At 37.3% G+C, this 144,179-nt stretch overlaps 4 protein-coding genes and 2 pseudogenes across 7 annotated transcripts; 4 read left to right on the top strand and 2 right to left on the bottom strand.

The window, feature by feature from the left end:
• Nucleotides 1-14,210: 14,210 nt before the first annotated feature.
• Nucleotides 14,211-15,191, top strand: LOC148575936 (uncharacterized). The gene has a single exon (XM_088500902.1). It carries the CDS (start codon nucleotides 14,211-14,213, stop codon nucleotides 15,189-15,191), a length of 981 nt encoding a protein of 326 aa, XP_088357028.1.
• A 40,192-nt stretch (nucleotides 15,192-55,383) lies between these two features.
• LOC148575937 (uncharacterized) lies at nucleotides 55,384-58,484 on the top strand (annotated as a pseudogene).
• An 8,342-nt stretch (nucleotides 58,485-66,826) lies between these two features.
• LOC107627209 (transcription factor MYB44) lies at nucleotides 66,827-68,393 on the top strand. The gene has a single exon (XM_016330063.3). It carries the CDS (start codon nucleotides 67,052-67,054, stop codon nucleotides 68,000-68,002), a length of 951 nt encoding a protein of 316 aa, XP_016185549.1. The 5' UTR covers nucleotides 66,827-67,051; the 3' UTR covers nucleotides 68,003-68,393.
• A 19,038-nt stretch (nucleotides 68,394-87,431) lies between these two features.
• Nucleotides 87,432-97,102, bottom strand: HMA1 (heavy metal atpase 1). Its single transcript, XM_016330071.3, has 13 exons — nucleotides 96,252-97,102; nucleotides 96,008-96,158; nucleotides 95,710-95,894; nucleotides 94,807-94,953; nucleotides 93,683-93,878; nucleotides 92,209-92,321; nucleotides 90,558-90,799; nucleotides 90,111-90,216; nucleotides 89,251-89,415; nucleotides 88,877-89,093; nucleotides 88,250-88,437; nucleotides 88,076-88,162; nucleotides 87,432-87,822 (listed from the first exon to the last, which is right to left on the bottom strand). The coding sequence occupies exons 1-13, from the start codon at nucleotides 96,771-96,773 to the stop codon at nucleotides 87,643-87,645; spliced, it is 2,499 nt and encodes an 832-aa protein (XP_016185557.2). The 5' UTR covers nucleotides 96,774-97,102; the 3' UTR covers nucleotides 87,432-87,642.
• Nucleotides 97,103-106,875: 9,773 nt separating this feature from the next.
• LOC107627237 (MRG family protein) lies at nucleotides 106,876-113,834 on the bottom strand. Of its 4 annotated transcripts, XM_016330091.3 has the most exons (11): nucleotides 113,410-113,827; nucleotides 112,693-112,746; nucleotides 112,476-112,489; nucleotides 111,858-112,003; nucleotides 110,627-110,662; nucleotides 109,554-109,594; nucleotides 109,096-109,197; nucleotides 108,541-108,620; nucleotides 108,256-108,425; nucleotides 107,729-107,813; nucleotides 106,876-107,153 (listed from the first exon to the last, which is right to left on the bottom strand). In XM_016330091.3, exons 1-11 carry the CDS (start codon nucleotides 113,545-113,547, stop codon nucleotides 107,063-107,065), a joined length of 957 nt encoding a protein of 318 aa, XP_016185577.1. In that variant the 5' UTR covers nucleotides 113,548-113,827; the 3' UTR covers nucleotides 106,876-107,062. The 4 variants fall into 4 exon arrangements, with proteins under 4 accessions (XP_016185577.1, XP_088357367.1, XP_016185583.1 ...); XM_088501241.1 differs by lacking the exon at nucleotides 112,476-112,489 and having other exon boundaries at nucleotides 112,689-112,746; nucleotides 113,410-113,834; XM_016330097.3 differs by lacking the exon at nucleotides 112,476-112,489.
• A 13,765-nt stretch (nucleotides 113,835-127,599) lies between these two features.
• On the top strand, nucleotides 127,600-128,589 carry LOC148575938 (uncharacterized; annotated as a pseudogene).
• Nucleotides 128,590-144,179: the final 15,590 nt, after the last annotated feature.

A 144,179-nucleotide genomic window follows, 5' to 3' on the forward strand; every position in this document is an offset into this window, starting at 1 on the left:
CGTCACTCTTCTCATCCTCTACAATTCTATCTAAGTTTGGTGGTGAGTATTCTATTCATCTCTGCCCAGTTTTCGAAATTCCCCACTGTTACACGTTTTTGGGTAGTTAGTGTTGAAATCTTGTGATTTTGGGTGTTTAGGGATACTCCAACATGGATTCTAAGTGGGTTTTATCCCTACTTCATATGGACTGAGGTAAGAAGTGCTCAAACCCTTGTAATTTGTCATTTTTATGAGCCCTAAGTTGATGTATGTATGTGACATTGGTTATGTTAGTGTATTTGGTGATGTTGGTGCACAATTGGGAGATTGGTATTGCTTGAGGAGCTTTGGTAAGGCTTGGAGCTAAGGTTGGTGAAGAATTCCAAAGAAGAGGCTCAATTGGTTTGGCTACAAGAGGTACGGTTTAAGTTTCATTTAAGTACCGTGTGTTGTGATGAGAATTCCTAGGCTAGATGCCCCTAGGATTAAGTTTGGATTGTGTAAATGGTTGGTGCTAATATGCATAGTTGATATGTAATGTGAATTAATGATTGGGTTGAGAATTGTGTGACCTTGTATGCTTGGTGTATTGAGAATTTGATGTACTGGGTAATGAGTATTGATTTGTGGTTTATGCATTTAAATTGTGAAAATTGGGCCGGAGGCCGTGAATTTTGGGCCGGAGGCCGGAAAGAGGTAAGAAAGGTAAGTCGATGTGTGCATTGTATGATGGCACAAGTGATTGGATGAATTTCAGATAATGAATATATGAATGATTAGGTTGGTTATTGAAGAATAAGGTTTGAGAAGTTGAAGTGTGGAATTTGGTAATTTTGGGTGAAATTATGTAGACGAGGTATGTTTGGTTCGGTTGAGATATATTATGTGATCATATATGTGATTATGATTATTGATGCCTTGATGGTATGATGATGCATTAGAGATATGTATGTTGTGATATATGCTTGGGGAATGATTAAGGTTGATTTGTGGGTGAAATCACGTGATAGTGAGTATGATATTGATTACGTATAATGATGGTTGATTGGAAATGGTATTATTGGAAATTGGGATGAGGAAGGATGTATGACATGATATTGTGTTTGTCCTTTAGCCATTTGATTGAGAAGTGTTAAAATGGTTAGATGTGGTTTTGGGAATTTTTGGTAAAGTGTCAATGTGTGAGTTGAGGATGGCTTGATGTGGATTTTGGTACATTTTGATTGATTTCAAAAAGGGTTGAAATTGGCATGTTTTGGTTGATTTTGAAAAGAGTTGAAAATGGCTTGTTTTGAAAATGGCACCTAGTGGTTTTGTATGAAAATATGGTTTTTGGGCATACTTTGACGGGACGTAACTTGGACTACGGATCTATGTTTTGTGCCAAATCTGTTTAGAAATGAAATTGGATCTGAGATGTCCATGCCGTTTGAAGAACGGGTGAAAAATGATTTAAAATGAGAAAGTTATGTCCGTCGGAAGATTGGGGGTTGAATCTGTAAATTCTGCAGCTTTTAACTTAGAAAATTTTTAGGAGAATGACCCTCCACGCGTAGGCGCACTTGGCGCGTACGCGTCGTTCTTCAAGAAGGCACTATCCACGCGTGCGCGTGGTGTGCGCGGGCGCGTTGATGCGCTGCACCAAATGCCCAGCTATTTTCCCGAGAGTTATGCCAGAGTTGTGCCAGTTTTGTGCCTGGGGCGCAAGAGCACCCACGCGTACGCGTGGCTGACGCTTGCGCGTCGTTTGGCTATTTTTCAACCCGCGCGTCCGCGCGTATGACGCTTGCGCGTCGATGAGTTTTGTGGCCATCCACGCGTGCGCGTGGAGTGCGCGTACGCGTGGCCCTGTTTTCATGCCAAAGTTGATTTTTGAGTTTTAAAAGCCAAATCTCATACTTCTAAGCCTCCGATCTCACCTCTTATGTATTAAATCATTCTGATATGCCTAGCAATGAGCTAGGGGATGTGGTAACTTGCGAGTGAAGTAAGGAGAAAAGTTATGATCAATGATCAAAGATGATTATATGAGATATGGAGGATGACGGTGGAAGTACCGTGTATGCCATGAGCCGGAGGGCTATATTTATTGATAAATGGCCCGTTCTTGATTGGACCATGAGCCGGATGGCTGAGTTATTGCCGGGTTACGGCAAAGCCATTATTGTTTATGGCTGAGTATAAATGCATATATGATTAATGAATGAATATGTTAAATGGATAATAATGAAAAAATATTGAAATGTGATGTGCGACCCCGGGTAGTAGGCAGTGGCGTTATCCACTTGCTCCGGGTATGAGACGGAAAAGGAGGATTATGATAAACGAGTTTAATCGTGGGGTTTTGAATAAATGTGTATTTGTGATACCTGGGTAGTAGCAAGGGTCGTGGTTCGTCCCGCTTGCTCCGGGTCATTGTCTGAGGATTGATAATAATGAAGGGTGATTATGAATAAATGTTTATTTGTGATACTTGGGTAGTAGCAAGGGTTGTGGTTCGTCCCACTTGCTCCAAGTTAATGTTTGAGATTTGATAACAATGAATGTTGATAATATGAATTGAGATTGAATGAATATATGTTTGAAATGCCTGGGCAGTAGCAAGGGTTGTGGTTCGTCCCACTTGCTCCGGGCCAATGCTTGAGATACCTGGGTAGTAGCAAGGGTTGTGGTTCGTCCCACTTGCTCCAGGTCAGAGATTTTAGACACCCGCCTGGGTAGTAGCCGCAGTAGTGATTATTTCACTGGCTCTGGGTTGAGCGGGCAGTAGCAAGGGGGTTGTAGCTCAAACCTACTTGCTCCGCAAGGGGTGTTTCTGTCCAATGGTTAGCTACCAGGACATGTCGGGTTGGCTATATAACCGACAGATGATATCATCAGCCATAGGGCAGACATTCATCATTTGCATATGTTTGAATTGTTTGGGTTTGCCATTTGTTTTGGATTTCTACATCATATATGCCATGTTACCTAACTATATGCTACTTGTTCTACTTGTACCATATTTGTGTATTACTTGCCTGTATTGCTTGTGTTTGTACAACTGAGAGGCCCCTCATGCTGGTGTTGGTGGGTGTGAGGGCTGTTCTTGATGGGATGAATTGATGATGCGATTGCATGATGATGATGATTATTGAATGAGATAACTGGAGCTCCCTGGGTAGACGCAGTGATGTGGTTTCACTAGCTCCAGGCGAGTGTATGATGTATTGATATAGAATTGCTGAGGCAGAACAACTGGTGATGGTTTTGCTTATAATTCTGAGTCTGATTCGTGGAAGAGTCAGCGAGTTGGGAAACATGTGAAACATGAATTGAATTTAGCACTCCCTTATGACAGTTGCCTATTCATGGATTAGCGAGAACCTAGGATGAATAATTGGTGAAGAAGTTTAGGATGCTTAGTGAGTTTTTATTGCAGTACATTGAATTTATTTGGCACTTTTACCGTACTGGGAACCCATGGGCCCGGGGTTCTCATTCCGTATATATCTCTTGTTTTTCAGATACAGGTCCAGGTGCTCAGAAGTGAGCTGTGGTTCGTCTGAGAGACGGCGGAGATATTTATTTTCTCTACTTTGTGTTTTGCTTAGAATCTCTCCACCTTTGTTTTGAAAAGATTATATTATGTATTGAACTCTTTTGGAACTTGCCTATAGAGACTCTTATGTTTCCTTTGGGAGAGATTAGGATATACTGTTGTCATCTACTTTCATACTGTACCCTAGCCGGCCTAAACTTCGCGGGTCGCGACTAGTGGCTATTTACTTATGCTATAAATATCTATCTGTTATCTATCTCTTAATCTCCTTTATGCCTTGTCCATATATCGCGTTCGGCTTAGCAGTTTAACTTTTCGTTGTCGAAACGTGAGTGATACGTCTTCGCGATTTTATTTCTATTCTTTCAGGCTTCTCGATTAATACTCCTTTCGAAAATTACCTATATTTATATATTAAAAATCCACCTGAGAGTCGTACCACCGTAATATCATTGACTTATGACTCGAGCATAAGGATTTGAATATTAGGGTGTTACAAATTGGAATTGAAGCAGCAATTCCCACGGCAGCTCTATCGACGGGAACAGAATGCAACCGCAACGGTTTTGACCCTAATCGACGGCAGCGGTGACGGCGGAGCAGGACGGCGCAAGGACGGATCTCATTCTTCCCCTCCTTGTCGCATTTCTGCTTCTCTGTCTCCCATGCATCTTGTGCGTCTCATCGCTTCCCTTCATCTCAAGTGGAATAGTAGCGGCAACAGCCAGAGCACAGCGGTGGCGACTTCCTCAATGGCGACAGAACAGAACTCGACGTTCTCCCCAACAAGCCCTAGCAGCGGCAGCACATGGCTCGATGGCGACGGCTCCTTCTTCCGCATCTCCTTTCTCATGCTCGTTCTCTCTCTCGGACGCATCACTCTCTCTCCTCGAAGCTCCAGTCCTGCATCCACGGTGACAACAGTGATGACTCGTGATGATGACAGTGGCTCCACAGGCAGTGACTGGACTCGATGGGGATGACAGAACGACGACGGCAGCTGGGTGGTGACGTGACGGCGGTGGGCAGCGACGGCAACCGGCGCAGGGAGCGGCATAGCGCGGCGACCCTCCTTCCTCTCTTCTTCCTCTGTTCCCAGTCTCTGCTGCTCTCTCGGATCTCTCTATCTCTTTCCCCCTTTTTCTTTCTTTCTGAGTATTCTTCAGTTTGTGTGTGGTGTGTATATAGGATGAAAGGTTGCCGGTGGGTTAGTGAATGGTGAAGAAGAGGTGAGTGTGGCTCACTGAGGCATGAACAGGTGTGGGGGTTATGTATACGTGTATGTATTTTAAAAATTGGGGTCAGGATTAGTGAATTAGGAATTTAAGGTTTAGAATTAGAAATTTAGGGTTCGAGTAGAGTTTTAATTTAAAACCAAATTTAATAAATATAATTAATTTTAATAATACTATTTTATTTTTCAGATTACAAATCATTTTTAATTAAATACCTCTAATTTAAAATTATAGATAAATAAATAAATTTTTCTTTTAGTTTATAATATTTAATCAAAACCTCTAATTATTTAATTTAAATTAGATATGAAACTCTCTTTTATTTCTAATTACTAAAACTTTAAATTTTAATTAAGCAAAAAAAAACATTAATTTCAGTAAATCAAAAATATCTAATTATAATTGAAATTTATATAAAACCGAATCAATTTAAAACTCGAAGTCTCATAACTTTTTCTAAAAATAAAATCATATATATAAACATAAATAATTTATTATTTATTTTCTAAAACTCTGTGGTCTTACACGTAAGGTTGTGGATCCGCTCACGTAAGTCCATGATGGATTGATGGTCTTTTGAGAAGTGGAAGTGGACCTATAATTAGAGAAGACGCTACTAGTGAATTCAAATAAAGAGTGCTAGCAAAGAAAAATCATTTTCTGATATGCAATTCTTATCCGACTCTCTAAGGATGTCAAGCTAAACCATATTCGATTCACTTGGTTAGATAATTCTTTCCCTTTCTTAACACTTTGTTGGTGGTATCGTTAGGTTTGAGCCTTCATTCACTATAAGAAAGAGTAAAGTATCGTTTTTGTCCCCAATATTTGGGGTAAGTCCTAAAGTTGTCCATAACGTTTCAATCGTCCTATTTAAGTCCCTAACGTTTCAAAACTGACTCAATGTTGTCCTGTCGTTAGGAATCCGTTAACAGAATTGACGTCGGGACAAAATTGAGACGATTTTGAAACGTTAGGGACTTAAATAGGACGAAAAAAGTGGGGGACAAAAATGATACATAGAAATAAATTTTAATTTTATCCTTCAATAATATCAATTTTTTACTATACATAGTATTCAATTATTTTTAAATCACATCTAAGTAAATTACACTTAATCATATTACTTTCATTTTAAATAAATTAATTTTTTTTATAATTTTACTCTTAAAGATTTTTAGTTATCATGAAATGTTTGTAGAATGACTAGTATATAAACTTGCAAAAAAGAAAAAAATAATATATATACAATAAAATATAAATTATACCTTTTGTCTCTAATGTATCAAAATTCTTTAAAATTATAAAAAAATAAATTTATTTAAAATGAAAGTAATGTAATTAAGTGTAATTTATTTAGATGTAATTAAAAAATAATTGAATACTATGTACAGTAAAAAATTAATACTATTGAAAGATAAAATTAAATTAAAATTTATTTTTATGTATCGTTTTTGTCCCTAACGTTTTCGTTCTATTTAAGTCCCTAACGTTTCAAAATCGTCTCAATTTTGTCCCGCCGTCAATTCTGTTAACGGATCCTTAACGGCAGGACAACATTGAGTCAATTTTGAAACGTTAGGGACTTAAATAGGACGATTGAAACGTTAAGGACAACTTTGGGACTTATTCCAAACGTTGGGGACAAAAATCATACTTTACTCCTATAAGAAATTTGCTGAAGACCGTCGAAATTAAAAATCTAATTAAATCTTTGATCATATATTTTTTTTAGAATAATATTCTATTAATTTTAATATTTTTAATATAAAAATGACTTAATTATAAAATTAAAAATAGTATAATAATTTAATTAAAAAAATATAAAAATTTAATTACAAATTTAATAAAATTATAGAAGCCAACAAATTAATTAAATTTTTTTACAATTATTTAATAATAAATTAATAACTGATTTAATTAGTAACCAAGACTCATCGAGTGATCTAATAACTTAGTATTTTGAGCAGATCAGTTGGTTTTGACTTTTGATAATTGTTTACTTTGGTGTTAATGTGTTATAAATTTGTGAATTTTTTTGCTAAAAATTAATTTATCTAATTAATTAATTTCACTTGTGGAAATATTGTGGTGCATTGAGAAGGAATAGTAAGTAGTAGGTAGGAGTTACGGGCAAGTATGAGAACTAGAGAAGGGGATTGTATACCGATCTGTTGGATTATATCTTTGGCATTTAAATAATGCCACCGTAGTGACCGTACACCCATCCTACCCATACCTTTTTCCTCTGGCTCTTTCACTGTATCCTTATTTTAATTATAAGGCTAATTTTATAGTGTCTATTAATTTTTGTCTAATTTATTTTTTATAATAAATTTTAAATTTTAAAAAATAATTTATTTTTATATTTTTTAAATTAAAAATTAATTTTTAACTTTTTAATAAATAGACACTACTTTTTAAATACCATAACATTCATCTAATTATAAATCCCTTAACAATTAACACCCTCTCCTTTCCCACTTTCAGCCAATTGTTTAAATTTTTTCACAAACTTAACAATAAATAAGTCCGTTAAACCAATACCAGTTTCGTAAAGACCACTCTCCCTCCCTTTTTCCTCCAAAAACAAAAGGTGATGCTGTACTTTATTTTAATTTAAGGGTTAACCACTAAAAATATTTTTGAATTATTTAAATATTGATTAAAATATATTCGAATTTTATTATTGACAAAAATACTTTTAAATAATTTAAAAATACAATAATAATATCCAATAATAAATATATATTTTTAAAAAATATTTTAGAAATTGAATTTAATGCAATTTTTTTACGAGTATAATTATAAAAATAAGATATTATTATACATAAAAATTGGTGATTTTTCGTTAAGTATATATTTTTTTATAATTTTTTATTAACAACTAATAATACTTTTAAAAAATCACAAAACAATATATACTTAACAAAAATTCACCAAATTTTAAGAATAATAATATTTCATTTTTCTAATCATGCTTGCAAAAAATTGCATCAAAATTCAATCTTTAATGTATTTTTTGAGAAATACATATTTAATGTTAGTTTTTTTTTTTGCAAGATTATCTAATATTAAATATGTATTTCTCAAAAAATAAATTAGAGATTGAATTTTGATGCAATTTTTTGTAAGTATGATTAGAAAAATGAGATATTATTATCCTTAAAATTTGGTAATTTTTTGTTGAGTATATATTTTTTTGTAATTTTTTTGTTAACAACTAATAATACTTTTAAAAAATCAAAAATAAATATATACTTAAAAAAAAATCATCAAATTTTAAGAATAATAATATCTTATTTTTTTAATTATGCTTGTAAAAAATTACATCAAAATTCAATCTCTAAAGTATTTTTTGAAAATATATATTTACTATTGGGTATTATTGTTGTGTTTTTAAATTATTTAAAAGCATTTTTTGTCGATAATAAAATTCAAAGTGTATTTTTGTCAACATTTGAATAATTCGGGAGCGTTTTTGGTTGTTAACCCTTATTCTAATTTTCAAATAAGGTTTTGAATTATAGTGAGAGAAAGCTATAGCGCATGTATTAGGTGTGAAATTGTCACAAAAAAATGCTTGGTCAATATAAAAATGTTTGGAATTAAGCATGTTCGAAATATTGGGTATTGGTGTATTTCATTAGATGCCATGCGAAATATTCAGTATAAGGTATTTTGGCTAAAGGATGATGATCACATGTAAACTATGTACGATTGCCATAGAAAGATTGTGATTGAACAAGTGATAGAGCTTTATATTGAATTGGTGAACATTGACGGTAGTTCTTTTTCCTCATGTATAGTCCCGACAGGTTGTGCAGCAGTATTTAGTCAGGTGAGAAGAACCAAATCCCTCATAAGAATTCGGTCTTCTCTCTAAATGGCCGAACCCATGATGATTTGGTTTTTGAAGAGTCCGAGTCAGATAAGGAGTAGGTCCAATCTGGTTCTGATAATGATAGCAATGACGATACAGAATTTGTCCCAAAAACTCAATTATCGTCTTTTACTTCTTCACGGCATATATTGCCATTACCGTCACCGCTTTTCTAGCCGAGTCCAAGTTCCAAGCTATTATTTAACATTAGACCTAGATGCTATGTAAATGGAATCGATGCCTTTCGATCCGAGGGCACTAACGATTATAACACAGATGGGAATGTGGAACTAAGTACCGGCAATAGATTCTACAGTACAAAGTTTGTTTACCTTACTATCAAGAACTATAACATTCATCGGAGTGTGAAATATCGGGTGGTTGAATATGATTATCTGAAGTATCATTGTCGGTACATATATTATGTTGTAAGTTGTCGGTGGAGTATTTAGGTTGCATATCGACAGAATCTTGGTTATTGAGAGGTTCGTAATATGAGGCTATGCACACGTGCTTGCCACCGACAATGTCCCAAGATTAATCACATCTCGATAACAACATGATCTGTAGAGTTATCTTTTTCATGATAAAAAATAAATTTTTTAATTTTTGCATCTGTTTTCGAAAAAATACTTACACGTTTGTCATGTTATTATTGCGAAATTTCTTAAAATAGTTGACATATTAATCAATTTAGGTAATCTTTCCATTTCGATTAAAGTACTACAAAGAATAGTGGAGTAGAAGAGCAGAGCTACATATTTAAACCGTCGTACAGAAAAGTTTAGATGGCGAAGCAAAAAATAATTGCTCAAATTTACGGAGATTGAAAAGAGTTGTACAACAAACTTCTGAAGTTGCTAAATGTGATTGAGCAATATTTGTCTGCTACGGTTCATGATATCAAGCTTGTGCAACGTTATGAGGGCATGCTTCGAAACTTTAGTTCTATGTAGTTTGATAAGGTATTTTGGACATTTTTTCCCTTCATTAAAGCCTTTAAGTATTGCAAACCTCTGGTATCTATTGATGGCACACATTTGTATAGGCAATATGAAGAGTTCTGTTAATGACTATTACATAAGTCAGTAACTCAAACATTCTTCCTATTGCTTTTGCATTGGTTGAATTTGAATCAATAAAATCTTGGTCATTTTTTATAAGAAATTTGCGGTAGTATGTGACTCCCCGGCAAGGTATTCTTGCCTTATCTCATAGTGCTGGAACTATACATGCCGCAATAAAGAGGAGAGTAGTGGATGGTATCCAAAAATTTCTGCATTAAATTTAAAAGTCTCCCTGATTTATATATTTATAAAAATTTATTCCCTAATATATTAAAGTTATCTTAACCTTATAACTACTAACTAACCAACTAACAACTTTAATATAATAAACAAAAAAAATTAATTTAAATTCTAACCTGGTTATCAATGTGAATCGCGATATATCTGCATTCATTCAAACGGTTAATGTCATTACTTTGAGCCATTATGACAAAAAAATTTTCTCCTTTCTTCTTTCTTTTTCTCCTTCTTTCTCTTTCTTTTCTCTCAAATCCGCAACACTCAAAACTAAACAAATGGTTTCATGGTAACACACAAGAGCTGTCTACATTGTTATATAGTGGTTCCAATGATTTTGTAAGCAGTAGTTACACTATCATGGGATAATCGCTTTGACTCTATTCTTCCTCTATTGCGCTGTCCTTGATTGCGAAATAGGTACTGCCTACAAAATAACATGTAATGATTAAAACGGTAAAAAAATTAGTGTCTAATTACTAAAAATGGCAAAATAGTTAATATTTAATTTAAAAATATAAAAATTAATAAATTTTAAATATTTAAAATTTATGATAAGTAATAAATTAGACAAAAATTAAACATTAAATGATAGATATCAACCATAGAATTGGCCTTTTCATTTTCTAGATACAAAAGAAAATAAATGCGAATGTTGTAATTTGAATATTTTAATTAAAAATATATTTAGGATAAACCACCAAAAATGCACTCAAAATATTTTGGTGCTGACAAAATTGTCTCTAAATTTTATTATCAACAAAAATATTCTCAAATAATTTAAAAACATGTAAAAAATACTCCGCCGTGATCCAAGGCATGCTTCGTTAATGAAAAAAAATGTAATGTGATTCACTTATCAATTTTAGAGCCTCATTTGTATATAAGAAACTATATTTGTCACATCATTTTTTTTCCGTTAACATAAAATATTTTAGTTCACGAATGTTTATTTTTCTCATATTTTTAAATAATTTGAGGATATTTTTGTCAATAACAAAATTTAAGAATATTTTTATCAACAATAGAATAATTCAAATAATTTTTTTTGTGGTTTACTCAATATATTTATCCTCTTTATAAAAAATACGCAAGTTTCACCCTAAAAAATTTTTTATGATGATTAAATCATCAATTTACTCTTAATCTAAATCAAGTCCACTGGATTTTGCTGTATATATTTTGGATAAATTACCCTAAATTCATTAGTCATGGTGATTAATGAAACAGAAATAAAAAAAATGAATGTTTGTTAAACAAAATACATGTTTTAAATATTTTGATTATTTTCTAGATATTACTAACAATTGCTATTAAGATATTAGTTAAAACAAAAATATTATGCATACTAAAAATCAGTCACTAAATTATTTATTATATTTTTATTGTATATTTTGTGTTTTAATATATACTTTTATATCGGTTGTAGCTGAAAGGATATCATAAGTTAGGGAGATGTGTTTATAACTTGATCAAGTAAGGTAGATTCCGACAATAAACAATAGATGTATATTTACAAAGACATTCCAATATCTAAATTAGAGAAGTTAGTAAAATATTAATGTTTAAAGATTAGAATGTCATACCTAGAGAAATTGTATGCTCCTCATTATTTACTGTGTCCCAGGACGAATAAGGAAGAGATTACATTATTCAATGGAATCAGATTTTTCCTTATTTGGAGATTTTAGAGGTACTGTTGAAGTGAGTTAGTTAGGCCGTAGTTCGGATGTCCTATGTCGTTATCGTTGGGCTTGGGGCGGAGGCAACGTGATTAGGGCAAGCTATGGTACATATGAGGTTAGCTATGGTACATATGAGGTTAGCTCCCGTAAGAATTTTATACTACTAGTTTATTTGGTGGTTAATTTCTTATGCACGCGTAGTATCAGCGATGAATCCAAAAAATTTAGCAGTGAGGGTAAAAATATATAAAATAAAATTTAAGTACAAATATATTTTTTTTGTTTCCCATGATATTTTCAACCCAACAAGTCAAAGACTAATTAGTCGTAGATCTAAACTTTATTTAAGAGCTTTGTTGCATACATAAGATAAAATTCGAACTTTCAATATTTATTTAGGCGTAAACGACTAAATTGACCACTCGACCAATTTAAGTTAGTTTAAAATTACTTAAAATTTAAAATTATAACTATCTATATGTGTTGGAAAAAAATTCTAGACAACATACGCATGCATTACAATATTCAAAAAAATTAAAAGATAATTTATAATTGTTTTCTCTTCATGTCTAACATGAATAAATATTATTTTTTTACGTGTTCTTAAAGAATTATTTAACTATTCATTATCTTCTATTTAATTGTGAAATTTATTTATTATAGTATTTGTTACGATGGGTAACCGGAGATTAGTGGGCTGGATGGCGTTGGTTGGCCCAAACGTATGAAGGAGGTGGCTTTCGAGTGGACCTGGTACTCGGTGTTCCTCCGTTCGACTTGTACGTAGGAAGGAATGGGGGGTGGTACCTGCAAAGACACTCCGATGCCTAAGTTAGCAAGAGTGAGAGCAGGTTAGAGAGTATTGGAACTTAGTGATACCTGAATGGTGTCAGTGTATTTATAGTGGTGAACCAATAACCACCGCTGAAGTAGTGCCACCTTTTTAGGTGGATAACCGTTCCCATATCTTAGGGAGGTTAAGATATGGCTCTATGAAGTGGTTAGAGATTTTCTAGGGGTAGTTACTCATTCGAATGAGTGTTATCTGCCAGCTAACCCTCGTATCCGACTTCTTTGGAGCAGGTCGTGTTCAGTACCGACTTCTTGGGATGAAGGCTGGTACTGGGTGAGGGCCAACCCTTTGGGTTGGGCCTATTTGCTTGGGTCCTGGACCTTTATTATTGGGTCAGGGTATGAACAGTGCCCCTACTCGAGCCCAATTTCTTTTTAAGAGTTGGGTTCGAGTATTCAACTCGGGGTCTTGGCCGATTTGCAAGAGGACCGACGTGATGGTTTAGGAACCGACGTGATCTTTCTTGACCTTTCGGTTCTGACAGTTACGTCTAATCAAGCGTCGTGTCCGTTAGGGGTGTGCGTAGGGATTTAATGGCTTTGGTAACGGTGCATCTTTATTAATGATTGCCCCAATTTTACCATTATGCCCCTATCGTTCTTATAAATACTTTCCCTCTTCTTTCGTTGTTTCGTTTCTACGATCTTTCAAATCTCCCTTGCATTCGTTCGTGTTGCATTCTTTCATTTCGAGGGCTTTTACTTCCTCCAGTCTTGATTTCAGACTTAAAGGTTAGCTTTTTCCCCTTCTGTAACATGCTTTCTATTTGCGTGCCTTTATCTTGTAGGTAGATTGGTTTGTAGGTTTTAATTCCGTACCCCCTCCCTTTAGAGACCGTGTGTTGATTTTCCTTTTCTTTTTGTAGGTTTCTTGTCACCCTTTTTAAGAAAAGAAAATGGCTTCCGTAGATGTTCTCTCCCAGTGGGTTGATGTTACGGTCCTAGGGGAGGAGCCTTCAGTCGATACTGAGTTTATCACCCACCTTCGTACTCACCATAGAATTTGTACTTCTAAAGAGGATGAGCCGAAGTACGAGTTGGTAGTCCCGGGTCCAGAAGACCGGGTTTGCTTCGGGAGGGCCGACGAGGCGGCCCCTCATTTCTTTTTTATGTATGGGCGTTTTTCTTCCATTTTCAGAGTTTGAAATGTCTGTGTTACGTCATTGCCGGGTTGCTCCCACCCAGCTTCACCCCAACTCTTGGGGTTTTTTGAAAATTTACCAATTTATCAGCCAGGCCTTAGAGTTCCCGACTTCTCTGAGGATTTTCTTCTATCTCTTCCATATGACCAAGCCCTTCAGTGGGCTAAATAATAAGCAACAGTGGGTGTCCTTCCGGGCCATACAAGGTCGGAGGCTTTTTACCCTTTTTGACGAATCCTTTCATGATTTTAAAAACTATTTTTTCAAAGTTCAAGCAGTAGAGGGTCACCACCCCTTTTTCCTGGATGACAATTCTTCCCCCCGCTTTCCTTTATACTGGTTGGAGGCCTCCCCTTGTGAAAAATATGGTCTTGACGACCTGGATGAGGTGGAGGCGGCCATTGTGGGGTTCCTCCGAGAAGTGTGGGGGAGGGCCCCATACTTGGATACTAAAAAATTTTTCCAGGGGTCGCCGGCCTTTGTCCAGTCACAACTAGGTAGCTTTTTGCGCTTCTCACTTATTTCCGACTTGCAATGTCTTTTACCGACTTGTCTGACTTTTAGCTACCAATTTGTTTTTGCAGAGATGGCAAAGAAAAATGCTCAAGAGTCTTACCAGAGGGTTCAGGAAGCCAAGGCGAAGTCTCGTGCCAGATCTGGTGGTGCTAGGGCGGTTGTCTCTCCTTCTCCTCCTCCTCGGAACGTTGGGACTCCCTCCCAACCTATTGTAATTTCTTCCTCTGCTTCCTCTCTGCCACCCCCTTCTGTCCGACCTACTCCTGAACCAGAGCCGAAGAAGCGCAAGACCTTAGAGTCTGGCGCTTCTGGTGAGGCGGACGCTCTTGCGTTCGTCCGAAAGAACATTTATCCTCATGCTCGTATGAGTATGGATGATGTTTCTGTTCGGCACTACCTCACCACTGTGGTTGAGGAGAGTCTCAAGACGGCGGGGGTTTGTGGCAAACTCTTAGATATATTTGAGAAGACTCCTATCAGCTCTTTAGGGACGACCTCGAGGGTCGAGGAGCTGGAAGGCAGGCTTCATATATATCAGGAGCATGAGAGGGAGTTGGAGGGGAAAATTGCCAAGTTGAAGGAGGAGAGGGACAGCCTCCGGGAGAAGGAGAAGAAGTTGCAAGCCCAATGCAACATGGAGGTGGATTTGAGGAAAGCAGCACAAGCCAGCTACAGCAGTTTATTTGCTGATCTTGTGTCTGTAAAGAATGATTTGCTGAATGCTCGGAAGGCCTATACCGAGTTGGAGGACTCTATTGCAGATGGTGCTGATGAGGCTTGGAGGGTTTTTAAGGAGCAGGTCGGAGTTATTGCTCCTGACTTGGACCTTTCTCCTTTGGACCCTGATAAGATTGTCGTTGATGGTGCCATCGTGGATCCTCCTGTCCCCGTGGTGGAGTCCGAGTCTGATTTGAAGACTCGGGGGCAGAGGATCATAGAGTCCCCTCCTCGCTCTAAGGACGCTCCGAGTTCTTCTGCTGCTCCTCCGACTTTCTCTCCAACTCCTGGTCCTGGTGGTGGTGATCCTTCTACTCCTCTTGCAAAGAAGTGATTTTGTTGGTTATTGGGGGTCCGGCCTGTGGATCCCCCCTTTTTAAACTCTTTATATTTATTTGTTGATGTTTGAACAATTTTTGGCCTTTTAGGGCCGTAAACAAAACAATTTATGATACCCTTTTTTAATAAGGGTTTAATTTATCGTTTTAAATAAATGCCCTTTTTGGATAAGGGGTTTTGAGTTACCTTATGCGCGCATGCTTTTCTGTTCATGGTTCTTTTGACTCTTTGATCTTTTCTGGAAAAAACCTTTTCTTTGGGGCTTGCCTGCTTTTCTGAATCTCCTTGATCCTCAAGGCAGCCTTACAATTTTTCTTAGTTTTTTCCTATCTCTTTTTGTTATTCCTAGTACTCAATTTTGTTTTATTGAGTTTTTCGTGACTTAGGCTACTTTTGCGATTCATTTTAATTTTACTCGGTTTCGCATTCCGACTTATGAGTCGGACTGCTCCCGAGTTTATTATGATCGACTTCTATAGCCTCTTTACGCCGACTTGTACCTCGTCGTTTTATCCTGACGACCATCTAGGTCGGTTCATGGGATTTTCACGTTTTGTCGAGCTTAAATCGGCGCGTTTCGTAGAAAGAGAATAAAAAGGGAATTTAAAAGAGATATTTAAAATTAAAGAGATCTTTATTAATTGAGGAGGTACCTTATTGCTACTAAGGGCTTTTGATTATTTATTTTCCCTTAGCCCCTACTATGATGCCTCGTTAAAAACCCTTTTCAGAAAAAACCCTTTGATTTAAAAAATCATGAAATTGGGAAAAGAGTACATCAGGGAGTAGAGTTCGCTTTTAGCTGTAGTACCTTTTCATATTACAAGCATGCCAAGATCTTGGTAACTCGTTGCCGTCGAAGTCGGTTACCCTATAATAGCCCTTTCCTAAGACCTCGTTGATCTTGTATGGTCCTTTCCAATTAGCAGCGAGCTTTCCTTCCCCTGATTTGTTGACTCCAATATCGTTTCTGATTAGGACCAGGTCATCTGGGGTGAAACTCCTTCGGATGACTTTTTTGTTGTATCTCGCGGTCATCCTTTGCTTCAACGCTGCTTCTCTTATCTGGGCTTCTTCTCGGATTTCAGGGAGCAAATCGAGCTCCTCTTTGTGCCCCTGTATATTCCCGATCTCGTCGTGGAAAATCACTCTTGGGCTTTGCTCATTGACCTCTATTGGGATCATGGCTTCTACGCCATAAACTAGTCGGAAGGGTGTTTCTCCAGTGGCGGATTGGGGGGTTGTTCTATAAGCCCATAGTACTTGTTGGAGCTCTTCAGCCCAAGCTCCTTTCGCATCTTGTAATCTTTTCTTCAGCCCTGCCAGTATGACTTTGTTGGCTGCTTCGGCTTGCCCATTGGCTTGTGGGTGTTCCACTGAGGTGAACTGGTGTTTGATGTTCATACTGGCTACTAGGCTTCTAAAGGTGGAGTCGGTGAACTGGGTTCCGTTATCTGTGGTAATGGAATAAGGTATCCCATACCTTGTGATTATATTTTTGTAGAGGAACCTCCGACTTCTTTGTGCAGTGATGGTGGCCAGTGGTTCTGCTTCTATCCACTTTGTGAAATAATCTATTCCCACTATTAGGTATTTGACTTGTCCTGGCGCCTGGGGAAAAGGACCTAACAAATCCATTCCCTATTTTGCGAAGGGCCATGGGGAGGTGATACTGATGAGCTCCTCTGGGGGGGCCATGTGGAAATTTGCATGCATTTGACACGGTTGGCATTTTTTCACAAAGTCTGTGGCATCTTTCTGCAAGGTTGGCCAGTAGAATCCAGCTCGGATCACCTTTCTGGCTAATGACCTTGCTCCGAGATGGTTCCCGCAGATTCCACTATGTACCTCCTCTAATACTTCGGTGGCTCTTGAGGTCGGTACACACTTTAACAATGGTGTTGATATCCCCCTTCTATAGAGAATATTTTTCACCAAGGTATAGTGTTGTGCTTCCCTTCGGATTTTCTTGGCCTCCTTCTCCTCCTTTGGGAGGATGTCGAATTTCAGGTATTCGACCAAGGGGTTCATCCATCCGAGGTTTAATCCGACCACTTCAAAGACTTCTTGTTTGTCTTCCATTTTTACCACTGAAGGTTCCTGGAGAGTTTCTTGGATCAGGCTTCTGTTATTTCCCCCTGGCTTGGTACTTGCTAACTTGGATAGGGCGTCTGCTCTGCTATTTAGGTCCCGAGTTATGTGCATGACCTCGGTTTCTGCAAAACGCCCAAGGTGCTCCAGAGTTTTTTCCAAGTATCTCTTCATATTTGGGTCTTTTGCCTGATATTCTCCACTTATTTGGGAGGTCACCACTTGAGAGTCACTGTATACCATTACCTTTGTAGCACCGACTTCTTCTGCCAGCTTCAATCCTGCAATCAAGGCTTCATATTCTGCCTGATTATTTGAGGCTGGGAACTCAAACTTGAGGGAGACCTCTATCTGGGTTCCCCTTTCATCTACCAATATTATGCCTGCGCCGCTTCCTGTTTTATTGGAGGATCCATCTATGTAGAGTTCCCATGTAGTTGGTTTATCCTCTTGATCCCCTGCATATTCCGCAATGAAGTCGGCGAGGCACTGGGCTTTAATCGCCGTCCGAGTTTCGTACTTCAAGTTGAATTCGGAGAGCTCTATTGCCCATCGAACCATTCTTCCTGCAACATCCGTCTTTTGGAGGATTTGCTTCATGGGTTGGTTCGTGCGGACTCTTATTGTGTGAGCTTGAAAGTAAGGCCGTAGCCTTCGAGAGGCTATTACTAAGGAGTAGGCAAACTTCTCTAATTTGTGATACCTTAGCTCAGGGCCCTGTAGAACTTTACTGATGAAATAGATTGGGTGTTGACCGTCCTCGTCTTCTCTTATCAAGGCTGCTGAGACAGCCTTGTCTGCCACGGATATGTATAGGACGAGGTCTTTTCCGGCTGCAGGTCGGGTCAAAATAGGAGGTTGGCTCAAAAACTTTTTGAACTCCTGGAACGCCTCCTCGCATTCGGGAGTCCATTCAAACTGGTGTCCCTTTCTCAATAGGGAGAACAGTGGAAGGGATCTTAGTGCTGATCCTGCCAAAAATCTGGAGAGAGCTGCTAGTCGGCCATTCAGCTGTTGGACCTCTCTCAAACAAGTCAGGCTTTTCATTTCTAGGATAGCTCTACACTTGTCGGGATTGGCTTCGATCCCTCTTTGTGTTAGCATGAATCCTAGAAATTTTCCTGCCTCCACCGCGAAGGCGCACTTTGCAGGATTTAGTCTCATCCCGTGCAACCTTATGGTGTCAAAGACTTGTGAGAGGTCAGACAAGAGGTCGACTTCCTTCTTGGTCTTTACCAGCATATCGTCGACGTACGCTTCCATTAAGCTCCCTAAGTGAGGGGCAAACACCTTATTCATCAGCCTCTGATATGTGGCCCCTGCATTTTTCAATCCAAATGGCATGACCACGTAGCAAAAGTTAGCTCTGGGCGTGATGAATGATGTTTTTTCCTGGTCTGGTACATACATCGGGATTTGGTTATATCCTGAGTAGGCGTCCATGAACGACAAGTATTGATACCCCGAGCTAGAGTCTACTAGGGCGTCAATGCTTGGTAGTGGATAAGGGTCCTTAGAACATGCCTTATTTAACTCGGTATAGTCGACGCACATTCTCCATTTACCATTTTGTTTTTTGACTAGCACTACATTGGCTAGCCATGTTGGATACTTGACTTCTCTGATGAAACCGGCTTCTAGGAGCGCTTGTACTTGGTCCTCTACTATTAGAGCTCGCTCTGGGCCGAGCTTGCGTCTTCGTTGTTGTACAGGTCGAGATCCCGAGTAGACCAAAAGCTTGTGGGACATGAGCTCGGGATCTATCCCAGGCATGTCGGAGGCCTTCCAGGCGAAGAGATCGGAATTATCTCTTAGGAGCTTGGTCAACCCTTGTCTTAGGGTTTCCCCTAGGTTGGCTCCTATGTGAGTGTTTTTTCCTTCCTCTTCGCCGACCTGAATCTCCTCGGTTTTTCCCCCGGGCTGGGGTCGCAGTTCTTCTTTGATCCTTGCTCCACCGAGCTCTATTGTGTGAACTTCTTTGCCTTTTCCTCTTAGGTTTAGGCTTTCATTGTAGCATTTCCTTGCTAGCTTCTGATCTCCCCTCACCGTTGCTATCCCCGCTGAGGTCGGGAATTTCATGCAGAGGTGGGGTGTCGATACCACCGCTCCGAGTCGATTAAGGGTAGCTCTGCCGATTAAAGCATTATAGGCCGACCCCACGTCGATGACTATAAAGTCTATACTCAGAGTCTTTGTCTTCTCCCCTTTTCCAAAGGTGGTGTGGAGGGGCAAAAATCCTAGTGGCTTTATTGGCGTGTCGCCTAATCCGTACAAGGTGTCAGGGTAGGCTCTTAACTCTTTCTCATCTAACCCTAGTTTGTCGAAAGCGGGCTTGAAGAGGATGTCCGCCGAGCTTCCTTGGTCTACTAGTGTTCTGTGTAGATGGGCATTTGCCAGGATCATGGTGATTACCACTGGGTCGTCGTGCCCAGGGATTATTCCTCGCCCATCTTCCTTTGTGAATGAAATGGTTGGAAGGTCGGAGGACCCCTCTTCGACTTGGTAAACTCTCTTGAGATGTCTTTTACGAGAGGATTTTGTGAGTCCCCCTCCCGCAAACCCTCCTGAGATCATATGGATATGTCTCTCCGGAGTTTGTGGTGGTGGGTCTCTTTTATCCATATCATCTCGCTTTCTTTTTCCATGACTGTCCGACCTTTCTATGAGATATCTGTCAAGCCGACCTTCTCTGGCCAGTTTTTCTATCACATTTTTAAGGTCGTAACAGTCGTTTGTGGAGTGCCCATATATTTTATGGTACTCACAGTAATCACCGCGGCTCCCTCCTCTTTTATTTTTAATGGGCCTGGGAGGAGGCAGCCTTTCGGTATTGCAAATTTCTCTGTATACATCCACTACAGGAACTTTCAGTGGAGTATAAGAGTGATATTTTCTTGGCCTATCGAGGCCGAGTTCTTCCTTCTTCTTAGCTTCCCTCTCCCTCTCTTTCGTTGAGGGAGGGTGACCGGGTCGCAAACTCGGGTCTCTTAGCCTAGCGTTTTCTTCCATATTGATGTACTTTTCAGCTCTTTCCTGTACATCACTTAAAGAGGCGGGGTGTCTTTTTGATATGGACTGTGAGAAGGGGCCTTCTCTAAGACCATTGACTAGCCCCATGATGACTGCTTCGGTGGGCAGGTCTGGAATCTCCAAACATGCTTTGTTGAACCTTTCCATATAGGCCCGTAAGGACTCCCCGACCTCCTGTTTTATTCCCAGGAGACTTGGTGCATGTTTTACTTTGTCTTTCTGGATGGAGAACCTCATCAAGAACTTTCTTGAGAGGTCTTCAAAACTGGTAATTGACCTCGGAGGGAGGCTGTCGAACCACTTCATCGCTGCTTTTGACAAGGTTGTCGGAAAAGCTTTGCATCGCGTAGCGTCAGAAGCATCAGCCAGATACATCCGACTTTTAAAGTTGCTCAGATGATGCTTTGGATCGGTGGTTCCGTCGTAGAGGTCCATATCGGGGCTTCTAAAGTTTCTCGGAACTTTTGCCCTCATTATGTCCTCGCTAAAAGGATCTTTCTCCCCTAAGGGAGAATCTTCTCTATCGTCGTGGGAATTCCGACCTTTGAGGGAGGATTCTAACTTTAAGAGTTTTCTTTCTAACTCTTTTCGTCGCTCCATCTCTCTTTTAGGTTCTTTTCGGCTTCCTTTTGTCGTTCCCGTTCCTGTTCTAGCTGCTCGAGGCGATTGTGGATTAATCCCATAAGCTCACTTGTGTGGGAGGGTCCTTCTTTTTCTGATTCGCGCCCCTCCGAGGAATTCACCTTCGGATTTTTGATTCCGGAGGTGCCTTCCCTATGTTGATCATTGGCTTCCTGGTGAAGGGTCTGGTCTGCCTCATTGTTTCCAGTGTTCAAATTCTCTTGTTCAGAATCTGTCTCCACATGACCCTCTTCAGGGGATCTATCCGCCATCACTGGTTGATCTCTCGGGTCCCCGGCAACGGCGCCAATGTTACGATGGGTAACCGGAGATTAGTGGGCTGGATGGCGTTGGTTGGCCCAAACGTATGAAGGAGGTGGCTTTCGAGTGGACCTGGTACTCGGTGTTCCTCCGTCCGACTTGTACGTGGGAAGGAATGGGGGGTGGTACCTGCAAAGACACTCCGATGCCTAAGTTAGCAAGAGTGTGAGCAGGTTAGAGAGTATTGGAACTTAGTGATACCTGAATGGTGTCAGTGTATTTATAGTGGTGAACCAATAACCACCGCTGAAGTAGTGCCACCTTTTTAGGTGGATAACTGTTCCCATATCTTAGGGAGGTTAAGATATGGCTCTATGAAGTGGTTAGAGAGTTTCTAGGGGCAGTTACTCATTCGAATGAGTGTTATCTGCCAGCTAACCCTCGTATCCGACTTCTTTGGAGCAGGTCGTGTTCAGTACCGACTTCTTGGGATGAAGGCTGGTACTGGGTGAGAGCCAACCCTTTGGGTTGGGCCTATTTGCTTGGGTCCTGGACCTTTATTATTGGGCCAGGGTATGAACAGTATTTATTGTATAAATAAATGTTTTAGCAAAATAATTACTATAATCAAAATTATTTTAATAAAGAATATTAATACATTATATAAATATATAGATCATATATTTTTTATGTTAAATAATATTTTAAAAAAATCATTAATAATTTAAGTTGTATTTAATTAAAAAACTAAGTTTCAATTTAATTATTAACTAATTAGTTAGTATTGTGAAGTTAATTATCACTATTTTTAGTTGATTTTTTTAAATTGTTTTACTAAATCAAATTTAATAAGATAATTACTATTATATGTCAAATTTGACCAACATTTTTTAACCAAAAACACAAAAAAATAATTTATATTTTATTTAGAGACAAACATAATATAACAAGAAAAAAGTATATACATTTATATATAATTATTAGTCTTTTTTAAATATTTTTGTGCGGACAAATGCTTCTTCTTCTTTTTATTTAAGTTTGTCTATAAGTAGTATGATTGTAAAATTTATATCATATAAATAAAAAAATTAAAAAATGCTAATATTTTCTAATGTAAAATATATTAATTTTTCTTTTAACAAATTTTTAAAATAGTTTAACTGATTCTATTTTTTTAGGCTAAAAACTTCCGGTCATTTAATCTTTCAATATTAACATCTTCTTTTGGGACAAAAATTAAGTTATGATAAAAAATAATATAACTATTAATAAATATAAAATAAAAATTAATAGTTAAATTAGTTTTTAAAAAATAATTTTTTAAAATTTATTTTTAAAAAATTTTAATAATAAAATTAATTCTTTAAAAATTATAAATTAATTATATTCATTCTTCTGTCATTCTTTCAATAGTTTTCGTTAATGATTGATAATATAAAATGTTAATTAATAATAATATAAAAATAAAAAAATCTATTAATTTAATTATTAAGTTACATTAAAATTATTATTTATGTAATTAAAAAAATAAACTAAATTAATATATTTTTATAAATATATTTAATTAGTATTCAATTAGACATGTTTGATATTATATATATTATAAATTAATATTTTAAATCATCAATTGTTGATACAAATTATTAATACAATGATAAAAGAAAAATTAATTAATTTATAATTTTTAAAGAACTAAATTAACTGATAAAATATTTAAAAAAATAAAAAAAAATCAAATTTTCATAGACTAATTAACTATTATCTCCCCGAGAATAGTTTTTAAAATCAGGGCACTATAATCTTAGGGCTGCGTAGTCTTAGAAGTTAGAGCTAAGTAAGGAAGATGAGAGGAAAGTGCGCATAGAGTGAAAGTAACCGGCAGTTGTGGGTGGACAGAAGGCGATTGTGGCAGGTAAAGAATACAGGCTGGACTGACACAAAAGCAGTAATGATTCGCCCTCAGATTCGGCGACCGATCTTGTCGTTTTCTGCCAAATCAGCATATTGTGAATGGTGGGACCCTATACTCCTATTTTTACCAGAAAAAGACTAAACTTGGTGCCAAAAATAAAAAAAAATCCCACACAAAATGCTCTACAGCCTGGAATAGTCCTCGGTCAAACTCGGGCACGCAAGGAACCTTACCCATCATCACTCAACCGTTATCATCGTTATCTCTTTCCATTTTTCGTTCAACCTTTTGCTTTAAATATAATAATTTTAAATCTTTTTAGCCTGAAATTCCTGCTTCTCTTATCTGCGCCCCTTTTCTACTTTCTACCCATTTATAACTTCCAATCAAACTGTTCCATTCAGATTCACATTCCCGTTTACACCCCCGTCAGGCGTCAGCAGATTTGTTACTCTCGAATAAACACACACTTCTATTTTTATGTGATTTCTTTTTTTTTTTTTCATAAATTATGTATACATATAACATAAAAAATTCTATGGGTAATGATATTATAGAAACAGAATAATATTATCTTTCTTTCACATTTTAATATCTAAGTCCAAAGTAAAAAGTAAATAATGTATTTTATGTATTAAATTAATTAATGACGAAGATCAATTATTATTTTTGAAAATAATTATTTATTTATATCTCTTTTAATTTAATATATACTAAAATAATTTTTTCTATTTACAAATTATAATTTCAATATTTTTAATTATTGTTACAAATTAGCTCGTCAATTGATATTATGTAAGTCATGAATGTTAGAGCAGGTTGTCAAAACAAAAGTCTATTTTAAATGATCTCCTTATTAAATCAACAAGAACTTCAAAATGATTCTATGAGGATTTTTTAAATTTTTTACCTGGACATTATAAATTTGGGTTCATAACTTGATCCAATATTTACACCCCAGATCCAAAATAAGTAAAGCTCAATAAATAAGTAAAACAAGATTTTTCAGAACAAAGAAAAAGGGGTTGAGGAAATTATCAACATGTCTGTTTTGAGCTATAAGGAGTGGTTAGGTGTTGATTCTTTCTGTTGTTGATGGCAAGACCAGAGATGACAAAGGGGTATTTACAGTTTCGTTTGTTCTGTTTATTTATTTTTAGTTTTTAGTCTCATACTATGCTGCTGGTCCCTTTGCTCCACTTGTTGTGTTGAGCTTTCGTTCAAAAAAAAAAAAAAAGTAAAGCTCAATTAAACATATATTGATTAGATCGACACCTATTCGATCTCATAGAGGTCAAAAGTGATAATGCTATATTAGTCCTGCTTACCTGAATCAGTAACTAACTTCTACAATCTCTCCTATTTATTTAAAAAGGAGATATCAACAACTTCCTTACCAAAAAGGAGTAACCAACCCACCATCAAAGGTGAGACTATTCAAAAAGTAGTTATTGACTATACATCTACATTTATAAATACCTTGACACCTTCAGATATACTTCAAATCCAATTTACTAAAAATCTTTCAAAAACCATTGCTAACTTAAGTATCAGAGTTCCTTGCAGGTACCACCCCCCACCTCTGTTAACAAATAACTCGCACGGATTCTTTCTTGTTGGAGAAGACGTCGGACACATCACCCAAAGGTGTTTGGACCTTACGTTCAAGTCCAAAGCAACCCAGTTTCAGGTAACTCTCAGAATATTAGCGTTGTTGCCAGGGACCTGGAAGTCTACACCCAATCATGGCAGACAATTGTCCTGAAGATGGACATACAGTATCTGAGTCCGAGGAAGAATATCACAACGACGCTCGTACAATAGTGATACCTCCATGGAAAGATAGAGCAGAAGGTTCTAATGGGAAGGGGACTTCACGAAACCCTCAATCCGAAAGGATAAAGTCAGAAATTCACTCACCTCAGGACATGGTGAACTAAAATCCAGCAGAACTTATGGAATTGGTACATGGATACCATGGACGATTGGAGCATCTTGAGATGGAATTAGAGCAACAACGAGAATCTAAACAAGCTCGAAAAAGGGAGGTACGACGACGAAGGAATTTGGAAGAAAAGTTCGAGAAACTAGAGACTGATCTTAGAGGTCGGAGAACCCATGCAAATCGGGAAGAAACTCTCTTTGGAGGTAAAGATCTATTCAAAGAAGAGATCATGCAGGCTAGGGTTCCGAAAAACTTTAAAAAATTCCAGACATGGACCTCTATGATTGTAAAATTCCTAGAATATCCTTACTCCTTTTTTTTCAAACAAAACCCTAATCCTAATTTCCTAAACTACCAACACATACACTCCTCCCAAATCAGAGAAGAGAAGTAAAGAGAGTGAATGAGAGAAAGAAGGAAGAGAAGAAAGGAAGAAAAGAAGGAACAAGAGAAGTAAAGAGAGTGAATGAGAGAAAGAAGGAAGAGAAGAAAGGAAGAAAAGAAGGAACAAGGCCGGTGAGGTTAGAGCCACTGTCGTTGTTGACATCGAGAGAGACCGAGAGAGGTTTGAATCTAAGAGAGGGAAATGGCAAGCACGAACCTAAAGGGGAAGGGAGACATAAAGAACGAACTAGGAAGAGAGATATTGAGAGAGAAGACGCGACGAGGAAAGGAAGGAGGCCCGACGTCATTGCCACCGCCGACGGAATTGCCGTTGGAGGGAGACATCGTCGTTGCAGCGGGAAGTGCAGAGAATGAAGAGAGGGCGAGAGAGCTACAAGATAGAGGGGAATGTGGCAGTCGCGAGTAGAGGTGACGCTAGAGGCTTCTGTCATTTCCGTCGCCAAAGCTCACCACTGGTGCACCTGAAGCTACTTCAACGCCTACCTTGCCCCACTGTGGCTGACCCCTGGTCTCCCTGTTTTCGTCAGAGTTACTGATATCACTGCCGAAGAAGAGGGTTTGATGCCGCCACTATTTTGCTTTACCGGCGCTACTTTTACTATCGCCAGAAAACATGCTAGAGCTTCCAAACTTGTTGGCACCACTCCTCACCACTACTCTGGTCTAGTTTCTTCCCTTGGTCTATTCCTTTTTTACTATATCTCTACCACCCATTTTATTTTTCAGCCTTGTTCTTGTTTTGATTCATTTTTTTTGTCTTTGTTCTATTTTGGATTTTCTAGAACTATATCTACATTTGTCTCTTTATTCGATTTGAATTTATTGCATTTGCCTGGTGTTGTGGTCATTGTTGCTGCCGTGAGAATTAAAGTTGTTGCTATTGCCTCGGTCCAAATTCTGTGCTCTTTTATTCCATTCTACTTTAACTTTTCTCACTTTTTAATTTGGCACTCTGGGTTCGGTCTCTTCGGTCTCTTAGGACTACGTTGTGAGTAGGCTTTACATTTATAATTGTTTGGCTTTGCATCTATAATTATTTTGATACACGGTGCTTTGAACTTATAATTATACTTACAAAGATTACTATCAAAGGATTTTAAATTGGCTTGAATAATCGATTTATCAAAACAAAATATTTATTCTTGTTAAGTTCATTTTAATATGCACATCAAACTATATGTTTTTCTTGAAACTATATGTGTGATGAAACTTTATATTATTCTAAAATATTTAATTTTACTTGAATATGTATTTTTGAATTAATGAAGTACTGGTAACTGGTTGGTACTTACTTATTTTGAAATTGTGAAATATATTTGAAATGTCTTAAGATTGAGAATGCGATTGAAAAGGATTTGGACGAGAAAGTATTATTTGATTTGATTTGCTACCTCATATATTGAAAGATTCAAGAATATGTAATATTTGAAATTATATATTTTGAATTGGTTTGGGAGGCTCGTATTAGAAAACCGTAGTTTATAGTAGTCATGACGTTAACCTAGATGTATCTGCCTCAGACCTCAGCTAGCAGGGGCATTGCTAGCCTAACGTGTAGGCCACACGCTGGACCTGTTATTCTGTATGGACACACGAGAGGAAAGGGCTAACCTTAGAGGTAGAGCCGCCCATGTGTGGACTATTTGATTTGATTTCTGTACTAAGAACTCCCTTATTGATTCACTTCATATAAATTATTATTTTCTAAATAAAATTATTTTTATGATAATGTTTATATTGTCTCATGTGGATTATAGATTTATTGTCTAGTCACTAAGTTGCAAAACTCACTCCATTTTTAAAAAAAAATATTTTTCAGAAACAAATACTTGATTATGTGAGCCTTTCTATTCAAGGGTAATGATCTGCAATGGGTAACTATTCTTTGTTGAGTTCTTAGACGTTATCTGCTCCATATATCACAGGCAAGATCTATCTATATTTATTCATTTTATCTTTTGTTAAAAATATATAATTATTCATTCTAAAAATTGTAAATTTATTCAAAATATTTGTAACCTTATTATTTAACTTATATTTGAATCTGTTAGACTTGTTAGGGGGGACTATTTCTCTGAGCGCCAGTCATAGTTTATTTTGGACCGTGACAAAGTGATATCAGGGATTAGGTTAATCTGTGTAATATTGAGTAAGTGTCCTATGATAGGATCACAATTGTATAAATAGAAGCATGCCTATTTGTACAAATTGTGGCACTATCAGAGGCCTATAAAAATGTCACCCTTGTCTTTTATGTCATTCTTGTCTTCTGGTTCTTGTTGTCATGTGTCCTCTGCCGCTTCTTATCACCTCTTTCCTCTTCTTTGTACCCAACATCGAGTTATCATTTGGTAACTTTTCTTGAACTTGCTTTTGCAATGACTTCAGTTTCAGTTCTGGTTGGCGGTTTCTGCATTGTAGCTAGTTCTAATCTTTCTTGCTTTTGTGAATGTATGCTTTAATCTTCTTCATCTTCGTGTTATTCTCTATGATTTTTGATGTCAATATCTCATACATTACTTAGAAGATTCGATCGATGTTTGCCATGAATTATTATTTAATTTTCTTATAGAACTGTATTTGGATTTATTGATTGCATAGATTTACTGAGTTTCTAATCGAAATACTTTGTTCTGAATTTGATAAGCGATATTGAAGTTTTTCTTCTTATGTTGATAATCTTTAAAGTTGATAATCTTCCGATCGAAATGCTTATGTTGATTCTTTCTTTCAAATCAATAATTTTGAAAATTGTTATTTTGTTGCTCAAGAAGAAGGATTATATGATGAAACATATGAATAGACTATTATTGTTATTTGTTCGATTGGTGATTTTCTTTGCTTAAGTGTAGTGAATTATTGGGTAATTAGTTAGCTGGATCGAAAGTCTTTTTCAATTTAAAAGTTTAGTTGTATTTTTCTAATTTGATGATTTGGTTTTGTTATGGTTCTTTGTTGCTAAACATGGCTTTTCTGTCACAGAATTATTTTCGGCTTGATAAGTTGAGAGAAAGATTGTGAACGCTTGCTTTCTGGTTGGTGATTATAAGATGAATTTTGCTTTTGGTTAAGATATGAAACTTGAGAATTTTCTTAACCCTTTGCTTTTTTGAATATTCTCTTATTTTCAACCATTGTTCTTATTCTTAGAGATTTAGGAGATTTGTTTTCTTTGTTTATAGTACCTTGTGAGATTGGAATTATAGATCTTAGATATTGAAAAGAATTGCTAGCAATTTCTAATAAAAGGGACTAGATATCCAATTTCTTATGGCTGAATGAATTCTTTATACGAGTTTTTTTCCTTATTACATTTAGCTAATTATTATAAACCATGCTTTTTTTATGAACCCCTTAATAACTCTAGTTTTAAATGATCTGATTTCTCAACGAGACCTAATATTTCATGATTCACATTTAGTTGGGTTCGTGGAATAAAAAGTGTAAGTAAAATTATATACTAAGATACTAATTTAATCTATAAAATGATACTTTGAATTAAATTTTTACTAAGATTAGAAAGATATTAGCTATCTTAATGCGATAATATAGAATTCTTGTGAACTTTGTTGCTTCTAAATTAAAAACGGGAATCAATATTAAAATAATTTGAGATTTTATTAAGATAATCAAAACCTATAAAGACTATTTTGATAAATTTTTCAACAAGTTAAAAATTTTTTTTATTAGAAAATTGGTAGTTTGAAATGCCTGTGCTTTGGTAACAAAGTTGTTTCTATTTTTATTATTCATATTATTGAGTATTTATATCTTATAATTTTATTTTACAGATACAATTTTTTGTTTTCTATTATTATATATGATATTATTGCTGAATCTTTTATCTCTAGCCATTAGAATATGTTATTGCCTATGAATTGTTATTGTCGTTATTGCTATTCAAGTCATTATTGTGTGTTGATCGATATTATTATTGTTCGTAAACATTGAATTCTTGCATATTGATATAGTTAGGATTTAATTTTCTATTCAATAGTGACTCAGTAACGTTTGGTCAAGTTTTCTAGTACCTTTTTCTTTTTGTCTCATTGTTATTATCAGTTGCCTCTTACATGATATGTCTTTTCAATGCAGTACGTCCTGCATGATATTTTAGGTACCTTTGATATTAAAAATTATTATTTTTACATGATGACTTTCACTACAAGAGAAACGGAATTTAGCAGCGGAAAATTGTTGGCGTTTTTCCAAAACGCCATAAATCCACGGTGTGATTCTTATTGCATAATCAAGCTCCGCTCCAATTGATCGGATTTGGTTGCTGTTTAAGGTTCCAACCGCAGCAAATAACCTTGGGGGAGGGGGTTTGTTTCATTAATACCCCCAACCAAAATATTTTGACGCCATTAAGCTTCACCTTTTTCGATTGAACTCCAGCAGAGCAAAGGCACCAATCACTGGTCTCCTTCCTCCGCCGTCGTGGCTCTTCCTTTCGTCAGTTCCAGCCACCACGACCGTGACGTCGTTCTTCCCCGTCACTAATCTCCTCCCTCCGCTGTGTAGCTCCCACCCGCGCACGAAGGTAAAGTGAAATAGGTCGTCCAAGTCTTCTCCTTCCTCTGTGCACGTCCATGACGTCGTCGGCGGCCCCCCAAGCATCCATCCTGGTGTCGTCGTTGGCATCCTTTCCCTTTGCCCTTGCCTTGTTGTACGTTGCCGATCGCCCCCTCTCTCCTCTCTCTGGTTCGTTCTTCTCCCTTATCGCGTCCCAATTTAATTTGAGTGGCTGTTAATAAATTAATTTTGCATCAATTTCATCTATATGCCTTCTGAATTTTGGTTCGAACAACGTTGATCGATTTACTTTGCCCAAATTTTCCTTTCCCAATTTAACATTCTGATTTAATTTTTCCCCAATTTCTGAACCCCTGAGTCTTGATTACTTAGTTATTGCTTTTAGAATCATATAAAAATTCGAAGCAATCATAATTTTTAATGAACGAACATCAACAGATGTTGAAACACCAGTGACTTTAAGAAAAATTCAAGCCGAATAAACTATTTCAAGAAGCTTGTAGTTGCCCAAGGAAACCTATCAAAACTATAAAATCTAAAAGTTTTGAATATCATTTAGCAGGGATCTATACTTTTCATGTGAACTTTTGGTGTCAAAAGCATGTGAGGAACGATCCTCAAGGATAACGTAGGCATTGAATCCCTGAAGTTTTGGCTCTTAATTGGTACCATGTAGCACTACTCTTTCACATGAATCCAACAATGATGATAGTTAACACAATTTACATTATGAGAAAGTATAGAGAACCAAGTTTTAGTTAGTTAATATTAGCCAATTTCAGAGTTTAAATTTATAATTTAGGAATTAGAGTTAAGGGTTTATGATTTAGGATCGACAATTTAAGATAAAATTAATTTTAAAAAAGTTGGTCCCTAGCATTAGTCATAACAATTTTAGCAACTAATAAACTAGGCTACTGAAGATAATGCTTAGCTTAGATTTACCATGTAACAGCACGGTCTAAGCTTCTGAAAATTAGCTTTTTTGCAATCCTAAGTGAAGAGATAGAGCATTTGTATCAACCATTTCTTGATGTAGACGTGTGTGTAAATTTAATGTTCGGATGGGCCTAGGAAGTATGGGTCGGATGGAACCATTTCACTGGCATTGACTCCAACGCCAGCTACTCATCCGGGAACCATGACACAACAAGGCCAGAAACAGGGTAGAGGTCGCCCCACAGGGTCTGGGAAGAAACAGCAGCTGGCTTCTCTTGGTAAATACCTGTTTCAACTTTTATTATGTCTTGTGATGAATTGAAGTTATTATAATTTAATGTTGAATTGTTACTGTTCTTGTTTGAAAATGCTTATTGGGATTTATGTAAAAATCCAAATTGTTCATAGCTTTTGCAGCTTAACTATCAATTATAGAAATGCTTGTCTTATCCAAATATATATATATATATATATATATATATATATATATATATATATATATATATATATATATATATATATATAGTTTTTCTTCTGATTAACCTACTTTTCATAATTAAATATAAAAGATAAGGTGTTTGCACTTGAGTGTTGAGTAATCCTCAGTTTCTCATTCAGTCATTGTCCATTATTTTGTGCATTAGATAATAAATTCCAATTTATACCTATAAACATATCTCATGAATATAAACTTTTGACTCAACCTAAGATACAATTTTGTCTTAATCTACGAATCTTAATAAAGCAAAATCTTATTAAAACAGACATATTGGTAAAAAAAAGAAAATTATCTGCCGAGTTCACAGCAGGGGTGTGAATTGTCATTTATCATGTAACCTGTAATTAATAGTGAGGGTTACTAGAAAATAATCTAGTGTTCATATAAGTTAATGGTATTTTTATTGTGAAAACGCTAGATTTGATATCATGTTTGAAGTTTTCCTTTCTGAGTGTTAAAAGCTACAACTATTGAGAGTGACAATATTTATTACAAACTTTTTATTGTGAAAATTGTTTACAAGTTGAAATGATCTCTTCTTGATCTGAGATTTTGGTTGAGTAGTTCTATCATACATTAATTTCACTATTAGAAAATGAAAGGAAAAGCGAAAATAGGAAAATAAAAATAGAGATCAAATAGACCTTAAAGTTGTAGACTTGTAATTAGTAATATGTATATTTTTAGTGTTGCTTTTCTTCATATAAAATGCTCGAGTATCTATATAGCTCGAATGGGGTTATGCTCTTAGTCTTAAGTTGATTCTATGCAGTGAAAAAATACAAAAACAAATTTCTTGGTCTGTTAGTAGCTCGCGTAAATTATCTAGCAGATCTGATGGCTATATTTATGTGAATACAATTCATCTATTTAGATTTTGAAGCCCTCATGTGAGTGTAAAGATTATGCATATGTAAATTGTTAGTTAAAATTTAAAAAAATTTAGAATTGGGTTATTCATTGGTGAGATATGATTACAGTGGTAGATAATATAACTAATTTTCAAAGGCAGTGATTATATGCTTTCGTCTCATAACTTGGTAACCACCTGGAAACTCTACTTTCTCTGTCTATCTCTTATTTCGATTTGTTTCCCTTCACAATTCACAATCACATTCACATTCACATTCACACACTCCCTTCTTCACCCCAAATATCAATTCAATCATTTTTTTTATGAATGAACTAATTAATTAGTTTTTCCTTTTCACCTTCGAAATCTCTTTGCTATGGTGGTGGTGGACGCTCCTTCTACATTTTAATATGCTATAGCTATATAGTGATACTTCCTATATTCTATAAGTTATGATAATATATAAACGGTAGGGTTTTGTTTATTATAATGAAGCAAGTGGGAGCGAAGAGAAAATGGGCCAGTCCTTTTTCCTAGTTGAAGAATGTATACCATTAAGCTTGAAGCTTTTGTCATTGCTGGTATGTTCATGTAGAATTTATATAAGGGCATTTTTGATAATAAAATTTTTGCTTAGTAGGCATTAGGCATCACATATTATAAAGGCAACCTGCTGCAAGTGTTCTATTAGTAAATTTAAACACTTATTTTCTTACAATTCTGTTTTGTACACATGGCTGCGTCTTGTTCTTTTCATCTCTTTTTTTTTTTGATGAAGTTGCAAGGGTTTCTTCTAATTTCTGCACAGCTAATTATCTCTAAACCTTCTGTAGATATCATTTTTGTCTCTGTATTCTATTATACCTTTTAATCCATATCACTAAAAATATGACATGTTATTTTAGCAACATGTCAAGATAGAAGATGCTGAACTTAAAAAAGGCTCGTGAAGATCTCCAAAATAGGCTTGATCTTCTGAGAAAGGAATCTGAGGTGGATGCCAAACATGTTACTTTTTTTTCTTATTTAATTGCCCACTATTTTCTTAGCATAAAGGTAAGCCTTCCCCCTTAGGTCCACTCGCATTTACAAACTGCATTGAATTTGTACCCTCAATTCTCTATATTAACAAACATTTTATCTTTGTAATATTTATTTTTTTATTTATTTTTACACAAAATTACTTCAATTATTCTAATGAGTTTCCAAGTACTCGGTTTTGAATTAGTTCTTTGCTTTGCCTTTAAGTAAATCTTTTGAACATGTTAACCTTCAACACATCTAAATCGTACCAATAAGTAGGTAGAGTTAATGGGATAAAACCGGTTTTGCAACTTTTGTCTTGTATCCAAGTTGTTAGCATGTACTTTAATTTTACCACAATTTTTATTTATGTTCTTCACTAGTCTCCTCTTGGCCTGACAGTGACACCATCTCCTAAAAAATCGTTTATCTTTAATTCTTGCATCTACTCTTTATTTCTATGCTCAATATATTATGATTATTATTACTATTATTATTATGAATAGAGCTAGCTAGCTGCATTTCCCCAGGATTAATGGCTTGGTTTCTAAATAGTGTAGAGGCCTTCATATACGTATATATAAAACCTGGGAGTTGATTGTGACCACTGCTTATACTCACCAATGAATTCACTGCTGAAATTTAGATGGGTTTTGTGCAACTTAATATAGATTGGATTCTTAACCTCTCTGCATTATTATTAGGTGAAAACTCAGGTGAAATGGACTTCACATGAAGTTGATATCAGAGAGCTGTTAGATGAAAATTTAGTCAAATCATTCATATCATCTAACGGCTCTCAAGTATCAATTTCACGTGAGCACTTGAGTTTCCACCTTATTATTAACTTATCTCTTCAGGTAGTTTTTAACACAAATAGTTCTTTCTATACGTAGAAAATAGTGTTTGTTTTCCTTTTCCTTCAAGTTTCATTTCACCATTTTGTTTCTCTTTTTTCACAATTCAGAATCACATGAACAATTTTTTTTGGGTTTTAATATATAGTTCTTTGTATCCTTCACTGTAGAGTGTAGTACAGTTGCAAGATAAGGCTCAACATGTTCATTTTTAACTTTTTGTCTAGTTAATTGCTTGCTTGCAAAAACATCTCATGCAATTGGCTGATGCTCATCTGTTAACAATGATTTTCTACTTAAAATTTTTTTGTGCTATTTTACTTCTCAAATTGATTAACCTTACGCTTTGTTAATCATGATATTGTTTATTTAGTGTTTTTTTATGTTAATATTTAAAGTTTAATAAATATGATGTAAAGAAAATAGGTTATAGTAAAAAAAATGGTATAAACTATTGTAGCTGGTCAGTTTTTTTAAGCTTATGCATGAAATTGCGGCGGTTCAAAACCGTCGCAATTTTTTTTAAAAAACCCACATAAATTTGCGGCGGTTTTAAAACTGCTGTTGATTTTTTTAAAATCAACTAACCAAAATAGTGGCGGTTGTAAGCAAAATCATCAACCTAATTTGTCGCGATTGTGCCAGCGGTTTCTCAAAATCGCCGCAAAATCAAATCTCCACCGCCTCATAGACAACGCTTGTGGAACCGCTGGAATTTCATTTTGCGACCGTTAAAAACCGCCGCAAATTTCTAAAAACCGCCGCTATTTGGCGTGTCTCTTGTAGTGTTTGTATGTGGTGTTCTAGATTTGTTTGATTGATTTGGTTTTGTTATTAGTAGTAGTTAGTAGTGAGTAGTAGTGCTGTTTTGTGATTGGACTTCTGAGCTTTTTGATTTGTATGTAGCTGTTGTTTTTGTACTTATTAGGCTCACTTTCGGGTTAAAAATGAGTAAGAGATCTGAAAAAAAACTTCTCATAATATTATATTTTTCAAAATAAGGCGAGAATTTGAGAGATATATTTTTTATATTTAGATTAAAAAAATAAATTATGACTATTATGATTATTATTTTCTATTAATGAAAGATATTTTCTTGAAAATATAGCTTTTAAATTACTAAGATTTTTTCTGGTACTTATTTCTAATGGTGGATCTTTTTACCGAAAAAAGAGAGAGCACGCACACAAAGACGATAGCATTGTGGGTGTGATTAAAAATATCCGTTAGGTGTGAATAGAGATACACACTAAAATAAATATGAAGATTCATGACTACGAGTTTGATGTCCAAGTTTATTAATTTCTACACGTATTAGTCTTTGTTGCCAAGGGTATATATATTTGAGGTTGTTGTTAATTCATGAGTTTTAAATTCAGTTAACTATTTATATGAAAATGAATTTTTTTTGTTGTTTCATCTTTACAAAAAAAAAATATGATCTCATACTAATTTCATAAAATTATTTTGCCATGTGCTTGGATTATGCTGAAAACTAAGTTATATTTGAAGATTTAGACAAAATAAAAAGTAGTAGTTATTATAACTAATGTTAATTTATGTTAATTGTAATTACGTCAAATTTTAGTTTTATTTTCATTATCTTACATGTGCATTATTCGTAAATTAAGTCATAACCGTGTGATCATATGAAAACATTTGAGTGTATTTTACAATAATAATAAGTTAAATGTACATGTGAATTTTGACTTGGAGAAGAATAAGATGATTGCTTATATTTTCTCGTCATGTTTTACATAATCTATCTACTATTTAGAGTAAGAAGATATCAAATTTTTTATTGGCATAATTACTTAATGTCTAAGGTTATGATAATAATCTCAAAGGTACTTAGTTGAAGTTTTCTATAAAAAGGGAAAGGAAGCATACTGAATTTTTGTGACAGTTGTTGTTTTTTATTTTTTATGACTGTTAAGTTAACTATTCCAGAATGTGTTGTCATAATTTTTTTAATTTATATTTTGCTTTGCTTTTTCTATTGTTGATTTTGTCTTTTTGCTTATGCATATCCTTACTTGATTGTGCATCTAGGTATCCTCTAAGGTTCTTGAGGGAAAACCTTTGCACTGACTCCTATTAATCTTCAATTCACAAATCCTGCATCTTTTGTTTCAACTTGAATTTGTTTAACATGATAGCATTTATGCTTTTATCAATTCTTTTGAAATGTTCCTCTCATATCTTTTTCTTTGAGAATGTAAAATGATTCTTTCTTGATTTTATCCATTGTTGATGGATGTCCTATTTGATTGTGTTTCTGATCATTCTCTCAAATCTTTATGAATATTGCCATTGACTTTAATGGCTATCTCTTGTGAAATTTGTACTTCTTTAATTCAACTTGAACTTGTTTTGAACTAATACACAATCTTTTCTTTTATTGTTTCCATCAAAGTTCCTTGATTTAGATTTCCTTTTTAATATGTGATTGACTCTCTTTCTAGCACACTTCATTATTTTCGTACATCACTACTTAATTGCGATCTTAAGCATCCTTCCACGTTCGTGCAAACACCATCTGTGATGTTCTTCTCTTCCTAGGTTTTGTATCCTTTTGAGTAAACTCGAGCTTGTTTTGGTGTCACGTGCGATTCCTAGATATAGCAAGCGATACGTTAATTCTTTAGGACACAACTTATCGATGTTGAAGTTCAGAAAATTGTAATTCTAAGACTTGACGTGAGACTTGTTGCAACCAAGGAGATATACAACAGAACCAAGAGATTATGAAATAAAGTTGTATTTTGAGGAGTTTGACGAACGAAGTGAAAAGTGCTATGTATATCTGAGTTGTCAAGGGAACGAGAGTAGGTGAATGCCAACCGCATCGTTTTAACAGAAACCTATCTTGTAACTTTTGCACCTCGTTATACTTATTTCTTGTGTTTGGTAAAGTGATAAAACAATGTATAGTTTTGCAGATTATATTAATTTTCGAGGGGCAAAATTTTATTAAGGAGGGTAGAATGTAAAATTCCTAAAATACCCTTACTCCTCCTTTTTCCAAACGAAACGCTAACCCTAATTTTCTAAACTATCAAAACACACACTCTCCCAAATCAGAGAAGAGAAGTAGAGAGAGTGAATAAGAGAAAGAAGAAAGAGAAAAAAGGAAGAAAAGAAAGAAGAGGGCCAGTGGGGCTGGAGCCGCTGTCGTCATTGACATCAAGAGATAGTGAAAGAGGTTCGAATATGAGAGAGTGAAATGTCAAGGATGAACCCGAAGGGGAGAGGGAGAGATAAAGAACAAACTAGAAAGAGAGACATTGATAGAGAAGATGCGACGAGGAGAGGGAGGAGATGCGGCGTCATCGCCGCTGCCGAAGGAACCGCCGTCAGAGGGAGACATCGTCGTTGTAGTGGGAAGTGCAGAGAACGAAGAGAGGGTGAAAGAGCTATAATATAGAGGGAAGGAGGGTGGCAGTCACGAGCAGCGATGACGATGGAGGCTTCTGCCGTAGCCGTTGCCGTTGCCAGAGCTCACCGCTGGTGCACCCGAAGCTATTTCAGCCCCTACCTTGCTCTATCGTGGCTGACCCCTGGCCTCCCTGTTTTCGTCGGAGTTATTGATGCCATATCCAGAGGAGAGGATCTTATGCCAATGCCGCTTTTACTATTGCTGGAAAATATGCTGGAGCTTCCAAACTTGCCGACAACACTCCTTGCCACTGTTCTGGTCTAATTTCTTCCTTTAGTCTATTCCATTTTCACCATATCTCTACCACCATTTCATTTTTCTATCTTGCTCTTGTTTTGATTTATTTTTCTATCTTTGTTCTGTTTTGAATTTTTCAGAACTATATCTACATTTATCTATTTATTCGATTTGAATTTATTGAATTTGCCTGGTGTTGTGGTCATTGTCGTTGTCCTGAGAAGTGAAGTTGTTGCCATTGCCTCGGTCTAAACCCTTAGGACCACGTTGTGAGTAGGCTTTAAATTTATTATTGTTTAGTTTTTCATCTATAATTATTTTGATATACGGTGCTTTGAACTTATAATTATACTTACAAAGATTACTATCAAAGGATTTTAAATTGGCTTGAATAATCGATTTATTAAAATTAAATATTTATACTTGTTAAGTTCATTTTAATATACACAAGAGACTATATTTTTTTTAGACTATATGTATGTTTGATGAAGCTTTATATTATTTTAAAATATTTGATTTTACTCGAATATGTATTTTTGAAGCAATGAAGTATTGGTTGGTACTTACTTATTTTGAAGTTGTGAAATATGTTTGAAATGCCTTAAGATTGAGAAAATATGATTGAAAAAGATTTGGATGAGAAAGTATTATTTTATTTGATTTTCCACCTCATATATTGAAAGATTCAAGAACATGTAATATTTGAAATTATATCTTTTGAATTGGTTTGGGAGGCTCGTATTAGAAAACCGTAGTTAGCGGTGCTCATGACGTTAACCTAGATGCATCTAACTCAGACCTCAACTAGTAGGGGTGTTGCTAGCTTAACGTGTAGGCCACACGTTGGATATGTTATTTTGTACGAACACACAAGAGGAAAGTTAAAGGTGGATCGGAGCTGCCCAAGTGTGGACTATTTGATTTAATTTATATACTGGGAACTTCTTTATTGATTCACTTATTCATATAAATTATTATTTTCTAAATAAAATTATTTTTCTGATAATGTTTATATAGTCTCATGTGAATTATAGATGTATTGTCTAGTCACTGAGTTGCAAAACTTACTCTGTTTTAAAACAATATTTTTCAGGAACAAATACTTGATTATGTGAGCCTTTCTATTCAAGGGTAATAATCTGCAATGGATACCTATTATTTATTGATTTCTTAGACATTATCTGCTCCATATGTCACAGGCAGGATCCATCCATATTTATTCATTTTATCTTTTGTTAAAAATATGTAATTATTCATTTTAGAAACTGTAAATTTATTCAAAATATTTGTAACCTTCTTATTTATCTTATATTCAAATTTGTTAGGCTTGCTAGTGGACTATTTTCTTGAGCGCCAGTTATGGCTCATTTTGGGATGTGACAATGATGGAACGACCGACGTGAGACACTATCTAAGTAACTTTAAAAGCCGAATGTACTTGGTTGACGCATCAGACACAACTCATTACAAAACTTTCTCGACGACGTTAACCAAGGCCGCAATGAAGTTATTTGACAATCTACCACCCAGGTCTGTAACTTGTTTTGATGACCTTGGAAGGAGTTTCCTTACCCGATTCACCATCCAGAAAGACAAGGTCAAACATGCTCCAAGCCTCCTTGGGGTCATGCAAGAGGTCGAAAAAACTCTCTGAGTTTACATGGAAAGATTCAATAAAGCCTTCTTGAAAATCCAAAATTTGCCTACAAAAACGGTCATAATGGGCTAGTTAATGGCCTCAAAGAAGACCCATTCTCTTAGTCCATATCAAAAAGGCACCCAACATCCTTGTACAAAGTGCAAGATTGAGTGAAAAAGTACATCAACATGGAAGAGAATACCCGACTAAGAGAGCCCACCACGAGACAAAAACCCTCACTACCAGACTCGAGATAAAGAGAAAGAAGCAAAAAAATGATGAATACAACTTGAATAAGCCTCGAAGGTATCACAACTACACATTACGAGTTTCACTTGTTGACATATATAGGGAGATCTGCTATATCGAGAAACTTTCACCTCCTCAGCCCATCAAAAATAAAATGGATGAAAGTCAGATAGAATATTATGAATATGACAAGATATATAGATATTCCACTAATGATTGCTACGAATTAAAAAATGTGATAGAAAAATTGACCAGAGAAGGCCGGTTAAATAAATACTTGAAAGAAAGATCGGATGATCAAAGAAAAAGAAAAAGAGAGGAAGAAGACAGGAGTCGGTGAGATCGGCCACCACGAACTTCTGACAGACACATTCACATAATAGCTAGAGGATTTGCAGGAGACAGAATAACTAAATCTTCCCGCAAGAGGCATTTGAAAGAAGTCTATCAAGTTGGGGAGGAGGCTGAAAGCCCTCAACTTGCCTATTATTACCTTCACACAAGAAGATGCCCAAGGGATAACATTAGGGCACGATGACCCCACCGTGATCACAATGATACTCGCCAATACAAACCTCCACAGAACTCTGGGGTTAGAAGAAGAAGAATTAAAGGCATATCCAAACACTCTTTTTTGTTGGGAGACACGCCAATCTGACCTTTAGACTTCATTCCACTATAACCACTTTTGATAAAGGTACAAAGTCAAGAACTTTGAGTATAGACTACATAATGGTCGACGTAGTATTGGCCTACAATGCTCTGATAGGTCGGACAACTCTAAACTGACTTACTGCGATAGTCTCTACCCCTCACCTTTGCATGAAATTCCCGACCTTTGAGGGAATATCCACTATGAGAGAAGATAAAAAATTGGCAATAAGGTGATTCAATGAAATCTTGAACCTATGAGGGTACACAAAGAGAAAATAAGTCAATACCGTCAAACTCGGCGGTGTCTGAATTCGAGAAGAATTGAGACCACAACCCGATGAAAAAATTAAGATTCAGATCAGAGATCAAGTCAGAAAAACAACAAACATAGGGGCTAACTTGGATAGACAGTTGAAAGCATATCTCGTCAAACTCCTAGGAGAAAATTCTGACCTTTTTGCATGGAAGATCTCTGACATGCCAGGAATACATCTCGATCTCATGAGTCATAAGCTTGCCGTTTATCCAAGCTCACGACATGTCCAACAGAAACAATGAAATGTTGAACCTGAAAAGGCGCAAGTCATTGAAGAACAAGTCCAAGCATTATTAGAAGCCAGGTTCATAAGTGAAATAACCGTTATGGCTAGCCAATGTAGTGCTCGTAATGAAACAAAACGGAAAGTGGAGGATGTGTTTCGATTACACTGACCTCAATAAATTTTGTCCTAAGGATCCTTACCATCTTTCCAGCTTCAACGCTCTGGTAGATTTGGCTTCAAGCTACAAGTACTTATCCTTTATGGATGCATATTCGGGATACAACCAAATCCTGATGTATAAGCCGGATCAAGAAAGGACTTCTTTCATTACTCTTAAAACAAATTATTATTACGTGGTAATACCTTTTGGATTAAAGAATACTAGAGCCACGTACCAACGATTAATGAATAAGGTATTTTCATCACACCTCGGGAAGTTAATGGAAGTCTATGTGGATGACATGCTTATCAAGGCAAAAGAAGAAACCAATCTATTGTCTGACTTAGCAGAAGTATTTAACACGACCAGCACGGGATGAGACTAAATCCCTTAAAGTGCATCATCATAGTGAAAGCCGAAAAGTTCTTAGGATTTATGCTTACCCAAAGGGGCATTGAAGCCAACAGGGATAAATGCAAAGCAATACTTGAGATGAAAAGCCCGACCTATCTGAAGGAAGTTTAGCAACTAAATGGCAGGATGGCAGCCTTATCCAGATTTCTAGCAGGGTCGGCTCTAAAATCTTTACCTATTTTAAATACCTAAGAAGGGATGACAATTTGAGTGGACTCAGGAATGTGAGAAAACTTTTCAAGGCTTCAAAATTTTTTTGAGGAGAGGAACTCTTACTATACTTAGCAGTAGCAAGCAAGGCCATAGCCTCTACATTCATCCAAGAAGACATAAACAGACAACAACCTATCTACTTCACCAGCAAGCAGAAAGGCCTTACAATGGACAGAACTAAAACATCAAAAAATAGAAAAGTTTGCCTATGCCCTAATCCTCACCTCCAAAAGACTCCGACCTTATTTCTAAGCCCATACCAAAAAGATATCCGAACTAACCAACCCATGAAGCACATCCTCTAAAAGACGAATATCACGTGTCGGATGCTATAATGTATTATGGAATTGTTTGATTTTGACCTCAAATACGAAACTCATACATCAATCAAATCACAATATCTGGCCGACTTTCTGGCCAAGTACACAGGAGTTCAAGGGGACTATATAGCCTGGCATCTATATGTAGATGGATCATTAAATAAAGTTAGAAATAGAGCATGAATTATTCTTGAGAATGAAGAAGGAACCCGGATAGAGCTCTCACTAAAATTTGAGTTTCCAGCCTTCAACAATCAAACGGAATATGAAGCCAGGCTTGCTGGCTTGAGGCTAGCCAAAGAAGTTGGGGCAGCAAAAATCATAGTGTTTAGTGACTCTTAGGTAATAACTTCACAGATAAATGGGACTTACCAGGCCAAAGATCCCAATATGAAGAAGTACCTAGAAGAAATATTAGAACTATTAACTCAATTCCAGGAAGCAGAGGTCAAGCACATAACTCTAGAATTAAACAATCGAGCTGATGCCCTTTCCAAATTAGCCAGCACCAAGTCATGAGGCAACAATAAAAGTATAATTCAAGAAACTCTCCTGACCCTATCAGTGACAAAAAAATTTGACAGGTCGGACATTCTGACAATTACAAATCTGAATTTGGGTTGGATGACACCCATCATTGAATTCCTCAAATTCGATGTCCTCCCTGAAAAGGAAAAAGAGGCAAGGAGACTTATAAGGGACGCACAGAACTATACCTTGGTCCACAATGTACTCTATAAAAGAGGAATCACGCCCTTACTGAAGTATGTTTTGACCTCATCGACAGAAGAAGTATTAGAAGAAGCCATAGTGGCATTTGTAAAATTCACCTAGGAGCTAGATCACTAGCTAAGAAGGTTTTGTGAGCAGGCTTCTACTGGCCAACCTTACAAAAGGAAGTAGCTGACTTTGTTAAGAGATGCCAGTCCTGCCAAAAACTTGTCAATTTTCATTACCACCAAAAGAACTTATCAGCATCACCTCACTGTGACCATTTACAGAATGGGGTCTGGATCCACTCGAACCATTTTCTCATAGTTGGGATTGATTATTTTACTAAGTGGATTAAAGCAGAACATCTGGCAACTATCAGGGCCCAAGGAAGTTAGAAATTCCTCTACAAGAATAATGTTACCCAGTTTAGAGTCCCATACTCCATTACTACGGATAATGGTACCTAGTTTATCAACTTAACCTTCAAAAGCTTGGTGAAAAAGCCTCAAGATTAAGCATCAATTCACGTTGGTAGAGCACCCTCAGGCCAATGAACAAGCAGAAACTGCGAATAAAGTCATACAGGCCAGGCTCAAGCAAAGACTACAAGATGCAAAGTGTAAGAACCCGAATTTTTTACGCTAAACCATTTTAATAAAATAATAATTTTAAGTGCCCGAGATGGATTCAAAATTTAGAAGTTTTAATTTGAAAGTAAAAAGGTGAAATTTGGTTTCAATGAATTTTTCTGAGTTGGAAAATATATTTTCTGCGAAAGACCGAGAACCAGCAGTCGAACCGGTCGAACCGGTTCAAGTCTGTTCGGTACTATGTTTTGAGAAAAAATAATATTTTTAAAAATTGATTTATTGTTTTGAAAGGACAAAAATAATTTAAAATTTAAAAATCGGGCACTAATCTTAAAGGTTTTGGCCCAAAGTGGGCCAAACGGGCTAAAAACGCTAACGGGTTGGACCGAGTCCAAGGTCCAACATATATATGTGTGATTAATGAGTTTCAAACTCATTTTGAAAGGAAGAGAGAGAGAGAACTCGGATAGGAGATGGTGGGGGGTGAAACCCCATTGTTACTATTCATCCTCCACTTCCGGAAGCCATAACTTTTGATCTGGAGCTCCGATTGACGAGCTGTTTACGGCCACGCAAAGCTCTCGACGAGATCTTCCTTTTTATCAAATTTTTATTGGTAAGAACTCGAAGCTCACTTCCCAGTTTTCTGCCCTAAGTTTCTGTGCATTTTGGGTTTAGTTCTTTAGCAAGTTTTGTGGTTTTTGCTTGTTTAGGTGATCTCTAGTAGCGGGTAAATGTTAGATTTTACCATTAATCTCGTTGGATAAGGTAAAGTTTCACTAAACCCTTGTGTTTAGTTGTTTTGTGTATATTAGGTTTTGATGTTGGTATATATATGTGATGTTAGATTGAGTTTTGGTGTTTGTTGGAGTTGGTTGAGGTTTTGGATCAAGTTTGATGGTTTCGTTTTGGTGTTTGGAGTGTTTGGAAATCGACCAAGGTATGATTTTGGTTTTCTTTATGTAATATGTAATGTTCATGGACACTTAGGCTAGTTGACCCTAAGATAGGATTGAATGATATTGGTGCATAAATAATTATGTGTGAATTGATGTAATTGTTAGTTATATTGAATTATTATGGTAGATGATGATTATTGGGGATTGTTGGTGTTAATGAGTATTGATGATTGATGTTGTTGGTAATTGAAAGTAAATTGTGATCTAGAGATTGGTATGAGAGTGGGTGGAGTGGATATGGTTGATGAGAAATATTATATGTTGATGGTTGTTGGTGTTGAGAAAGTAGATAATAAATGTTGTTGATTATTATTGTTGATAAGGGTTTTTGATATGGTTGATGAGTAATGATAAATAATTGATTTTGTGGGTGATGGTGATTGTTGAGAAGTATTAGTATTAATGATGTATTATGATGTGGAATGATGTGGGTGAGTGTGTATGTTGATATGAGGAACATGAATGTTGGTTTTGATGACTATTGTTTGGAAGATGTGAGTTTTATGAGATTAATAAAAAGAGTTGTAGTAGTTGATGTTGTTGATGATTCATGGAAATGCCATTTTTGAATGAAAAGAATTATGATTGTTTATGATATCTTGAATGTTGAGGAATAAGGAATTTGATGGTTCAAAATGGTGTTGACGAGTTATGATGTTAATTGTGTGAGAAGGGTGAAGTTGAGGTTTAAATTTGTGAATTATGAGTTATGGTTGGGTTATGGTGAAAAGATTGAGTTAGAGAGGTTTGATGGTTGAGAATGGTATAATATGTTGTAAAGGGTAGTTTATGATGGGAATTGGAGTTTGAAGTGGTTTGGTTTGGTCTTGGTTGTGTTTTATAAAGGAATTGTGGAAATTGTGATTTTGGGTAAAAGTTAGTTTTTGGTGAACTTTGTCTGATCATAACTTTTGCCTCGGTTTTTAAAATTGGGTGAAATTTGTTTAGAATTTAAGATCTTTAAAAACCCTTTAAATCGATATAAAGTTTGTGAAATTTGAAATTTTGTAGAGGAAGTTATGATCATTCAAAGTTGGTGTTTAAAATCTGAAATTCTGCAAGGCTGCAGAATTTCATGATTTCTGATATGTGCGAGCGCACACCCTGCAAAAATTTTGACCTGTGCGGACGCACACATCTGTGCTCACGCACAGGTAGGAAAATGCGTTCTGTTTGCAGCGATAGCACAGCTTGTGCGCGCACATATCTAAGGAAGAATTTCAACCTGTGCGGATGCACAGGCCTGTGCGGACGCACACGTTGGGAAGGCCAGTCTGTTAGGGGCACTGGCATAGGTTGTACGAGTGAACAGACTCTGTAAGTTTTGCCACCTGTGCGTGCGCACTCACACACCCCTGTGCGGCCGCACACGCCCTGTTTCTCAAATTTTACTTTTTTTTTCAACTATTCTACCTTCCCAACAAGGTTGTAAGCTTCTATAACACCATTTTAAGACTCTTGGGCTTGTTTTTGGGCATTAGATTATAGGAAAGGCCTTAGGAGAATTTATTTGGGTTTTACTTTGAAAAGTTAGCATATTTGGGTTTAGGTTTCTGGTGTACTGAGGATGAGTTGGTTGAGAGGAGGAAGAGTGGTGAATATGGTGATTGCTAACAGTGAATTTGAGAAATTGATAAACTATGAGTTTGGAATGGAAATCATGAATTGATGATAGATGTGATGAGTTGAGGACTCAAAAAGGGATGAATGATCTTGATGAATGTTGAGAGTGTGCCAGGCACTATATCCTTGGAATGTTGAGAGTTGATAAATGGAAGTGATTTGAGATGAGAAATAATGATGATTTGAGATTGATGGACTTGTGGATGTGGATAGTGAGCCAGGCACTATATCCTTGGAATGATTTGTGATGAATTATATGTTGTTGTTGTTTTCCTTCTTTGCCGCAAGAGTGTGCCATGCACTATATTCTCGAAACGATAGTGTGCCAGACACTATATCCTCAGAACAAAAGCGTGCCATGCGCTATATCCTCGGAAGTGGCAGAAAGGTGACATCCGAAAGGATGTGTCGGGTTGGCATTCATAGACCGACAAGTGATATCACGAGCCAATAGGATAGACATTCATCATATGCATCTCTTATGTGTTTGTTTGCTTTGACTACTTGAGTTTGCCTAATTGTATAATATGCTTACTTGCTTCTTGAATTAATTGTGATATATGATTATTACCTGTGTATTACTTGTTTGCATTAATTGTGTTTGTCTGGTGCTGAGGAGGTTAGGTAGGTAGTGGCGATGGGATCGCACGGAGGTTAGGGTGGCAAAGGCTGTGGGATACAGCGGTGTGATTAATTCTAGTTAGAATTCCCCTAAGTTAGACAACCCTGCTTATGGTTTATGGTTAAATTCTTTATTTATTTATTTTGTTCTAAGCTTGAATATCCGTATGTGATGTGAAGTTCTATGATTGCCTTCGGCATCCCGGAGCCTTACATCTTACATCATTGGGCACTGTTACCATATTGAGAACCTCCGGTTCTCATTCTATACTTTGTTGTTGTTTTTCAGATACAGGTCGTAGTCCACCTCGGTGAGATTGCGGATATGGTGACAGAGCGGAGTATGGTTCCTCCTTGGTTTATTTATGTTTTTCTTATGTCGTATTATTCTCTCACCTTTTGTATATTCAACTTTATGGCCTTAGAGGCTTATTTGAGAGATAAGTTGTATAAGCTGTTTTAAACTCCAAAAACTCTGTATTGTTCTATTTGTAACTAGTCGGCTTAAACTCCGCAAGCTGCGGCTAGTTCTATATATATATATATATTTAGAATTGTTGTAACCCTTGATTAACCTTTTCTTTACGGCTAGAGGTAAGGTTTAGGGTAATTGGGGTGTTACATAAAGGGAGCATGGGCCGAAGAGCTTCCCTAAGTCTTGTGGACATATCGGAAAACTCCCCATTCAACAACTGGAGAATCCCCATTTCTACTTGCTTATGACATAAAAACAATGATCCCCATAGATGTTAATGAAGAAAGTCCAAGGGTTAGATTCTATAACGAACTTGGAAACACCCGATCTCAAATGGAAAAACTCGATCTTCATCCAGAAATCTGAGATCAAGCTCGGATAAGGAAAGAAGCATTAAAACAAAGAATTACCACAAGGTACAACAATAAAGTCATCAAAAGAAACTTTTCCATGAATGACCTCATACTGATAAAAAACTGACATCAGCATACAAAAGTCGGGTAAAGGAAAGCTGGCTGCAAACTGGAAAGGGCCTTACAAGACAGTCTTAGAAAAGGGTTATTTCAAAGTGTCCGACCAACAAGGGAACAAACTTTCAAGGTCATGGCATGCATGTAACGTAAAAAGGTACTACAGTTAGAAAGCAAACCTTGTTCCATGATATTCTCTTTTTCTCGACTTCATGGTTTTTTTTTTTACGAAAAAAGTTTTTCTGAAGAGGGTTTTAACAAGGCATCATAACAAGGACTAGGAGTTAGACACAAGAAAATCTTAGTAGCAAATACCACTTGTAAATCATTTTCATTAATGATAATTCATCCTTCATTTCATTGATTGTTTTACCACACGCACTAAGTTAAGCTCGAAAAAGTGCGAAAATTATTACCCGACCCACGTGATCGGCAAGATGAAGTGACGAGGTTCAAATTAGTATAAAAAGTTATATAAGTAGATCATGACCTGATCTCATTAAAGCTACTTAAAAGCAAGTTAGTAAAAGAGGTGAGCCTAAAACGAATCGCAAAAGTAACTTGATAAACCGACTACTTGAAGTCGCCACCTAGTTAACAGAGTTTCCCGATTAAGGGAACACATAATCTCGTATTCACAAAGGATTATTACAAAATAATCCAAATAAATGTCTGACATCCATAGGTTGGACAAGTTATCTGACCTCTTAGAGAAACTCGACCAAATCGGGTTAAACAAGAGAGTCATCAATAACTAGTCCAAATATTTTACTATAGAAAGCCGAAAGTAGTTAGAACTCAAATAATTCGAGAAAAAATGTTCAGAAGATGTTTTAAGAACTATCGCAAAATAAATTGTGAAAAAGTTTTTAAGGGCCTAAACAAAGACAAAATATCCAACTACAACTATTACAAATATAAATTGTTTAAAGACCCACAAGCCGGATCATAGAATACCAAAGAGTTTGTGAAAAGAAACTAAAAAAGGTCATGTTCATCTGCGGTCACATCAGCTTGGGTCCCTGGGAGAGTCTCGACAATAGGGTTTGAAGAGGAAGGAGGGGGTCTTCATCCATTCGATTTAGGAAGCTTTGGGAGGTTTCCTCAGCTCGGGCACTTGATGTCTTTGGATCTCCAAAAGGAAGGTCAACATCTGTAGGAGGGACAATCCTCCCATCAACCCCAACCTTGTCAGGGTTGTTAGGGGAGAGGTCCACTTCTAGAGCCAGAACCCAGAAATGAGCTTTTAGATTCTCAGTCATTTCATCTACAACTCGGGCTACCGACTCCTCCAGATTCGCATACTCCTCCTTTAATCCGGCGATCTCATCCTTCAAATATAATTTCTCTCCAAACACATGAGTATAGCTTTCTTCAGCCTTCTTCTTCAGACCCTCTGCCATGACACAGGCAGCCTCAGATTGTTTCTCTTTCTCTCAAAATTTTGATAGATCAACAGAAAGAACCTCCTTCTCCTTCTCTAACTCTTGCTTGGTCTCCCGCGAAGATGACACCTTAGCCTAAAGGTTGGTCAAAGCTCGTTAAGTAGCACCAACGGGAGTTTCCTCGAGTTGTTTTAGCAAAGCAAATCAAACCCCTGTCGTTTGGATACCGTCTCGGGCCAACACCTGAAGATGATTTTTTATGGAGACATCATCCATGTTTATAAAGCTATGAGGGAGGATGTGTTATTCACAAAAGGCCACAGCATTGAAACCTTGGTCATATACACTGCCAGACTCAGAAGTCTTACGCTTTTTTAAACTCGGCTCGGAAAGAGGAGGCGCAGGAGGGGTAGTATTAATAGTGGACCCGGAAAAAGGAGTAAGAGGAGGAGGAGAAGGATCAAGAAGAACTTAGCAGATTGAGAGGAACCTGAGTCCGACTTGGAAGAAGAGGAAAGGTCACCTGACTTGCTAGCCTTTTTCAATTGGATAGCTTGGGCAACAACATTCTTCTTGACCTGACGCAAACCTTTCAAAGCGTCCGACCCACTAGTCATCCTTGCTACAAAATCAAACATAAAGTCTAGGTTATATAAACATAATAAATATCAACAAGAAGATATCTACAAAATGCAAAGGAGTACTACCTAGCTCGGTACGAACATAACTCAGCTTTCCTATCAGAAATTTCTTGGTGTCAAGGTTAAGAGCTCGGCCCCAACACTCTTGGAACAGGGCAACTACACACTCCTCTACCTCGTCTAAAACTTTGAGATTGTATTTAATAATATTGGGGAACTCCTCCTAGTACAGACTAACAATAAATTCACCTTGTTCCTTCAAAAATAAAGGTCGGACACTTTCTACAGATCAGATCTTGAAAAAGTAATTTTTGAAATCATAGAAAGAATCATCAAAAATGGAGAAAACTTTCCTTCCTTGAACAGCTCAGAAAGAAACTCAGCCTTGTTTTTTGGAAAGTAATGGCTTGGTGAGTTGAAAGAGGTAAAAGAAGACCTTGGAAGATAAAAGAAGGTCAAGCCCCAACTTATTAACTGATAAATTTTCATAAAATTCCAAGAATTGGGTTGAAGTTGAAACGGGACAACTTTACAAAGATGAAGAATTTTGGACTCAAAATCGGAAAATGGAAGACTCACCCCCAGCCTAGTAAACAAACACTCGTATATATATAGAAAATGACTTTCCTTCTTGTCAAGTCGGGGAAAGCAAATTCTATCCTCAGAGCCAGGAGCTATTATCTCATACTTACCCTCCTCCTCCCATTCTTTACATAACCTATGCTGCTTACAAAAATTTTCAACATACTCATTATCGACTACGGGGATAGCGGAAAGAATAGTAATATCTACCCAATCTAAGTCGGACGAAACCTTAGAAGACATGCTAAGTATTACTGAATGATACATAGAAAGATATACCTACAAAACAGCAAAAGAAAATTATCACTACAAGCCGGAATACTGGGCTAAGCAATATACACATTCAAACAATTCATAAGAGGTTGGGTCATCTTCAACAAAATGAAAAGAACTCCATAATTCTTAACCCCTCTCGCAGACATAGAAATCAATCTATGCTACTAGAACTTGAAATGACATTGTTATCAAAAGCAAAAAATGGCACTATTTGGGGGCACAAAGCAAAGTCCCACATTCAGCACAAATTCAAATCATAAGAATGACTTTCAAAGAAAGGCTACTACTAAACGAACATCTAGGAAGATTATTGCAAAAAAAAACATCCACAAATACTACTAAGAAGTTATTTTTTCACACAAACATAAAAAATAATAGAATTAGAAGCATAAATACATTATCCAACAAAAAATATAGTTGCAGGAAATAAAACTAAGAAGGAAAGACCAACCTTGAGGGAGTATCGAATGCACGTGACAATAAAATACGAATATTCCAAAAACTTTCATGCAAGCACAAATGAAAAACTGAAGCAGAATTTCAAGACAGAGAAATCTTGAAAAGAAAATGAGGTCACGGTGAGGGAAATGAAATGCCTTAGGAGAGAATGAAGTAAAAGTCCCATAGGAAGAAGCAAAAATAAGAAAGAGAAAAGGGATTAGGCTTATATAAGATTCTAGGGGCAAAATGGTAAATTTACCCTCCCCCATTTAATAATGCGCACGGTTACCAAAGTAATCGTAAGAAACGTACGAATAAATATTAAAAGACGCAACATTTGAGATTCGTGGACAAGTCGAGTACCCGACCTAATTCCTTGAAAGACGGATTACCCGACGTGATGGAACAACATCGTAATAAATTAGCTCGACCTCTAAATGCATGAGTCCGATCTAATGAAGTCCAGTCTCAAGCACGGAGATTGTCCATACCTTGGCCCACTATTTAAGTCAATCTCAAGATAAGTAAAGCCCAATCAAACATATATCGACTGGATCGATACCTATCTGACCTCACAGAAGTCGAGCGCGACAACGCTATACTAGCCCTGCCTGCTTGTCCGAATCAGTAACTAACTCCTACAATCTCTCCATTCATCTAGAAAGGAGATCTGAACAACCTGCCTACCAAAAGGGAGTAACCAACCCACACCAAAGGTGGGACTACTCAAAAGGTGGTTATTGACTCTACATCTACACTTATAAATACCTTGACACTTTCAGGTATACTTTGAACCCAATCTACTAAAAACCTTTCAAAAATCCTTGCTTACTTAAGCATCGGAGTCCTTTGCAGGTACCACCCCCACCTCTGTTCACAAACAACTCGGACGGATTCTGATGTGTGAGCATCTTTCCTTTATTTTCTATTTATTTTAAATTAGAAGTTAACAAGTTTTAATCTTATTTTAGTGATTGAAACCTCTTTGGACGCTACTTTGAGTTGCTTTGGTATTTTTTATTTTAGATGAAGTTTGGATCGGTTTAGCAGAATTCGCATGCAAGAAAAAAAAGAAGAGTTTGGAAGCTGCCAAGCTGGAGCTAAACGCGGACCTGGGCGTTTAGCGCCAACAACTCAGAAACGCGTGGAAGCCCTCTGCCCATTGGGCCGCTAAATACCAAGCCAGGAAGACAAAATCGAAGGAAGAGCTTTTGCCCACTAGGGCACTAAACATTGAATCTGCCATTTAGCGCCAACAACACGGATCACATTTTTTCCACAGGAGCATCGTTAGTTGGATTTAGCTTTTAATTGTTATATCTTATTTTATTTTAGTTATTTTTATTAACAAAAAAATCTTTTAGCATTAGAATTTATTATTTTATTTTAGTTTCAAATTAAATTAGGTTAGATATAAAATGGAAAAGATTTAGCCCTTCGAGGATCTACACACTTACGCACTTTCACATTTTCTTAACCCTAGTTTTCTCTCTGAGCCATGAGCCACAAAATCTCCTTGGTTAAGGTTAGGAGCTCTGTTTATTTCTATGGATTAATACAATTATCATTCTATTTTAATTAATATACTGATTCAATTTCAAGGATTACTTTCGTTCTTCATCTTATGAATCTGAGTATATTGGAAGAATAACTCTCATTCTACATGAATTCTTGTTGATTCTTGGAAAAGTGATCTCACTTGAATACTAGTTTGAAAGTATATTCCTCCTAAATTGCTAATTGCTTGGACTTAATGGGATACGTGACATATAATCCTCTTATATTTGGGTAATTAGGGTTTTTGTGGCTAATAAACTAGAATTGAACCTAACCCTCTAATCTATATTAAGTGACCAAGGAATTGGCAGTTGATTAGGTTAGAGGAGACTAAATCACTAAGGAATTAGGGTTTAGTCAATTATAGTGTGCCATGAAATGAATCTTGCATTATTAAATTAGTTGTTAAGAAATATTAATCAGGAAGAATAAACATCTCTGAAGCCTTAACTATCTTGTCACATATTTCTCACACCAATTTCACTATTTGCTTCCCTTACCCTCTAAATTTCTGTTTAATGCTTTTGAACCTCAAAACACCATTTTCTGTTTGTCTGACTAAGTGAATCACTCGACTATTGCTGCTCAGTCCATCAATCCTCGTGGGATCGACCTTCACTCACCTAAAGTATTACTTGGTACGACCCGGTGCACTTGCCAGTTAGTTTGTGCACTTTGAATTCCGCACCAGATTCATCCTCAATGGAGAAGACATCGGACACATCACCCAAAGACGTTTAAACCTCACGTTCAAGTCCAAAGCAATCCAGTTTCGAGTAACCCTCGGAACATGAGTCTATTGCAAGTGTTTCACTACTAAATCATTATCGATTAGAATTTAAAAGTTAGACATCACTCTCTCTCATAATAATCCGAATCCAAGTTAACTCATTGTTAACCATTACGGTGACAACAACATTAACACGAACACAATAACATCGACAAAGCAATAAGAGCCAAGCAACAACAACATCAACGGTAACAATGCATTTGTTCCAATGATTATCTGAACATGATGTGTTTGAGTTTGAATATGAGGTCCAGATTCTTTTTGAAGTTTATGCATATTTTATGAATTAAGATTGAGAAATATTTTTATGTGTGGTGAAGTATTTATATAATTGGAATGATAGTATAGCTATCACGTTATAACTTTTCCATCTATAATGATGGGTAGTTATTTCCCTTTTGTTTATGGAGTTGTTGTAATCCCATATTTATACATGTTAGTGTAGTTGAGATCTTCTTTCTGCACAAATCGGATCGGATCGCAACTAAAATAGTCAAGCTTCATCAAGTCGGAGGGACATATTTGGTGTAATGGACATGAATTCTTTATAGTTTGGGTCTTATTTATTAATGTAACAACAATAACAACAACATGAATAGCATTATTGAAAAACTTTTAAATTTTTTTCTAAAAAAAAATATTAATTTAATGTTATAAATTTTCTTTTATCTACGCTAGATTAATTATGATATTTTTTATTTTTTATTCATTTTTATTCTTATTTTTCTTTATATTGATTCTAGTAATATTAAATCAAATTAATTAGAATAGTTGTTAGATAATATAAAAAACCAAACAAGCACAATTTTTCTCTATGTTTATTTTGAGAATTAGGTTCATTTGAATTTATAATGACTGTTCATGTAGTAAATCATGTTTGGAATAAGAATTTTTTTTTCATAAATTGTGGTTTAAAAATAAGATTTATGAAAATTTGTTGTGTAGTCATAAATCGCAATCTAAACCCATAATTTATATTTATTTTTTTCGCATAAATTGTGGTTTATAACAAAGATTTATGTACAATTTTTTATTAGTCATAAGTTGTGGTTTAAAATAATAATTTATATGTATTTTTCGTAATTTATATGTTGTTAAAATAAGGTGAAATGGTAATGTACTCTCAGATTAATAACATCACTTTCTCTTAATTATACTTTTTTTTTTTTTAAATTATCCCAATCTTTATTTAAATATATGAACAACATCAACAATAATAATTATTATTATTATTAATGGTTCAAAAATGTGAGAATAGACCAAAATCAAAGCTACATATTTTATCTATTTTATAAAAAAATTATATTTATATTTCTATAAGTGTTCAAACAAAATCGTTTAAATAAAGCCTATAACTTAATTTGATCTTTGTTCCATTTTGGGTTGCTATTTTTTTTTTTTCAATTTTCTTTGAATTTTCTTAACAAGTGTTTATCAGTAGTATAATTTTTTTATAAACATATTATAAATACTTTGAAAATTTTATCAAGTATTTTTTGTTTATTTGTTAATACGATTTGTGATAGAAGGGAGTCAAGTTTATGATGGTTTCCGATACACAGTTAGTTAGGAATCGGCATGATGTACATGTTAGTTAGATAGTTTTGGAGTTTATTAGGAGAATGTCAGCATGGCACTAGTTAGTTAGAGATTAATTTAAGCCTTTTGGATATTTGTAGTCACAAGATACTGTATATATAAATCTACATGTAACTAGTTAGAGTAGTGACATTCATCATTATAGAAATGTGAATACAAGAGAGCAATTTCTCTCTCTGCGTTCATAGCTCTCTGCTTCTTCTCTATGCGTGATTTCTCTCTTTGCAAGCTCTTGAACACAACCTTTTATCATGGTGTGGTGAGCGTGGAAGGAGCTGAAGAAGAAGTCGAATGATGAATCCATTGTTACGATTGAATTGTTCGTCCAAGTTCCTGTTCAAAACAATCTTCATCTTCTCATCTTGATCTACTCTTCAGTTTTTCTTTTCTCTACTTACCTCCATTCTTCCCCTTCACGTTTGAACTCATTCGATAGAGCTGATGAGAGTTGCTCCATTTCTCGTCTAATAGTCACACTGATAGAGATTTGGAGGCTCCGATCACGAGATCGAACATGAAAGATCCTGGATCTATCTCAAAATCTCTCGAAGAATCCAGTAAACACAAATCTTGAGACTGTGTAATGGCCGACTCAGAAGGCAACTCAAACAAGGAAGATCAATAATTCTCGGCTTCAGATCTTCAAAAACTGGCGAAATTGATGAATCTTCAGCTGGCACTGATGCATAATCAAATGCCTCAAGCAGGGAAGACGAGCTGGAACCTGCTACGAGATGTTTCGAGTCCATTTTATCTCCAGCCTGGTGACAATCCAGGTATACCTCTCACAATGAATCAATTAACAATTCTAAACTATCACTCTTGGTCGAAATCAGTTTTGTTTTCCTTTAAATCAAAGAACAAGCTAAGTTTCATCGACGGTTCCCTCCCAAAACTGAACAGATCTGATGATTCATTTCAGACCTGGGATAGGTGCAATACTCTAGTCTTGTCTTGGCTGCACGCATCTATTAGAAGTGAAATTTTGCACAATGTTCTATCATGCAATGTAGCGTGTGATCTCTGAAAAGATCTTAGGTACCGATTTTATCAGGGAGATTTGTTTAGAATTGCAAAATTGGAAGAGGAAATGTTTGCGATTAAATAAGGTGATTCCTCCATCACATCTTATTTTACAAGACTCAAAGTTTTATGGGAGGAACTGGATGAATTCCAACCAATTATAAAATATGAATGTGATGATTCATGCTCATGCGGCATTGAACTTATGAAGAAGTATAGGTCTCAGACTCATATTGTTCGATTATTGAGAGGACTGAATGACGATTACTCAACGGCCAAATCTCAGATCATGCTCATTAAGCCACTCCCTGATGTGAATGAGGTTTATTCATTACTGTTGCAGCAAGAGTGCCAGCTACCACGCTCAAGCCACGGCGATGGGAAGCTGTTAATAAATGCTGCCATGAACTTCAATAACCCCTCCAACAATCGTGTTTGTGGAAGTAGGCAAGATGACTCACGTGGTAGGGGCAGGGGGCGCTCCAACTGGGGGAGAGGCACTAATGGACATGGTCAATTGAGGAAGTGCTCGTACTGTGGGAGGACTGGACATTTAGTTGACACATGCTACCATAAGCATGGTTTCCCTCCTCACTACAAGCATAGTTCTGACCTAAAAACCATCAACAATGTGAACACTGATGAAGATTTGCAAAAGATCAGTGAGCCCCATTTGGAAGATAGTGAGAGCTTGGACTACCTGTTTTTGAAGGAACAAAAACAAGCTTTAATTGAGTTGTTTCACAACCATGGTGGCAAGCCTGCTCAAAACATCAATCTGGCTACTAAAGTCTATGCTCCATTCAAAGGTATATACAAAATTCTATTTATCTCCAAACATAAATTGAAGTGCACAGATTAGATTCTCGACACAGGTGCCACGGCACATGTGGCTTGTTCTTTAAAATTGTTCACTAGTTTTCGAAGAGTAAATCCAATCACACTTCAATTGTCAGATGGTTCAAGAATTATCACTGCCATCAGCGGGACAATTAATTTTTCAACCAAATTTCAACTTCAAAATGTTCTATATGTTCCATTTTTTACTTTCAACCTTATCTCAATTTCAAAAGCTACTGCATCCCTTTTATGCCAATTTTCGTTCAATGATTTGAATTGTGAGATCCAGGACAAGATGAGCTTGAGGATGATTGGCACTGCTGAACTAACGGCAGGCCTATATATCTTGGACTCTGCCCACATGCATACACTACACTCAATCTCACAGCATTCTCAATTAGTCAATAAGAAAGGTTATGTCAATAATGTTGTAAATAAGTCCGATTTAGTAGCCCTATGACATAGTAGACTAGGACATATTGCTAATAAAAGAATAGAGGCTATGCAAAAGCACTATGATTTTCTTCAGAGCCAAATGAAACATGTCACTTGTGAACCCTGCCATTTTGCTAAGCAAAAGCGCCTTTCTTTCCCTCTTAGCAAAACAAAATCCACTTCTTGTTTTGATATATCCACATGGACATTTGGGGCCATTAGCTGTTGCTTCTAGTCAAGGCCATAAATATTTCTTGTCCATTGTGGATGATAAGAGCAGGTTCACCTGGGCATATTTCATGAAGAGCAAAGCTGAAGTAGCACATTTAGTTTCTATTTTTGTACAATTAATTGATACACAATTTCAAAAATGAATAAAATGCATAAGAAGTGATAATGGCAAAGAGTTCCTACTGCACTCTTTTTATGAATCAAAAGGAATCATTCATCAAACTACTTGTGTGGAAACTCCACAAAAAAATGGAGTCGTGGAGCGCAAGCATCAAGATATGTTAAATATGGCTAGAGCGCTTATTTTTCAAAGTCATTTGCCTCATCATCTTTGGACTTTTGCTATAGCTCATGCCATACATATCTTGAACTGAGTTCCCTCTAGCTCTATAAATGCATCAAGCCCCTTTCAAGAATTGTTCCACTCTTTACCTGACATCTCTTATTTTTGAACTTTTGGGTGTTTGACCTTTGCTTCCACCCTAAGTGCTCACAGAAAGAAATTGGAAAAGAGAGCAAGAAAGGCTGTTTTCTTGGGGTTCAAAACGAATACTAAAGGTTTTTTATTGATGGATCTATACTCAAAAGAGGTTTTTCTCTCAAGAGATGTCATCTTCTATGAGGACATTTTTCCCTTTCACCAATACAATGCCTTTAATGATTCACATGGTGCATCTATTTTGGATACCTTGTCATTCTATCATAATGATTTAGCACATCATGCTTCTGCACAATCCTCCTCTATTGTGCCTCAAATGCTGCCAGTTCATTCACACATACCTTCAAGCACACAAACACATCACCCTACTCATGCATCCTTAGATCAGCAGGTGTCACCCTTACATTCTCCACACTTGCATGATGATCACAACATGCCAACATTTGCTTCAAGCCCCCCATCTAACTCACCATCACATGATCATGTAGCTTTAGAACAACCTCATGTAGACCAGCATCTTAGGCGCTCAAATAGGATTAGAAAGTCACCTGCACGTTTAGCAGAATATTCTCAGAGATTTGCAAGTCCTTTTATGTAGGCCGATTACCCTGTTCTGTGATAATGAATCAGCGATTCATATTGCTTCGAATCCAGTTTTTTACGAGCGTACCAAGCATATCGAAATTGACTGCCACACTGTTCGAGATCGAGTGCAGGATGGTTCTTTGAAGCTGTTACCGGTCCCTTCCTCTGAATAGGTTGCCGATATTCTCACCAAGAGCTTGGCACCAGGGCCGTTTGCAAAGATTCATTGCAAGCTTGGAATGCATGACGTTCATGTTCCAAGCTTGAGGGAGGCTGATAAAAGGGAGTGGAGCTCATGATGGTTTCCGATACACAGTTAGTTAGGAATCGACATGATGTACATGTTAGTTAGATAGTTTTGGAGTTTGTTAGGAGAATGCCAGCATGGCACTAGTTAGTTAGAGATTAATTTAAGTCTTTTGGATATTTGTAGTCACAAGACACTGTATATATAAACCTACATGTAATTAGTTAGAATAGTGAGATTCATCATTATAAAAATGTGAATACAAGAAAGTAATTTCTCTCTCTGCATTCATAACTCTCTGCTTCTTCTCTATGCATGATTTCTCTCTTTGCAAGCTCATGAATGTAACCTTTTATCAATTTGTTTTTTAAAATTATAAATATCATAGACTATGTTTGAGATTTCACAAAATTGCATTATTCCTATTTTTAAGTTAGAATTGCACCAAACCCTATTTGTGTTTTAAATTTGATTGTACAGTCTAATAGAATATTCTCACATTATTAACTAAAATTGACATAGAATATTATGAGGTAAAAGATTAAAGAACTTAACTAATACCATAATTCACATGATCATTTTTCATCCTTACTTACCAATACATATAAAAATATGTCAATTATTAATAAGTTATTGTCTTTTTTTATATAACGAAAATTTATGGTTGTGATATATTTTTAGGTGGAAATTAAATAATTTGTTAAATTACAAATTAATATTTTTTTACTATGTCAATAATTGTTGACAAAAACTTTTATCCTAGTTGTTTATAATTTTAATTACTAATATAAATTTATTTAACTTTCTAATTTTTATAACATTAGAGAAATAATAAAAAATGCATTAGTAGTTATCGCTAATGCTTTTTTGCTTTACTGAGAATTATTGAAGAAAATTATTACAAAATAACTATTTGATCATTTTAATAAGTAGATTATTTATTCGGTTGTATCCAAAAGAAGAATGGGAAAAATTTAGGAAGAAGAAAGAATAATTAAGAGGAATTGATCTTATCAAATTGAAAATAATATTATCATTTTTCTAAATAGAATAGAGATGTAGCTAATGTTTATTTAAGAGAATAGGGTAATATTATAATTTTTTTAATTTTATTAAGTAAAAAATTACAAAAGCTATATTTCTATCTTATATATAATGAGATATAAAAATAATTGGTATAGCATATTTTTTTAAATATTTTTTATTTTATACCATCTATAATAATTTTTTTTACATGAATCTAAACCTATTGATATACTAGTTATGTATAAAAAGAAACAAAAATTATGTATAATTTTTTTTCTAAAATATTTTTTATTATATATAATTCATAAAAAAAATTTTATTTCTAAAATTTAAATTCAAAATCTTTTAATTAAAATATAAACAACTATCAAATTAATTAATTTTATCTTCTGTTTTTTTATATAAATATAATAAAAATTTAATCTTAATATACTTATATATTAACTGTATAAATAATTATAAAATAAAATAAATGTGATGAAATAATTATAAAAAACATTTTATATTATAATGTATTAAAATTAAACTTATTTAATAAAGAAACAAGTAAACTAGTTAATACAACTTTAATAACATTGTTAAGGGTATTAAAATTGTTATCATAACTAATGAATATATTAAATAAGATAAATTTAGATTATTTTTTACTAATACGATTGAGTTACCAAATATTTCCGGTGCTGGAATTATTTTAAAGTTACTTTGATTGAGGAGAGCTGTGCAGATAACGCGCTCTTGCATGGAGAGAAGGATTGTAAACAGAACTAATATACTACAAGTCATGAGAGGGAGGGGAAACACTAGTGGGGGTGGCCACAGGGGCTGCCGGATCCAAGGAAAGGATCCTCGGATCTGGAATCGAGAAGCATATCATCGCTTGGAAAAGGAGTCATTTACAGTGTTCGTGGATAACTTGCCGGAGGATATTTCCAGGAAGGAGTTGTATCAGCTGTTTGGTTGGACGGGATGGATTAATGATATTTATCTGTGCCGGAAAAGAAAGAACGCCATGGTTTACCTATTCGCATTTGTTCGTTACACGACGAAAGGGGGTGCTCTGAAGGCTATAGCAGAAATGAACAATTTCCGCGTACGGGGAAAAGTTGTGGCCGTGGGGGAAGCCAAGTTCCAAAGGTCATATCAAGCGGGGAACCAAGGGGTGCATCGGGATGCTAGTCCACAGATGGATAGGTGCCGAGAGGGAGCTCTTAACGGTGCAGAGATAGTGGATACCCTTGTGGTGCCTGAATTGCCGGTAGGAGTGCCATCACCAAATCAGCAGGGCCATCAGGGTATGAAAAGGGTTGAAGTAGCATTAGGGGAAGAGAATATGGCTTGGTTGGGGAGGAGTCTCGTAGGGACTACGTTGAAACCTGTGGACGTAAAGTCGTTGAAAAGAACTATACCCACAAACTTGCAGCATGTGGTGGATATTAGGGAGCTCGGAGTGGCTAAAGTGTTGATTACTTTTGATACGATGCAGCATGCGGATGAGGCTTTCACGTTCAAACTGGATAATTTGCTCCAATTCTTTCATAGGGTTCGGAAATGGGAAGCATCAGAGCGTTGTGTATCTCGAAGGGTGTGGTTGGAATGCTATGGTGTACCTCTCCATGTCTGGACCGTGGACACCTTTAAAGCGATTGGAGGCCAGTGGGGCGATGTGATTCAGTGTGGGGTTCCAACGGGAGAAGGGGCATCTTTTCGGGTTGGCAGAGTCCAAGTTGATACCGAGGAGTTTGACGTCATTAGAGAAAGGGTTCACCTTACGGTTGGGGATTCTGAATTTACAATCCTTGTGAACGAGAGGGGTGTGGAGAATGGTGGGGCGACAAGCTCAATGGAGAGCCACGTGGTATATGGGGAGAATGGGGTTGAGGGCCACGAGGAAAATCGGCTGAAGCAAGTGGCGGTCCAGTCGGATCCGGCAGCGGAGCTAATTGCCGGTGAGGTCAACGAGGTTCACATGGGGGAGGACAGAATAGTAAATACGGAAGTGTTGTTGAATGATACTACCGTTGAGCAGTTTGAATTTCAAACGCCTAGGATGGGAACTGAATTAGTGTGTTGTACCGAGAATCATGGAGAAGCGATTTCTCAGGGATTTGGTGGATGTGAAGCAGGGGCGTCTGACAAAACGGTTATAGAGGTTTATGATTCTGGTGGAGGAAGGGTTCCGGATGGAAATGGATTTGATGGGAATATAATTTCAAGGGAGCATGATCATTTGGGCCAGAGAGGGGATAACAATTTGGGGGATGTAACTTGGGGCTTGGTTCAAAGAAGCCCAAGTCACATTCAGATTGATGTTGGGCCACGGGACTTAGCTAAACCGTGCAGGGGGAGGGCTAGAAAGAGTGGGCCGCATGTGGGTAGGAAGGTGGGTAACAAGGTATCTGGTGGCCCAAAGCTTGTTGAAACGGGTCGGGCAGCGGGCGGGCGGGTTATGACTTATTCTCATGCCTGTTTGCCTGAAGCGCAGGACTGTGATGAGGGCGAGGCGGCGGCAACCCTAGAGGGAGTTGGCAGAATCGAAAGCATAGGGCCGATGGTGGAGAACCCGTCGATGGCGGCTGATATTGTGGCGCAGGATGATTTGCGGGGATCTGCGATGGATTCGGCGGGGACGGGTGAACATGCAGGGCTTGATGAGGGGAGGCAGGACGGGGGGCGCGTAATCGACGAGGGTTTGATTCCGGTGCAGGTGGACTCGGTAGGGGTTTTGTTGAAGGCTGCTGGTACTGTGGCGCCGGAGGGCTTGCTGGGAGATGCGATGGAACCGGCAGGACTCGGTGTCGGGGAGGGGGTACAGGAAGGAATGAGCGCGAATGATGAGGGCCTGGTGCCGGTGCAGGTGGACTGGGTAGGGGTCTTGGACGATGGTCGAGTTCGGGGACGCCTACCGGGACTGTTGGACCAAGGGAGAGAGAAGGAAGCGGCCGTGGAGGTTAACCAAACAGCAATGGTATGTGACCAGGGTTGGGCGGAAGGGGGAGGATCACTGGTGGAGGGGGTTAATCCAGGAATAGGCATAGGGAGGCTCAACAAGCAAAATCAGGAAGAGGTGGACAGGAATTCACGAGAGGATCTGATGCATGAACATAAAGTGACTTGGGCTCTGGCGATTGAATCTGGGGCTGTGCTGTATGATGACGATGTGGATATCCTGAGTATTTTGAAGGCTCAAAATGACGGAATAGTAGCAAAGAGACGATTGACAAAACAAAAAGAAATGGCGAGAAGGAGCCGTCCGAAGAACAAACATAAGGTGACTAGTACTTTGTGTAAATGATTATGAGTTGTTGGAATATTAGGGGGTTGAGGGGAGATGGGAAAATGAGCATGGTGAAATCATTAAAGAAAAAATATAATCTGAATATGTTGGGTTTGATTGAAACGAAAAGGGAAGTGATTTCAAAATATGATGTTGCAAGAATTTGGGGTGATAATACGGTAGGATGGGAGTTTGTGGAATCGGATGGGGCGGCTGGAGGACTCTTATTGATGTGGGATGCCATGATGTTTCAGACTAGTAATTGTTATAAAGGAGAGAGGTGGTTGTGCATTGAAGGAGTGTTAACAAAGAATAATTTCCATTGTGTTTTCTGTTTGGTGTATGGGGCGCATGGGAGGGAAGAAAAGCGGGTGGTTTGGGAAGAATTGAGCTATATTGCGGGACTGTGCCAAGTCCCTCTATTCTTGCTAGGGGATTTCAATGAGATTCTGCAAGTGGAGGATAGAAGAGGGGGGACGAGTCTGCCAGCATCAGCGGAAGAGTTTAAGAGTTGGGTTCAAGACATGCAGTTGGTGGATTTACCTCTGTCTGATGGGAAGTTCACATGGTTTAGGGGTCAATCATGTAGTCGAATTGATAGGGTGCTGGTGTCTGTTGAGTGGGTTGAGGAGTTTCCTGATCTTCGGGTAAAAGGTGGTCCGAGGGGCCTGTCGGATCATTGCCCGTTAATTGTGGAGGATACTAGGATCCGAGGGGGCCCACGACCTTTCCGGAGTTTAGATTCCTGGTTTATCCATGAGGGCTTCCTGAGGATGGTGAGAGATGAATGGAGGAACCTGGGAGATGCTCCCTTCATTGGTAAACTGAAGTCATTGACGGTGCCTTTGCGACAATGGCACAAAGATAACTTCTGTGATATGGACAGTAGACTGCTGAGATTTGAGGATGCAATAAAGAAGCTTGACAACCAGGTCAGTGATGGGATCTATGATGGTACGACGGAGGCTAGAAGAAAGGCTTTGGTGAGTTTTTGTGAAAAGTGGTACATCAGGAAGGAAATTCACTGGAAGCAGATGTCTCGGTCCAAACATGCGCGGGACATGGACAGGAATACGAGATATTTTCATAACATTGCATCGGCCAGAAGGCGGCATAACAGGATTGATGCTCTAGTGATCCAGGGAAGGTTGGTGCGGAACCCAGTCAGAATAAAGTATGCAATCAGGGGGTTCTATCAGGAGCTGTATCGCCAGGAGTTTGCTCCGAGGATTGGTGTTCGTGATGGGCTACTGAAACAGATTGATAGGACTGAGGCTGAGGCCTTGGAGGTTCTGCCATCGGCGGAAGAAATCAGGGAAGCAGTTTGGGATTGTGAATCTTCTAAAGCCCCAGGGAGTGATGGGTACAATATGAATTTCATCAAGAAATGCTGGGAAGAGGTTGGGCAGGAGTTCACTAGAGCAGTAATGGATTTCTTCCAAACGGCAGAGCTACCATCTGATGCGAACGTCACATGGGTGACACTGGCCCCAAAATTTGTGGGGGCTAAGGAAATCAAGGACTTCAGGCCGATTAGTATGGTGGGATGTGTCTACAAGGTAATTTCGAAGGTTTTGGTAAGAAGGATGCGATTAGTTATGCCAGGATTAGTGGGAGAGACCCAAACTGCATTTGTAAAGGGTAGAAAAATTCATGATGGTGCGCTCATCGCCTGTGAGACGGTCCATTGGCTCAAGACGCGAAAGAAGAAGGCGGCAATTATCAAACTTGATTTTCAAAAAGCGTATGATAGAGTCCGATGGAGCTTTGTGGATATTGTGCTTCAGAAAATGGGATTCGGCCAGCGATGGAGAGGTTGGGTAAAAGAGTGTGTGAATACGGCATCTATGTCAGTTCTAGTGAACGGGTCTCCAACCAAGCCATTTAACATGGAAAGGGGCCTCAGACAAGGGGATCCCCTGTCCCCCCTTCTATTTGTGCTTGTGGTCGAAGTGTTGCATCGGATGGTTGGGGAAGCAGTCAGGAACGGTCGCATTGAACCATTACTGGTCGGAGGTGAGCATGTAGAATTATCGCACCTTCAATTTGCGGATGATACCATATTATTTTGTCCCCCTAACACTGAGACACTGGTGAATTATAAGAGACTGTTACGGTGTTTTGAGTTAATGTCGGGGTTGAGCATCAATTATGAGAAGTCAAATCTGATATCAGTAAACTGTGAGCAGGAGTGGGTTGATCAGGCGTGCGGTCTTCTGGGGTGCAAGCAAGCTGTGTTACCGGTTAGATACCTTGGAATCTCTCTAGGTGCAAATCCGAGGCTAGTGAAGACTTGGAAACCAGTCATAGATAAGGTGGAGGAAAAGCTCAGCCTGTGGAAAGCGAAGGTGCTGAATAAAGCAGGCAAGCTTATCCTCATTAAGTCGGTGCTGAATAGCCTGCCGATATATTACTTAAGTCTGTACAAGATGCCGAAGGCGGTTGCGGACAAGCTGGTTGCGTTGCAAAGGAGATTTATGTGGGGAAAGGGGGATGGAAAGGATGGTATCCCGTTAGTTAAGTGGGAGTTGGTTCAAGCTCCAAAGAAGGCTGGAGGATTGGGGGTTGGGGATGCAGTGCTTCGGAACACAGCACTCTTGTTTAAGTGGTGGTGGAGGTTTTCAAAAGAGGATTGCCCCTTATGGAAGAAAATTGTCTGTTCTTGTAACAACTTGAGGCCTGATGTCATGCTGGTAAATCAGAAGATACCAGCGAAAGGCGGGCCTTGGAAGGACATATGCCAGTTAAACATACAGGAGCAGCGGTTAAGGGATAAATTGGTTACTGGACTGGCTATGGAAGTAGGGAATGGAAGGAGTACCATGTTTTGGGAGGATAACTGGGTGCAAGGTGGGCCGCTGAAAGTGGCGTTTCCAAGACTCTTCTCTGTGTCCAACCAACAAGGAGTTGTCGTAGGGGATTGTGGATTTTGGGATGGATTGGAGTGGATCTGGAATTTTCAATGGAGAAGAGAGCTGTTCCAATGGGAGCTGAAACTTGTCCATCAGCTGCATGAAAGGTTACGGCCAGTAAAGCTGTCACAGGGTATGGAGGATAATGTGGTCTGGAAGTTTGATAGTAAGGGTGTGTTTTCTACTAATTCCTTTATGCGGGTACTTCAATCGGAGAATCTGCCGGCAGCGATCACAAGCTATAGTTTCACAAGTACATTGTGGAAAGGAGTGGTGCCTTCGAGGATTGAGCTTTTTGGCTGGTTTGTACTTGTTGGTAGAGTTAACACCAAAGACAGGTTGAGTAGGCTAGGTGTTATTCATCACAGTGATAATATTTGTGTGCTATGCAATAAGGAGATAGAATCTGTCCAGCATCTATTTCTTATGTGTGATATAGCATGGAAAGTGTGGTGCTGTTGGTTGCAGTCAGTTGGTAGAAAGTGGGCTATTCCGGGTACCATAAGAGGGCTGTTTGAGAGTTGGACTGGCTTGCACACGAGTAAACAAGAGCAGAAGCGGGGGTTGATTGGATTCTTTGCAGTGATTTGGAACATCTGGTTGGAACGTAATGACAGGATTTTCAACAATAAGGTAGCAGGTGTTGACCTCATCCAACAGAGAACACTTTTGAGTTATAAAGAATGGGCTGACAGTAATCCTAGTGGTTGTTGATAATAGGCAGGTGATGCCAGGCTTTATGGTCTTGTCTTCGTTATTTCTTTATGTAACTCCTGACTTTTTGCTCCACTGTTTTGTGTTGAGCTTTCGTTTGTTTCAAAAAAAAAACTAATATACTACAATCATACCGTAACAGTTGATTTTCAATTAAATTAAAAATGAGAATTCGAAAGGATAAAAAGGAAGAAAGCAGAGCAGGGATGACTTGTGCAAACGGAAGCAGCTGAAACTGACGCGTGTCCAATTACAGCTGTATCCCAAATCCCAAGCCAACCGCTCCCCAGGAACAAGCGGTACCAATTTCAGCATAACGCTCCCAGAAACCCCTCAAAACCTAACCTCCTCAACCGGTTACCTCACCCCCCCATCCCTCCCACATATAAACCACGATCAAACACCAACCGCTTCACACACTCAAAACAGCAACACCACAAAAAAAACCCTTTCAAAAATCTCATCGTAACGCCCTACCTACTTCGCTTCTGCTTCTCTCCATATATAAATCTTCACTTTCACATGATCCTCTAAATCTGAAAAACAAAACAAAAGAAACTAAGCACTATGGCCATGTCTAGAAGAGAAATGGATCGAATCAAAGGCCCGTGGAGCCCGGAAGAAGATGAGGCCCTGCAGAGGCTGGTGGAGAGGCACGGACCCAGGAACTGGACGTTGATAAGCAAGTACATCCCGGGCCGCTCCGGGAAGTCCTGCAGGCTAAGATGGTGTAACCAACTTTCACCTCAGGTTGAGCACCGGGGCTTCACGCCCGATGAGGATGAGACGATAATCCGGGCCCATGCCCGGTTCGGTAACAAGTGGGCTACAATAGCCCGACTCCTGTCTGGTCGAACCGACAACGCGGTAAAGAATCACTGGAACTCAACACTCAAGCGCAAGTGCTCATCCATGATGATCGACGAGCCTGCAACAGGTCCGGCGGACTTTGACGGCGGTTACTACCTACGGCCCGCGAAGAGGTCTGCGAGCGCAGGTGCTACGATGCCGCTATCCACCGGACTTCACATGAGCCCGACGTCGCCGGGAAGCCCGTCGGGATCCGACGCGAGTGATTGCAGCGTTCGCGCTGTCTCTCCGTCTAACGTTCTGAGGCCCGTGCCCAGGACCGTTGTTCCTCCGATCGAAACTGCGTCCTCTTCAGAGGACCCTCCGACGTCGTTGTCGCTGTCTCTGCCTGGCGTAGACGTTGCTGTGGAAGTCTCCAATCGTGTCACGGAATCTATGTCACGTGCCTTTTCTCCGGCGATGGTGATGGCTTCGGCGGCGCCTTCAACGGCTGTAACGGCAGCGGATCCGCTGCCATTGCCATCGCCACAACATCAAGTGGTAGCGCCGTTTAATTTTAGCGCGGAGCTGATGGCGGTGATGCAAGAAATGATAAGAAAAGAAGTGAGGAGTTACATGGAACAGCGCAATGGGATGTGTTTTCAGGCTGCTGGTGGGTTTAGGAACGTTTCGGTAAATCGAGTTGGGATTAGCAAAGTCAACTCGTGAATAAGAAGTGGATAATAGAAAAGATTAGCAACTCGGAAAATGAGCTTCGGAAATGAAGAGGAAGAGGGAAAAGAATGAAAAGGAAGCTGTTTCTCTTTTTTTATTTAGTGTTAGGCCAATAATAATGTTGGTTAATGTACAGGAGGATAGGGAGAGGAAAAGTGGTAACGATAAACTATAAGCGGGATGGTTACTTCCTAACAGGTAAAAGGACACCACTGTGGTTAGGGTTGGACGCATTGCTTTTGTAAGATGTCTTGTTTGGAGGCTCATGCCCGTTCTTTTTTGGAAAGGGAAAAAAAGAGAGTGTTATTAGTAGGAAATGGCAAAGAGAGAGGGGATACCTCAACAAATCTCAAAATAAGTTTAATTTAATTAGTTATTTGCTCAAGTCCAAATGATTAATGCTGTTTGCCTTTTGTTGAGATCCGAAATTAGTGAAACCAGTCATCTTTAATGTGATTATAAAATTAAAAGTTGAAACACAGCCGAAGATAGTACTTTGATCAAACACTAATAGTTGATCAAACACTAGTAGCACTGTTCAGTTGCATATTAATAGATTTTTTGGAACCTCAATTCTGCGTTTTATTTATGTGGTTTACCTGGACCCACATATTAATAGATTTTTTTGGAACCTCAATTCTGCGTTTTATTGATGTGGTTTACCTGGACCCATAAGACCGGAAACAAATTAACAACACATCAAACAATGCAAGCTGCCATGGGCTGTAATCTCCCCTCAGAATTTTGGGAATTATTTCAAACTCAAATATAGTTAAAGTTCCTGTCCAAAAAAAAATATAGTTAAAGTTGAAGTCGTGGCTAACCAGGAGCCCCTGCCTGTTTTACCGCAGCCAATTCCTCCAGTATCTTCTTCTACCGCCTCGTCCTTTCCTTGTCTCTCATGTTTTAATCTCAACCCCACCTGTGGAGATATGGCTGAAACTCAAACATGGACATTTGCCCGTGAGACCGCATCGCCATTGGATGCATGCGGGTTCTCTGCCTCAGATCATAATGATCTGGATTTAACTCATGTTTTGCTGCCTCCAGACCGGTACGAGCTGTTACCCTTTAGCCTTTATTTTCTTTTTTTCTCTACTTTTTCTTCTTCTTTTTTTTTTTTTTTTTTTTTTTTAAATAATCTTTGGCATTCTTACTTCATGTTCGAATCTCACTCCTGAGGATGTGTCGTATTTCTGCAGGTGGTTGAAAGCTCCAGGTCGAATGTAACATTTCTGATTCCGCAGCTTTTGCCACTGCATGAGCAAGCCGATTTCCATCCCTGGGAGTCCAAGTCATTCCTTTTTCAGGTAGTTCTTTCATTAAAATTTGAATATCTTGGATGATAGCCGATGCTTCTCCTATAGTTGTCTTGGATTTGATTGTTTGAATGAGCTTTAAATTGTCCGATTCTATTAGCGTTTTACCCATATTCAAATTGTTCACTATGATTAAAGCTTGTCTTATTGCTTGGGCCTCAGCCACAGTGCTTGATTTAGCTTGAATCTTCCCTGAAAATCCTAATACCATCTTTCCTTTGCTATCTCTGATCACCACAGCTATTGCACCTGTCTCATTCTCCTTTCGAAAGGCAGCATCAACATTTGCTTTCAGCCAATTTTCAGGAGGAGGTCTCCATGTCACCGGGTAATTTCTGCTCCTATTGGCTTCTCTTTGTTGTGTCTGTTGTTTTTCTGCTAGTTTTCCATAAACTGCCTCTAGTGTTCTTGCTCTGCTGATTGTCCAACTTGGATTCACTTTCTGTTGTTGAAATAGTCTATTATTCCTGGTTTTCCATATCTCCCACAAGAGAAATCCCAGCTTACTAATCCTTTTCTCCTGGTCTTCTCCGCCTCCTTGTCTTATCTTTCTTATGCACTTTACCATCCAACTCCCAATCGAGTTCACTGTCTCCGGTGTTGGGGTCCATTGGCATTCCGCCCCGAACCATGTTGCTCTCGCCCAATCACATAGTAGTAAAGCATGTTCGACCGTCTCCATCCCTTTTAAGCATATCTGACACAATGGATCTGGTGCCATCCTCCTTTTATACAAATTTGAGCCCACTGGTAATATGTCCTGGCAAGCTTTCCATAAGAACATTTTGATTTTTTGCGGAACCTCCATTCTCCAAATCTCCTTCCAAATCTCCCTTTTGTCTTCACTTGTTGATGGATTTCCATTTTTCAAATCCTGCTCTGTTTTTTTAGCAACATAATATCCAGTTCTTATGGAATAACTCCCATCCTCCTTCCATGGCCAGTATAAGTAGTCATCTCTATTCACTACACTAACGGGAGTGCTAAGAATCTCTTTGCAGACTTCTTGGGGAAATCTGTTTACAATTATTTCTCTGTTCCACCCTTCTCCCTTTTTAATGAGATCTTTTACCTTCGAATCATCTGTACTGTTTGCATCCAGGGGCTTGCTTCTCCCAGTGATCCAATTATCCTTCCAGATACTGACTTTGGACCCATCACCTATGCTCCACTTAGCGCTTTCCTTTAGTAGTTCTCTTCCATGCAATATGCTTTTCCAAACCCAAGATGCGCCTTTTTTACATTTTGCTGTCCAAAAGTTTTCATCCGGAAAATACATCGATTTGAGTACCTGGACCCAGATTGCATCTGGATTCTTCATTGCTCTCCACGCTTGTTTTGCAAGGTAAGCAGTATTATGTTTTTCGAGATCCTTGAATCCCAACCCCCCGCTGCTCTTGCTCTCCGTAATGTAGTCCCATTTTCTCCAATGAATGCCCCGTTCTTTTCCGGAGTTAGCCCACCAGAATCGCGCCACCTTTGAGCAAATTCTCCTGCAGAAACTCTTGGGAAACTTTATGATATTCATGGCATATGATGGCATTGCTTGTATAACTGGTTTTATTAATGTTTCTTTGCCTGCCTGATTCAACAATTTTTCTTTCCATCCCTCCATTTTGCTCGTGATTTTCTCTTCAATCCATGTTAGAGCCCTGTTCTGAGACCTTCCCCATATGGCTGGTAACCCTAAGTATTTTCCTGGCATATCCCATGCTGTCATTCCTAATATTTCTTCAATCTCTACCCTTGTCTTTATCGACACCTGGCTTCCAAAGGTGATACCTGACTTGTTCAAGTTTATCCTTTGTCCGGATGCCTCTGTGTACTCATTAAGAACAGTGACGATCTGAAAAATCTCATCCTCCCTTGCTTTGGCGAATATGATGCAATCATCTGCGAACAACAAGTGAGTGAGAACCGGAGCTGTTGGAGCTATCTGTAGACCGGTTATCAGGCCTTTCTCCTGAGCCTCCTGCATTAAAATGGTGAATACCTCAGCTGCTAAAATGAAAAGGTAGGGAGATAGGGGGTCCCCTTGTCGAAGCCCTCTTTGTGGTTTGATCCTCTTAGACAGCTCTCCATTGACCTTTACCCTATAGTTTGCACTTCTGACACACGTCATTACCAATTCAACCCATCTTTCAGTAAATCCTAATTTCAAAAGCACCTTCTCGAGAAAATCCCACTCTAGTCTATCATATGCCTTATTCATATCCAACTTGATCGCTATATTCTGAGATCCCTCTCTTCCTTTCTTATTTAGGCTATGATACACTTTGTAACACCCTACCATACAGAGACTTATGCTTAAGTCATAATTCAGAGATGGCAAGGTATTACGACCTCTAAAACAAAAATTTAGTACATATAGTAGTATGAATAATTGATTATAACTAGGAGCCTTTGTAGAAAAAGGGGGTAAACAAAAACTGTAACTCGAACGGGCAACACTCCGATCGATAACGTAACGAACCGGGATAAGCTAACGCGAGATCATATATATAAAGAGTGTCAAAAACGGGAATATCAAGACTCAAAACCCGGTTGCGAAGATAACCGGTCCGAGCATAGCAATATATACATATGATAAAATAAGAAAACCCCAAAGGAAACCCAAAGGGACACAAATACAGAAAACCTATTCTCCAAAAATCCCCTCTAGAAGGAGTCGTCACAGTTTGTATTATTTAATGGAGATAAAAGTATCTAAACAAGATATATAACCCAAAACAGAGTCCCGAGAACAAAGGATCTTCGCTAATCCAGAAGTCTCCAGCATGCCTCAACGAGAAGCCTCGCGTCCTGCATCTGAAAACCACAAAATCCGCATGGGTGAGAACCAGAGGTCCCCAGCACGGTAACAGCTTCCACATATATAATACATAATAATAGAGGAAAGCCGAAGGCAATCCTAGAACTTCCTCCAGATAATATCAAAGCTTATAAACAAGCTAAACCGTAAGTGGCAACTGACTAAAGATTCTTCAGTCTAACTAATACTTCCCTTTCCAATTCCTTCAGACCTCCCAACCACCAGCAGGAGTATAATATAGCAAACACAGTTATATCAGACAAGAGATTTACAAATAGGAACAGATAAGGCATTTAGGCAATTAGCAAGTAATATGCAGTCAAATAGGCAATCTCAAACAATTCATGTAGTATGCTTATGATGCATGCCTGTCCCTAGTGGCTGATGATATCATCTGTCGGTTATAGAGCCAACCCGACAAGTCCTGGTAGCTAGCCATTGGACTGTCCCTCTGTCGTGCATCCCCAACTCGAGTTATACTCATCATAAACTTGATCATAATCATGATCCATATCCATCACCCTCACTGGTGAATATTTACGGGGGCGAGCTCATCCGGGCCTTTCACAGTGCCCGGCCACACTTACGACATAGGGTCAAAAGAGCTTCGAGTCTCAACCTGGAGCACATGGTGGCTAGCCATTGCTACTACCCAGGGAAACCCTCATCTCCAATGGTGGAAGTGCAAACCTTCACAATTCAATCAACATCATATATGCATTTATACTTGGCCATAAACATGGCTCCGCCGTAACACGGCAATAATCTAGCCATCCGGCTCACGGTTAAATCCATAACCAGCCAATTCATTAACAATTACGGCCCTTCGGCCCATGGCACAACAAGCACTTCCACCGCCATTCTCCGCATCTCACATAATCATCTTTGATCCTCAATGATCATTCATTTTTCCCTTGCTTCACTCGCAAGTTACCACATTCACTAGCCCTTTTTCTCATGCTAGGCATATCATAATGATTTAAGACATAAGTGGTGAGATCGGAGGCTTAGAAGTATGAAATTTGGCTTTTAAAACTCAAAAATCAACTTTGGGATGAAAACAGGTCCACGCGTACGCGCACTCCACGCGCACGCGTGGATGGCGCTTTCTCGAAGAACGGCGCGTACGCACCAAGTGCGCCTACGCGCGAGGGGTCATTCTGCTAAAAATTTTCTAAGTTAAAAGCTGCAGAATTTACAGATTCAAACCCCAATCTTCCGACGGACATAACTCCCTCATTTTAAATCGTTTTTCACCCGTTCTTTGAACGGCATGGACATCCCGGATCCAATTTCATTTCTAAACAGATTTGGCACAAATCAGAGATCCGTAGTCCAAGTTATGTCCCGTCAAAGTATGCCCAAAAACCATGTTTTCATACAAAACCACAAGGTGCCATTTTCAAAACAAGCCACTTTCAACTCTTTTCAAAATCAATCAAACATGCCAATTTCAACCATTCTCTTTGAAATCATTCAAAATGTACCAAAATCAACAACAAGCCATCCTCAACTCACACATTGACACTTTACCAAGGTTTCCAAAACCACATCCAACCATTTTAACACTTCTCAATCAAATGGCTAAGGGACAAACACAATATCATGTCATACATCCTTCCTCATCCCAATTTCTAATAATACCATTTCCAATTAACCATCATTATACATAATCAACATCATACTCACCATCAACATGGTACCACCCATCAATTCAACCTCAATCATCCATCAAGCATATATCACAACATGCATTTCTCATCTTTCACACAATCAAGGCATCAATATTCATAATCACATATATGAACACATCATATATTTCAACCATTCAACAACACCAACAATTCAATGCCTATCTTAGGGCCTCTAGCCTAAGTATTTCCTACCACATTACATATTAGATACGGGAAACCAAAACCATACCTTAGCCGATTCCCCAAGCTCAACCGGAGCACTTCCAAACCACTTGTCCACAAGCTCTCAAGGTATCAACACCTCCAAGAACAGATTTTATCACACAAAACCCTCTTCCAAGCTTTCCAAAATCACCAATCAAGCTCCAATATTCACATATACACAACCTAAGCCACAATCATCATACCCATACACAACATCTCAATACCCAAACATCATAGAACAACAAATTATACTAGGGTTGAGAATCTTACCACACCCAAGGTCCAAGGAGACAAGATTAACCTTCTCCTTCAAGAGAGTTGGGTCCTATAACATCAAAGAACCCAAAATCTCAACATTTTTGCTCATGAAACTCGAAATCAAGGGCTGGAATTTCGAACAGTAAAACGTGGCTTACCTCAAGATTGATTGTATGGGTTTTGTAGAGCTCTCCGCGGTGAACGCGTGGCCGCAAACGGAGCGGCAATCGGAGCTCTAGATCAAAAGTTATGGTGGTTTGAAGATCAAGTGAGAGAAGGAAGTTGAGAGAGTGTTCTTCCCCCTTCCATCTCAATTTTCAGCGTGTTTTGGTGTTGTGTGAGGAGAGAGAGTGCTGAAAACTAGGGTTTTGGTTTAGTTATGTTGGGCCAAGGGCCCACTTTGGGTCCGGTTGGTCCGGTTTGGCCCGTTCGGTCCAATCTTGGTCCGATTTCTATAAAATTGGTACCGAAATTCTCGTCTCAATTTCCTCTATCACATTTAGCCATAAAAATAACATTTTTGGCTTTCTAGAATAAATTCTCATTTATGGGTTAATTAGCCGTTAATTAACCGGGTCTTACATTCTACCCACCTAATTGGGAATTTTGCCCACAAAATTCAAATTCAATTACCTGAGAATAAGTGCGGGTAATCCGTTCGCATCTCCGACTCAAGTTCCCAAGTGTGTTCCTCAACACCGCCTCGACTCCAAGCCACTTTGACTAATAAAACCTCTTTTCCACGCAATCGTTTGATACTAGTATCGTCAATTCTAACTGGAGCCACTGGAAGCGTCAAATCTTCTCTTAACTAAACCGATTCAGGTTCTAACACATGGCTAGCATCAGGAGTGTACTTCCGAAGCTGCGATACGTGAAACACATCGTGCAGGTTCGAAAGATGAGGTGGTAGAGCCATCCGATACGCCACTGGTCCAATCCTCTCCAGGATCTGAAATGGACCAATGTATCGAGGATTCAACTTCTTTGCTTTAATCGTTCTACCTACTCCTGTGGTCGGAGTAACCTTCAGGAAAACATGATCTCCTTCCTCAAATTCCAACGGCTTCCGCCTCTGATTGGCGTAACTCTTTTGGCGACTCTGCGCCGTAAGCATCCTGTCTCGGATTTTCTTGACTTGTTCAGTGGTTTCAGCTATCATTTCTGGCCCCAACAAGCCTTTCTCTCCAGCTTCATACCAACATAGTGGAGATTGACATTTCCTCCCATACAATGCCTCATACGGAGCCATCCCGATGCTCGCATGGTAACTATTATTGTATGCAAACTCCACTAACGGCATATACCGATCCCAACTCGTCGGTTGGTCCAAAACACAAGCTCTCAACATATCCTCTAGTGTTTGGATCGTCCTCTCAGATTGACCATCTGTTTGAGGATGGTAAGCTGTACTCAAGCTTAATCGGGTTCCAAAAGCTTTCTGAAATGCACCCCAGAACCTCAAAGTGAAACGAGGATCTCTATCAGAGATTATAGTAGCAGGTACACCATGGAGTCTCACAATCTCCTTTATGTATAACCGAGCTAGCTCCTCAAGGGTGTAAGTCATCCGAATGGGCAAAAAGTGAGCTGACTTCGTCAGTCGGTCCACAATCACCCAGATAGCATCAAAACCAGTCCTAGTCCTTGGCAATCCCGACACAAAGTCCATTGCAATACTTTCCCACTTCCATTGCGGAACCTCTAAAGGTTGCAACATCCCGGAAGGTCTTTGATGTTCAATCTTTACCTTTTGACAAGTTAAGCACTTTGAAACATATTCCGCCACATCATTCTTCATACCCGGCCACCAAAACATCACCTTTAAATCATGGTACATCTTAGTACTTCCCGGGTGAATGGAGAATCCACTTTTGTGTGCCTCCCTTAAGATATCTTGTCTCAAAGTACCAACATCCGGCACAATGATCCTACCCTTGAATCTCCATAACCCATCTTTTTCTTCCGACACTCTCCACTGTTTTCCTTGCTCGATAGCCGGTAGCACCTTCCATAACGCTTCATCATTTTCATGAGCCTTTAGGAGTTCGGACTTAAAGTCACTCGAGATTTCTAATCGGCTCAAACACAAGGTTCCAGATACTTCTCGAACACCAATTTTTAGACTCTCGAATCCCTTGAGCAACTTCTCCTCTTGAAGCATCATCCAAGACGCATATAACGACTTCCGACTTAACGCATTTGCCACTATATTCGCCTTTCCAGGATGGTAATTTAACTCAAAGTCATAGTCTTTCAACAATTCCATCCACCTCCTTTGCCTCATATTAAGCTCTTTCTGATCAAAGAGGTATTTCAAGCTCTTGTGATCGGAGAAGACTTGGAACTTAACCCCATAGAGATAATGCCTCCACACCTTCAAGGCAAATACGACCGCAGCGAGTTCCAGATCGTGCGTAGGGTAACTAACTTCATGAGGTCTCAACTGTCGTGAGGCATACGCCACCACATTATGATGCTGCATCAGCACACACCCTAGACCCTTCAACGATGCATCACAGTACACCTCAAAAGACTCGTTCGGCTCAGGTAACACTAACACAGGTGCAGTGGTCAACTTTTTCTTCAATGCCTGAAAGCTCTCCTCGCACTCAGGAGTCCAAACAAACAGAGTGTCTTTGCGAGTTAACTTTGTCAACGGCAAAGCTAATTGCGAAAAGCCTTTGATGAACCTTCGGTAATAGCCAGCTAAACCCAGAAAACTCCTTATCTCAGTTACTGTGGTTGGTTGCTTCCATTCCATCACAGCCTCCACCTTAGTTGGATCTACGGCTATTCCCCTCTTACTCACCACGTGACCCAAAAACTTTACCTCATCCTTCCAAAACTCACACTTAGACAGTTTCGCATAGAGTTTCTTCTCCTTTAAAATTTGCAACACGGTCCGCAAGTGTTCCGCATGCTCTTCTTCGGTCTTGGAGTAAATTAGTATGTCGTCAATGAAGACAACAACGAATTTATCCAGAAACGGACGGAACACTCTATTCATGTAATCCATAAACACTGCAGGAGCGTTCGTCAACCCAAAAGACATCACAGTATACTCGTAATGACCATAACGAGTCCTGAAAGCGGTCTTAGGGATATCCTCACCCCTCACCCTTATCTGGTGATAACCGGATCGCAAATCGATCTTGGAGAAAACCCCAGCTCCTTGTAATTGATCCATGAGATCATCAATCCTCGGCAATGGGTATTTATTCTTTATGGTGACCTTGTTCAGCTGCCTGTAATCCACACAGAGCCGCATACTTCCATCTTTCTTCTTTACCAGTAACACTGGAGCACCCCACGGGGAAACACTTGGTCGGATAAAGTTCTTACCCAACAATTCCTCTAACTGAGACTTTAGCTCGGCCATCTCTAACGGTGACATCCTATAAGGAGCACTTGAGATTGGTCCCGCCCCAGGCACCAACTCAATAGCAAACTCGACCTCTCGGTTAGGTGGAAATTCCTCAATATCATCGGGAAACACTTCCGGAAACTCACACACTACCGGAATCTGCTCCAACTTTTGATCATCACCCAAAACACCAGCGGTTAACAACAGGATACCCTGACATTCGATTCCAGAACAGTTCACCATCATCGAATTCAAGTAATAATTATTCACCACGACCGGCCCTTCTGTATCTTCCGGCATAAAGTACACCGACTTTGTAGAACAATCAAGCAGGACATGGTTCTCAGATAACCAGTCCAATCCCAAGATAAGATCAAGACCGATCATCGGCAAGCAGATTAAATTATGGACAAAATCACGCTGCTTGAACCTGAACAAAACTTTCGGGCATCCTAGCCTAGTTACCATGGCTTCATGGGTAGCATTATGTACCTTTAGGTCATAACCTAAGGTTACGATCTTCAATCCTAACTCATGGGCTTTCTCAAATGCAATAAATGAATGCGATGCTCCCAAATCAAATAAAGCATTTAAAGTTTGACCAGCCATTTCACAGTTACCTCGAATGAGTGTCTCGGATCTCTCTGCACCCACAGCTGAGGTGGTGAACACCCGACCAGTCTGTTGTGCTTTCCCAGCACCTTGCTTTTGCTTCTCCGGACAACTTGCGGTTTTATGCCCCGCCTTTCCGCAATTGTAGCACAAACCCCATCCGGCCTTGCATGGTGCTCCCAGATGGTGACTCCCACACCTAGTACAAGCTTGATCATTCTGAGGTTGCTTCCCAAACCTTTTCCCTTGGGAGTAGTTGTTGTTGGGCCTCCTAAAAGAACCTCCCCTCTTAAAAGACGGACCTCTAGGTGCAAAGCTCTTCCCTCGGTTCTGTGGAAATGATCCTTTGTGACTTCCTTTCTCAGCGGCTGCCCTCTTCACACACTCTTCAGCAACCCTACACTTGTTCACCAATTCGGAGAAAGTCCTAATCTCCATTGGCCCCACCGAACCGAAAATATCACTCCGGAGTCCTCCCTCGTACTTAACACACTTCCATTCCTCATATTCCACCGGAGTCCCTTGACACATACGAGAGAATCTGAACAACTCCTCAAACTTGTCAGTATACTCAGATACGGACATAGTACCCTGCTTCAGCTGCAACAATTCAAGCTCCTTGGCCGTCCTAGCAGAAGTCGGAAAGTACTTCTTATAGAACTCCTCTTGGAAGACATCCCAGGTGATATAATCATCACCCTGCTGCAGAAGACGACGGATACCTTGCCACCAATGCGACGCTTCACCTATGAGCATATAGGTAGCGAACTCGACACGCTGTCCTTCAGGTACCACTTGTGCTTGCAGTGCTCGCTCTATAGCCTGAAACCATGTATCGGCCTCAGTCGGGCTAGTAGTTCCCTTGAACTTAGGTGGATTAACCTTCAAAAAGTTCGCCAGTGTCATCGGGCCCTGAACTCCACCTCCGTCATTACCATGGTTGTTCATCTGTTGACCAAGAGCCTCAGCAGTGGCTTGCATAGCAGCAGCCATATTCTCCAACGCAGTCATAAAGTTCAACGGGTCATTAGGGTTAGTCTCCGGCGCACGAGCATTAGTACGACCTCTCCCACGGCCTCTACCGCGTCCACGAGGCGCCATCTGGTTCCTATACACACCAAACAATCGATATTAAGTTGATCAGTCTCAATATCGGAAGTTTAGTACTTTAAAGTCCCAAATGCATGCTCATGAACGTTTATGCCAACTATATCAAGTAGATATACTAACAGCACATAACACACATACAGAGAATGCACAGAAGCATAGTCAGTCCATTCCTCAGGCTCTACAGGAACGAACTGCTCTGATACCATAATGTAACACCCTACCATACAGAGACTTATGCTTAAGTCATAATTCAGAGATGGCAAGGTATTACGACCTCTAAAACAAAAATTTAGTACATATAGTAGTATGAATAATTGATTATAACTAGGAGCCTTTGTAGAAAAAGGGGGTAAACAAAAACTGTAACTCGAACGGGCAACACTCCGATCGATAACGTAACGAACCGGGATAAGCTAACGCGAGATCATATATATAAAGAGTGTCAAAAACGGGAATATCAAGACTCAAAACCCGGTTGCGAAGATAACCGGTCCGAGCATAGCAATATATACATATGATAAAATAAGAAAACCCCAAAGGAAACCCAAAGGGACACAAATACAGAAAACCTATTCTCCAAAAATCCCCTCTAGAAGGAGTCGTCACAGTTTGTATTATTTAATGGAGATAAAAGTATCTAAACAAGATATATAACCCAAAACAGAGTCCCGAGAACAAAGGATCTTCGCTAATCCAGAAGTCTCCAGCATGCCTCAACGAGAAGCCTCGCGTCCTGCATCTGAAAACCACAAAATCCGCATGGGTGAGAACCAGAGGTCCCCAGCACGGTAACAGCTTCCACATATATAATACATAATAATAGAGGAAAGCCGAAGGCAATCCTAGAACTTCCTCCAGATAATATCAAAGCTTATAAACAAGCTAAACCGTAAGTGGCAACTGACTAAAGATTCTTCAGTCTAACTAATACTTCCCTTTCCAATTCCTTCAGACCTCCCAACCACCAGCAGGAGTATAATATAGCAAACACAGTTATATCAGACAAGAGATTTACAAATAGGAACAGATAAGGCATTTAGGCAATTAGCAAGTAATATGCAGTCAAATAGGCAATCTCAAACAATTCATGTAGTATGCTTATGATGCATGCCTGTCCCTAGTGGCTGATGATATCATCTGTCGGTTATAGAGCCAACCCGACAAGTCCTGGTAGCTAGCCATTGGACTGTCCCTCTGTCATGCATCCCCAACTCGAGTTATACTCATCATAAACTTGATCATAATCATGATCCATATCCATCACCCTCACTGGTGAATATTTACGGGGGCGAGCTCATCCGGGCCTTTCACAGTGCCCGGCCACACTTACGACATAGAGTCAAAAGAGCTTCGAGTCTCAACCTGGAGCACATGGTGGCTAGCCATTGCTACTACCCAGGGAAACCCTCATCTCCAATGGTGGAAGTGCAAACCTTCACAATTCAATCAACATCATATATGCATTTATACTTGGCCATAAACATGGCTCCGCCGTAACACGGCAATAATCTAGCCATCCGGCTCACGGTTAAATCCATAACCAGCCAATTCATTAACAATTACGGCCCTTCGGCCCATGGCACAACAAGCACTTCCACCGCCATTCTCCGCATCTCACATAATCATCTTTGATCCTCAATGATCATTCATTTTTCCCTTGCTTCACTCGCAAGTTACCACATTCACTAGCCCTTTTTCTCATGCTAGGCATATCATAATGATTTAAGACATAAGTGGTGAGATCGGAGGCTTAGAAGTATGAAATTTGGCTTTTAAAACTCAAAAATCAACTTTGGGATGAAAACAGGTCCACACGTACGCGCACTCCACGCGCACGCGTGGATGGCGCTTTCTCGAAGAACGGCGCGTACGCACCAAGTGCGCCTACGCGCGAGGGGTCATTCTGCTAAAAATTTTCTAAGTTAAAAGCTGCAGAATTTACAGATTCAAACCCCAATCTTCCGACGGACATAACTCCCTCATTTTAAATCGTTTTTCACCCGTTCTTTGAACGGCATGGACATCCCGGATCCAATTTCATTTCTAAACAGATTTGGCACAAATCAGAGATCCGTAGTCCAAGTTATGTCCCGTCAAAGTATGCCCAAAAACCATGTTTTCATACAAAACCACAAGGTGCCATTTTCAAAACAAGCCACTTTCAACTCTTTTCAAAATCAATCAAACATGCCAATTTCAACCCTTCTCTTTGAAATCATTCAAAATGTACCAAAATCAACAACAAGCCATCCTCAACTCACACATTGACACTTTACCAAGGTTTCCAAAACCACATCCAACCATTTTAACACTTCTCAATCAAATGGCTAAGGGACAAACACAATATCATGTCATACATCCTTCCTCATCCCAATTTCTAATAATACCATTTCCAATTAACCATCATTATACATAATCAACATCATACTCACCATCAACATGGTACCACCCATCAATTCAACCTCAATCATCCATCAAGCATATATCACAACATGCATTTCTCATATTTCACACAATCAAGGCATCAATATTCATAATCACATATATGAACACATCATATATTTCAACCATTCAACAACACCAACAATTCAATGCCTATCTTAGGGCCTCTAGCCTAAGTATTTCCTACCACATTACATATTAGATACGGGAAACCAAAACCATACCTTAGCCGATTCCCCAAGCTCAACCGGAGCACTTCCAAACCACTTGTCCACAAGCTCTCAAGGTATCAACACCTCCAAGAACAGATTTTATCATACAAAACCCTCTTCCAAGCTTTCCAAAATCACCAATCAAGCTCCAATATTCACATATACACAACCTAAGCCACAATCATCATACCCATACACAACATCTCAATACCCAAACATCATAGAACAACAAATTATACTAGGGTTGAGAATCTTACCACACCCAAGGTCCAAGGAGACAAGATTAACCTTCTCCTTCAAGAGAGTTGGGTCCTATAACATCAAAGAACCCAAAATCTCAACATTTTTGCTCATGAAACTCGAAATCAAGGGCTGGAATTTCGAACAGTAAAACGTGGCTTACCTCAAGATTGATTGTATGGGTTTTGTAGAGCTCTCCGCGGTGAACGCGTGGCCGCAAACGGAGCGGCAATCGGAGCTCTAGATCAAAAGTTATGGTGGTTTGAAGATCAAGTGATAGAAGGAAGTTGAGAGAGTGTTCTTCCCCCTTCCATCTCAATTTTCAGCGTGTTTTGGTGTTGTGTGAGGAGAGAGAGTGCTGAAAACTAGGGTTTTGGTTTAGTTATGTTGGGCCAAGGGCCCACTTTGGGTCCGGTTGGTCCGGTTTGGCCCGTTCGGTCCAATCTTGGTCCGATTTCTATAAAATTGGTACCGAAATTCTCGTCTCAATTTCCTCTATCACATTTAGCCATAAAAATAACATTTTTGGCTTTCTAGAATAAATTCTCATTTATGGGTTAATTAGCCGTTAATTAACCGGGTCTTACACACTTCTTGGACGATCACTACATTATCTTGTATGAGTCTTCCCCCCACAAAGGCGCTTTGAGTTGGTGACACTATATCCTCCAATAGCCCTTTCAATCTCAACACTATAACCCTTGTTATAATCTTGTAGATAAAGTTACAACAACTGATTGGTCTTAACTGATTAAGTTCTTCTGGATTCTTGACTTTTGGAATTAGAACAACTGTGGTTTCACTAATTTCTTCTGGCAAACTCCCATTTCGAAAGAATTCTTTAACAACTGCACATACCTCCTTCTTAATTATCTCCCAATGTTTTTGGTAGAATAACCCATTTAGACCATCTGGCCCTGGAGCTTTGAGGCCGCCCATGCTGAAAACTGTTTTTCTAATCTCCTCTTCAGTGACTTCTGAGATCAGCCCCCTGTTCATCTCTTCTGTGACTCTCGCTTGAATTTTATTTAGAGTTGCTGCCAAGTTTCTGTTTCTGTTAGAAGTGAATAACGCTTCAAATTGTTCCTCTATGTGTTTCATGATTTCTTTCCTATCTTCCATCCATGATCCGTCTTCATTCTTCAGTTTGTCAATTCTGTTCCTCTCTCTTCTTTGAATGGTTGTGGCATGAAAGAAAGTTGTATTCTTGTCTCCCAATTTCAACCATTTCAACCTGGCTCTTTGTCCCCAATATTTCTCTTCCTGCTTCCATAGAACTGCTATATTCTCCTTTATTAATTGTATCATCTCCTGCTTTTCTTGTGTTAAGTTCGAATCTTGTAGCTTCTTCAATTCATCCTTCAATTTGTGGATTTCTTTATCTGCACGTTTAAAAGTCTTCTTACTCCACTTCTTAAGTTCCTCTTTGCAATTTTCCATTTTTCTTGTTATTCTTTCCAATCGCATCCATGAATATTCCCTTTATCCCACCCCTTCCTTACTACATTCTCACACTCATCATGATCGACCCAAAATGCCTCGAATTTAAAACTCTTCTCCCTTCTTTGAATTTGATTGATGTTTAAAACTATCGGACAATGATCAGAACTTATTGCTGGTAGAGCTGTGAGTGACGCATGCTGGTACAAAGCTCTCCATTCCCAATTGGCTAACGCCCTGTCTATTTTCTCCCTAGTGATGAATCCATTCCTCGGATTACTAAACCACGTAAATCTTCCACCTTTTAGGTCTAAATCCATAAGACAATTCATATCCACAAACTGTCTAAACTCTCTTACCTGGCTTTGTGGCTTTGGATGTAGACCAATTTTCTCCTCTTGACTCAAGATGTCATTAAAGTCTCCTATGAATAACTGCGGCTCTCCCTCATTACAATTGTTTTCTGTAATTGCTCTCCATTGCTCCTTTCTTCTTCCAAAGCGTGGGTTTCCATAGATAAAATTACATGTCCATATCTTCCCTTTCCTATCGTCAATCCGAGCTTTTATATGATTATCACACCAAAAATAAATATCAATATTATATATTTCATTCCACAAAAGGCATAGCCCTCCGGACAGTCCCCGGGGTTCTATGTGAAATACATTCTCAAAATGCAACCTTCTTTTCAACTTCTTAATAGTTCCTTCTCTAGCTCTAGTTTCTATTAGAAATACTATTGCAGGCTTTATTTGTTTGCACATGCTGTGCAGTTCAGAAACTGTCGCGGGGGCCGCAACCCCGCGGCAGTTCCAACTTATCACACTCATGGTTGAGTTGGGGGCATGTGTAGGCCCGCCTCCTCAGCCATTGAGTTTCCCAAGTTGTCTCCTCTGATCTGTGCTTCATCCTCATTGGCCATCCCTTCCATGAGGCCTCCGACCACCTTGTTCTTCTTGCTAGCTCTCCACACCCGCGCAGCTTCCTCTTCTTCGTCCAGGCAATTTCCTATCTGTCCCTGCTGGTCATCTCCTCTTCTTCTTTTGAGTTTCAGCTTTTCCTCCATTCTTCGAGCAAGTTCTATTTCATATTCCTTGGCCACTACAATTGCTTTGTTATTCTCCTGCTCTAGTTCTTCTTCTTCTTCTGCCAGTTCAACATAGTAGAACCCTCCATCGCTTTCTGTGACTAGCTGCTTGTTATTCTGTTCTGGCTTTTCCCCCTTATTCTGATCTTGGCTTATTGTCCCATCAACTTCCATATTTTTTCTATTTTGGGCCTCCTCTTCCACTCCCTCTTCTATATTTCTCTTCCTTCCTTCTTCAACCATCTTCTTGTTGAATTCCTTCAGTAGTTGTCCAATAGTGGGGTTCTTTCCTTTTTTAGTTGGCCCACTATTAATTTGCTGGCTATCCCTATTGGGCCTTTGGTTGATGAAAGCCCATGCCATCTTTTTTGTGCTGTCTATTCTTCTCCTGCTTGGCCCACCTTTCTCTATATACCTCCTAAAAATCTTGTTGCTATCTTTCCCATTCTCCCCATCCTTTCCTAATTCCCTGACATCATTCACGTTTTCCATTGCTACTGATTCACTCATTTGTTGCTTTTCTAGAATGTCCTTTTTCTTTTTCCCTTTTTCCTGGTTTGCTGTCCCATCACCTAGGTTCAATATATTATTATCATCATCACCGTTCATTTCTTCATCATCAGTCCCTTCATCCTGTTCTTGAGCTTCCTGTGTTGCCACTTGTCTCCCTCCCATTTGCTCTTGTGGATTTGCCAATCTGCCCCAAGATTTTGCAAAGGCACTGGCTTGAGAACTTCTTATACTCCCTTGATTTGACCCTTCTTCCTCCCTTTGTGATTGTCTTTTCAGCCATTCTCTCCCTTGCAAGCTTCTCTCACGCGCCTCCCATAACTCCTCCACCCAGTTGTTATGTTCTTCCTTTCTCCTCCTAATTCCTGCCTTTCTTGCCTCATTCTCTATTGATCTCAGTCCCGGAGTTGTAAGTTCTGGTCCATATCTAGGAATTGTTGGGTTTACTAATGACATAGCCAACTCTTCAATACATGCTTTTTTGTCATGCCCAATTTTTCCACATTTGTAACAGTAATCATACAATTTTTCATATTTGAATTCAGCCCATGAATGACTTCCATCATCTCTTTTGAGCCAAAATCCTGTTTTCAGAGGTGTTTGAACATTTATCTCTACCCTGACCCTCAAGAAGGATCTGAGCATGTTCCCTTCAACAAATGGATTCTCAACACTTATAACTCTCCCTACTATTGCTCCTATTTTTTCAGCATTCTTTATATTAATTTTATCATAAGGTAGCCCATGTATTTGAATCCAAATAGGAAGCTGATTGTTATTTACCTCTTCGATGGACAGGTTTGGGCTCCACCACTGCAAGCTCAACATATGTCCTTCTATTCTCCATGGTCCTCCATCATACGCTCTTCTTGCTTCCTCCTCGTTTTTGAAGTTTAAGATGAAGGAGTTTGGTCCTGCATTGGTGATCACTAGTCCCTGTGGATCTCCCCACATGTTGAGGATCGTCTTACGCACTGTGACTGTATTTAGCACCTTTCCTGTTAATACTCTTCCGACTAGTTTCTGGTCTGGGTTGCCTCCTTGTTGAGCTGGGGACTCCTCCAAGTCTAGAACGTCTCCGTCCATACTTGCACTTCCGATACCTTCCATGCCTTGCCTTGTTTATTTGTGTTCCTTGTGTTGTTGCTTCTTCGTTATCTGCTTTATGATTTTCTTGTTTTTTATAACTGCACTGGATTTGTGAAGTTGGTTAACTAATGGCTCCGCTTATCGAAGCAGAACAGCTCCACTGTTGGAGAGATTAAAACATGAGATACAAGGAGAGGACGAGGAGGTAGAAGAAGATACTGGAGGAATTGGCTGCGGTAAAACAGGCAGGGGCTCCTGGGCGTTGTGAATCGAACCTTCTGGGTAATGGTGGACATCGACAGAGACAACCCAACTGTTGGGGCAGTAACTAGATAGGTTACACTGGAGGCTCCATAAAATTTAGTCTCCGAGCCATCCACTAGGCGCCACCACCGCACAGAATTCTGGTTCCCACGCCGGTGCTGCGAAGAAGAAGATGTTTTTGAACATGTAAAATTTAGCCGCTTCTCTAGTGTAACAGATGGGTAGATTAAGTGGGTACCGGGTCATTTTGGGGGCAAGGGTTCTTTGTTTTTGGCCTGGGCTGATCTGATGGCCCAGGTCTCTGTCCAAAAAAAAAAGTCGTGGCTAACTAATTGGGTTGGTCAAGTAGTAATTCATTAATCCTTTTAAAGAAATGTTAGGAATTTAAATTGTCTTGTACATTGTACATGCAATACCAACTAATTGGAGTTCAGATCCTTATTGTAAAAAATGCTTCACGTTCTTTTATTTTTATTTTGGAAAAGTCAAATATTAGGCCTTTTGGGGGCCTGTAGCTGATCAACTCTTGTAAACCTTACCTAGGGCAGTTTATCAAGGTTCTTTACGCAGTCATGTTCTTCCTTACATCGTTCTTTTTTATTCTTATTTTGGAAGAGGTTCTGGGCAGATGTGAGAATACACACCCTCTCAAATGTAGTTGGAAGCTATAACTGATTGAAAAGGGCAAAATATTTGACCAATTCTAAATCAATTCAACTAGGTACTAACAGTAAAAATCAACCTCAGGACTTAGCGTGCTGTATTTTGGCGTCAATATTTATTCACATTAGTAATTCATTAATTCTCTGATTGACTTCGAGAATTGTTCATGCATAGTCTACCTTAATATACCATTTTCCTTATTCCATTAGAAAGGGGGAAACGAGGGCTCAAGAAAGGAAAACTAACGGCAAATAATGAAATGGGGATATTGACGTTTGTCAATAAACACAATACATTCAAATAAAACCACGTTATAAACTCGCCGTTGTAATGTTGCTTGAGCCCTTAATATTTGTCCCAAGAGAAAGAAGCCTAGATTTAACCTCGCCAATCAAATGTAACAAATCCTGCTTCCATGACCAAGATGGTTCGTTTAAGGCACGAATAGAATTGAGACAAACAAGCAGGGTTCCACCTTCATGTAAAAGAACCTGCATGCATGTAAGAGATTTCACTAAAGAGCAAACCATAGGAAAAGGTAAAGTACGAGAGGTCACTGGATTTTAAAGTTCTAGGCAACAGATAGGGGCATCATTTCACAATCATCTAAATAAGCTTATTCAACGATTTCATAGTGGCAAGATAAACAGATGTTTTCCAGAAGGATCAAATTCATCTTTGCTCGTTGACAATAGACATCTGACAAATAGGAATATAATCCAGCATAAAATTGAATTTTCATACCGTTAACCACAATGGCAGAAATCCCAAAACTGATGGAAGAGAAGCCATGGTAATGCAGAACAATGCCAGAGCCACATTTTGTTTAATCTGCAGTGCATTTGAATATAAGCCAATAGCATCCAAAAGTGAAGAAATATTATCCGATAACAGCATATATGTAAAAATATTAAATACCAGTGTTGTTGTTTGGCGAGACTTGGCGATACAAAATGGCACTGCAGAAATATTTTCACGAAGCAATAACACATCAGCAACAGCTATAGCAGTTGCACTAGCACGATGAGCAAGCACAATCCCTACAGTTGCAGCAGCAAGTGCAGGGGCATCATTGATTCCTTCACCAACCATAATTAAGCCTCCTCCTGTCACAAAAGTTTTTGAAGAAATGGAATGAAAGAATGCATGTGAACAAGACACCATAGAATTTTGCAAAATTTGTGGAAAGCTGATTAAATTAGTCTCAAAATATGACAACTTCAGTTGTAAAACTGACTGGCACAGCTAAAAGAAGACAACATAGATGTGAATTCACGTAGAGATGGGCTTTTAATCTCTGCAAAATTTATTTGTTCAATTTAAGTTAGATACACCCAATTGGGTGCAAAAGAAACAATTATTACCTATTACCTAACTTCTTTATCAAAAACACCAGTATGTCACAACAAAAGTGAAATCAATAAACATGTATCTAGTACAGATATCAGCCCAAATCAAAGTCCAAAGAACAAGTGAAATATCATTGTTAACAAAGATTAAAGATACCAAATTTAAAAAAGAAAAAACTCTATTTACAGAACTTACCTGTATCTCTTGATGTGTCTTTTACATGACTCAGTTTATCTTCAGGTTTCAGGTTGCAATGAAACTCGCTGATGCCCACAGCAGTTGCAACCCTCCTTGCACTACACTCATGATCACCAGTTAACATTATCACCCGTAACATCGCTTCATTCTGCAATTCTTGAATAACATTAAAAACCCCAGGACGAGGCCTATCTTCTAGGTGAATAAGTGTCACCTGCAGCAAGTTTGGTTTGAACACTGATGAGAATCGGACATTGTAGCATATCATATCATTCATATAATGAACCTCAATGTGTTCTACACCTTCAAGGGGATGGGGGGAAATGGGTAAAAGGTATTTTCAAAGAAATAGCCCATGAAAAGTTCACCACCTTCTTATTAACCGAAAGAGCAGCATGAACAAATTCACTTCCATAGGAAGATGTATTAACAGCTTCCTTGATCTTTTCTGACTCCTCTTCAGAATGACAAAATGAAGTGATGAAATCTACAGACCCAAGTGATGCTTTCAATAGCTTAGCACTTCCAGTTCCTGACTATACAGCACAAGAAACAAATTAAGTCATTTTACTTATTATTCACACAAAATGAGGAAAAACAAATATTAGAGGTCAATTTTGTCACCTTATTTATCCAATCATAATATACTGTTATGGTGTTTTAGTTAGTTGTGAAATTTGTGCTAAAAATTATGCAAATAATCAATATTCCAATCATGCAAAGTTTAATTTATGTTCGGATATGTTAATTCACCCCTGACTTTTAATATAAACTATCTTGTTTGGATTATGTAATAAAAATCCTTTTTATGTATTAAATTAACAAAAGATACGAGTTAATTAGAATTGAAATTTTTATTTTATTTTATTTATCCAAGGGAAATTAGAAGAGCTATTGAATTGAAGTAAGAAAAAAGGCAACCTATTAATGCTTTTGAAATAACCTAAAAATCAAGTGTAAAGAAAAAACAGAAAGGAGGTCTGGGGGTTGTTTGAGATATTAAGCATCCCCAGACATGCACTTGCATTAGTGTGTGTGTGTGGAAAATAATTGCATTAAGAAATAAAATGATAAAAAAGGCACAAATATTTGTGATGTATACGGGATTAATTGGAATTCTAAATAAACTGTGTGCTTGGGATTCTGCAAATATGGTAGCATATATTGTGATCCTTTGCTTTGTCAACAAGAGTATAATTTGCCACGGGTTGTTTACACGAAAATATGGTACCTCAATGCTGTTAACAGTAGCAATAAGGCCCCTTCCAGGGAAGTACTCAAAACTTTCAACAGAAACAGATGGGAGGTCTTTGCCTTCGCTATGGTCAACAACAGCCCTGCAATATGTTTCACAGAAAGTATTTCATAAAGTTGAAAATTATCATGTTTGGTCTTTTGAATAGTTCATACAATGCACACAATAGACTGACGAATTATTATGCTAATCCAAACATAGAAAGTACAAGGAAACCAACTAAGTGGTGAGTTAATGTATTTTTATATTATTATGTACGTCAAGTGTTTGTATCGATGTCTGCTTTACACATAACAGACCCAAAGAAAAGGTATTATTCTTTTTCTTAGAGATAATAAAGGAATGACGTATAGATTTAATGAAAACCAAAACTATGGAGGAGGATCCAAAGATGATATGAATGGATTATGTTCCAGATGATACCTTCCAATGGGATGAGTAGTACCCTTTTCCATAGCTGCAGCAACAGCAAGAGCTTCTTTCTCACAGGTAGGGATGCAACAGGAAGAAATGTTTGACTCATTCTTTCTGACATTATGACCATAAATGGGCTCAATTGCCTTGAATAGAAGTCCTCCTGTGGTTAATGTTCCTGTTTTATCAAATGCAATAGTATGACAAGAAGCTAGAGCATCTAACACATGTCCACCTTTGAGTAATATCCCCTGCAAAATGAGGTAGCCATCACAACAATAATAAAATGAATATCTAGAGATTCAAATTTTTGAACAGTTTAATGACTTTCTTGGGCAATAAACATAAAAGGAGTAAACAGGGACATAAAACAATGTCATTGAAATGAACAAGGTTATGCAGTACACCATTCAGTTGAGGTAATTGTCACAACCTTAAATAAGAACAATCCAAAAGTAATCTATTGTAATAGTTTGAATAACTTCCAATTGATTCAGACCAACAGATATGAACCGTTTGAGACAGACTTAGAAATTACAATAATGTAATCGATGAGAACACAATTGTACAATTATCGAAACCACAAATAGGAGCCAGAAAATGAGGAAATGTGAATATGATGTATTATTCACACCTTTGAGATAAGATCAGTTTATGATCAACCAAGGAAGAAGAGAAAGAGAAGTCCTGAATGCTGAGCATTAGAGAGGCTTGTCTCTACCAAGAGTTGTAATTCTAGCCTAACTCACCCACCAAACTTTCTGTTACGACAATCACATTGCAGCACAAGTCATCACAGACAAACATCCATTTCTGTGTCTCCCACTCACAGCATTACATTTAGGGTCCATTGATTTAGGAGCTGTTCTTAACATATAATTATGCTATTCGGTGTTGCATATAGATGGACCCAACTAGGAACCTTTCATGACCCAATAAGAAATATCTGTAACATTTTAGTAGGCAATGCTTGTGTCCATGTTGGAAGCATCAAGCATGTTAATGGGTTAGTTTTTCTTCAAAAGGTAGTCGGATCAAGTTTCAAGTTCACATTTGCTGCTTAAAATTGTTATTGAGAGTGTGAGGCAATGAAGGTCAGAAAATTGTTTAGAGAAAGTCAAACACATAGAAGGCTTAAAAACATTATTCTACGCATGACTACAAATAAAAAAACATTTCCTCTTCAAATGGATGAATGGGAGTTAAATTCTAATTGCTCCATAACTTCTATTTAAGGACACTATTAATAGGGATATTATTGGTAAGGTTCAGAAAATCATAATTAAGCAAATGATATTACTATACAGTAGTTAATATGTGGGATTATTATGAACTAGCGGAATTAAAATAATGAAGGTGAGTTTAAAAATTCATGAAAGAAAAATGAACACAAAAATTAGATAACAGAATATTGACAGCGGAAAATTATGGCATAAATAAAACACCGATAACACTTTAAACCCCCCCCCCCCCTTTCTTCTCTTTCTCCCCGAGAAAAAGGGGAAAAAACACTGACAACACTTGATTCAGTCACAAGCACAAAAAAAAAAGGAAGTTTCAATATGGAATTTCATATGTTGTATGATTGAATTTAAAATATAAACCAACAATTTGGATCTGAAATAGTGAACAGATGTACCCATACGAAGCTAATTAATACCTTTCTTGCGCAGGAACTAATTGCTGTTGCATATGCTAATGGGGCCACAGCCAAAGCACATGGAGATGCTGCAACCATGAGCCCTAGGGCTCTGTAAACTGAACCTCTGCATGCTACATCAGACAGAGATAAATAAGCTGAAAGATAAGCCATATATACAACAACAAGAACAAAGCCTATCCTACTAGGTGCGGTGACAAGCCACTAGATAAGCCCATGCTGCGAACTATAACTATCTTATGTTATAAACTCCAACAACAGCTAACTTTCCGTGAGCGATGGTTATTAGAATTTACGACTCTTTTTGTCTCAAAATTCTACAGTTCCGTAAACCCTATGTCAAAACATTTATCTAAGCAAATAATATTTTATATCACAAGGCTCTCACAAGTCACAATGACACATTACATCACCTTGCTATCATTGAATTCGTTAAAACAAAATATCCCTCTCGTCACTACTTATATGTTAAGTTTAACATTGGAGAATAATTATGTTAGACTTTTGGTGTGTGGTTTAATGATGACGTTCCAGGAAAGAGATATAGGGTTATGGGGGTCCAGTGATATTGAATAGGTGCTAGCAGGGGTTTTTCTTTGATGTTATGGCTGATCATATGTCATATTTTTGGCTGATGTTGGCCTTTTCAACTTTCTCCATCCTTGTCTTTTGCATGTTGATACCTTTTCTATAATTACCAAAAAAATGCCCGTGGGAGAAGCTCATCCAAATGGGAAGATAGTGAGAAAATTTCCTTGGTTAAGTGCTTAGATACAAGTTGTGATCACTCTAATTGGCTGGGAGGTGTATTGTCATCCTAAAAAGGAAGGTGGCTCAGAAATTTCAGTTCTAAAAATATCGCCTTTAAGCTGAATGGCAATGGTGAGAATTGTATTTTTATGCATTAGGTTATCAGAAGCAAGTATGACCAGGACACAAATAGATGGGATGTATAAAGCTTCACAGACTAATCATTTAACGCCCAAGAAATTCATTTCCTATGGTTAGTCATCCTTGACCTTGCTTCCTTGACCTTGAAGGCAGGTAACGGCTCATTAAAACTATAGGGAGGAATAATGGATTCAAGACTCCTCTTTTGGTCTAGCCTTTTCTCAAATCTTTTGCTTATCCTCTCTTAATAATGGCTCTATCAATTTCATCTACTATGATATCTATCTATCATATTTATTAAAATATTTTATTTTTACAAATAAAACTATGATATAAAAAAAATCTAAAATTTAATTTATTACTTTTCATAATAAATTGCATTTATAGTACAAAATTGCATTTTTAGTATTTTATTAATTTTAATTTTCAATCATATATTTAAATAAAGTAAAATAAATTGAACAAAAAGTTGCAATTCGTGAAGTTATTATTTTGTGAACCTAAAAATAAAAATAAAAGTTTAAAGTAAATCTCGATTCCAAAATCGAAATTGGAATTTAGAATAAATGAATTAAGAACTTACCTGGTGTGCTAATGAAAGGCCACTTAAATAAAATTGGCCCAATAACGGCAATTGCAACTGATAATACCACAACTACTTTGCTGTAACGTTCACCAAATTCATCCAACCATCTTTGAAGTTTTGGTTTATTCAACTGTGCTTCTTCAGTCAATTGCACAATTCGGTTTAGGGTTGATTCGTTCCATGTCTTTGTTACCTGTGATCAATTTTGTATTTTGTGGTAAGCTCCCAACAAAAGCACATTTTTAAAAAGCATAGACAGGAGGTAACAATTCAGAAACATGCTGAATCTTGCTTAAATTGTGATTACTAACAAGCTAACACTTGCAAACTAACTTCACAATGTCTTAACAGTTGAATTCATGGATAAGATTAGATGAACTAGATTGATCACGCTATCCTTAAGCTCAATCATGTCAAACTCAACACTAGATCACCAAAATATCCATTGTACTACTAATAATAAAGGAATCAAGTTCCACGTTCAACATATTGCAATCCTTAATAACTGCCTGACAAACCTCCACCACTAACTCCTCTAGTCCCTAGTGCCACCTGGCTACTTCATAACTAGCGGTCTACCAGAACATTACAGTTAGCTTCTCAAGATGAACTATAAAGATTATTTTCTATTAAGAAAAAGTAAACAAACATTATAACTTGTAAGAAAACTAAAATATTTTCTTTTCACTGAAAGAAAAGACTAAGATATTTACAACCACAGCCACCTTCTTGTTACCGCAGATTCCCACCCATTAATTCATTAATCTACCAGTTTGACCTTCTTGTCACACCTTTGATATCCATCATGATCATTCCCAGTCACCCACCAAAAGTACCATCACCCAGCCCAAGCTACTGCTACAGCCACTAACTTGTATATATTAAAAAAAGGCAGCCCGGTGCACAAGCATCACAGGATCCGAGGAACAGTAACACCCAAACAGTGTAATTAGGCAGGTTAACTGATAATTGAATCAGAAGCTGATTCGACAACTTGAATCAGTGACATTGAAGTTACATGGAGACAACTCAACAGTTGTTCCAAGGCTTCCCTTCACTACCTTGTATATATATATAAACCTACTGAAATATGCAACATTATCATAAAAAATTGAACATACCTTTACAATTATCCTCCCATCTAAGTTCCTTGCACCACCAGGTATCCTGTCTCCAATTTTGGCCTCCAATGGTTTGATTTCCCCTGTCAAGTGCTCGATGGTAATTGTAGCATTGCCTTGGAAAACTTCACAATCTACAGGCACAGACTAATCACAATACCATCCCCATTATACTTCAATAGTCTGATGTATAAGACTTGAGACTCCAAATTGTGCATGAATGAGTCTGTATCATGCATGAAAAATGTTCTCCTTGATGTTTGTATGAAAATACTAATGGACTAACAGCGGGACCGGAAATGTTCTCTATAAAAGAAAAACAGAGAAGAGCGAGACAAGAAATTGCAAAGGACTAACAGAATTACTGTTCTCTATGAGTAAATTTTGAAAAAGACCCTTCCAAAATAAAATATATATGGATAATCTACTGTATTTTTCATATAATAATAATATGTGTGATATTTAAATAAAAAATAAAAATAAAAACCTTCATAATCATCCACATGCTGTTTGAATGATAGTAATGTCCTTAGACTAACTATTAAGGCCATTAAAGCCATTCATCCTACCCAAAATTATTTATGCCTCTTAATTTGAAGAACAGTAAAACACACACTTATAGGTACACTTGTTACTGTAGAGAAAGATAAGCTGAAGGCAATTAAGTTTTAACTCCGTTCACTCTTTAATTCTTCTATCTTTGGATATCAACTGTATTGTTACATTATTAATTCAGTTTGGGCTTATTAAGTAAAAAACCAAACACACCAGGTTTCACTATATATTAAAATCCCAGAAATTCTTAAGAACTCCAGCCGTTGGTTGCAGGTATAATTATATTTTCCAATTCAAACTTCAAAATTAATGCAAGGCAGGTAAGCAATAGATTCTATCATAACTTACCTCACCAGCACCAACAAGGATATATGATCCTACAGTTACATCATGCACAGGAACACTCTTGTACGCCAAGTTGAATGTATTAGGAAGCTTATCACCACTGGTGTCAAGAACAAGCGCAAACTCAGGATGATTCTCTTTCAACTCTTTAACATCGATCATCGACCGTCCCGTGAAGTACTCCTCAGCTGAAGAAACAATTCACTCAAACAAATCAATCTCGTTCCATAGTAACCAAATCTCACTTCCGAAAAACAAGTTTGAGCATATAATGTTAGTTCGAATTTCCAAAATAGCTCACCTATATGCGCGAGATTGAACATGGCAAGAAGCAACCCTCCTTCCAAAGAGTTCCCCATAAAAACAGACGCAAAAGCAGCCATCGCCATTAGTACATGGATGTTCACTTTTCCACTGCTAAGTTCAATTAGAGCATCCAGGGAAGCCGAAACCTAAAGAAAGAAAGAAAGACAAGAAAGAATTAAACAGGGAAAAGAGAAGAGAAAGAAAACGGAGTGAGAGGATTTTGGTTGATTGTTGCGTACCCCAACCAAAGGAAATCCAAGGATGATGAGGGAGTGTTGGAAGCGCTTAACGAGAGGCTTTGGCAAAGTGTGAGGGCAAATGGCAGCTGCCACGAATAAAGCTGTGGAGAAGCAGCAAAGATGCAAGTGCTCCCTTAAGAAATCGGCCAAGTCCATCCACCTCGTGGCTTTCGCGAACCCGATGATCGCTCGTTGTGGTCCCGTGAGGTTAGCGCTGTCGATGGCATGATGCGCGTGGTGGTGGTGGTGGTGGTGGTGATGGTGATGGTCGTGCTCGTGCTCGTGCTCGTGGTGGTTATGATCGCTGTGGCTGTGATGGTGGTGGTTAGCGTTGGAGTGAGCGAGGCAGCGGAGGCGATGGTGACGGAGAGGGAGGCATTTAGGTGAATAATAGAAGGGTTTGATTGGAAGTGGGGGAGGGTGAAGAGGGAGGAGCTTGGAGGATCGAGTTCTGGTGGGTGTTTTGTAAGAAAGTAGTGATTGGAGCTTGGAAGAAGGGATCGTGTAAGGAATTGATTCCATGTTGTGCTAGGGAACTTGGAAACTAGAGGAAGTTCAGGCCATCGAGGGGGTTCGAAGGGACTGGGGAGTGGTTTATGGCGGAGTGATTGTTAGTTTGTTGTTGTTGGTGGTGGTGGTTTGGGCCTTCAGAATTGAGGGGTAGTGCAGTGGTGGGTGGATGTGAGTGAAAATGAACCATTCAGTTCGTCGTCATGCCAATGCCATCCTCACCACATAGTGTGCCCATTCCAAGACGCCCGGCACGCGCCTCGTGGGGCCGTCGGAGCTAAATTTGTCTCTTTGTGGTTTGGGCAGGGCCGTAGGGGGTGCCCTTTTTTACCACGAGCACTAAGATGTGGGATTTTTTTTAAAAATATATAAAGAACTCATTTTTAGTTAATCATAAGTTAATTTCTTTTTTTTTTTTTCTAATTCTAAAAACTTTTATTTAAAAAATAAAATAAATTTATAATCTAAATTTATGATTACAAATTTATAATGTAAAGTTTAAATTTAAGATAAATAAAATTATTTTAAAAAATTAGCTGATATTAATTAAAAAGAATTATTTTCATAACATTATTCATAAAATAAATATAATATTTATGAATACATATAGAGTCTTTCCACTTTTTAATTTAGATATGGAAGGAAGAATGGTGTAAGACATCGTTATGAAGTGTATGGGTGCTTTACGCAGTTATGGTGTCAAGAGCAAATCGGACCCTCCGATTTGTGTTTAAAAAATAAAAAAAAAAATTGCATTACACAAATCGGACCGTCCGATTTGTATTTTAAACAATTAAAAAAAATTTAATAATGAAATCGGACCATCCGATTTTTGTTTTCAAAATAAAAAAAAATTAAAAGTACAAATCGGACCCTCTGATTTTCCTTCCCACACAAATCGGACCATCCGATTTGTGTTCATAATTTTTTTAACAAAGAAATGAAATCGGACAGTCCGATTTCTTCACTTTATGATTCAAAAAAAAATTATCCCACATTCATGTCTAGCACCATCCCACCTCCATACCCATGCACAACACACACACAGTTTGCATATCCAAAAAAATGAGTCGAGTCTTTCTCTATTATTTATCTTATTATAAGTGCAAATGATATAATATAAACATGTTTCGCTTACAATGTCAATCAAATAAGTAACAAAATTTTATACAAATATATCATTTGCTCTTGAAATATGAGTATAAATTATTTTAAACGTATCTCGTTGTAATGCGCGTTTAAGGTTTAAAGTTTATGAACGTATCTTGTTTGCACTATCTTTTTATTCTCTTGTAATATTCTTTTAAAATGGCTACTGGTGAGTATAATTTTTTTTGTTGGATATCCTCGAAGGGACTACTGATGAGTATATTGTTGTGAGTGTTTATCCAAATTCAACTCTAGGAAAAAAATGAAAAAGGGTTCTATTTGAATGCCCCAACCCGATATTGTTTTAGACTCGACATTTTGATACCCTTCACGTGCTGAAGAACTTAATATTGATAAATATAGGATCATTCGATCAGAAATAGATTAGGAATCTTAGGTACAAGCTTCTTGCAGTATTGGACAACTGATAATTTAGAATTAAGATTTTCTAGCTTGTAAGTGATAAATAATTATGTGCACACGATATTCGATGTACATGAAATATCAAGTTTGGAAAGGTTGCATTTCTCATTGATGTAATCAGAATTTATACAGCCTTGGTATTACACCAGAATGCAACAGAGTAGGAGATATACATGCGGTCAAAGCTATACAAGAGCTATAGTTAAGGAACTAAGTAAACTGATATACAACAAGATAAAGCTATTTACAAGGAGATAACAATGTGATAATATATTTAGTTGCTGTAGAATAGGAGACTGCCGTTAATACCCCCTACAAGCTCATGGTCGTGGAAGAACATGCAGCTTGGATCGGAGCTCGCAAAACCGTGATGTTCCTATGGCTTTAGTAAAAATATCGGCTCGTTGATCAGCTGAGTGCACATAACGAATAACAATATCACCTGCATCAACTTGGTCCTTCACAAAGTGATAATCTATTTTTATATGCTTGGACTTATTGTGGATGACCGGATTAGAGCTGAGAAAAATGGCACTAATATTGTCACAGAGTAACATAGGAGCTGTAGCAGTAGAGAGATGAAGTTCACGCAGAAGCTCACGAAGCCAATCCAATTCAGTGGTAGCAAAAGCTATGGCACGGTACTCAGCTTCAGTGCTAGAACGGGCAACCACTTTCTGTTTTCGGGAGGACCAACTGATGAGATTACCACCAAGAAAAATAGCAAAGCCATGTTGAGACTTGCAATCAGCAATGTCACTAGCCTACCCGACATCGAAAAAAGGAACAAGATGATGATCCTTGGAAGGATAAAGAGTGAGACCATAGTCAAGAGTACCACTTAAGTATCTTAGAATCCTTTTAATTGGTTTCCAATGAATTTCAGTAGGAGAATGCATGAACTGACAAACACAGTTAACAACATAATAAATTTCAGGACGGGAAATAGTGCATACTGAAGAGCACCAACAATACTACGATACAAGTGAGGGTCACCAAGAAGATCACCAATCTGAGTAAGTCGTGAGCCGGGTTCAGCTGGGGAGGAGATGGAGTTGGCTGTGGTCATCTTGGAGCGGTCGAGAATGTCACGGATATATTTGGTTTGGAGAGGAAAAGAGAGGTAGGAGATCTAGTGACTTCAATACCAAGAAAGTAATAAAGATCACCTAGATCTTTGAGGGAGAAGGTTTGATTGAGGTTGGAAATGAAAGTGGTGATGAAAGAGGGAGAGTTTCCTGTGATAATGAGATCATCAACATAGACAAGAATATAAGTAGTGATTCCATTGAGGTGATAGACAAAGAGAGAGGTATCGGAGTAGCAAGAACGGAAGCCATGAGTAAGTAGAAAGCCTTTCAGCTTATTGAACCAAGCCCGGGGAGCCTGTTTGAGGCCATAGAGAGCCTTGTGTAGTTTACAGACATGTAGTAGGTGGGTAGGATCAACAAAATCATTTGGTTGCTCCATGTAAACAACTTCACCAAGATCACTATTCAAGAAAGCATTATTAATGTATAGTTGTCGAAGGGACCATCCATGAAACAGGGCAATACTAAGAACCAGGCAAGCAGTAGTTTGACAGACCATAGGACTAAAAGTGTCAAAGAAGTCCACACCTTCCTCTTGATGAAAACATCTGAAAATAAGCCGAGCTTTGTACCGTTCAATAGATCCATCAGATTTTTGTTTGACCATGTAGACCCACTTACAGCTGACAACATTAGTATTACCGGACTTTGGAACAAGAGTTCATGTCCCATTAATCATAAGAGCATTATATTCAGGCTGCATAGCGGTTTGCCAATGAGGATATTTTGAGGCATGAGCGAATATTTTGGGCTCAAGAAGGGATGAGGGAAGGTGAAGAGGAGGACTTTTTGTGGCGGTGAAGAGTTTAGGTTTGAGTGAGTTGGTTTTGGCACGAGTAGTCATAGAGTGAGTAGAGGTGGAGGAAGAGCGATAATAAGATGGTGGAGGAGGTGGCAGAGGAAAAGGGGAGGGTGAATATGATGATGCTAATAACGAGGTAGGAGATGCGGAAGTGGGAGAAGATGGCTGGTCTGAGGTAGTCATAGAGGGGGAAGATGGAGTAGGTGAGGGAGTAAGAGTAGGGCTGTGTTGCGCAAAGGGTGAAGGGGGAGCTGACGGGGTAGGGGAGTAAGGAGCAGTCATAAGGTCAATGACATAAGGGAGGAGAATGCATGAGGGTGTGGAGGTGGAGGTAGTAGGTAAAGTAGAGGAGGTGAGGGCAGCGGAGTGAGAAAAAACACTCTCATTGAAGATCACGTGTCTAGTAATATATAGCCGAGAAGAAGAGATGTGTAGGCAACAATACCCCTTGTGCTTGGAGCTGTAACCCACAAAGAGATAAGGAAGATACCTGAATTCTAATTTATTGTTATTGTAGGGTCGGATATAAGAATAACACAAACACCCGAAGGTTTTGAGGAATTTATAATCTGGAATTTTGTGGTAGAGAAGTTGGTATGTTGATTTATTTTGTAATGTGGGGGTGATGGTATGATTAGACAAATAGACAGCGGTGTGAAAGGCTTCTTCCCAAAAGGAGAGAGCTAAAGAAGCTTGAGCAAGTAGGGTGAGACCCTTTTCAACCATGGTGCGATTTCGACGTTCAATTGCACCATTTTGGGCCTGAGTGTGTGGGCATGAGACACGATGGATTATTCCTAAATTTTCAACAAATGTAGACACATTTCTATATTCACCTCCCCAATCAGTTTGTAGTTTTTTTTATTTTAGTGTCAAATTGTGTTTCGATCATCTTTTTGAATTTCTCAAAGATAGAGAATACTTGTGATTTGGATGATAAAAAGTAGATCCATAAGTATTTTATATGATCATCTAGAAAGAGAACAAAGTATCGACAACAAGAATTAGAGAGAGTAGGAGATGACCAAACATCAAAATAAATTAATTCAAATGGCTTTGCACTAGCAACATGACAAACTTGGAGAGGGGTTCTGTGGCTCTTGCTAAATTGACAAAGCTCACAAACATCTGGAATACATTTATTTGAAACAGGAAGTTGAAAATCATGAACTAATTACTGAAGAAGGGCAAAGTGAAGGTGAGCCAGACGCTTATGCCATCCTTCCAGTGATGTCTTTTCTCCAAGGTAAGCTTGAGGAGATGAAGAGGAAGTGATGGAGAGACGGTATAGCCCATTATCCACGTGACCTGGGAGAAGGGTTTGACCTTGTGGGGTCTTAACAATACAACGGTCAGGATGGAATTCAACAAATATGTCATTTTCTTTGGTCAATTGGGAAATGCTAAGAAGATTCTTTGTAATGTGGGGCACGACAAGGACATTAAACAATTTTAGAGGGGAAGGAGAAGCAGGCAAAATACAAGACCTAAAATGACTGATGGGAAGAGACATACCATTCCCTGCTGTGAGGGAGTCGTTGCCATCATAGTCATCATGGCTGGATAGATTTTGAACTTGGTTAATGACGTGGTGACTTACCCCCGAGTCAAGAAACCAATCCGGATCAACGATGCTGGAGGGAGATGCAAATAGGGCTTCTGGTTTCTTGTTGTTGTGGTAGTTGCTGGTGTTGCGAGAGTTGTGGTTAGAGCTGTTGTTGTTGTTGCGCCTGTTGTTGTTGCTACGAGGCTTGCTACGAGAGGGATACAAGTTGAAGTTGCCACGGTTGTAGCAGTCCCTTCCAATGTGCCCCAGTTTTTCACAAATCTGGCAAAACAATATCGGAGGAGTGGTGGCAGATTGAGAAGGCTGAGGTTGAGAGTTAGGATTAAGGTTCAGAGATGAGAAGGATTGAGTAATATTGGCGGATGGGGAGGGTAAAGGAAGAAGGCCAGAGTGGGAATGACCCAGGGTAGTCTCTTCACGCAAAAGGGTTGCAATAAATTTGGTGAGAGGGAGAGAAAATTGGAGCAGGCCATAGGAGGTTCAAAAATTATTATAGGACGAGGCAAGGCCTTTAAGGATGAAATTCTTCTTGAACTATGTAGCCACATTCAGCAAGGGAATCGGCTAGCTTTCTCTTTTGTGCAATATAATCAATCATGGTTAATGATCCTTTTTGCAAATCTTGAAGAGAGATTTTGAGATAATCAGCTCTAGCACTTGATTGAGCATCAAACAACTCCTCTAGAGCAATCCAAGTGCTGCGAGAGGTTTCACAGGCAATGACATAAGCAAGAACATTCTCTGAGCTGTGCGAATGAAGCCAAAGGAGAACAAGTTTGTCCTGTTTCTTCCATGTAGCATGCGCAGGGTTTGGAACAGGTGTGGGGGAAGGTTTTTCAGTCGTTGGTGCAGGGATTATGTGGGTGGGAGGGATTGTGTCTTGGTAAATTAATGAGTCAAGATCAAAACCTTCGAGAGCAGGAAGCATTGTTTTGCACCAGAGGTAGTAATTTTCATGGTTGAGTTTAATAGGAAGGGTGGGAAAATTCATTGAGGTAGAATTGTTTGATGCAGAGAGAAGAAGATTATTCAACGACATGTTGTTTGGATCTGTTGGGGGTTAGCCAATAGGGCTCTGATACCATATCAAGTTTGGAAAGGTTGCATTTCTCATTGATGTGATCAGAATTTATACAGCCTTGGTATTACACCAGAATGCAACAAAGTAGGAGATATGCATGCGGTCAAAGCTATACAAGAGCTATAGTTAAGGAACTAAGTAAACTAATATACAACAAGATAAAGCTATTTACAAGGAGATAACAATGTGATAATATAGTTAGTTGCTGTAGAATAGGAGACTGCCATTAATATGGAAAAATCCTAGCCTGGAGTTGTACACTGAGGCCAACGAGATTGGTGGCAGTGGTGCTGGCCCATCCACTTTTGCACAGCTAAATCCACCAATAGCAGCACCTCCTTTGTATTACACTACTTCAAGTGAACATATGAAGGAGGATTCTGAGTCAGATGAGGATTACATCACTGACAGATGCTTCCACCAGCATTTCGACAAAGGACGAGTTTGTTATCGAGAGACCATTGGAATGCAGGTTTCTTTTACCCGCACCACTTTTCGTATTAAACCTATCTACTATCCCTTGCCACTATCACACATTGGATCTTGATGTAATGCAGGAGGATCCACTGTGTGGCATTGGGGATGGAATGGAGGATTGTAACCTAGGATATCACGGTGATAAGTGGCATGATTATGCCTTTTATCCAAGCTAATCTTTTTGTTTTCATTCCGATGTTACAAAATTTCATATAATAGAGTTATTATTTCAAGCCTTCTTACCGAAAAATATGGATGAAAAATCATAAGGCAATTACAAAGATACACAACAACTAAGAAGAGACGTATAACATGCTCCCTAAGTTGTTGCAAGCCTTGTAGCAATGCCACTTAGGGACAATTGCTGATATCTAGGCTATCCCCTTTGATGGAGATTTGGTGGACCGCGATTCAAACCAATTTGATAAGGTTTTTTGACATTCCTGTCATGTGTTAAGACTTTCAAGCACTACAAACACTTTGTCTTTGTCGGCAACACTCATTTGTATGGAAAATATGAAAAGCCTTTGCTAATGACCATTGCACAAGATGGTAATTGGAACATTTACCCCGATTAGATTCGTGATTGTGGAGTTTGTATCAACTGAGTCTTGGTCTTTTCCCTGAAGAATTTGAGGTAATAAGTTACCCCACAACAAGGCCTACTTGTAATCTCTCACAGGTCTCAGGCTATTCGTGCACTCTTAATGCTAAAGATAGCAGATGATGTCCACTAAGTGCTCACCATTGTATTGTATCTGTCACATGGTGTCCAATTTCATAAACCTCTCCAAGCCAAACTAGGGAGAACGGTACATGAGCGCTTTGGCTATAGCATTGCGATGTTGGCAGAATGTATGGTCACATGACCACCAACTTGATTGAGTGTATCAACACCGTTTTGAGAGAACTTGATACCTACCTGTTGTAGCGATCATGCAAGCCACTTATGAGAAATTGCAACAATTGTAGATTCGAAAGGGTTAGGAGGCACAAGCCTAACTTGCAATCAGCCATCAGTTTTCACAATGCCTCCTCGCAGTCGTGGAGAAGAGTATTGAATCACGACCTAAAATGCAAGTGACACACTATGATTGGAGATTGTTGGTATTTAGTGTGGAAGATCTTGAACTACTTGAGGGCTCGAGTAATACTTTATACTGTGTTCGCCTCAATTCTTGAGTGTATGACTATGGTCTATTCCAAGCATTGCATTTTTCATATCGACCTGTAATTTCTGCATGTGCAGTGACGAGCATTGAGTGGGGTAAGTATGTTAACCTTGTATATATGATAGAATCTGTGTTCAAGGTGTATGATGTGGAGTTTTCACCAACTCTGGATAAGAAGTTATAGCCAGAGTGGCATGGCAAATAGCTACGACTTAATCCATCCATGCCACGATCAATCAAGGACAAACTGATATCCATAAGGGTTAGGAATGAGATGGATCTAGTTGAGCATTAGAAGAAATGGTATGGGTTGTGTAGGCAAGTGTGATACATACATTAATGGAAAGGCAGGGATATCTCTCCCACTAGGTCTCCACTTAGGAAACCTATGGTATATCTAATTTGTGGTATATCTAATTGGTGAGAAAAAGTGATAAAGTGGATAGATAAAATAAGAAGACAATAAATTCAAATTGAAAATGGATAGAAGATAAAGTGATTTTCATTCATTCAATTTTAATTTATCTGAAACTATGGTGTGGACAAGTGAGGTTGAATGAGTCCATTTCTTGTTACATCAATAAATTATATAGATGATAGAGTAGTTTCTTTTGTATTTAATTTCAATCTATGTCTTGTTTTATATTTTCAATTTCAGTTTATCTTTTTCATTTAATTTCAATCCTTGTCTTTTTGTTTATCATCAGTTTCATATCATTTTATATTAGATTTTATGTTTTTGATTTAGTGTTTATCCTTCTTGTTTATCATTAGCTTTTTGTCATAATGATACGTGCTTCAAATCGTGACATGACTGTAGCCGGCAGACAGAAATTAAATGGAGTAAAAATCACTTTTTGGTTTCGTGATAAAATCTTGGTATAGACGAGTGAGGTTGAACAAGTCTCTCTCGTACATAGAAGGTAGAGTAATTTCCTTCCGTTCAATTTCAATTTATTCCAAACAATGATGTGGATAGGTGAGATTGAGTGAGTCTCTTTGTTGTTACATCAAAAAATTTATATAGAAGGTAGAGTGATTTCTTTTGTATTTAACCTCGATCTATCTCTTCTATTTTCAATTTTCAATTTTAATTTATCTTTTCATTCAATTTCAATCATTGTCTTCTTGTTTATCCTCATATTCTTATAAAAAGGATGCCTCTGGCGATGTCTATAGTATCCTGCTAAGTCACACTATATAGAGATCTGTAGGTCCATGATGGCATGACCAATCCCATGACAACTGCATGAAACTATCAAAACCTGCCAGAGGAAGTTATTAAATATGGGCAAGGCTATTCAACTTGTCCGTTATCAAGTATCCCTCGATCAACATCATAATATTTTCATGTGTACTAACACAGTGTCTCAAGATCTACATCAGGAGTGTGTTGTATCTTCTACCTAAGCCATGTAAGCTTGATAGAAAAACCTCCTTCCTAGTTTGTGATTGGACTTAAAATACTAACCCGCTTCGTTTTGTGATAGATTGGCAAGTTGGCAGGCTAGCCTGGTTTAAATCTTAAAAATATTAATTAAAATAATAAAAAATAATAATTAAAAAATAAATAAAAAAATTAAATTATAATACAATTTTTTACTATCTTCTAAATTTGTTACTTGAATATAATTATACAAAACAATATCCATCAATAAAATTATTTTATTTTAAGAAAGAAGTTATATCATTTGAGTATTATATTAGAGTCTAAAATAAAATAAATAAAGTTAATTTTAAAAAAAATAATATAAAATAAAACAAATATATTTAAAAATTATATGATTATTAATTTTTATAGTACTAATCACTCTTTTATTTAAAAAAAAAATAATAATATTTAACCTGGCAGTTGGTCTACCCGCCCACCAAAACCCGCAGCAGAGTGGGTTTGACAGGTTTTTCTCTTTTGAAGGGTTCAAAGTCCTAGCTCGCTTGCCTTTATTGGTGGGTTCGGTGGGTTCGATTTAACGAATTCGACTTATTTTGCCACCCCCTCTTATCTCCAAGCAACTCCTCCACCTTGCCACCCCCTTTTATCTCCAAGCAACTCCTCCACCCAATCCCAAGTGGACGCGGCGGTGGGTCTGAAAATCCCTCATGCAACCACCCAGGGGATCTCCACCTCCGATTTCTTAAAAATGGTTTTTGTCGTTTTTATTTATTTATTTATTTTTTTGGATTGGTGTTTAAATTTTGTCGGCAAGATTTTCTGTATTTACTCCATTTTATCTTTTACGGGACACAAATATAAAGTAACCATTCTAAAGACTAAAGGGATTTATCACTTAACCAACCGAACAAAAAACGAAGATAATGAGGTCATAAGTTTCACAAGACGTGAGCCATCGATAGTTCATTAACACATTGTAAGCTTGAATAATCAAAGAATGGATTAGACTCTAGTCAATATTGTTACAACAACAATCGAGTTTCTCCCAAGGATTTTTCAGGGAAAATATGCTATTTGTATATGCCAATTGATCATTCATATTACAACAGATGAGAAAGACTTCAATTTAACTTAGCAAAAAGCTTCTCAGTCATCCTTGCCTTTGCCTTTTCCTTCGGATACTTTGGCACCATCATATGCTGACAGAAAGAAAGTACTCTGATTCTTTTGCAAAAACCTGCAACGAATTTAATCAGGCCAAAACTAAAGATAGAAGCATACATAATTTGGATCTCCATGTATAATTGGAAGTAGTGGAACTTTTGCAAGTTACAAAAAAGTAGTGGAACCATAACGAAATAATTGGAACATTTGCAACAACAAATTTTCAAGTATAACGGCAAGAGACCCCTGGTGCCAAAAACAAAAATACCAAGGTGCACATTTAACAAATAGAAATTGAAATCGACTCTATTTTTTGCGCAGAAATTCACTTTTTCATAGCACAATCATCACAAGCTTCTAAGAAAGGTAAAGACGACAAAAGTGTAACTGGTTGTCATTGTTTACGCTAGGAGCAATATAAAGCAGAAACCTTATCCCTTATCCCACAAAGTGAGCTTGACTAAATAAATCAAATTACATTGTAGTGTTCTATTCTATATCATATTCACTTTTACTCTAGGAGCACTGGAACAATAGTGTGCTATGAATTATTGAGAACACTTCAATGAGAGATATCAATAAAGAATTAAGGATTCGGAACAATATTATCTAGAATATGAGCAAAATGAGGTAGGTTTCAGTTTATACTTGAGAAAGTCGAGTAGTTTCTGCTGCAAGCGAGTCATCGTTTCCTCTTCAATGTTCACATACGCCAAAAGCTCAGGTAACTTAACTGCAAGCATCACAAAATATATGATCGTCTTTCACTTTGCAGAACAAAGGATAAAATATTTCATCAGGGTTTGTTGATCATAGTCACAGGTCAGGTACAGGGGTCAAATGCTACAGCAAAAAAGGCCTCCTACCAATATTCCATCATTGCAATGGCTGGAAATAATAACAATAACATAGAAATATCTTGCAACATCAAAGTTCAGATCACAAGGAAATCCAATGGTTAGTAAGCATATAACAAATCTAGATTATATTCTTGCACCTATGCAGGAGGCCCTAACCTTCAAGAGATGTTCATAAATAAATCTCAAGCATTCATCTATTACTAAATTGAAAGAACTCATTAAAGGGAAGTGTCCCAAAACATGAAAAGAATTCTAGCGTGTGTGTACATTGTGTCCTCCTTTTCCAGCATAAATTATGCGTAAAGTAAAACATACCAAAGAGGCGCAATAAATGTTCAGCTCCATATATGGTTGACGGAGAGACCTCATTTGCAACAACTTCACTATATTGCTTGCGTTCTCTTTTGTATAAGAGCATTGTAGGCAAAGATTTATCGAAATAACACCTTATTCCTTTCAAAATTTCACCAATAGAATCAGCCCCCCTGTATCACAGAGACATATTGTACATGACTTCATCATTAATATATAGCACGTCGAAAGTTTACAGCTATTCACAGAGGATTAGTATAAATTTTCTATTAATAACTAATCTCTTACATGCCATCCTTCTTTGTCTTGTATTCAAGGAACTTTGTTAGAATCTCATCCACAGTTGGCGAACGGGGGAGTTTTACAAGCTGCAGGGACAGGCATCAGTAAATCAACACTTGGTGTACTAGTTCAAGCGTTTTAAAACAGGTTATATATTGAAAGTGATAAGTAAGCAATAAGTATTTAGACAAAATTCTAAACACAGTATTACAACAAAAACAATGCCATCAATTACATAAGATGAAAACAAAAGCTCAAAAATGCAAGATAGAGGATTTAAGAGGTGTAAATATATCTCATTATAATGCAACCTTAAAATTTCAGTGTAATAATCCTCTTATTTAGCTATTTGCACAGAAATCTAATAAATCATATTATTTTCGTTGAAATGTTGAATAAAAAAGCATCATAGAAAAAGACTCGAGAACCAATCAGATTGGAATATTGGGGTAATGAATCCTGAAAAATTGAAAGCAGATTTGTACTAGTAGTAATAAACTTCACAAGGAAGATGCATTAAATCTAACCCGGCTGAAGTGTATTTTAGATGTTTCCATATACCTTATCCTGCTGAGTAACATACTCCCAATCATCAACAAGTTGTTTCTTCAATGTTGCAGGAATTTGAATCTTGACAAGCTTTTCAACTGTCACGCTTCCCTTCTATTGATTAGAAAACCAAGCTTAGCAGAAGATTTTCAATTAAGACTTAAAGAGAAAGTGACAAAAGAAATTCCAATAATCCAATTAAACACCAAACAAACAAGAAGATAAATATCAAAGAAATGAAGAGTAAAACACGAAATCTGAATTTCTTCCCACTTATACTACTTTTTGTTTCAGCCTTGCACCATGGAAACACATTAAATTTATTGTGCTATTTTGTCTTTCCATATGCAATATAAAATGAATTAGCAAGGAACATCTAATTTGTAGAATTGTGGAAATTCCAGGATATTAGAATAAAAGAACATGCAAGCAATGCAATCAATGCAATTACACCAAAATATACACCAGACCTCAGCTCCTGAATCAGTTTTTCGTTTCTTCCCTTTTGGTACTGCACAGAATTTGACATATAAGATATATTAGTCATGCAAGCAGAAATAAGACTAGCCTTAAATTCAACAAATCAACAACAATGTGTTCAAACAAGGAGAGAATATTAGAGACTCAACTTGTTTGTTATTACCAGTTTCAAAGCAGATATCAATAAAAATGAAGACTACAAAGGTGCTTATTGTGTTGTGCTTTATTATAAACAAACTTGTCTCCTAAACAGGCTGTCATAGCCCTCTTCTAACCATCCTATAGGCTATAATAATTTTTCCTACTAACTAGCTAACTATAATTCCACTCTACTAATGGCTATTAATTATTGGTTTAATTTCTATCAACAGATTAGATTATTCATGTAGTATATAACAAGAAAGAAAACTGAATCAGGTTTTCTTTTTGCAGTAGGATATATATATATATTATATTCAAAAACAGAGTAGAACTTTAAAGTAAAATTAAAATAAATAAATAAATAAAAGAAACCCTGAAACTACATTTTTGCCGAAAATGCTCCAAGTTTATTTCATGAAACAATGCTTATTTAGTATTTATGGAATCTAATCTAGGGTCAGTTTGGATTGGCTTTTGAAGACAGTGCTTAAATTTTTCATCTTTTTAAAAAAGATATTTTTTTTTACAGACAAAAATTATTTTACATTTGGATAGGTTTTTTAAAAAGAATTTTCAAGTATTAAAAACGTCTTTTGCTTCTGTTTTTTTTAAAAGCAAGGTATCATTAGCTTTTAGAAAAAGCAAATAATTTGTTTTTTTTTTCTAATAAAAGTACTTTTTTTAAAAGATGTATCCAAACAGGTTTTAAATTGAATAAAAGTACTTTATTTTTTAAGAAAAGTACTTTTTTAATTCAAAAAAGCCAATCCAAACTAGCACTAATATCTTATCTCCAAGGCACAGTAAGAATTGAGCCTTAGACCTTAGTTATAATAATAATAATAATTTAGAAACGAACAGATATGCTAAAAAATAAATTAAAACAAAATGAAGAGTTAAGGTTAAGGTTAATGAATAATACCGTTATTCTTGATGTCTTCTTTATCCACTTTTGCATCTACAGAATCCAAATTAAATGCAAAATTATCATGCTAACAATATGAAGTATCGAGATATAATATTTCCAAGTCCAAGAGTTGAGGTAAATGAGCAGAATAATGATCTGGTGCCTGTGAAATTGTGTACACATCTTGTGAAGTATCTATAAAAGGTTTGACATCAACAAATAGAATAACATATTATTTAAGTCTTCCATATCAATTTCAAAATCTTGTTTAAAAAAGAAAAGTGATTTGGTGCTTATAACAAAGCCAAATTCACTCTTTGCATATTCAGAACATGCTAATATGATTCCCATTTCCCACTTGCTTCTTACGTGCTAGTATCTGACTGACCCATTTTCTCAAACTCTTCATTTTTAAAGCTTCATAACCATTTCCGAATAAAAACCCAGTTGTGTTCAAAAAAATATAATTGACTAATATTTCCAGAAATCAGTTGACAATATCCCATATATATATGAGAACCATATTATTCATAACTACTTAAGAACCTTTTCAAAACTAATGGAAAAATTCTAACATTTTGGATCAGGCTTTTGGTATCTTCAGATAATGTTGAGTTTGATGTACTAGTTTTGACTTTCTAGCCACCAAGCTTAGCAGTTTGGCTTGACCATAGAAACAAAGATTCTATGGCAATTCTTGGTTTCTGTAGTAGTTTGATGCATTTGATAGGACAGGAAGTTTAGGGTTTTTTTAATGATTCCTTTTCCACTATTGATTTTATTTGGGATAGGACTACCCAATAAGGTTTAGGGTTTACTTAAGGATGTTCCTCTAGTTGATATTCAAAGGGATTGGCATGTGCTGTTCTATATTTTATCATCTTTTGTACATTTTCTTCTCCTTAGTCCTTAATAAAATTTCTTTTTCAATAAATATGAAAAAGGAATTCAAGAGTCAAGACAATACCTAGCCTGCCTTCTCTTGCAATCCAAACTACCAAAAAATACAAACAAAAGGGAAAATAAATGCCTTAAGGTGCCCAGTACACCTTTGTAGCTTATGTGTTAGATGCAATAAAGGAGCCTTAAATGAAATGATATTCAAAAAATGAACACATAATTCCATATTTTCAGAATATGGGGATGTCAGACCTACTTGCTAAAAGAGATTCATCACAAAGGCAAACAAAAGCTCCAGGAAACTGTCACAATAAATCAATGCCATTTCAAAGAGACAATTACTTACCCATAGAACTTTTGGCCTTTGCTTGATTTGAACGACCAGACTTAACATTCTTGTCTATGCTTTGTTTTTTGTCTAGAGCTTGCTGTTTCTGGACATTCTCTTCAGTGTGTTTCATCAAACGATCCTCACCTACCCATTCGTCCCAACTGTTGGAAATATATTGAGAGCGTCATAATAATGAGTATGTTAACTTCTTAAAAGCCATAATTCTCATTTTTAGCAAGCATTTATGGGGAAACAAGCAACAATCAAGAAAGCTGTGTTTAACACCTATAGATCAATCATTACAAAGGCCCTACATATAGATTGTCAAATAACTTTTATTAACTAACAAGTACCTTATACACCACTTTCATTTAGACTTAAGCCAACTTTGAAAAATTGGCAAATGTCAACTAATGCTTCTTACTTAATACAACATCAGAGCCTTAGCAGGAGTCAGCTAGCACTTCTTAATAATTTGTTACTAGTTTATCATATTAGAAAAACATGAACAAAGATAATGATTTAAAACACATTGTGTACTGAAACTTTGGAGCATCATCATTGATGCCACTTGTACCTCTATTTTTTTAACTCTGAACTTAAAATGAAACAAAAGAAAGATAGGATACTCACTTTTTATTCCATCCCTGCAAAATAGAAAACAGTAATGCAACCAAAAGTCAATAGCAAATCAAGGTATCACTTTAAACTTTCACATTTTAAGTTATTTAAGATTTCAAATTTGCCAAGTTAAACAACATCTTTAAAAAGCAAAGCTATTCATACTCATGAAGTGAAGTAATTCATACGAAAATGACGAGTACTGAAACCAAGATGTAACAGAACTTACAAGGTAGTGAACAAAGTATCTCCATTCCTTCTTTCGGATCTCAGTCTTTTGCACCTGATGGTCAAACATGCACTAAATTATGTCAAAATGACCAAAATCTTTGCATTAAGTGCATGCATGTAGAGTGTAGAAAGACAAGACATCAACTCAAAGAAACCCTAAATTAACTCACAATTCAGCATCTTAATGCAATGTCGTATTCTCTAGTCTCAAATGAAAAAGAGAAGTGAGAATACTTATCCGTTACCAGCAGCAAACATTTACAATTAAACATTAAAAAAATACTTACTAAAACATTATTACTACTATACAATTATGATGGTGATAAAATCGCCACTAGAACTTCATAAATTATAAATGCAAAACCGCCAAGACCTTAGAAGAAGCTTTATCCTTCAAGAGAAAAAAAAAGTGTAATTCACAATTCAGTGAAGGCAATGAGAATGGACCATTTTACAGACACAACAAACAAATCCCCAACGGTGAAAAAAGCCTTGTGCGGAAATATAAGCAGTGAGCGACAACAAAGTCCTGTTTCTTTCTTTTTTTTTTTTTTTTAATTTAACAGTCACGGGAATGAGCAAATTCCAAAAACCAGAAAAACGACAAAAGGAAAAGAAAACGGAAATCGAGAAAAACGACAGCGTATTTGAAATTGGAAATTCACCAATAAAATAAAATAAAATAAAAGAGGATGAAATGAAAAGTTTGAAGTGCCTTGGCTTCGTAGATTCGAGGGCCATGGTAGGCGAGGACTCTCTCGCCCTCGGAGTAAAGGCTGGAATTTGCGGGCTGAACGTCGCCGGCGGAGGCGTCGCCGGAGGTGGCGGAATCGTCCTTGGACGAATTTCCCATCGTCGGAGTGCGGAGAGAGAAGGGCAAGTAACTGGGCGGGAAGAGACGCACTATTACAGAACAAAACCACTCGCTCGACCAATTGATTAATAAGGCAGTTTTAGTCTTGGTTGAAGGGTTTTTTTGTTTTCCTTTTTTTTCACTTCATTTTCTTTTTGCCTTTGTCTTCACTTTGGTTTGGATCACTTGTTCCTAGCTAGCAAGTAGCAACGCTAGTGAAACATTATTTCGTAATCGTAGAATTCGTAGGGATGCATGTGGTTATTTTTCAAAAGGACCTAAACACCAAATTTGTTCCCGTCGGCTTTATAACTTTTATTTCTGATAAATTTGTTTTTCTAACGAAATGAAATTGATAGTTTAATCATTAAATTTGAGTAAACTATTATTTTTATCTATAAAAAATTTAAATGCTGATAGATTTATCTATAAAATAATAGAAATTATATTCATAAAAAATAGATTTTATACGATAAAATTATTTAAATTCTAAAAATTATTTAAAAATTTTAAATTATCCTTCTTCTAATATTAATTTTTCCCATCCCTTATTCCCAATCTCTATTCCCATTGCAAATATGGTAAGCAAAACAATTAATTCCTAATATCATAGAAGATTGAAGGAAGTCGTATTGGGAGTGACCGTTGCTATTGCCATCGAGCAAGGAAAGAAGAGTGAGAGAAGCCTGAAACCGAGAAAGTGAGAGAGAACGACAAAATGCAACGAGAGAAAAGAAAGGGTATGTTGTCGCCGCCGAAGCTTTCCTCGGAGTCGCTGCTATTAGAGCTGCCACCGGAGGAGGATTTTGTCGTTGCCGTCGTAGTTGGAGGCACAGAGAACGAAGAGAGAGAGAGAGAGCTCAGGTTAGCTAGAGTGATAGATGGAGGAGGAATTGTTCCGCCACCACTGTACCTGCTGTTACTATCGACGAAGCTTATCGCTAGAGGCACTGTCCTTGCTAATGGCTCTAACCTTGACGGCCACAACATCACTATCAACGAGCGTCAGTACCATGGCGATTGCGGAAGTGATGGCCATGGCTTTAAAAGTGGAAGAGGTCGTAGATATGGTGGTGGTGGATTTGGTTATGGTTTTATGGTGTTGCTATGGTTCTATCTAATTTTTAACCTCTAAATCTGGTTGTTTGTTGGGAGGATGGTGGTGGTAAGGAGAAGGAGGCGACAGCAGTGATGGTTGTGATGACAGTAACACTGACGATTGTTGTAGATGTGGATGAGAGTTAGAGAAAAAGAATTTTAGTGGTGATAAATCCATAAAGGGAGTTAAAGATTAGAATGTGATAGATTAGGCTAAAAAAAAGTAATTTAGAATTATTTTTTAGGATTTTGAATAGTTTTGTTATACAAAACCCATATTTTATTGATACAATTTCAATTTTGTTGTTTCATAGGTATACTCAATTTAAAAACTAGCTCTTTTGATTAAGATATTTGATATATAATGACTACTATTAGGTTTCAGTTAGATTATGATATTAGATTTTAATTATGGTTTATGTATTGAAGTTTATATTGATTCTAGCTATCATTAAGCTATTTATATTTATGTTTTTAGGTTAAATCATTATTACTGCATCATTAATTTTGTTATAATCACAATTAAAAGAGGGTTATAAATAAGAACATTTAATATCATTTAATTCTACAATTGTCAATGTTAAAATCGAATAAGATTACATATATTAAAATAAACTCTCATCTAAATCCACTAACAACACCTACTCAATCTTCAACTGAGGCAAAAAAAAAAAAAAAAAAAAAAAAACCAAGAACATTCATGTCTAAACCTAGAAAGCCTCAACTACATCCTAAAAACTAAGAACCATGATTTGTAAAACTCAAGAAAAATCCCACCGATAGTAATGCAAGCCTCATTCCAATGGAACATATTTTTCCTGTAACACTATCTAGCTTCATCACAATTTTCATATCCTTGTTCTCATTATTTGCTCCTTAAATCATATTTGCATTTTCAGTACCATGGATGTCATCTTTCTTTGTCCCACTTAGAGTTTTGACCAACCCCATCCATTTTCCTTCAATTTCATCAACTCATATAAATTACTGACAATCTTTTGTCTACAAGTGAAAATAAAATAAACCCTAGGTATCAAGAAAATTATAGAACCATGAACAACATAGATTAACCTCGTACGTACCTTCCATTTGCAGGAAATGAATAAACCATTTTTCTGGATTAGTAACTGGGCTAGACTCGAGTACAACCACATGTCCATACCACGTTGCATTTGCCATCAACTTTGCTCTCATCAATCATCCATGAACTTGCAAAGCCAAAAGTACTGTTGCTACCGTTCGATTGTGTATACTTTAATTTACGCCTTGAATTTTTCTTTTTCGCTTTATCTTCAACATTGGGAACTGTTCTAAGGGTTATCTGAAATTGGGTTGTATTTGGGTCTGAACGTGAGGTCCAAACTCCTTCTATGACAGCGGTTCGACTTGTATTAGAACCGAGGTGCCGCTAATGAGAGGAACTTTTGCGTGGTCTAGAATTTTGCGGATAAATCCTCGTTGCAAGTATAGTTTCTAAACCTTCAAAAGTCCTTTCATACAAACGTTTTGGTTGTCACAAGTAACAAACCCCTTTTAAAATTGATAACCGAGTATTTAAACCTCGGGTCGTCTTCTCAAGGAATTGCAGGGAAGTATGTTCTTATTATTGGTTATGAAGGTTGTAAAATCGGGGTTGAGAGTGAAGAATAAATATGACAAATAATTTAAATGGCAATTAAAATAAATAAATACTGTAAAGCAAACTTTTGGCAAGGTAAGAGAAATTGGAAGTCCAACTTAGTTATCTCTCTCAACAATAATGAAAGTTGAATCTTAATTCCACTTAGTTAACCTTTACTAAAGCAAAGGAAAGTCAAGGGAATAATTAGTTTGACCTTCCAATCCTATTTATTTCCTAAGAAAAAGTTGGGATTATTGAAGTTCAGTTCAATTAGCAAGATAGCGATTATCAGTTATGTTGAGTTTGATAATGTTGAGTTACTGATTTCTTAACCAAGACCAAAAGGGGAAAAAGTAAAATTGCTGGAATAAAAATGTCCTTAGATGGAAAGCAATGGTAACACAAATTAAAGAGAAAGCAATCAATAACTGAAATACCTCAAATAATCATTAATTCAAATCATAACATGGAAAGGGTTCATAAGCCAAATTGGCAATATTTATAGATACGAATAAAAGCATTAAAGTAAAAGTAGCATAGAAACATAAATTAAAATAAATACTAAACCTGGATCGAGAGTTACTCTTAAAAACTAAGAGAAGTCCTAAATTCTAATCCTAAGAGAGAGGAGAGAACCTCTCTCTCTAAAAACTACATCTACTGCTAAAATTGTGAATGTGAGCTTGATCATGAATGGATGCATTCCCCACTTTATAGCCTCTAATCTGTGTTTTCTGGGCCGCAAACTGGGTCAGAAACAGCCCAGAATTCGCTGGTTGCGAATTCAAACACGCTGATTTTCGTCACTGCGATGCGGTCACATGGGTCACGCGGTCGTGTTGCCTAGCATCAGGGAAACTATGGCATATTATATATCAAATTGAAGCCCCAGACGTTAGCTTTCCAACGCAACTGAAAATGCGTCGTTTGGATCTCTGTAGCTAAAGTTATAGCCGTTTGAGTGCGAAGAGGTCAGGCTGGACAGCTTAGCAGTTTCTCCAACTTCTTGTATTCTTTCCACTTTTGCATGCTTCCTTTCCATCCTCTGAGCCATTCCTGCCCTATAAACTCTGAAATCACTTAACACACATATCAATGCATCTAATGGTAATAAGAGAAGATTAATATTAGCAAATTAAGACCATAGAAAGCATGTTTTCAATCATAGCACAAAATCAGGAAGGAAAATATAAAACCATGCAAATAGTACGAACAAGTGGGTAAGAACTTGATAAAAACCACTCAAATGAGCACAAGATAAACCATAAAATAGTAGTTTATCAGCCGCCGTCTGAGTCCTCATGAGAAGTGGGGGGTGGTACCTGCAAGGGACTCCGATGCTTAAGTTAACAAAGGTTCAAAGCAGTTTTTTTTTTTACTTGATTGAGTTCTAAATATACCTGAGTGTACCAGTGTATTTATAGTAGAAAAGATAACCACCCCTTAGAGTAGTTCCGCCTTGAATGGTGGATAACCGTTCCCCTTTTCTAGGAAATTTATTTAGATCTCCCTTCTAGATGGGTAGGAGATGTCTTGGGAGTTAGTTATTTATATAAGTAAGGCTAAACTTCCGTCGTCGTGCCCAACCTTTATGAGATCGGGTAGGAGTAGATGAGGCCACCTTCGTTGGGTGGGCTTTTATTCCTTTTGGGTCTAGCTTTATTTTGGGTTAGGGTATGAACAATGCCCTTACTTGAGCCCGGGCTTTTATAAGGTCGGGCTCGAACATTTGTAGATTTAGCCTCCCATGTTGGGTATACTGTCTTTGGTAGATCGGATACTCGACGTGTTTTTGAAAAATTTCGAAATGTTGCGTCCCTTTATGGTACGACACATGTTACTTTTGCGGTTACCTTGGGAACTGCGTATGTCATTAATGAGGCTATGTGGATTTACTCTTTTGCCCCTTGTATCTTATAAATATCCAAATTCTTTCTCTTTCTCCTTTTTTGCTTCTTCTTCTGAAACGTTTGCCCATTTTCTTTCTTTCAAAAATTTCTTCAACTTCATTTTTGCATCCGTTCTTGAATCCAAATTTTTGTTTATCTTGAAGAGAAAGGATTTTATCTACGTTCATGGAGTGGAATGTTCATGTCTTTGTTGTTCAAGCGCTCTGTTCTGATTTGCGTTCCTTCAAGGTTAGCATTTCTTATCTTTTTGAATTTTTATCTTTGTTTTCTTGTACTATGAGTGGTGTTGTTGCTTTATTTTTTGGAGAAGTTCTGAAAACTTTCTTCTTTTCTTTATTGAATATGGACTTTTTATTGTTACCGTAAGTCTTAAGTGCGGGATTTTTTTTATGCTGTGTTGCCCCCAAACAACCTTAGCTATTGAAGATGACGCTATTTCTGTTTTTGGTAATGTGAATGTAGATGTTGGGTGTATGAGTTTCTATAAGTGTTTGTTGGTGTTGTTGACGATGATCCGACTTCTTATGATTGTTGCAGTTGCTTTAATATATCCGACTTGTTATGACGATTTCCTTTTGTTTGTTGGATTGTAGGTATAGTTTTTGATGTCTCGTTTAGTAATTTACAACATGTCCTCTAAAGTACCTTCCGACCTGACTTGGATAGATATATATGTTCTTACTCATGTCCCTATTATTGATAAAGAGTATGCCGAGACGTTTCGTAGACATCATAGGCTATGCTTAAGTTAGGAGGATGAGAGAAATTATGAGACTGTAATAGTTGACCCTAAAGAGAGAGTTTTTTTTTCCCGTTTTGATAGGTCATAACATCACTTTATCTTCGTATACGATTCCTTTTTTACAAAGCAAGGTGTTAGTCTTCCCTTTTTCGACTTTGAAGTTGAAGTTCTTAGGTTTTTTAACGTGGCCCCTTCCCAACTTCATCCTAATTCCTGGGGTTTCTTAAAAATTTTCCAGCTTCTTTGTCGGGAACTTGACGTCCCTCCTTCTCTAAAGGTCTTCTTTTACCTCTTCTTCTCACCAAACCTTTTAGTTCCAAAAAACAAGGCTGGATCTCCTTTCGAACTGTTCATAGGAGGAAAGTCTTTGTCATTTTTGATGATTTCTTTCATAACTTTAAAAATTACTTTTTTAAGATCCGAGCTGTGGAGGGTACCTGACCTTTCTTTCTGAGTGAGAGAGATAAACCCCTTTTCCCCTTTGTATTGGGAGGAGAGCCCTGCAATATTGAAATATAACTTAGATGACCTAGATGAGGTCAAAGAGAGTGTAGTGGCTTTGTTCCAGGAGTATTAGGGGTCAAGCTCCTTATTTGGATACTAAGAGATTTTTAGAAAATCCAAGCCAACTTCAATCCAAGCTAGGTAGCCTTTACTTAATTTTTGTAGATCCTTTTTTGTTTGATTATTTTGTGGATGGTAAATTTAACCCGACTTTCATGTCATGTAGATAAGATGGCTCCTAAGGCTGCTATAAAAACTCTTCAGACAGCTAAGAAGCACGTTGTCGCCCAGAATATACAACTAAAAGAAGTCGGTAAATCTGCTGATCTCTCCTCCCCTTCCAAGTCAAACTCAAGAGCGTCTGCCTCAGTAAAAATAATTTCTGACCCGCCTCCTCAACCAACTCCCCTTCCCTTTATCTCGGTAAAGCAAACAGATCTTCTTCCACCCCCTAATCCCGAACTGAAGTCTAAAAAATGGAAAACCATCGAATTAGTGGGTGTCTATGAGCAAGGCTTTGATGCGATGACTTGGGCCTAGCGGTGGCAGGAGTACCCGAATCCATGGGTACCCGATCCGCCCCTATCAATTCAGGACAGGTTCCAATCGAGACGGGTGGTTGAGCGGGGGGAAGGGGGACAGGGTTGAGGTAAACCCGCCCCTACCCATCCCGGGGCGCGCGCACGCACGCACACACACACACACACACACACACACACACACACACACACACACTTTTAAGATTTTAGGGTTCCCTCACAGCCTCATGCCCTCATACTCATTAACTTATACCTTCAAGCTTCAGACCCCAACCCTAGCAGAGAAGAGAGAACCAAAGTCACTTCTTCTCCAAAGTCACTTCTTCTTCTCCACAGTCAAGCTCAATTCTGGTCGCTGTCACTGCGCCCAAGCTTGTCGCTGTCGCTACGCTGTCGTCCTGTCGAGCCCCTCGCCGAGTCATTGTCGCTGCACTGCCGAAGCCCTCGCTTAGTCGTCGTTGTCGTCGCTGCGCTGCCATCTTGACGAGCCCATTACCGAGTCGTTGCTATGCTGCGTTGCGCTCTTTGTCGTCGTCTTCCTCCTCTGGTAACTGGTAAGTTTCCCCTGTCTCTGTCTCACATTATGAGTGTGTGAAAAAATCTGCACTGAATGTTTGAATCTGAATACCCCCTTTCTCTCACATTATGCTCTCTGTGTTTTTTTTGGAAGTTCTTGATTGATTTATTCTTCAATTCACCTCTATACCGATCTTCAGTTATTTTTTATTATTTATTTTTAATTTTAAGTTTGATTATTTATTTTTGCTTGATCAGGTAGCTTCAATTATATGGTATCCATTTTTTTTATCATGATCATCATAGTTCTTGTTAGAATTTGACTAGAGATTGTTGATTTTTAACATTAAATTTTGTTTTTTTTTTATTGTTTCCTCTTGTTTTGATTGAAATTTTGTGTTTGGTTAGATAATTTCTATTCTGTTTCAGATCTTTTACAGAGAAGATAAGAAAAAGAAAGGTGGCTTTAATGAGTATTTTTTGCATGAATGAGTATTTTTTTTATCATCCTTTACTTAGTTATTGTAGCTATTTCTGTTAGCCCTTTATGACTTAAAAATTTTTATCAAGTCACTAGTAGCTTTTGAAGCTACTTTCGCTAAGTTGGAAAAGAAGTTGGCAAATTAAGTCGGACATTTTTGAACCTTTTGATTGTAAATTTTATTTTTCCTTAGTTATTTGAACTCCAACTTTGGGTAGTCGGGCTTATCAAGTTACTCTTGCATTTCATTTTAGGTCAAACTCTTTTAAGGTCGGACCACAAATTGCTTACGTAACCTCTTACACTAATTTATACATCATTGCTCCATCTTGTCGACCATTCAAGTCGGGCAATGATTTTTGTGGTTTGTCGAGTTTAAATTAATATGTTTGAATGAAAAAATTAGTAGAAAAATGGATTATCATTAATAAAAAGAAAAGATTTACATAAGTCTGCTTGCTACTAAGGATATTTCTTTTTACCCTTATCCCTTGCTATGGTGCCTCGTTAAAACCCCCTTCAAGAAAATTTTTCTCTGAAAAAATCATGAAGTTGGAAAAAAGAGTACACCAAGGAGAAACATGCGCTTTCTAACTGTAGTACCTCTTTAAGTTACATGCGTGCCACGACCTTGGGAGTTCGTTCCCCTTTAGGTCGGACACTTTATAGTAACATTTTCCTAAAACTTTAGTGACCTTATAAGGTTCTTTCCAGTTTGCCGCCAGCTTTTCCTCGCCCGACTTTTGAACTCCAATGTCATTCCAGATTAATATGAGGTCGTTTGTGCGAAACTTCTTTTGATGACTTTCTTGTTGTATCTCAAGGTCATTCTTTGTTTCAATGCTTCTTATTTTATTCGTGCTTGTTCTCAGACTTCTGAGAGGAGGTTAAGTTCTTCCTTTTGTGCTTGGACATTGTCCACTTCGTCATAAAATATAATCCTTGGAGATTCTTCGGTGACTTCTATAGGAATCATGGCTTTAATGTTGTAAGCAAGTCGGAAAGGTGATTCCCCAATTGTTGAGTGGGGAGTTGTTTGATATGCCCACAAAACTTGAGGGAGCTCGTTTGCCTACGCTCACTTTGCGTCTTGTAGTCAGCATTCCACCCCGGCTAGTATGACTTTATTTGAAGCTTATGCTTGACCATTGGCTTGGGGGTATTCTATTGACGTGAACTGATGCTTAATTTTGAGGTTTGCCACTAAGCTTTTAAAAACTGAGTCGATAAACTGAGTTCCATTGTCCATGGTAATGGAGTGTGGGACTCCAAACTGGATAACAATGTTCTTGTAAAGGAACTTTCGACTTCGTTAAGATGTGATGGTTGCCAAAGGTTCTACTTCAATCCACTTGGTAAAATAATCAATCCTAACTATAAGGTACTTTACCTGCCCGGGTCCCTATGGAAAAGGGTCGAGGAGGTCTAGACCCTATTTTGCAAATAGCTAGGGTGAAGTGACGCTAATGAGTTCTTCTGGAGGTGCTACTTGGAAGTTGGTATGTTTTTTACAAGGTGAACACTTTTTGATGAAGTCGGTCGCCTCCCTCTGCATGGTCGGCCAAAAAAAGCCGACTTGGATAACTTTTTTGGCTAGTGATCATGCTCCTAAGTGATTTTCACATATGCCTCTATGAACTTCTGCTAACACCTCCTTAGTCTTGGAGGTCGGGACACACTTCAATAGAGGTGTAGATACTCCTCTTTTGTACAGAACATTGTGGACTAGGGTATAGTTTTGTGCTTCCCTTATGAGCCTTCTTGCTTCTCTTTCTTCTCCCGGAATGATATTGAATTTAAGATATTCAATTATAGGGGTCATCAATCATAGGCTTTGGTTGGATATAGTCATCGTGCCCGACTTGTCATCTCCTTTTAACATTGATGGTTCTTGTTTTCAGTCCCTTACCAAAAGTTGTATATAACGAGATGAAACTAAGAGGTCGGATCGGTGTATCTCATAACCCAAAAAGGTTATCTGGATAAGCCGTCAGTTCCTTTTCTTCTAACCCGAGTTTATCAAAAGCAGATTTGAATAATATCTCGGCCGAGCTCCCCTGATCCACCAAAGTTCTACGGAGGTTTGCATTAGAAAGGATCATTGTGATTACTACGGGGTCGTCATGACCAGGTGTCACCCCTTGAGCATCTTCTTTAGTGAATGAGATTGTGGGTAAATCGGGAAATCCGCAATATTCCCTAACTTGATATACTTCCTTAAAATGCCTTTTATGTGAGGACTTAGTAATTCTCCCTCCTGCAAATCCTCTATTTATCATGTGTATGTGCCTAACAGGGGTTTGTGGTGGCCAATCTCGCCGTCCTCCATCTTCATCACCTCTCTTCCTTTTTCCTGGATCGTCTGACCTTTCAGCGAGGTACCTATCTAGCCGACCTTCTCTAGCCAACATTTCTATAACATTTTTCAGATAATAATAATCATTAGTAGAATGCCCATATAGTTTGTGATACTCGCAGTATTCCGTTTGACTTCCAGCCTTTTTGTGTTTAATGGGACGGGGACGCAGAAGTTTTTCAGTGTGACAGATCTCCCTATAGATATCAACAAGAAAAACTCGGAGTGGGGTGTAATTGTAGTATCTCTAAGGATTTTTCAAGCTATATTCCTCTTTTTTCTTTGTCTCCTTATCCTTATCCCGAGATTGGTAGGGGGTTTGACCTTGGGAATGGATCTCTAAGTTGGAAATTCTCCTCCATGTTGATATACTTCTCTGCACATTCTTGTACCTCATATAAAGAGGTCGGATGCTGTTGATATGGATTGAGAAAATGACCCTTCTCTAAGGCCATTAACTAACCCCATTATTATTGCTTTGGGAGGTAAATTTTGTATCTCTAAGCAGGCTTTGTTGAACCTTTCCATATAAGCTTGGAGAGTCTCTCCAACTTCTTGTTTTACCTCTAAACGACTTGAAGCATGTTTGAATTTGTCCTTCTGTATTGAAAATTGGGTAAGAAACTTCCTTGTCAGGTCATTAAAGCAAGTCACCGACCTGGGGGTAAGCTATCGAACCACTTCATTGCTGCTTTGGTTAATGTTTGTCGGAAAAGCCTTGCAATGCATTGCATCAGACGCGTCGGCTAGATACATCCTACTTTTAAAATTGCTGAGATGATGTCTTGGGTCAGTCGTGCCATCATAAAGATCCATGTCGAGGGTTTTAAAATTTCTTGGGACCATAGCTCTCAATGTCTCTTCCATGAATGGATCCTCTCCCCCAAAAGGGCTTACTTCTTGTTCAGCATTGTTGGGCTGATTTTGTAGATCAGCTTCTAATTTTAGAAGCTTTTCCTCGAGTTTTCTTCTACATCGTACCTCCCTTCGCAGATTTCCTTCAGCTTCTCTTTGTCACTCGATCTCTTGTTCGAGTTGCTCCAACCAGCCTTGATGTTTGTGTACGAGTTCTATGATCTCGGTTGGGTGTGGAGGCTCTTCATTCTCATGGATGTACCTCTGACTGTAGTCGTCGATTTTGAGAATTTTGTGATGTTCCTTCCCCATTGGGATTACTTTTTCCTTCTTGTTGTGGGGGTATCACAAGGACTCGGTCATCGTTATGAGGCTTCGGTTCAGATTCGGACGCAGTGTATCCGTCTTCAAACTGTTCATCCACCATGGTTGGGTGTAAATTTCCAGGTCCCCAGCAACAACGCCAATGTTCCGAAGGCTACTTGAAACTGGATTGTATTTGGGCTTGAACGTGAGGTCCAGGTTCCTTCTGTGACAACATCCGACTTGTATTGGAGCCGAGGTGCCACCGTCTGAGCTCCTCGTGAGGAGGTGGGGTGGTACTTGCAAGGGACTCCGATAATTAAGTTAGCAATGGTTCAAAGCAGGTTTTTTTTAGTAGATTGAGTTCTGAATATACCTGAGTGTGTCAGTGTATTTATAGTAGAAAAGATAACCACCTTTTAGAGTAGTTCAACCTTGAATGGTGAACGGCTGTTTCCCTTTTCTAGGAAATTTGTTTAGATCTCCCTTCTAGATGGGTATGAGATATCTTGAGAGTTAGTTACTTATATAAGTAAGGTTGAATTGCCATCGTCGCACCCGACCTCTATGAGGTTGGGTAGAGCATATGAGGCCACTTTCGTTGGGTGGACTTTTATTCCTTTTTGGGCCAGCTTCATTTTGGATTAAGGTATGAACAGAAACGATGTCAACATCTAGGATTTTCAATGTGAGAGAAAATTGGTTTTGTGTGTAACGGTAACAACTGCCTCAAATTTTAAATCATCATTTCATTTTTTAATTCAATTTTAAATTCGAATATCCATGTCACAAGTGACACGTACTCACTAACATAACACTTAGACTGAATCATTAACATCATCCATTCTCATTTGACGTTTAGTTAGTTTCGACAAACGGAATAAATTATTCAGAGTTACAACTTAGATTTCCTTCTTCTATAGTCAGATTTGTCAGTGTATAAATCTTTCAAGATTAGTTTTGGTAGTTTAGTCTTTTTAATAATTAGTTCATTAACTAAATTAGTTCTAAAGAAAACTAAAAATTAAATTGTCATTTTTAAAATATTAAAGAATAATTTATTTATTTATTTTATTAATAATTAATATGCTAGACATTTTAAAAATTAAATTCTAATTCTTTAATTCTTTTCAAAAGACTAATTTAAATAGTAAAAAAGTTTATTAAAGAGGAATTTTCAGGTTTATTCTTAAGAAAAAACATAGCTTAATAATAAACATAGGATGAACAATTAAAATAAGTAACATTCAAAAGGTTTTGTTACTAAAAAAAAAAAAGAGTTTCTAAAAACTGAAGCTAATCCATGATATTTAAAAAGACGTAAAAATTTAACAAGATAATTTCTAAAAGAATAAATTATCATATAACATTTAGAAAAATGTTAATTGTTTTATAAAATTAGTAAGGTTATATGAATAAGTCTACTTTATAATTCAGTTCAATAAAATTAGTTTAATAATTTATATTGAGTTTGAAAACCTAAAATTTGATTAAAGTGATGATCAAACATTATTGATTTTTATCAAATAGTTGTGTGATGTTTTTGTTTAAGTGTGCAGGAAAATAATTTAATCAAAGCCGGCCCAAAAAGAAAAAGATCAAGCCCACAAACACAAACATATTGGCCAAACATATATTTCAACCATATCACTCTATTCACTCAAATTTTGATCCATGAATGCTGGGACAAGCTGAACCATAAGAAAAAAAAGAAATCAAACCTAGCCCAAATAAAGATCCAAGCCCAATTCGGTGATGGAGACACTCAAACCCTCTCTCCTCAACCTAGTATCTAACCAGGTAAATAACTCAAAATTCAATTGAATTTTGTTTCACTTCCACCGAACATAATCTTTCTCTCTTCTCTCTCTTCTTTTCCTTCCCTATCACATCAAGTCATTGAACTAAGAAAGAAGAAAGAGAAAAGATTTGAAGATAGGGCTCGGTGAAGAACCAAAAGCTTGTTTCCAATTTCAAGCAAGAAGAAGGGCTACAACAGAGAAGCAAATTCCATTCGGATAGAGTATCTTCAAAAGTTAATTTTCCAATTCGTGCTTCAACAACAAAGCGTGAAGAAATCTGCTGAGCCTCAAGCACAAATCAAGAAACCATAGAAAATAAAAAGTCAATGGTGCTGTGCCTTGAATCCACGGTCCAAAACCAAACTTGGAGACAAAGAAAAGATTCACGGTCAAGATCAAAGGAACATGAAGAAAAAGGATGAAAGAGAAAGGTTTGTTGCATGTCAAAGATTCGGCCTTCTCTCTCTCTACTGACCACGCCGCTGCAAGCTCTGATAAAGAATGAAGAAGACAACCCAAGTGTTGAACTTGGTTCAAACCTTGGAGGCTTCACTCTTCTATAATAATGGTGAACAACCAAGGGTTGCGCAAGAGAGTAGAATAGAGTACTTGGTTCGGTTCTTATAGCTTCCTAAGTTGTTCTAAGTTCTTCTCCTTGATGGTTACTATGTTGTATTTCTTTTTCTCAGTTTAGTCTGTCTGAATCTCATTGAAAAAGGTAAACATGGTGAGGTTTGTAAGAAAAAGTCAATGAGTGAACAAAGAAAGTGAGCTAGAGTTGGAGAAAAAGTCATAGTTATCTCAGAAATTCTTTGTATATTTTTCTGTTTTGTGTCATGTTCCTATAGGGATTCCCTTGCAAGTTGGGTTAGCACTTTGCTATTGAAAGATAGGTCTGAGTCCTAGTCATGTTCGGTTTAGGTTAGAAACTGGACTTATCCTAGATAGGATTGGGTAGAATCCTAGGGAGAATTGGTGATTGTAATCTATTGAAAAGATAGTGAAATTCCATCACTGTTGTGATGGAGACTGGATGTAGGCTAAATTGCACTAGATAGCTGAACCAGGATACATCTGTGTATCAATCTCTACTCTTATCTCTATTTCTGATTCTGTACTATAGGAGACAAAACAAAATTACCTCCTACCGAGTTAAGAGACAAAAACTAAAATATCTCCTATATTTGAATAATAGAAAGCTAGTTTACACGAGAGAAAAAGGGGCCAAGATTCAACCCCCTTTCTTTAGCCACTGATAACCATCAATTGGTATTAGAGCTTGGTCTCAAAGGGATCAAGCTTTGTAGCTTGGAGGAAAGATCTTGATGGCAAGCAACAATGGTTCCAACATAGTGGCATACACTCTGACGGAAGGGCAATCAAACAATAGACATCCATTCTTCAATGGAAAGAACTACAACTATTGAAAGGAAATAATGAAGATATTTGTTCAATCGGTGAACTACAACATATGGAAGATCATCATGACTAGTCCCCAAGTCCCTACCAAAACAGGAGCATATGGTATAGTTATTCCCAAGACAGAAGCCGAATAGAATGATGAAGACAAGAAGAAAATAGAACTCAACGCTAAAGCTATCAATATGCTTAACTATGCAATCAGCTTCGAGGAATACCGAAAGGTATCAAGGTGCAAAATAACAAAGGAGATCTGGGATAAGCTCCAAGTCACACACGAAGGCACTATCCAAGTGAAGCAGACCAGAATAGACATGCTGTGTAAAGAATACGAGATGTTCTATATGAAGGAAGGAGAATTCATTGATGATATGTTGAAAAGATTCTCTATCACCATCAACGGCTTAGATGCTATGGGGATTACACATTCTGAACCAGTTCTTATAAGGAAAGTCCTAAGAAGTCTCACAAAAGAGGGAGAAACAAAGGCTATAGTTATAGCTGAGAGTGGTAACATTAGTCAAATGACTTATGATGAACTAAGAGGAAAATTACTTGCTTTTGAAATCACTCACTTAAAAAATGATGCGAAAAAGAAAGGAGTGGCTTTAAAATCATTTACTGAATCACTGGGTGATGAATTCAGTGATGATTTATCAGATGACGAATTTGTGTTTTTTACCAGAAAACTTAGGAGAATGATGAAACTGAGAGGAAAGAGCAAGGGAAGCAGTTCAAGAAAATCAAAGAAGGAATTAAGTAAAATCATCTGCCACAACTTTAAAGAAGCAGGACACTACAATTTTGACTGTCCTAAACTGAAGAAGAAAGACAAAACTCACAAAGACAAGAAGAATGGGCTTATGGCCTCTTGGAAAGATCTAGAAAATGATTAAGAAGAAGACGAGAATTTAAAAGAAAGTTCTCAAGTCTGTCTCATGGCCGACCATCACAAAACTGATGAGTTTTGCCTAGCATACAAAAAGAAGGATCAACATGTGTTACTTAGACAGCGAGTGCTCTAGGCATATGACCGGAAAGTCTACGTTCTTCATCAAGCTAGACAAGTATGATGGAGGCTTCGTAACTTTCGGCGATAATGGTAAAGGAAAGATAGTGGTCATATGTAACGACCCGCATTTTTGAAAAATGTAAATATAAATGAGTTATTTATTTTATTAATTGTAGTTCCTTATTTTTAGAAATTATTTTATTAAAAATAATTAAATTAATTTTATAACTATTTGAGTTCGATTAAATCCAGATTCTTATATATATTTTTATTATGATGAAATATTTTACATAATTAAAACTATAATTTTAGTAATTTATAAATAATGAAAATTATATATATTTTAATTTGAGTAATTGATATTTTTAACTTAATTTAAAAATAAAGTTTAGTTAATAATTTATTATCGAGCTAGATACCGCCGGTGTGGGTAAATATCGGTATTCTTCGGTGAACTTAGCTTTGCTAATGCTTCACCTTATATCTTTTATTATTGTGTTGCTAATATCATTTATATTAGTAACTCATATATATTATCACTTGTGTTTTAATATATCCAACTTTCATAATTATCCGTTTATGATATTTATAACTTGAATTGCTGACTCAGCAGCATAAATGAGTGACACTTACCCCCCATGTCATCCAAACATTAAGCAAGCTAAATTTTCATTATTCATTATCATCATCAGTGTTCATTTTTTGGAAAAAAGAAAGAGAAAAGGACAATGGGTGAGAGAAAGATTTCCATGGAACCTCTGAGATTTCGGCTTCGATTTCTTGAAATCCGTAACTCCAATAAAAAATATAATCCGATAACAGTGTTCGTATCCTCCTCCTCTACACTTTGGTGTTACTTTTGTCTGGTAGAAGTTGCGGTGATATAGCTCCTCATCCCCTTGAGTTCGGCCAATTGGAGTTTTAGGAGGCACAGACAATTTCTGACGTTTTCTTCTTCAGCGGCTTGGTCAAAAAGTTTCTCTGGAGTTTTCATTATTGTGGTTTCTGTACGGAGATAGGGTTTGGTAATTTTATAATAATTAAATGTGAATTTGATAAGTGAATGTTGGTTTGATTGAGTTTTTTGTTGAAATTTTGTTAAATTATTGTTGTTGCTTGTGAATTATGGTTCGGCCATGAAGAACAACCCAGTTAGAGTTATTTTGATGATTTTGGGGCTATTGTGAATGAGAGTTATTAATTAAAATTGATGAGGTTTGATGGCCGAGAGATTAAATGAAAAGCGGTGAAAAATTAGTAATAGTAAAGCTTAAAAGTAGACTTAAAACTCAAGCTGAAAACTTAAAGAATTTTGGAAATGAGATTCGGTCCTTTGATAAAGTTATAATCAAGGAATTAAGATTTATATTTGAGACTGAAATAGTAATTTAATAAAAATTGAAGTTAGTTTTATAATTATATAGGTTTTGGGGTATTTTGGGTAATAATTAAGAAGTTCAGGAGTAAAATGGGTATTTTATAAAAGATGCAAGATTATTTTGATAATTATATTATATGTAAGAATATTTTAATAAATTATAAAATATGTTGGGGTAAAAATATAAATATTTTAGAAAGATCAAAGATGCAGAATAATTTATAAGAGGTTAATAATAAAGCTTAAGTTAATAAGTTTTGAGTAACGAGAATATTTAAAGTTCAAGTTAATAAGGTTTGGGTAATAAAGAAAATCACTATTATTGTTATAAATTTATTAAGATTATTATCAATGTATTTTTGAAATATATTATATATTAGTATTTTATTTAAAAGATATTATTTTATTTATAATATACTCAAAGGGTAAGTAGAGAATTGTCCTAAAAGTTTTAGAAAGACAAATATAAATTAAGAATTTTTTATTCTTTTCTTATAAGACATTAGAAAAAGGCGAGGAAAAAATGTAAGGTTGAATTATGATAAAGAATTAAAAGATTGAAGAAAAGAAGTGAGAAAGAAAAGAAGTAAGAAAATAAAAGAGAAAATGAGAAAGAAAAGAAAAGAAAAAGAACAAAAAGAGAAGGATATATTAAGTAAAAGGATCTCTGCCACAAAAGAGTAGAGAGCAGTGACTGAAAAGATTTTAATGAATGTCTACCACAGTAGAGCAAATAGAAAAGAAAGTATTAATTAAAGGGATCTCTGCCATAGTAAAGTAGAGAGCAAAGATTAAAAAGAAATTGAGTGTTGTTTGGGCCTTAGTGCCAAGTGTTTAGTGGGGACGGCGATGCGTAACGCTCACTTGATACTATAGGGACGGCTCAGTGAGGACGGCAATGCGTAACGCTCACATGAGACCGAAAGGAAGGTTCTCCCATGAGGACGGCGATGCGTAACGCTCATGGAGGGAACGTTGGCAGAGATAAGGACAGCGGTACGAAACGCTTATCTCAGGACTAGTGTCGGGAATCGGACAACACCGACACATGAGCTCATGGCCTGTATAGGACTAGACATGCATCATACTTGTTTGCGTATATTTGTTTGTGATTGTGTTTTTTATGATTGTGTGTGCTTGTGAGTGGATTCTATGTTTTGTAATTGCTAAGTTGGATTATACTTTGTTGACTGTTGCTATGGACTGAGAACAGAATGAAACGAACTTAACTTCTAACCCCGACCCTACTAAGAACTCTCCAGTTCTTACCCCCTATTTCCACTCCTTTCAGCTACAAGTGCGAAAGTTTAGTCCAGAGCTACAGGAGTATAGAATATTATATTCACGAGTTGAGTTGTTAGAATTTATTTTCTACTCGTCAAATATTATTTTTTATTTTAGAGGGGTAGGACTTGTAATTGAGATTATTTGAATAAGTCTATGTATATATTGCTATGTGAATAAGTCTATAGTAAAAAGGTTTAAAGGTAAGTAGCACTCGAACTTTTAGTACGATCATGAGGTGCTAAAAGTTAGGGCATTACACAATAGGTAAAGTAGATAAAATCTTATCTTCTTTCATTAATAATTTTTTTCTTGTTGATGAATTGAAACACAACTTACTGAGCATTAGCCATATGCGACCTAAGATACCTGTTTGTCTTTAGGAAATTGGATTGCTTAGTCATTTGTGAAAAATCAGGTGAAATTTTGTTTGAAGCAAAAAGGTGCAATAATGTGTATGGAATTACTCTAGAGGAACTAAAAGAACAAAATGTGGCATGTTTCACCTCCATGGAATCTAAAAAATGGCTAAGGCATAAGAAATTAGGACATGCTAGCATGTTCCAAATTTCTAAACTTGTAAAGAAAAATTTGGTTAGAGGCCTTCCTAACATAAAGTTTGACAAAGACATCACTTGTGATGCTTGTCAAATGGACAAACAAACCAAATCTTCTTTTAAGCCCAAGGATAGAATCTCTACCAAAAGGCCATTAGAAATACTATACATTGATCTTTTTGGTCCTACTAGAACACAAAATTTGGGAGAAAAACGTTATGGTTTAGTAGTATAGTTGATGACTTCACTAGATTTGGGTGGGTTCTTTTCTTAGCTCATAACAATGATGCGTTCATTGCTTTCTCTTCTCTTTGCAAAAAGATTCAAAATGAAATGGATTTAAAAAATTGCTTGTAGAAGAAGTGATAATGGAAAAGAGTTTGAGAATCAAGATTTTAAAAATTTTTGTGATGAATTTGGAATTTCTCATCATTTTTATGTCCTAGAACTCTTCAAAAAAATGGGGTTATTGAAAGGAGAAATAGAAGTCTCCAAGAAATGAATAGGGCAATGCTTTGTGAAAATGAAGTTCCAAAATTTCTTTGGGCAGAGGCTGTGAACACAACTTGCTATATTCTAAATAGAACTATCATTAGAAAAGGGTTAAAGAAAACTCCTTATGAGCTATGGAAAGGGACACCACCAAATCTCAAGTACTTTCACATAGTTGGATGCAAATGCTTTGTGTTAAATAATAAAGACAATCTTGGAAAATTTGATCCAAAGTCATGTGAGGGTATGTTTGTAGGATACTCAACCACTAGTAAAGCATATAGGATTTATCTCAAAGAACATAGAACCATAGAGAAATCCATACATATCTCTTTTTGTGATACTAACACTATTCCAAGTTCTGTCATAGAGGATGATGCAGGAACTAAAACTGAGTTGAATCCAAAAGAGAATCAAGGAAATGATAAACCAGTCCTATCTATGGAAAATCCTAGTTCTGGCCCTGCAGTTCAGAATGTAAGAGACAATTTGGTTTTGTCTCCTAATGAAATAGGAGATTCTAGAATTGTGAGTATTGCTAAACCAAGTCAAAGCCAAACTGAAATCTCATTACAAAGGTTTAGAGAGTGAAAATTCTTGAAGAACTACCCTCATGAGTTCATCATTGAAGATCTGTCCCATGGAGTCACCACTAGATCCTCAAGCAAAAAGAAAGCCGAAATCAACAACCTTACTTTGCTATCTCAATTGGAGCCACAAACGGTGAAATAAGTACTTGAAGACCCTTCTTGGGTTAAAGCTATGGAAGAAGAGTTAGGCCAATTTGAAAAGAATGAGGTTTGGACTCTTGTACCCTACCCAAATGGCAAAAAGATAACCGGCACCAAATGGATCTTTTGAAACAAATTAGGAGAGGATGGTAGTGTGATTTGAAACAAGGCTAGATTAGTGGCCCAAGGGTACGATCAAGAAGAGGGAATTGACTTTGATGAGTCATTTGCTCCGGTGGCTAGAATAAAAGCAATAAGATTATTGCTTGCCTATGCTACCCACAAAAGTTTTAAACTGTTTCAAGTAGATGTCAAATGTGCTTTTTTAAATGGTTTCATTGATAGAGATGTATACGTAACTAAACCCCCTGGTTTTGAGAACAAAGAACTTCCAAACCATGTTTTTAAACTTGCAAAAACACTTTATGGTTTGAGACAAGCTCTTAGAGTTTGGTATGAAAGACTTAGTTCCTTCTTGTTACAAAATGATTTTCAAAGGGGTACTACGGATACTACTCTCTTCATAAAAGAATCTAATGATCATTTCATACTTGTTCAAGTGTATGTGGATGATATTGTGTTCGGATTAGCAAATGAATCCTTGTGTAAAGAATTTGGAAAACTAATGACTAGTGAATTTGATATGAGCATGATGGGAGAACTCATATTCTTCCTTGGTTTGCAAATCAAATAAACTCCTAGAGACATTTTTGTGCACCAAGGTAAATATGCCAATGAATTGGTAAAGAAATTCGGTTTAGAAAGTTCTAAGCTCATGAGTACACCAATGCATCCTAATAATAAACTTGACCAAGATAAAAATGGGAAAAATATTGATGAGACTCGGTATAGAGGTATGATTAGATCACATATGTATCTAACATCCTCTAGGCCGGTGGGTGTGTGTTCTCATTTTCAATCTCACTCTAAGGAATCACATCTTTCAGCTGTAAAACGGATCATTAGATACATAAAAGGTATATCTGACATTGGTTTATGGTATCCTAGAACTAATAATTTTTGTGTAATTAGGTACTGTGATGTAGATTTTGCGGGTGACCGTGTGGATAGAAGAAGCACTTTGGGGATGCGTTACTTTCTTAGGCAATCCTTAAATATTTGGTCAAGTAAAAAGCAAGTTACTGTTGCTTTATCCACTATTGAAGCCGAATACATATCAGCCTCCTCATGCTGTTTACAATTAATTTGGCTCAAAACTCATCTTGCCGATTAAAAACTGAAAGTTAATAGTATTCTTTTACTTTGTGACAACATGAGTGCCATAAATATCTCTAAAAATCCTGTGCTGCACTCAAGAACTAAGCACATTGAGGTTAAATTTCATTCTATAAGAAAACATGTGCATAAAGGAACTATTGATATTCAATTTGTAAAATCGGAGGATCAATTGGCTGACATCTTCACAAAACCTTTGTGTGAAGATAGGTTCTGCAAACTAAGAACTGCTCTAAGAATGATCGATATCAAATCTGTGCAATAAATGTGTCTAATGTTTTTCCAGTTATTTTTGTCTTATAGGTAGTAGGGAGATAAAACTGGGTAAATGATGAACTCCTCTTTAAGGCTTGAACAAGGCCCAGAAATCTTATGAGACATGAGCTTGAAATAAGAATCAAAATGGTCACGAGTGATCCTTCATCACCGTTGGGCCTAAGTGAGATAAACTTTGTTTAATGAAATGGGCCTCATACTTACTTTGATCATTAAATTATGAAAAAAAAATTTTGTTTCTTTTTCTCTTTTTTCTTTATTTCAAGCCATATAGTCATTTATCTTTCAAATTCATCTCGCTATGTCATTTCAAAAACTGCATATTTTTTTAATTTCAAAATTCTCTTTAAAACCTGTTTTATTAATTAAATTCATGTTTTTTAGAGAAGTTTTCATTGATCATTAAAGACAGTTTCTTAATCAAGAAAATCTCTCTCTTCTCTATTCCTCCACTATGCCGTTCTCTCTCCCTTCTACTCATTCTTCTCTTCTTCATTATGAGAAAGAAGGTTGCTACTAGAAGAGGCACTGGCACCTATATTCCTCCTCGCAACCCCCCTCATTCAAAGCAACCTCAATCACCGACGAAATCCATGGCAAGAAAAATCATTCACCCTAGGGCTTCCTCAGCACAGAAAGGGGCCGAGTCAAACATTATTGGTTTTTATCAATTGAAAAACTAAAACTTGATTAAAGTGATGATCAAACATTATTATTTTTTATCAATTGGTTGTGTGATGTTTTTGTTTAAGTGTGCAGGAAAATAATTTAATCAAAGCCGATCCAAGAAGCAAAAGATCAAGCCTACAAACAAAAACATATTGGCCAAACACATATTTCAACCATATCATTCCATTCAATTAAATCTTGATCCATGAAGGCTGGGACAAGCTGGACCATAAGAAAGAAAGAAATCAAACCTAGTCCAAATAAAGATCCAAGCCCAATTCAGTGGAGACACTCAAACTCATCTCTCCTCAACCTAGTATCCAACCGGGTAAATAACTCAAAATTCAATTGAATTTTGTTTCACTTCTGCCGAACACAATCTTTCTCTCTTCTCTCTCTTCTTTTCCTTCCCTATCACATCAAGTCATTGAACCAAGAAAGAAGAAAGAGAAAAGATTTGAAGATAGGGCTCGGTGAAGAACCAAAAGCTTGTTTCCAATTTCAAGCAAGAAAAAGGGCTACAACAGAGAAGCAAATTCCATTCGGATAGAGTATTTTCAAAATTTAATTTTCCAATTCGTGCTTCAACAACAAAGCGTGAAGAAATCTGCTGAGCCTCAAGCACAAATCAAGCAACCATAGAAAATAAGAAGTCAATGGTGCTGTGCCTTGAATCCACGGTCCAAAACCAAACTTGGAGACAAAGAAAAGATTCACGGTCAAGATCAAAGGGATATAAAGAAAAAGGATGAAAGAGAAAGGTTTGTTGAATGTCAAAGATTCGGCCTTCTCTCTCTCTACTGACAACGCCGCTGCAAGCTTTGATAAAGGATGAAGAAGACAACCCAAGTGTTGAACTTGGTTCAAACCTTGGAGGCTTCACTCTTCTATAATAAGGGTGAACAACCAAGGGTTGCGCAAGAGAGTAGAATAGAATACTTGGTTCGGTTCTCATAGCTTCCTAAGTTGTTCTAAGTTCTTCTCCTTGATGGTTACTATGTTGTATTTCTTTTTCTCAGTTTAGTTTGTCTGAGTCTCATTGAAAAAGGCAAACATGGTGAGGTTTGTAAGAAAAAGTCAATGAGTGGAAAAAGAAAGTGAGCTAGAGTTGGAGAAAAAGTCATAGTTATTTCAGAAATTCTTTGTATATTTTTCTGTTTTGTGTCATGTTTCTATAGGGATTCCCTTGCAAGTTAGGTTAGCACTTTGCTATTGAAAGATAGGTCTGAGTCCTAGTCATGTTCGGTTTAGGTTAGAAACTGGACTTGTCCTAGATAGGATTGGGTAGAATTCTAGGGAGAATTGGTGATTGTAATCTATTGAAAAGATAGTGAAATTCCATCACTGTTGTGATGGAGACTGGATGTAGGCTACATTGCACTAGATAGCTGAACCAGGATACATCTGTGTATCAATCTCTACTCTCATCTCTATTTCTGATTTTGTACTATAGGAGACAAAACAAAAGTATCTCCTATCGAGTTAAGAGACGAAACCAAAATATCTCCTATATTTGAATAACAGAAAGCTAGTTTATACGAGAAAAAAAAGGGTCCAAGATTCAACCCTCATTCTCTTCGCCACTGATAACCATCAATTTATTTTTTTAAAACTATTTCTAATAAAAATTACCCACACAAACGTTCATGTGAATCATGCATATTTTTATTATTGCATGCATTCTTTTTCATCATCATCTTCTTCTATTGCCTTTTTCATCTTATATATATTCTACTCCTTTTTTTTTGTTGGGGTCATTAATTAACATTGGCATTGGTATCATCTTTTACTTTTCTTCTACTCTTTTTGTTTTTTTTTTTTTAATTTGTACCCAAATTTTAATTCAATTTTTAAAATTTCAATTATCTCTATTTAGCCTCTAAAATTTACAAATGTAATTTACATTAATTTCTGAAATAATTTTCAGGACATAAACATTAATAAAATACTGACATAAACAATTAGATACCACGCTAAAACTTATAAAATGATACAATTTCAGTTTTAACGTTTAAATAGTCTAAAAAGTAAAAAAGACGTCGTATCACTTACTTTAGAAGGAAAAATTTTAATAAACATCACTTATGATGTTGTTTTTAGATTATTTAAGTGTTAAAACCAAAAAGAGATATTTAAAACTTTACCAAATCTCTAACATGATATTTGATTGTCTAGATCAATATTCTGTTAACATAGTGTATAAAAAATTATTTTAGCGATTAATATAAATCAGTATATTCGCTAAATTTATAAACTAAATAGAAATAATTAAAATTTTAGATATTAAATTAAAATTTGTGTATAAATTAAGAGACTAAATAAAGTATTATTTCTTATTTGAATGGTTGAATTTTGTAATTGAATGCCAATTTTTGACATATTCTACCCAATTGTCGAGGATCAAATCGAAAATGAAGGCTAGTAAATATATATATATACCTAATTTTGCTTTATCAGGGGTATCAAAACAAAAAAGATGAAGTATTTTATTTGTTTATAATTAACGATGAAGATAAGTGAAGTAGTAAACCAAAAAAAAGAATAAAATTTCTGTGTTTAGATAAAAAAAATTTATGTACTTTGATGGAAAAAAATTATGTGTTTTCTTCTTGTATTTTTTAAAGAATTTATGTGATTATCATAAAAACAAATTCCTATTTAGGTAAAATATTTCTCTGATTAGGTGAAAAAAATTGTGTCCTATTTTTGTGTTTTTCTTAAAAAATCTCTATGTTTATCGTAAAAAGAATGTTTTTACGTAAAAAACATATTTCTATGTTTATCATCACAACTTTTCTGTATTAACCGTTAATAAATTTAGAGTAAATTACCATTTGTACCCATGAAAATTGAAGACGCTGACATATTTATCCATAAAAAAAGGAAATTACCATTTGTACCCATGAAATATGGATTTCGCACAATAAAATTATCCAAACACTAACAAATCACTTAAAATTCCTAAATTATCCTTATATTCACCGCCACTTTTCTAATCTCAAATTCCACCACTACTCAAACTCTTCTTCACCACCATTACCGCCGTCACCACCACCGCTACCACCACCTCTACTACTCCCGGACTGGTTTCCAACCTTCATCTATAAGCTCAAAACTTCACCCCATCATGAAACACCCAGTTCAGCCAACTTAAGCACATGCCTCAATTGGTGTAACAATGGTGGAGATATCCAATTTTTCATTAAACCCAGAGCCTGCAGAAGAAGAAACTCTACAATCTCAGATGCAGAAATCTATTCCCAACCCTAAAACCGTACGAACAACCAAATCCCACTTCAAGTGCCTCATCCTCAACCTCACAATTCTCTTTTCATTCATTCTAGGTTTTCCCGTTCCTATGAAAATCTATCGAAATCTACCGCGCTCCACTCCCGTTCGACCGAATTGAATTCTTCTCCTTGCAACTGGGTCCAATTCCTTACTTCCCCTGCTGATTTCGAGCCATATTCGTCGGCGTCAAGACTTGGTCGGATCCTGGCGGCGAACATGGGAGGAAACAGCAAAGCAGCAGAGAGAACCCCAACGCGGCAGAGAGGGCAGCTTGTGTGGGAACAAAGCCAAGCATCGATGCAATCAACATGGAAGGTTTGTGAGAAAAGAGGCAAGGTTCGAACATAATCATCTTCTTCGAATTCGAAGCAGCAAATGGCACCGTTGCGGCATGAAGATGAACGGCGAGAAATGTCGTTGAGTTCGCTGGTGTATAGGACAGCATAAAAGGAGAAAGGGATGGTTTTGATGGTGATAACGTTAGTGGTGGTAGTGGTTGGGGATGAGAGTGGCGGTGAGGGAGGATTTGGGTGAGAATAGTACTGTGGAGAAAAAAGAGAAGTTAGAGTTAGATTATATTAGAGGGTATTTTGGGGATTTCAAATAATTTTTTAGGATTCGGGTAGTTTTGTTAGCAAAAGTCCATCTTTCATGGGTAAAAATGGTAGTTTTGCTTATTCGTGGATAGATTTATCAGCGTTCTGAACTTTCATGGATAGAAATGGTAGTTTACTCATAAATTTATGTGAATGCTTTCTTTGTTTCTTTTAAAAAATTTGTGTGTTTACTTTTTAAAAAGTTTCAGTATTTAGTATTTACATCACAAAATTTGTGTGTTTATCATAAAAAAAAATCTATATGTTGCTTTTTTTTTTATTTAAAAATTTACGTTTACCTTAAAAAATTCTATGTTTATTGTCATAAAATTATACATTTATTGTTAAAAAATTGTATTTTTCTCTATTTCTTTTTAATATTTCTGTAATTATCATAAAAAAAATTGTTTGCTTCCTTTCTTTTACTTAAAAAATTTGTGTATTCATCTTAAAAAGGTTTTATGTTTAATTTATCATTATAAATTTCATGTGTTTATCATAAAATAATTTTTGTGTTTTTTTTTTTTTGTTTCTTATCCAATTTTTCTTTCTATTTCTCTTCTTTATTTCTTCGTCGTCTTCTCGATAAAATTTTTAAAAGTACAAGAAAGAAAAAAAGAAAGAAAAAAGAAAGTGGTAGTTAACAAAAGCAAGATACGCAAGAGGTAAATAAAGTATTAGGAAAAGTATTAACAATTTAAGACAAATTTTCGCAACATTAAAGAAAGACAAATGGAGTAAATTAAATATATATAATAGAATTAAATGACATACAAATAAAGGATAGAGAGATTGCAAAGTATTTTTGATATTCTCTAAGTTTTAAAAACGTTTAGACTAGAATTTATAAAAAAAAAAAAAAAAAAAAACTTTGATTCAAACCATATTTTGAAACTTTTTTTTTTAAATGGATATCTTTAAAGCAATTTAACAAGAGAGAGATATTTGTGGTTTTGGCTCCTAAGTCCTAACAAGAAACATTACCTAAGTGCTAATGTACTATACTTATTTCCTTGAACTTAATTTCTTATTTCTTCTTCTTGTTTTTCGTGTTGTTGCTCAAATTCTTAAAATGCCTATAGTTGTCATCCATCAAAATAAAACCTTGAATTCATGTCTACATATGTATTTACATTTTTCCCTTTTTAGTAGTACTAACAAAATTTGAAAGCAACTATTAATAAACAATTTCATATGCAATTTAGTAAATAAATTTTGAAAAAAAAATTACAATAATTTTGCCTAAAACTATGCACAATTCCCCTGAAAATGTACATATGAAAATCAGATTTTTCAATCACAATTTTCATATATTAAAAGCAGAAGCAAGAAACATGCTAATTAATCCTTAAAAAAAAAAGCAAAACATATCATGTTCATATTCATAGTCATCTTCATTCATCAAAATTTCAAAACAATTATTTTTGGTATCATAGCATGAATAACATCCTTAATAAAAGCATTTCCCTCCTTTAGGCATTATGAAAAATAAAATAGAGATTATAAGCATATTTAAGCATAACTTAAACACCCCAAGCAAATTATACGAATAAAAGCTTTTCAACTAGAAATGTCTTTTAGGTGTACCAAACCTATTCTGCAAGACATTCATTAAAAAAAAAAAAAAAAATCAAATTCATGCCATATCATTGCAAGTTCGGCTTTTTTTTTTTTAAATTTAAACAAAGAAAAATTTTATTTACTAATTTAACTTTAGATACATTTTATTTACTAATTTAATTTTGGATACATAAATTTATCTATTTGTACATTTAGTCTCATTTTCGTAGTTAATAAATGAGAAAACAAATACTAAAAAAATACAAGCAATTATAGCCAGCAAAAATAAGATAGATTAATTTTTTTATTTTCGCATACCCTGTTTATATGATTGCACGATCTACTCCTGAACTACGTGAATTTCATACCACTAAGAGGTAAGTTCACTGACTACACATTCTGTACCCAACTCTTAAACTCTTCTGCAGACACTGATAACCTACTCTCACCTTTTCGTTCCTCCACCTGCAGTATATCATTAAAATCTTCCAAGAAACAAAAAGGGACCTGGCATAACCCTACAATATAGCTCAACCCCTTCCACATTGCAATTTTTTCGTCTCGCTCATGCGCTCCATACACCAAATAAAATGCACAATTAAAATTACTTGTTGTCAATACTCCTTCAACACACAGCCATTTTTCTCATTTATAACAATTACTAATTTTAAACATCATTTCATCTCAAATTAACAGTAATCCCCATAAGCACATGTAGATTCCACATATTCCCATCCTACTGTATTACTCCCCCAAATTCATGCTACATCAAATTTAGTCATCATCTCCCTCTTAGTTTCAATTAACCCTACCATGTTTAACTTACAATTTTTCTTCATATTTTTCACCATACTCAATTTTTTATCCCCTGCAACTCCCTAATATTTCAACAGCTATAAATCATTCAAACATATTTTTACACACCTTATTGTGATTCTTAGGTCGGCTCCTCTTGCTTTTTCTTTTTGCTTCGCCATCCTTCTTTTCATTGCAATATCTACATTTTGAGCTTGTAGTATTGCCATAATATCCTCTTTTTCATCGTACGAAACTGCACCAGATTCTACTGCTAGTTTCCAAGTTTCCTTATTTTCTTTTGTCTGTTGCTCTGTTGTTAATCCATTATCACCCCCTGATCTGACACTCTAGCTCCGTCTCTGATCTAGCATCCTCCGTACCACTTCTTGTGTCCCTATCTGTTCCCTCTTGATTCTTCATATCTACCACTTTGCCTAATTTCGATCCCCGTTCATCCACTCCTATCCCTGCATGTTCTTCAAAATAGCTCCAGCGTGATACACAAACCTCTCGGTGGCCATCTGTTACGAGCCAATCATGCGTCATCCTCGCCACACGACCCTCCTCCTCCATTGCCTGCCGTGTCACCAGAGCTCCTGCACCATCGCCGCCCATGTTCGCGACTTGCTCACTCATTGGCGTATCACAACAACCACAAGCAATAACACCTATTGTTGGCCCCTGTTCACTCGGACCACGTCTCATCGTGCCGTCATGTATGTCGTCGGCGCTTTTCGGTCGATGATGTGAGCATTGTACAGACGCCCCTATTGCTGCGCAAGCCTTCCATGTTAGGTCTGTTCTCGACCTGCGAAGCTCCTGTCTGACCCAATTCATCCACATCTTCATCCAAACTCAGCACTTAATGAACCCCTTCATCTATAGGCCCAGCTTCCATTTCTTTTTGTATTGGGCCACCTATATGAAAGCCCAAAAAACACCCATCACTCCTTATTTTTTTATTTTCCATTTTATTGTGAAAAAGTAGGACCATTTTATTCCTTTTTTATACCCCTTGATGTGCTCCCCTTCCACACACTTCATTTTCTTGAGGAATTGTTCTTCCCGAACCCATATCCTCATGCAAATCATATCCCCTACAATTTGGCTTCCCATTTACCTCAATGAATTCAATTGGAAATTACCTTATTTGCATGATTATTTGGTTTCAAAAACTCCTCAAAATGACATCTTGAATTACCATTCTACCATTTTCGTCAAAATACTCCCGTGACTCTACTATCGGATCCCATTGTGCAGCCATCTTCTTCGTATTTCTATCACATGAAGTAGGGTTCTCGATCATATACGTTGACTACATTCTACTTGGCCTTCCAACATACTCTCTGCACTATATACCTTCGGTCCCACCTTCACAAAAACATCAAACCCACTAGTACCAATATGAATCCACTCTCTAATGACATTAAATACGCATGTATCAATTTGAACACGTCCAAAACTTAATGATAATCCTGCCGGCATCACTACATCACACCTGACTACTTCTCTCCATTGTCCACCTATTGTTTTGAATGTTTCTGTTGACCAGACATGTAATGGCACACCGTAGCACTCTAACCAGACTCTTTAAGTCTCACATCATTCTGACTCCTCCCATCTCCATACACTATGAAAAAAATTGCAAGATGCTATTCATTTTGAAAGTAAATATCTCTTCTGCATTCTTCACAGTATAAAAAGTCAAAAGGGCCTTATAAGCTCCTAATTCCCTTACTTCAACAACCTGAGAAAAATTCTTGCGAATTTCTCTTTTAACGATTGGAATTCGATGGCCATCGTCGTGTCCCCCTACTAAGCTCCACACCAACCAATCCATATTCTCGTTTGCGACTAACACATCAATCTTCTTTGTCCACCCATTTCCATGTAGGTCCTTAGCAGGGGTACCCTTCCTCGTCGCTTCCACTTCTTGAGACATTACCATAACATTCCAATGTTGAGAATCCATATTCTCAACAACATGCATTGCTCTTTCTTCCACATACACCCTTTTTACCTTTTCTTCCAGTTTTCTTTTATATTTAGCCTCTCTTATAGAAATAATCTTACCTCGTAACCTTTTGTGATTCATCTCTGTGATAGCCTTCAGAACATCCCCTTTCATTGTATACCTTACAAAAGCAGAAAGATACACCTTGCTAGTTTTACGCTTCTGAGAAAGGTAGATATCGTGGAAAGGCACACTCCTTCGAATGTGGAAAGGCACACTCCTTCGTAATTTCTCCAGAAGAAGGTGGAAAGGCACTCTCCTTCGTTTATGTTCTTCCTGGGGATGCATAACCGAGAGACAATATCCGGGTTAGTTACTGGATGTGTCGGGTTCTGGTAATTTAACCGACAAATGAGCTCATGGCCAGTAGTACAAGCATGCATCATACTACATTTGTTTGTAATTGTTTGGGTGTACATATTTGATTTGGTTTGCCTAATTGATAATTTGTGTAACTGCTAATTGTACTACTTGTCATAATTATTCTCTATGTGTGATTGTTTGATTACTTGTGATTGTGAATTGTTGGTCCGAATTTATGGTAGTTGTGTTGAGGTATTATGGGCCGGAGGCCGTGATTGATTGACTTTAT

The sequence above is a fragment of the Arachis ipaensis genome, chromosome B1, assembly GCF_059453495.1.
Source record: "Arachis ipaensis isolate K30076 ecotype BB chromosome B1, ASM5945349v1, whole genome shotgun sequence".
Lineage (NCBI taxonomy): Eukaryota > Viridiplantae > Streptophyta > Magnoliopsida > Fabales > Fabaceae > Arachis > Arachis ipaensis.

Excerpts from the sequence above, each read along its gene's own strand:
- HMA1 (XM_016330071.3), bottom strand. The coding sequence starts at position 96,773 with ATGGAATCAATTCCTTACACGATCCCTTCTTCCAAGCTCCAATCACTA. Across the intron at positions 94,954-95,709 it reads TCCTTGTTGGTGCTGGTGAG|TCTGTGCCTGTAGATTGTGA; the intron begins GTAAGTTATGAT and ends TATTGTGATTAG. Across the intron at positions 89,416-90,110 it reads CTACTGTTAACAGCATTGAG|TCAGGAACTGGAAGTGCTAA; the intron begins GTACCATATTTT and ends TGTGCTGTATAG.
- LOC107627237 (XM_016330091.3), bottom strand. The coding sequence starts at position 113,547 with ATGGGAAATTCGTCCAAGGACGATTCCGCCACCTCCGGCGACGCCTCC. Across the intron at positions 110,663-111,857 it reads AAAGGCCAAAAGTTCTATGG|ATGCAAAAGTGGATAAAGAA; the intron begins GTAAGTAATTGT and ends TGGATTCTGTAG. Across the intron at positions 108,621-109,095 it reads ATGTTACTCAGCAGGATAAG|CTTGTAAAACTCCCCCGTTC; the intron begins GTATATGGAAAC and ends CTGTCCCTGCAG.
- LOC107627209 (XM_016330063.3), top strand. The coding sequence starts at position 67,052 with ATGGCCATGTCTAGAAGAGAAATGGATCGAATCAAAGGCCCGTGGAGC.
- LOC148575936 (XM_088500902.1), top strand. The coding sequence starts at position 14,211 with ATGGCAAAGAAAAATGCTCAAGAGTCTTACCAGAGGGTTCAGGAAGCC.